Source organism: Peromyscus maniculatus, chromosome X (genome assembly GCF_049852395.1).
Source record: "Peromyscus maniculatus bairdii isolate BWxNUB_F1_BW_parent chromosome X, HU_Pman_BW_mat_3.1, whole genome shotgun sequence".
Lineage (NCBI taxonomy): Eukaryota > Metazoa > Chordata > Mammalia > Rodentia > Cricetidae > Peromyscus > Peromyscus maniculatus.
In genome coordinates this window covers 36,986,457-37,096,115 of record NC_134875.1, presented here as the reverse complement: position 1 = coordinate 37,096,115, position 109,659 = coordinate 36,986,457, and the positions used below count along the sequence as shown (strand labels likewise).

General features: G+C 43.6%; 3 protein-coding genes, 1 long non-coding RNA gene and 1 pseudogene across 6 annotated transcripts in view; all 5 read left to right on the top strand.

Annotated features, from left to right (window-relative positions):
* The window catches only part of LOC143266841 (homeobox protein Rhox13-like), a 4,242-nt gene extending 3,353 nt beyond the window's left edge, over window positions 1–889 (top strand). The window contains exon 3 of the mRNA XM_076561591.1: window positions 656–889. Coding sequence (XP_076417706.1) covers window positions 656–775 — 120 coding nt within the window. The 3' untranslated portion in view covers window positions 776–889. The remainder of the gene's footprint in view (window positions 1–655) is intronic.
* A 25,123-nt stretch (window positions 890–26,012) lies between these two features.
* On the top strand, window positions 26,013–89,675 carry LOC143270692 (uncharacterized). 2 transcript variants are annotated; one of them, XM_076561589.1, is made up of 5 exons: window positions 26,013–26,196; window positions 26,369–26,412; window positions 87,289–87,575; window positions 88,195–88,240; window positions 89,431–89,675. In XM_076561589.1, exons 1-5 carry the CDS (start codon window positions 26,154–26,156, stop codon window positions 89,524–89,526), a joined length of 516 nt encoding a protein of 171 aa, XP_076417704.1. In that variant the 5' UTR covers window positions 26,013–26,153; the 3' UTR covers window positions 89,527–89,675. The 2 variants fall into 2 exon arrangements, with proteins under 2 accessions (XP_076417704.1, XP_076417703.1); XM_076561588.1 differs by lacking the exons at window positions 87,289–87,575; window positions 88,195–88,240; window positions 89,431–89,675 and adding exons at window positions 27,452–27,497; window positions 28,690–28,934 and having other exon boundaries at window positions 26,018–26,196; window positions 26,369–26,816.
* Window positions 63,958–64,576, top strand: LOC143270786 (elongin-B pseudogene; annotated as a pseudogene).
* LOC102924016 (homeobox protein Rhox13-like) lies at window positions 69,674–73,696 on the top strand. 2 transcript variants are annotated; one of them, XM_076561733.1, is made up of 3 exons: window positions 69,675–70,367; window positions 72,211–72,256; window positions 73,471–73,696. In XM_076561733.1, exons 1-3 carry the CDS (start codon window positions 69,991–69,993, stop codon window positions 73,585–73,587), a joined length of 540 nt encoding a protein of 179 aa, XP_076417848.1. In that variant the 5' UTR covers window positions 69,675–69,990; the 3' UTR covers window positions 73,588–73,696. The 2 variants fall into 2 exon arrangements, with proteins under 2 accessions (XP_076417849.1, XP_076417848.1); XM_076561734.1 differs by lacking the exon at window positions 72,211–72,256 and having other exon boundaries at window positions 69,674–70,367.
* Window positions 89,676–96,901: 7,226 nt separating the features above from the next.
* LOC121826514 (uncharacterized) lies at window positions 96,902–100,420 on the top strand. Its single transcript, XR_013048133.1, has 3 exons — window positions 96,902–97,125; window positions 97,809–97,854; window positions 100,187–100,420. It is a non-coding gene; the product is annotated as an uncharacterized LOC121826514 (long non-coding RNA).
* The last annotated feature ends 9,239 nt before the right edge of the window (window positions 100,421–109,659 follow it).

The following is a 109,659-nucleotide window of genomic DNA, read 5'->3' as shown; positions in this document are numbered from 1 at the left end:
CCCACGTATAAAATAATCACTCAGACGCTTATATCACTTATAAACTGTATGGCCGTGGCAGGCTTCCTGCTAACTGTTCTTTTATCTTATATTAACCCATTTTTATAAATCTGTACCTTGCCACGTGGCTGGTGGCTTCCCAGCGTCTTCACATGCTGCTTGTCCTGGCGGTGGCTGCAGTGTCTCTCCCCTCAGCCTTCCGCTTCCCAGAATTCTCCTCTCTCCTTGTCCCACCTACTTCCTGCCTCGTCACTGGCCACCAGTGTTTTATTTATATAGAACAATATCCACAGCAGTGATCTACAATCTCCGCCCAAACAAGCGGAATGTATCACTAGTGGGGAGGGTACTCTACAGCTGATGGTCAAATGTCAGAATGAAGACTTTCCTTTACCCAGTTACCATACATTGAATTAACATCAAGGAACAAGTCGTAAGCTAAGCTTTCCATACAATAAAAAAGAAACCACTGAAGTGTTTATACTGCTGGAAAAAGACAGAATCATGGCGTATTGCAGAAGTTGACACACAGCTGATATTTGCTTTTATGATATGAATAGAAAGTCAGTGTTATATGTCTTAAAGTGGGTTTTTATCTCCTGGCTCTGGGGTGAAAGCCAATGCTAAATCCAATCCTGTCTTCCTCTGATTTCAGACATGGTTTGTCCATCGGAGAGCAGAAGAGAGGAAGAGTGAGAGGTCTGTAGTATTACAGAGCATACCTCCTCGTACTGAAAAGGTCCTTATCCTTAGGGATAGGGACTCCTATCCCTAGAGTGCAATTTTTGTTCATGAGCTAAAGGGAAATCTGGTGATACATGTACTCAATATACAGCTTAACTAAAATTCAGCACTCATGTTAACAATAAAATCATGAATTTCCAAGTTATTTAATTTCATATGCTTTCTGGGGTTTTGTAGTATATAGATGTACACTCTTCAGGAAATGCCTTTTAAACAAAATTTCAACTTCTGTTTTTTGGGGGTGACATTTCTAAGTCATGAGTATTACTTGCACAGATGACTATTCCCTACACATGTTAGTTGTGAAACAGTGGATCACTTAAGCCTTCTTGACTCAGGCTCACTTGATCCTTTGAACAAGGGATTCAATAGTAACCCTACAAATAAGGAATCTAAGGAGAAGGTGGGCATAGATAGTATTGATGGTGGTGATTACTTTTTATTTGGGGAGGGGTCACAGCAATTCTTTCTTTTTTCTTTTAATGAAAATAGATGTTGAATAGGCAGGAGAGACAGAGGAGTGAAGTGGGATTTTGTGTTTGCTTGGTTGGTTGGTTAGTTGGGTGGTTGGTTTAGTTTGGTTTTTTTATTTTATTATGGGGGAGGAATGATGCAAGGGTGAAGGGAGGATATGGAGGACTGGGAAATGAACAGATTTGGGGTGCATGATGTGAAATTCACAAGTGTAGCTAGAGTTTTCCTGCCTTGCCCACAGTCAGGACAAATCTCTGTCACTCGCCAGTCCCACAGCCGCTCAGACCCAACCAAGTAAACACAGAGACTTATATTGCTTACAAACTGTATGGCCGTGGCAGGCTTCTTGCTAACTGTGCTTATAGCTTAAATTAATCCATTTCCATAAATCTATACCTTGCCACGTGGCTGGTGGCTTACCGGCATCTTCACATGCTGCTGGTCATGGTGGCGGCTGCAGTGTCTCTCCGCCTCAGCCTTCCGCTTCCCAGAATTCCCCTCTCTCCTTGTCCCACCTACTTCCTGCCTGGCCACTGGCCAACCAGTGTTTTATTTATTGACCAATCAGAGCAATTTGACATACAGACCGTCCCACAGCACACAAGGAATAAAGATTTTGTGTGTGTGTGTGTGTGTGTGTGTGTGTGTGTGTGTGTGTGTGTGTGTTGAAAACATACAGGCTTTTAAGGAATAATAATAAAATAAACAATAGCCAAGCTGTTGTGGTACATGCCTTTAATCCCAGCCCTCAAGAGGCAGAAGCAGGCAGATCTGTATGAGTTCAAGGCCAGCCTGGTCTACAGTGTGAGTTCCAAGAGCACCAGGACTACACAAAGAAACCCTGTCTTGAAAAACTCAAAATAAATAAATACATACATGCATATATACATACACACATACATAAAACAAAAAAACCAACATGTTAGAATAGAACAAAATGTTGTAGGTCTGGAGTCACTCAGAGATTCACTGTGACCATGAATAAATTTAAATTAGCACAGGCTGTATTAAATAAGAACTTGTGCCAGATGCTCATGACACCAAGACTACAACTGAGATCACTCCCAAGTTGCAGCCCCTGGTCATATTAATCCAAGGCATATAAAGTCAAAACCACAAGATTACATGTATTCTGTCTACATGTAAGCATGTTCTTATTTTAACATATATGTCTTGCAGTTGTCCCGGTCATTGAGCAGAGTAAGCAAGTTGGATTAAAAAACAGAAATAGTAGTTAGTCCTATGAGCTATTGTCTTGCTAGAACAGCAGATTTTACAGGATCAGTCAGTTTAAGAACAGTCTTCAATGTCTTGGACAAACGGGGGAAGAAGGAGCTGCTAGGACACAGCTTGTACAAGCTAGGAGCTTGCATGTTGGAGGCATTTTTGGTATGGGTCTCTCAAGCATAGTAAGTCTAAACTTTCAATGTAATGATAACCATTACATTGCCCCCTTGAGTAGTTTCATGAGTCAAATATCTGACTCTGTGATGGATACCTGTTATTTTTTTTTATTTTAAAATACTATTCAGCTCTACATAACAGCCACAGATTCCTTTAATCTCTCCCTTCCTGCCCCCCTTTCCCTTCCCCCCAGCCCACCCCCCATTCCCACCGCCTCCAGATCAAGGTCTCCCCCGAGGACTGGGATCGACCTGATAGACTCAGTCCAGGCAGATCCAGTCCCCTCCTCCTAGATTGAGCTAATCGTCCCTGCATGACTGGACTGCTACTCACATCACCAGTGAGGCTACCTGGAAAATGGGACCCCAAGAAAGACACAGAGAAATGGATGAGATCTACATGAACAGCCTGGACATGAGTGGGAGCAATGAAGCATGAGGGTCGAGGGAAAGAGAGCGGGAGATCCTAGCTGGATCAAGAAAAGAGAGGGAGAACAAGGAATAGGAGACCATGGTAAATGAAGACCACATGAGAAAAGGAAGAAACAAAGAGCTAAAGAGGCCCACAGAAATCCACAAAGATACCCCCACAAAAGACTGCTGGCAATGGTCGAGAGACAGCCGGCACTGACCTACTCTGGTGAAGGGATGGCCAAACACCCTAATAGTTGTGCCATAAACCCCATCCAAGGACTGAGGAATCTGGATGCAGACATCCACGGCTAGGCCCCAGGTGGAGCGCTGGGAGTCTAATTAGTGAGAAAGAGGAGGGTTTATATGAGTGAGAATTGTTGAAACCAAGGTTGGATAAAGCATAGGGACAAATAACCGAATGAATGGAAACACATTAACTATGAACCAAAGGCTGAGGGGCCCCCAACTGGATCAGGTCCTCTGAATAGGTGAGACAGTCGATTGGCTTGATCTGTTTGAGGGCATCTAGGCAGTGGTACCAGGTCCTGGGCTAGTTGCATACCTGTTATTTTTAAAGCTTTTTGATAGAGGGAAAACAGTTTCCTTTAGACCAGAATTCCAGCCTTTGGTTGAGGATAAAGGGTGAGGAACTAAACTCTCTTCTGTAACTGCTTCTCAGCTGATATTAGGATGTTCTTGTCAGGAACACTGAAGGCTGTAAAGCAAATCAAAGGCCAATGTTAGGCGTTCAGGAAGTGGACAGCATTCATCAGAAGCATCTGGTTTGCTGTGGAGACAAGGAGAAATTACATTGGCTGGACTGGTTCACATAAGCTTTCAGCAAGTCCAAGGCTCATGGCCTTTGAAGCAGTTTGTTGTCTGCAGCCCACTCCTGATGTCTGTTGGCTGGGTGGAAATCTGGTGGTACAGATGTAGACTGGGGACAGAAGTTAAAGTTTGGAAATTTAAAGGAGGATCTTAGATGTGAACTTTCTCCTCAGTAATAAGCAGCAGGTAGGGAAGCATAGGCTATTGATTGAGAGGAGTACCTATCTGGAGTCCATTTGATGTGTGACATGTGGATCCAAGTTGTGTCTTTTTATAGCTTATATGGATTTTTAAAATTTACAACAGATAAAATTTTAGATACATTACTATTAATGTTGTTTCTAATATGTACAGAAATCTGAAATGTAAAAAATGTAGTAGACTCATGCCTTTGACTCATAGTAAAAGCTTGAGGACTCAAAAAATACAAAATCAAACACTTGAACACCTTTTCCCAGAGGGCTGAAATTTTGTATATGTAAAAGAAAGAGATGTTTTTAGCACAATAAAATGCATCTTTAAGTCTCTTGTTAGAAAACATCTTGACCAAGATGATGGTGAAATTACATGGCTGTTATCTTTTTTTTTAATCCTGTCTTTTTAACAAGTGCTGAATATATTGTAGTAAATTAAGGATACTCACACACATATATTTAATTATTAAGCCTTTTTGTAATAAATTTTTAAGTTAACCATTTTCTTGTAGATTTTATAGATCTTTAACCACACACAATAAACTTTAAAATCTTAAATTACAGAAAATGTACTGAATAGTTTTGCAAACTGTTTTTTAAAAAAATTGACATGTTTATTTATTTTTTAATTTTATAATTTGATTTAATTTTACATATCAGCCACAGATTCCTCTGTCCTCCCTTCTGCCCCACCCCCATTGTACGCCTAGCCCACCCCCATTCCCATCTCCTCCAGGGCAAGGACACCTCTCTGGATTCAGCTCCACCTGGTAGATTCAGTCCAGGCAGGTCTAGTTCCCTCCTACCAGACTGAACATAGTGTCCCTGCATAGGCCCCAGGTTCCAAACAGCCAGCTCATGCACTGAGGACAGGTCCCAGTCCCACTGCCTGGGGGCCTCCCAATCAGTTCAAGCTAAACAACTGTCTCAATTTTCTAGAGGGCCTGAACCAGTTGGGGGATCCTCAGCTATTGGTTCATAGTTCATGTGTTTCCACTAGTTTGGCTCTTTGTCCCTGTGCTTTTTCTAATCTTGGTCTCAACAATTCTCACTCATACAATCCCTCCTCTTTCTCTCTGATTGGATTCCTGGACCTCCACCTGGGGCATGGCCATGGATCTCTGAATCTGCTTCCATCAGTCATTGGATGAGATTTTTAGCACGACACTTAGGGTGTTTGGCCATCCTATCACCAGAGTAGGTCCATTCGGGCTTTCTCTCAACCATTGCCGGTAGTCTATTGTGAAGGTATCTTTGTGGATTTCTGGAGACCGCTCTAGCACTTTGCTTCTTCCTATTCCCATGGGGTTTTCATTTATCATGGTCTCTTTTTCTTGTTCTCCCCACTCTGTACTTGATACAGATGGGATCTCCTGATCCCCTAAGCTCTCTTTCCCTTGAACTTTGCCCTTCATTACACCCCCATGTTCAGTTTGCTCATGTAGATCTCATCCATTTCTCTGTCATTGGGCGACCCATGTATCTTTCTTGGGGTTCTGTTTTCGAAGGAGCCTCCCATGAGTTGTGAGTAGCAGTCTAGTCGTCCTTTGTTTTACATCTAGTATCCTCCTAGGAGTTAGTACATACAATGTTTGTCTTTCTGAGTCTGGGTTACTTCACTCAGGATGATTTTTTTCTAGATCCATCCATTTGCCTGCAAACCTCATGATGTCATTGTTTTTCTCTGCTGAGTAGTACTCCATTGTGTATATGTACCACATTTTATTTATCCATTCTTCAGTTGAACGGCATCTAGGTTGTTTCCACATTCTGGCTATTACAAACATTGCTGCTATAAACATAGCTGAGCATGTGCCGTTGTGGTATGATTGAGTATTCCTTGGGTATATGCCCAAGAGTGGTATAGCTGGGTCTTGGGGGAAATTGATTCCCAATTTTCTAAGAAAGTGCCATATTGTTTTCCAAAGTGGCTCTGCAAGCTTGCATTCCCACCAACGGTGGAGGACAGTTCCCCTTACTCCATATATTCTCCAGCATAAGCTGTCTATCGTGTTTTTGATCTTAGCCATTCTGACAGCTGATAGGTGGTATCTCAGAGTCATTTTGATTTGCATTTGCCTGATGATTAGGGATTTGAGCAATTCCTTATATGTCTTTCAGCTATTTGAGCTTCCTATGTTGAGAGTTCTATTTTTAGCTCTAGCGCATTTCTTAATTGGAATGTTGGGCATTTTGATGTCTAATTTCTTGAGTTCTTTATATATTCTGGATATCAGCCCTCTGTCAGATGTGGGATTGGAGAAGATGTTTTCCCACTCTCTAGGCTGTCGCTTTGTCTTGTTGACCATGTCCTTTGCTCTACAAAAACTTCTCAGTTTCAAGAGGTCCCATTGATTGATTCTTTTTCTCAGTGTCTATGTTACTGGTGTTATTTAAGAAGTGATCTCCCATGCCAATGTGTTCAGGACTACTTCCTAATTTCTCTTCTATCAGGTTGAGAGTAACTGTATTTATTTTGAGGTCTTTGATCCACTTGGACTTAAGTTTTGTGCACGGTGACAGATATGGATCATATGGATCTATTTGTAGCCTTCTACATGTTGACATCCAGTTATGCCAGCATCATTTGTTGAAGATGCTTTTGTTTTTCCATAGTACAGTTTTGGCTTCTTTGTCAAAAAGTGTATGTTCATAGGTGTGCAGATTAATGTCAGGGTATTCAATTCGATTCCATTGTTCCACATGTCGGTTTTTATGCCAGAACCAAGGTGTTTTTATTACTATAGCTCTATATTAGAGCTTGAGGTCAGTGATCGTGATGCCTCCAGAGTTATTTTATTGTACAGGATTCTTTTAGCTATCCTGGGGTTTTTGCTTTTCCATATGAAGTTGAGTATTATTCTTTCCAGGTCTGTGAAGAATTGTGTTGGTATTTTTAAGGGATTGTATTGAATCTGTAGATTGCTTTTGGTAAGATTGCCATATTTACTATGTTAATTCTGCCTTTCCATGAACATAGGATATCTTTCCATTTTCTGACATCTTCAATTTTTTTTTTCATGGACTTAAAGTTCTTGTAATATAGGTCCTTTACTTGCTTAGTTAGAATTACCGAAGGTATTTTATAATATTTGTGGCTATTGTAAAGGGTAATGTATCTCTGATTTCCTTCTCAGCCTTTTTGTCAATTGTATAAATGAGGGCTACTGATTTTTTTAGTTGATCTTGTGTCCTGCTATGTTACTGAAGGTGTTTATAAGCTCTATCAGTTCTTGGTTGAATTTTTGGGGTCACTCATGTATACTCTCATGTCGTATGCAAACAGCAAAAGCTTGACTACTTCCTTTCCAATTTGTATCCCCTTAATCTCCTTATGTTGTCTTATTGCTCTGGCTAGAACTTCAAGTACTATATTGAATAAGTATGGGGAGCACGGACAGCCTTGCCTCATTCCTGATTTTAGTGGAATCACTTTGAGTTTCTCTCCATTTAATTTGATGTTGGCTGTTGGCTTGCTGTAATTGCCTTTATTATGTTTAGGTGTGTTCCCTGTATTCCTGATCTCTCCAATACAGTTATCATGAAGGGGTGTTGGATTTTGTCAAATGCCTTTTCCGCATCTAGTGAGAGGACAATGTGGTTTTTTTTCTTTCAGTTTGTTTATATGGTGTATTACATTGACAGACTGTTGTATATCGAACCAACCTTGCATCCCTGGGATGAAGCCTACTTGATCATAGTGGATAATTGTTTTAATGTATTTTTGGAGTCTGTTTGCCAGTATTTTATTGAGTATTTTTGCATCAATGTTCATGAGGGAGATCGGTCTGTAGTTGTCTTTTTTTGTTGTATCTTTGTTTAGTTTAGGAATCAGGGTAATTGTAACCTCATAGAAGGAATTTGGTAATGTTCCTTCTGTTTCTATCGTGTGGAACAATTTAAAGAGTATTAGTATTAACTCTTCTTTGAAGATCTGGTAGAATTCTGCATTGAAACCATGTGGTCCTGGACTTTTTTGGTTGGCAGACTTTTAATTACTGATACTATTTCCTTAAGTATTATTGGACTATTTAAATAGTTTATCTGGACTTCCTTTAACATACGTATATTTTACCTATCCAGAAAATTATCCATTTCTTTTAGATTTTCCAGTTTTATGGAGTAGAGGTTTTTGAACTATGACCTGATGATTCTCTGGATTTCCTCATTGTGTGTTGTTATGTCCCCCTTTTCATTTCTGATTTTGTTTTTTTGTTTTGTTTTTCATTTTTTTATTTTACAATACTATTCAGTTCTACATAACAACCACAGATTCCCTTGTTCTCCCCCTTCATGCCCCCCTCCCCTTCACCCCAGCCCACCCCTCATTCCCACCACCTCCAGATCAAGGCCTCTCTCTGTCTTTTGGTTAATTTGGATTAGGTCTTGTCTAGCTTGTTGACTTTCTCAAAAAACCAACTCTTTGTTTCATTAATTTTTTGTATAATTCTCTTTGTTTCTATTTTATAGATTTCAGCTCTCAATTTGATTATTTCCTGGCATCTATTCTTCCTGGGTGATTTTGCTTCTTCTTGTTCTAGAGTTTCCAAGTGTGCTGTTAAGTCACTAGTGTGAGATTTCTCCAACTTCTTTATGTGGGCATTTAGTGTTATGAATTTCCCTCTTAGCACTGCTTTCATAGTGTCCCATAAGTTTGGTTATGTGGTATATTCATTTTCATTGAACTCTAGGAAGTTTTTAATTTCTTTCTTTATTTCTTCTTTAACCAATTGGTGATTCAGTTGAATATTATTGAGTTTCCATGAGATTATAGGTTTTCTGTAGTTTTTGTTGTTGTTGAAATCTAACTTTAAACAATGGTGGTCTGATAAAACACAGGAGGTTATTCCAATTGTTTTGTATCTGTTGAGATTTGCTTTGTGGCCAAGTATGTGGTCGATTTTAGAGAAGGTTCCATGGGGTGCTGAGAAGAAGTTATATTCTTTTTTGTTAGGATAGAATGTTCTGTAGACATGGATTAAGTCCATTTGAGTCATAACATCAGTTAAGTCCTTTGTTTCTCTGGTAAGTTTTGATTTGGCAGATCTGTCCAGTGGTAAAAGTGGGGTGTTGACGTCTCCCACTATTAATGTGTGGGGTTTTGTATGTGATTTAAGCTTTAGTAAGGTTTCTTTTACATATGTGGGTGCCCTTGTGTTTGGGGCATAAATGTTCAGAATTGAAACTTCATCTTGCTGGATCTTTCCTGTGATGAGTATGTAATGCCCTTCTTGATCTCTTTTGATTGATTTTAGTTTGAAGTCTATCTTGCTGGATATTAGGATGGCTACACCCTCTTGCTTCTTAAGACCATTTGATTGGAAAGTCTTTTCCCAGCCTTTGATTCTTAGGTGTGTCTGTCTCTGAATTTGAGATGTGTTTCTTGTATGCAGCAGAGAGATGGGATATATTAGTCTGCTTTCATATCCATTCTGTTAGTCTGTGTCTTTTTATAGTTGAATTAATTCCATTGATATTAAGGGATATTAATGACCAGTGATTGTTCTTTCCTGTTATTGGTTTTTGTTTGTTGTTGTTATTGTTGTTGTTGTTGCTGTTGTTGTTGTTGTTTTGGTGGTAGTGTGTGTGTACTTCTCTGCTTTGGTGTTTACTGCTGTGGTGTTTACCGTTGCCTGTGTTTTTGAGGGTGTATCTGACTTCCTTAGGTTGGAATTTTCCTTCTAGTGCTTTCTGTAGGGCTGGGTTTGTGAATAAGTATTATTTAAACCTGGCCTTGTCTTGGAATGTCTTGTTCACTCCGTCTATGATGATGGAAAGTTTTGCTGAGTATATTACTCTAGGCTGGCATCCATGGTCTCTTAGTGTCTGCATTACATCTGTCCAGGTCCTTCTGGCTTTCAAAGTCTCCACTGGGAAATCGGATGTTATTCTGATGGGTTTGCCTTTTTAAGTCACTTGGCCTTTTTCTTTGCTGCTCTTTATATTCTATCTTTATTCTGTGTGTTTAGTTGTTTAATGTGGCGAGGGGACTTTTTTGGCGGAGTCTAGTCTGGTGTTCTATAGGCTTCTTGTATCTTCATATGCATTTCCTTCTTTAAGTTGGGAAAGTTTTCTTCTATGATCTTGTTGAATATATTTTCTGTTCCTTTGAGTTGGTATTCGTCTCCTTCCTGTATACCTGTTATTCATAGGTTTGGTCTTTTCACGGTGTCCCAAATATCCTGGACAATTTGGGTCATGACTTTGTTGGCTTTAGTGTTTTATTTGAAAAATGAATCTATTTCTTCTACTGTGTCTTCAATGCCAGAGATTCTCTCTTCCATCTCTTACATTCTGTTGATTATACTTGCATCTGTAGTTCCTGTTCATTTACTCAGATTTTCTATTTCCAGCATTCCCTCTGTTTACGTCTTCTTCATTTTTTCTATTTCCCTTTTCAGGTCTTGGACTGTTTCCTTTATTAGTTTCATAGCTTTTTCATGGTTTTCTTTCAGGAATTTATTGTTTTCCTCTGATTTATTTGTCTTTTCCCCTAGTTTTTTATAGCGTTCTTCCCATTATTTGTTTGTCTTTTCCTCAGTTTCATTTTTGATTTCTTCTTTAAAGGCCTCTAGCATCTTCATGATGTTATTCTTAAGGTTGCGTTCTTCTGTTTCTTCCATTTTGTGATGCTCAGGTCTTGCTGTTGGAGGAGGGCTAGGTTCTGGTGATGCTGTATTGCTCTTTATTTTGTTGTATGTACTTGTGCCTGGATTTCTGCCCATCTCCTTGTAGATTCGTTCTTGGTCTTATCATCACTCTTGGTCCAGACAGAGCTCTCTGGTCTAGATGGGAGCTCCAGGACAGATGGCAGCTGGGGCACTGCTCACCTAGTTTTACAAACTATTAAGGTGAAGGTATTATTAAGGTATTATTGAGATAAAGTTTATATTTTTGCAAAAGTCTTAGAGAGTTCAATGAAACCAGTAGTCTGTTTTTTTGTCTGTTTTGCTTTGCCCTCTTTCCCCTGTCATAAAATCTGGTAGCTTCTCTGACTCAGGACAGAGAGGAAATGTTGTTTGGTTTTAGACACATGCTTGGATTTGGGAAAGGAGAGCCATAATCCAACTCCAGAGCCAGCTTTTTAATAAAGCAGAACAGCATAAAACAATATTTCAGTATTATCCATATCTAAAAGATACCCAAATTCCTGTAAAACAGAATCCAGTAACGGGGATTCCTGGTTATCAAAGCAGCCAGGGCAGGCAAATGAGGCAGCAGCCACTGAGACAGTAGCCTCAATGATGGTTCTCCCTTGCTGGATCTGACAAAATGAATAAAACAGAAAACTCTTTAGAAAAAATATCCATGAATGAGTTAAATGCTACAAAATATACTATTCAAACAGCTGTTTTCTTTATTAAATGCACTTTGCATAGAAGTTATTGTAGTTGAACAACTTTAACAAAGTGAAAACTTGAAATTTCTTTTAAATATTACCATTTTAGAACAGTCATTCATGTATGTATAAACTGCTCTATTTATCTTTGACTGGTTATCTGAATTAAAAATGGTAATTGCAAGTTAAATTGAGAAAGCTACTTTGTGCTGACATTAGAATTGCCAAACTAATTCTCAAAAGTGTATGTTATCTGAATTGATATTCATATTTTCTGTCCATTTTACCCTACACCATGTTTTTAATGCCTAGCGGCATTATGTTGATATGTATATTCAATGTTTTCAAGGACATCAAAAGAACAACAGGAAATTCAGGTAAGTGAGGCAAAGGTATACAAGAGGTAAGATATATGCTAGTATTCAGATAAACATAGTGAGGTATAAAATTAGACAAGAAGTCAATTTATCCCAGATTGTAGGAAAGGAATGGCTTTCCTGGAGACAGATACATTTAAAATTGAAAGTAGTGGGGCTAAACAATGGAAAGCATTGTGAAGTAGTCAGAAATTCCAAGGAGAAAGCATGTGCCAACTCACTAAGGCAATAGCACAGGCAGATAATCTGAGGACAGGAAAGTGCCCCAGTGCTTCTGAATGATGCAAGCCTGAGTGTCTGTGGAGCTAAAGGGAAACAGAAATCCTTCACAACAACAAATACAGCACTGAAATAAATAAACAAAAGCCTTTCATCCAGCAACAACAAAAACTGCTCAAAGGAAAACTGGTAAAATGTGCAACAAGCAAACCAAGTTTCTCTATCAGTATGATAACATCTTCATCTATATCCTTAAATTTACACTCTCTGAGGATGTCTGCGGCCATATAAACATGACCTTTCCAAGAATCAACTTGAGGAAGGGTTTCAAAAAATCATTCTGTTCAACTCTGCCACAGCTGTGTCATTGGAATGAAAGTGAATGACCCATGCAGAGCCAGTAATATGAACCATTGGCCATATTGTGCCTTCAGGGGAATTGTATGACCTTCCAAAAGCAATCCAAATATGTAAATGTTATAGGACCCAACATGTAAACCATGACAGACAGAGCAATTGTTTAAGGCCACAGGGGCTGTATTCAGAAGTCCAAATGTGTGTGTGTGTTCTGAATCTGTGAACTTAAGCAAAAGCAGATAAGACTATTGGAAAAATGACTTGCATTTTACTCAAAGGAGATTATTTTTCTTGTCCTTCTTGTCTAACTATACACATACCCACATATGTGTATAATATATATATATATATATATATATACATATATATATATAATAGGTACTTCCATACTAATAACATTACAGTATTTTTAAGCAATCTAGAGGTACATTTCAGCATACAGGAAGACATTCACAGAAGTTGTCATATATTTACCTAAAAAATCCCAGGACAGGCCATGTGTAAAATGAAGAATGCCATTTGTAATATCAATTTCAGTCATCCTATGTTCTATTCAAACGCTATTATTTGATATTTTTCTAGCACAATAAGCAGAGATTAGCTGACCAGCACATTCTCTGAGTAGGGAGGGTCAGGTCTGGACCACCCTATCTCTGGGGATATCTTTCTGTATGCTGTGAATGTATTGCTCTGAATGATTGTTAATAAAATGCTGATTGGCCAGTAGCCAGGCAGGAAGTGTAGGTGGGATAAAGAAAGAGGAGAATTATGGGAAGTGGAAGGCTAAGTCAGGAGATGCCTGCAGCTGCTGCTGCCACTGGCATGAGAAGTAAAATGTAAAGATACCGGTAAGCCATGAGCCATGTGGCAAAGTATCGATTTATAGAAATCAGTTATTTTAAAATATAAGAACTAGATAGCAAAAAGCCTGCCACAGCCATACTATAGTGGTATTTTATTTGTTCTGAAATGTTATTTTCATTGTATGCTAATAAATAAAGTTGCCCAGGGTCAGAGCTATTAGAGTCATAGCAAGAGCATGGTGGTGGTGGTGCACACCTTTGATCCCAGCACTTGGTAGAATAGCTAGGTAGATCTCTGTGTGTTCAGGGATACAGCTAGCATTGGAGACATACGCCTTTAAGACCTGGAGGGTAGTACTTCCAGGCAGTGATGAGGCAGTCATGTGTTTGGGTTTACAACCAATGAGAAAGCAGAACAGAAAGACTATTTAAAGATAGACACACAGAAAGTAGCTCGCTTTCGGGGAAGCTAGGAGCACTGCAGGAGGTAAGATTTTAGCTCTGAGCTCTGACCTCTCGGCTTTCTCTTTTACAATGGTTCTGTGTTTCTTATTTTAATAAGATGGTTGGTTACATCTACACCATACAGTTTATAAGTAATATAAATCTCTGTGTTTACAGGGGTCTGAGCAGCTGCAGACCCTAGCAGAACTGGAGAAAACACCAACTACACACTTTCTCCTTCAGTTAGGAGGTTTGAGCAGACCTCACTGCAACACTGATGGCCTCCTGACAGTGTGTACCATCCTAGTGCAAGAAGAACCGGAGAGCACAGATTCCCAAGCAACCCTTGCCTTTCCCAATCATGGTGCCCCTTCAACAGTCCTTGTTACTAAGGGAGAGGAGAGGATACTCAGTGTCCCTCCTCATTCAGAAAACTTGGATGTTTGCCCTGCTAATGCATGCAGTGAGGCAGCTTGGGACTGGCCAGTAGAGGCCCAAGGACAGCCATTCCAAGGGAATCTCTGGAGCATTGCTGGATTACTGAGACTAACAGTCACTCAGATTCTGTGTGCTTCTCCTTCTGGACATGCCCGCAGTTCTTGGGAAAGGAGAGCCTTTCTCAGAGGATACTACTTAGATGCCACTTGCCATGAGTTACCATTGGCAAGTACATTCACTGCCCCTTGAGAGGGGTAATTTCCCATTTCATTTTCCTTGTTCAACTACCTTATTGGCTAAATGGCCAGATATGTGGAGGGAGGCCAGCGAGCCTCAGCATGGACATTAACCTCTGACAATAAACCACAGTTTTCCCAGCCTCCCCAACCTGACACCCCCTTAATTGTCCTCCAAATGGATGAGGACACCTCACTCAAATGGGGGAAGCACTTGACCAGCATCAAAGACCCATCATTAGACATCCAGGGGTGATTCGACTGACTGGGCCCAAGTTCAGGTGCGAGAATCCCTCTGAGGACAAAACAATCAAACTCCCTCATTCATGTACTACAGATAGACAACAGTCTTAGGGCTTCTATAAACAGAAAATCCAATAAGAAGACCCTGGACCCTACAAAGAGGAACAAGGGAGGAAAAGTTACACTTTTGCAGGAGGTTGCTGAGTGCAGGAGTTAGCCATTGAGCAGGGAACCCAGACCATCTACCTTACAGTCTCTCACCTGGCCCATACCTGAGAAGGTGAAAAGAAGCCTGGCTAAGTCTACTGTGTTTGAAGAACCTATGGACTTTGACCAATTGGACACCAGAGTAAGTGTAACATCTTCAGGACACTCTGCTGGAGATGCTAGTGAAAAATTCAAAGATAACACAGTTCCTGTGCCATCTTCTGCTGACTCTCCCAGTGACCAACATGGACCAGTAATATCCCCACATATTCGCTAAAGAGGCCCACAGAAATCCACAAAGATACTCCCACAAAAGACTGCTGGCAATGGCCGAGAGACAGCTGGGACTGACCTACTCTGGTGATGGGATGGCCAAACACCCTAATAGTTGTGCAAGAAACCCCATCCAAGGACTGAGGAATCTGGATGCAGACATCTATGGCTAGGCCCCAGGTGGAGCGCTTGGAGTCTAATTAGCGAGAAAGAGGAGGGTTTATATGAGTGAGAATTGTTGAAACCAAGGTTGGATAAAGCACAGGGACAAATAGCCAAATGAATGGAAACACATGAACTATGAACCAAAGGCTGAGGGGCCCCCAACTGGATCAGGCCCTCTGAATAGGTGAGACAGTTGATTAGCTTGATCTGTTTGGGAGGCATCTAGGCAGTGGTTCCAGGTCCTGGGCTCGTTGCATGAACACCGGGAACTCAAGGACCTGTTCCCACTTCAGAAGGGGCCCTAGAGAATTCCACATATACATAAGAGGTGGTAGGAACTCCCAAGTCTGCCAAGTGGACACTTGGGCCTTCTCAACACACACCAAGGGCTCTAGCACCTTCACCATTTTCCCCAGGGGATCTGAATTCTCCCATATCTGTCATGGGGATTCCAGGATTGTCCACATCTAGAGCAGAGGTCAAAGACCTATTCTCTCTCACAAAATGAGCTTCAATCATTCTCCTGCTATGAAAAGGGACCCTGCATATTCCCACTGTGGCAAAAGGAGATGGAGAGATCCTCCCTCTGAACAAGGGGATTTCAAGGTGTCCCTATCAGACCTAGTGAGCTTCTTACATCCACTGCTGGCCAAAAAGTCCCTCCTGTCTCGTCACTGGTCTTTGGGCTTCAAATAGGCCCTGCTGGCCAAAATGGCCCTCCTGTCTTGTCATGGGGCCCAAAATAACCAAATATATTCCAAGACACTCCAAGTGTGACACACAAGTTCCACATCTGCCCAAGGTGCTGACACAACACATCCTTCCCTACTTTCCCAGGGGTCTCTAAGACTTTCAACATCTGTAGGAGAGGCTCTTGGCTTTTTGCCATATACACCAGGGATATCAGGACATTCCCCACCTGCCCAGCTTTCTCAGGGTTCTACCTTATCTGATCAAGGTACTTTGGGAAGGGATACATCTACAAAAGGGGCTCCAGCCACATCCCCACCTTAAGAAATGGTTCTCCGATTCAACACATCTACAAAAGATGTTCCAGGACATAGTCCACCTGTACACAGAGTTCTGGATCCAACCCCTATGTGATCAAGGTGCCATGGCATATGTCAGGTGTACACAAGTGTCTGTAGCAACTTTCACATCCTGATAAGGGGATTCCTTTGATTCCACCTGTACATGAGCACCCATAGGACCTCTCCACAGTTTACAGGAGGTTGTGAGAATGTTCCAATCCCTTCAAGAGTATCAGAAATCTGCCACAACTATGTAAGAGGGTATTGACCCTTCCTTCCTCATCTCACAAAGGGCCCTGGGATCTACTATATCCAACCAAGGTGCTTTACGATCTTCTGCATCCACACAAGAGGGTTTCAAGTATATCCCTTCTAAGGATGGTAATATTGGATATTCTCCCTCTAACAAAGTGGACCAAGCACATCTCATGTCTACCAAAAAGAAGTTGAGAGTTGATCCTCCCAATCAAGGGGGCGTCAGTATTACTCCTCTGAGGAAGACAGTTTCAACCTTCTCCCTAATGCAAAAGGGGGACCTTGTATCATCTCCTGCTCCCAAAGAAACATCAATAGCTACAAGTACCCCTCAGGTGAGTCTCACTTCTTTATCTGACCAAAAGGCCCTGGAGTGTTCCACATGTGACCACAAGCCTGTGGCATTTGACTTCCACATTTGACCACCAGACTGTGGGCCTTGGCTTCCACATGTGACCACAAGACTGTGGGACTTGGCTAATCTGCTCAAGGGTTTCTTGCACATTCCACATCTTCTCAAGCGAATCAAAGGCCTTCTCTGTCTGTCCCAAAATGTCTATGGAAATTACATCTGTGACTGTTATGTAGAACTGAATAGTAATGTAATATAAAATAAAATAAAATAAAAAATACCAAAAAGAAGTAATTGTAGGATTTGATACTGGGGATTCCTGTCAATTTTTTGTCTTACATTTTGTACAAGGGATAAAGAAATGGTGTGATGAATGCAATGCTCTATACAAGCATGAGGATCAAAGTTCAGATCCCTACCTATGTAAAATCTAGGGATGGTGACATACACGCCTGTGTTCTCAGGGCTGGGACAAGAGATGTGCAGACAGTCAGATCCTGGAGCTCCCTGGCCAGGCAGCCAGCCAGCCTAAGTGAAACAGTGAGCTCCAGTGACAGATTCTGTCTCACAAATGAGGTGGAGTGCAATCGAGGTACACATCCTATGTCAACCTCTGGCCCCTACTTCTGCCTCTACATTTACACATGTGCATGTACACATGCACACACATACACACGTGCACACACTACACATAAAACAATGTTTAATTCTCTGACAAGTAGCTGGGGTTTGACATTCTGTGTGACCAATCATTTGGAGTTTGGTAAACCCAGAAGCAGGGAGAATGAAAATATTTTGCAGAAATAGAGACAATGAGTAAATTCAGAGTGAATTATGAACACCATAATAACATGGAAAAAGTAGATGCATTCACCCAGTATTTAGAAGGTAGGCTACATACATATTTGTGCTTGGGGTTGTAAGAGACCAGAGAGTCATCAATAACACCTAACTTTCCTGAACATAAAATAACCATTTAAAATTGGAGGTCCCCTAAGCAGTAACCAAAAGCAAATGAATTAGATTTTCTTTTTTCTTCATTAACAAATTTTCTACTCACTCTACATACCACCCACAAATGCCATCTCCTTCCTCCTCCTGACTGTGGATCCCTGCATCTGCTGCCACCGGTTACTGGACAAAGGCTCTATGATGACAGCTAGGCTATTCACTAGACTGGTCACCAGAGTAGACCAGTCCAGGAACCCTCTTGACCAGTGCCAACAGTCCAAGGTGGGGTCATCCCTGTGGATTCCTGAGAGCTTCCTGGCACCCTGCCTCTTCCTATTCCAATGATGTCTTTATCTATCACGGTATATCCTTCCCTGCTCTCCCACTCTAGCCCCTCTCCAGCCCGACCCTACCATTTCCCTATGTTCTCACCCTCCATTCCTTGCCCTCTGCTACCTCCCCCACCCCCAGCCTGCTAATGCAGATCCCTTCCACTACTACTTCACTGGATGATTGCTGTGTCCAGGGTCCCTACCTTTCAGCTAGCCTCTCTGGAGCCATGAGCTGCAGTCTGGCTATCCCTTGCCCTATATCCAGTATCCACTTATGAGGGAGTATTTACCATCTTTGTCCTCCTGAGTCTGGGTTACCTCACTCAGGATGATATTTTCTACTTCCATCCATTTGCCTGCAAATTTCATGATATCTCTGGTTTTTTTACTGCTGAGTAGTACTCCATTGTATAAATGTGCCACATTTTTTTATCCATTCTTCAGTTGAGGGGCATCCAGGGAGTTTCCAGGTTCTGGCTATTATGAGTAATGCTGATATGAACATAGCTGAGCCTGTGTCCTTGTGTTTAGATTGAGCATAACTTAGGTATATGCCCAAGAGTGGTATAGCTGGGTCTTGAGGCAGATTAATTCCAAATTTTCTGAAAAACCACCATACTGATTTCCAGAGTGGCTGTGCAAGTTTGCATTCCCACTAACTGTGAAGGAGTGTTCTGCTTGCTCCACATCCTCTCCAACATAAGCTGTCTTGAGTGTTTTTACTCTTAGCCATTCGGACAGGTATAAGATGGTATTTCAGAGTCATTTTGATTTTCATCTGCTTGATGACTAAGGATGTTGATCAATTCCTTAATGTCTTTCAGCCATTTGAGATTGTTCTGTTGAGAATTTCCTGTTAAACTCTGTAGTCCATTTTTTAATTGGATTGTTGAGTATTTTGAAGTCTAGATTTCTGAGTTTTTTACATATTTTGGAGTTCAGCCCTCGGTCAGATGTGGGGCTGGTGAAGACATTTTCCCATTCTGTAAGCTGTTGTTTTGTATTATTGACCATATCCTTTGCTCTAGAAAAGCTTTTAAGTTTCAGGAGGTCCTATTTATTAATTGTTGCTATCAATGTCTGTGCTACTGGTGTTATATTTAGAAAGTGGTCTCCTGTGCCAATGCATTCAAGACTACTTCCTACTTTCTCTTCTATCAAGTTCAGTGTAAGTGAATTTATGTTGAGGTCTTTGATCCACTTGGACTTGGGTTTGTGCATGGTGACAGATATGGATCTATTTGCAATCTTCTGCGTGTTGACATCCAGTTTTGGCAACTCTATTTGTTGAAGATGCTTGCTTTTTTCCATGGTACAGTTTTGGCTTCTTTGTGAAAAATCATATGTTCATAGGTGAGCGGATTGATGTCAGGTCTACAATCAATACCATTGGTCCACATGTCAGGGTTGGTTTTTTTTTTTTTTTTTTTTTTTTTTGGTTTTTGGTTTTTGGTTTTCCGAGACAGGGTTTCTCTGCATAGCTTTGTGACTTTCTGCCTTCCTGGAGCTCACTTGGTAGCCCAGGATGGCCTCGAACTCACAGAGATCCGCCTGGCTCTGCCTCCTGAGTGCTGGGATTAAAGGTGTGTGCCACCAACGCCCGGCTCACATGTCAGTTTTGTGCCAGTTCCAAGCTGTTTATATTACTGAAGATTTATAGTAGACCTTGAAGTGAGTGACCGTGATGCTTCCAGAGGTTGGTTTATTGTACAGGATTCTTTTGACTATCCTGGGTTTTTTGTTTTTCCATTTGAAGTTGAGCATTTTTCTTTCCAGGTCTGTGAAGAACTGTGATCGGATTTGTTGGGGATTGCATTAAATCTGTAGATTGCTTTTGGTAAGATTGCCATTTTTACTATGTTAATTCTACCATTTATGATCATGGGAGATCTTTCAGTTTTCTGATATCTTCTTCAATTCCTTTCTTCCAAGATTTAAAGTTCTTACCATACAGGTCTTTCACTTGCTTAGTTAGAGTTATCCCAAGGTATTTTATATCATTTGTGGCTATTGTAAAGGGTGATGTTTCTCTGATTTCTTTCTCAGCCCATTTATCATTTGTATACAGGAGGGCTACTGATTTTTTGAGTTAATCTTCTATCCTACCACATTACTGAAGGACTTTATCAGCTGTAGGAGTCCCTAGTTGAATATTTGAGGTCATGTATACTGACTCTACATGAGCTAACTTTTAAGAGAGGGAGTTCCTCACACCTCATATTTTTATTATCTTTCCACTCCATACTTTGCTCATCCACATGTCTCTGTGTAGGGAAGACTTTCATGCCACGTTATTGTCTGAGTGTACAGTGGGAAGAGGCTTGTAATCTGAACTGCAGACAATTCATCTAGCCTATCAAATCTTGCTGACCTTTTTAATTTTATTATGTTTTGAATATCTTGTTCCTGTGTAAGTACAGGGACATATGTTTCAAGAATGTCTCATTGCCTAATGAAGAGACCTCTGGCAGACTGTTATTATCTGGTAGCCAGCAAAATGCCCACCTCCTCAGGCTGTGGAGAGGCCCAGGTACACTGGAGTTGGCCCAGGTATATTGGTGGGCTGCATTCCCTCCTAAATGGGAGCAGGCTACCTGCCTAATTGCTTGCTTGTTCCCAGGATAAGTTTCTGACCACAGGAACACATGCAGCACTTGACAAGCCAATCCCCAGAGGCCCGCAGGGATGCCAACTCAGTAATAGGAGGTACTAGTGGCAGTATAGACGTGCTCACACAGACAGGAAGGCCAGGAAGTATTCACAGGACAGGGCTTCAGAGTTAAACTACAAAGTAGGACATACCAGAAATAAAAACAGAAGGAACAAAGGTGGACCAAGGAACACTGATGGTGATAACTTCAAATGGAACATGAGGTCAGAGAAGGGCAGTGTTGGGCTCTGGCAAAGTCAGAAGGGCAGAGGTCAGCTGGGGGCGGTGTCTGAGCAGAGAAGCAACAGAGTCAGGTTGGCGTTTTGGAAAGATTACCCTGACTGCACTTGTGATTGCATGATGTTCATTGTCTGTAAAATAATCTATCCTCGGGTCAGACTTTTGCCTATGGATTAAATTCTCCAATGAAGGCTATCAAGGCCCTTCCCAGCATTTTGTTTAGACATAATTCTGCAGTGAGTATCACAGCCAAATCAACACACACTAAGTCATTATAACCAATGTCTACTAGTAAGTGTTCTTCATTCTACATGGGGGTGACTGAAGAAGTTGAACGTTCTTACCACCCCACCAGGAGATATCTGAGAGCTTGTTATGCCAGCCTAAACTTGCATCTAGGAAGAACAGGCCCCTCTCAGAGAGCACCAGGGGACATTATGTGGTCACCTATCTACACAGCAGAACCATTTTTACTGGACTTTGAGCCCCACAATGGCACATTTAGGGTCCTGGAGACTTTACAAGGGCCCATGTTTCCTTCTGTACACTGGACCCTGGTTGGCCAGGCTGACTTACATGAGAAATCCCCACCACTGTCCTGAAGCCTGCCTCACTTCTGTACTGATGCACAGTCAGTCATGCTGACAGCATCTCTCTTCCTGCTGCACAGTCTTCTGACTTCTCAGTGGCCTCTCTCCTGGGCACTGCTGGATAATCCCAGCTCCAACCTCCTTCTTGGGGTTCATAATTTTTTTGGGGGTGGAGGAGTTGAGACAGGGTTGCTCTCTGTAGTTTTGGTGCCTGTCATGGATCTCGCTTTGTAGACCAGAATGACCTCATACTCACAGTTATGTGCCTTGCTCTGCTTCTCAAGTGCTGGGATTAAAAGCATGTGCTACCACGGCCAGGCGAGGCTCATAATTGGTACATCTTTTTGCCCAACCTTGACTCCTTTCCACTGGAAAATTGGCCCAGCCAAGCTTGTCTCCAGACCATCTCCTGGCCATACCTCTATCATCTCTATCAGAGCTACACTTCTCTGGAGATCACTTCAGCCACTGCACCCTCTCCTTCCTCCAGATACGATTCTTCTAGATGTCTTCCCAGGCATCTCTCAGTCCTTGCCTCCCTCTATATCAACCCTTGTCTCTCTCGACAATGTTCCTCTTACAAACAGCAGGAAGAGTCCTTACTGAGTCCATGTAGGATGAGACCTATGACCAGGGACAGGACCTAAGGCCTGGATACAGCCAGAATGATCCAGGACCTGTTGCTGGGATACAGCATACCAGAGGAGTAAAGCAAGAACACTCCAAAGTGAAGTGGCTGGTTGAAAGACTGAAGGGAGTATCCCTGACCTGTCCACTCCTTTCCTGGTTCAGTGTGGGGCTCACTCTTCATTATTTCTACACAAGACACCAGTATACACACAAAAAGAGAGAGGGAGAGGGGAAAGATAGAGAGAGGGAGAGACAGACAGAGAGAGCAGTTGTTGTTCAGATGAGCTAGGTGGCAGCTTCTGACTTTCCTGCCAAAGTCATGATTATCACTTGATGACTTGAAAACTCAGGCCATGGAGTCCTGAACAGAGAAAAGACATAGTGAGCTGTGACTAAGTCGGCAGTGCAGGGGTCAGGGTATCCTGTCCTGTGAGAAACAAAGGCCTCATGGGAGAGCCAACCTGGGCACAGCTGGCTCACTGATTGTCAGGTGTCCCTAACAATGCTGACCACGGGTGTGTGTAAGATGACTCAAATCTAGGAAATCTTCCCCATTTATTATTCTTTCTGTATGTTACATGATGTCATATGCAGATCAAAGCTCATCAAAGAATTCATTCTGTCAATCATGTTTCTTCTTTTTTCTTTAAGAAATTTTTTATTCATTTTACATACTAACCACAGATCCCCATCTCATCTCTCCTCACGCTTCCCCCAGCATTCCCCCAACCTACCTCCCTATCCCCACCTCCAAAAAGGTAAGGCTCCCATGGGGAGTCAGCAGAGCCTGGTACATTCAGTTGAGGAAGATCCAAGACCGTCCCCTCTGTACCAAGGCTGTACAAGGTGTCCTATCATAGGTAATGAGCTCCAAAAAGCTGCACAGGCACCAGGTATAGATCCTGATCCCACAATTGTGTTACTTCTTACAGCTGATAAATTGCTTCTAAAATTGCTCATTTGAATTATCTCAACACTCTTCAAGGTAAACTTAATATTGTCTTGGATTTCAGTTAAGAAGTGATCCAGAGGTTTTTTTTAAACTTGTGCCATCAATAAAACAAACTTAGAATTCATTTGTGTTTCCTTTCCAGGCAGTAACTAGCTTTATGAAACATTTTGGACTACTTTCTTTTTATGCTTTCTATATTTCTAAAACTACTCTTACATTCTGCAGATTAGATTCTCTCTAGGGGATGGGACAATGGGATGAGAGGGCTTTCGCTACAGATGTTTCTGCATGTGAATGTTGTGACTGTGAATGCACCTGTGTGTGGACGAGTGCATGATGATCAAGTCATTCCTCAGGAAAATCTGTGTGCAGGTAGGTTTCCCATCTAATAACTATGATGAGCAGAGTCCCATGGGAAAATTGTGTAGAAACTCCACAATCACATGCCTTAACCTAAAGCAGTGGGTCTCAAATTGTGGGTTGTAGCCCCTTTTACTTTTGGGGTCTACAAAACTTTACTAAGACCATTGGAAAACAAAGATATTGTATTATGACTCATAACAGTAGCAAAATTACAATTAGGAAGTAACAATGAAAATGGTTGGGGTCACCACAGCATGAGTAACTATATTAAAGGGCCACAGCACTAGGAAGGTTGAGAATCACTGACCTAAAGCATTGAGCATGTAACTAAACATGAAGGAGCCACAAGATTTCATTAATGCATTTCAATCCTAGAGAGTCCCTCACAAAAGATAACTTATAGGAAAATCACACAGAGCAGTAATTGGGCTCATGAAGCACTGCTGTTCTATAACAAAACCTCCTTAGGGTACATATTTCCTGTCATATCAAGAATATGTAGGATTGGGCTACTAGATAGCAGCTGGCTAGCAGCAGACATCCTAAGGAGTCAGCAGAGAGGAGTCCCTTCCCCAGGTCCAAGACGGGGACAGCAGAGTCAAGAGGACCAAGGATAAAGGCAGAGGTGGGTGCTGGTTTCCAGACTCACACAGATAACAGATTGGAGCATTGCAGGCCTTGGTGTTTACCTATGTTATCTACTTCCATAGTGCACCCCACAGCTCCTCTGGGTTACACAGCAAGCATCCATCTTTAAGGATGCTGAGTCACCCATCAGTGAGAGATATCCCTCTGCAACACTGTCTGCTAAGTCCTGGGAGCAAACTGCCAGAAATAAAAGAATACACCAAGTGTCCTGTGAGCTCTGTAGAAAAGGGAGGAAATGAAGAGTCTCTGGGGCACCCTGAATGCATGATTGCTTACCTGCTTCAAACCATCCCTGTGAACAGCATCTTGGGAAATTTATCTCAGAATCTGGGGTTGGTATGGATGCAGGAGCTAGGTCTCTGTCCTTTGTGAGGGAAAAGCACTCACGTTCAAATTTTGAAGTTGCTCACATATGTTGCAGGGATGCTAGGGCTAAAAGGAGGGTTGGTTTGAAACAGTCAAGCCAGGAACACTGAAGATGAGACACAAAGAGTTTCTGTGTTCAGTAGGACAGTCAAGCTGTCTCACACTGATAAAGACAGGGCTCCCAGCTAGTGTGGGCAGTCCAAACAGGCCACCAAGTCCTTCAGGAAAGCACACCTGGCACTATTGTCTCCTTATATAGCCTGGCTTCTACAGCAGCTAATTCTGAGAGGGAGTAAAGTCTGTGTGTAAGAAAGCCTCCCATTTCAGTGTTTCAGGGAAGCCTTTTATAACCACCCAGGAGATAAGGAGAAGAGGAAGGACAGTTGCAGCTGCTTCTTGGTGACTGAGAAGAAAGAGAGCTGAGTATATTTAAAATCACCTGGGACAGCTCAAATGTCAGAGGATGCAAGAGCACCCAGTGTATAATTGCGACCAGACAGTCAAAGTTCACAACTCACAAAGCCCTAGTCAGGGATGGATAAATGGGCCTGTGGTGGGAGGGGGTTGAGCCACCCCTGACTAGGTGGGCAATAGGTGAACAGAGCATGATCATCTCCTTGGTGTGGGCTAGACCATGTGGACCTTGGGTCCTCCAGTGTCTCAGCCTATGTAAACACAGAGAAATAACCCATCTCCTAACAATTACCTCAGCCATTGTCCAGATTCTGCCATGATCCTATTAAAAACAAAAACCATGAAATGACAGAGCTCAGTGGCTATTTTTAATTTTGGGAATGTCACCTACTCTGGGGAGTCTCTCTAAATTTTCCTCAGTTCTGTCCTTTCCTGCAATGATGCCTTGTAGAGCTTGCATCCAGAATTAGTTACTCCTCCTGTCTTTCACCTTCACAGCTGTGAGACAGGTTTGGAGCCAGTACCTAGGGTCGATCTTTGATGTCCTCAGGTATCTGCTTCACCCTAGGACCTCGGTCAAGCACAGCTAGGTAGAGCAAGGTCTCCACCATCAGAATGAGCTTGTGAATACCAGCGGAATTCAGCCCTGTTGGGAGCACAGTCTCTCAGGAGGATCTTGCCCTGGCCTACCCACATATTTGTCATCATACAGGGCTCTTCAAGACAGCACAGCCAAGATTGGGGCATTTTGTTTGAAGGACTTTTCCATAATTTAACAAAATAATTTATCTGGGCTCAAGGGCCTGCTGAGTTTGAGAAGGTCTTTGTGTTACTCCCTGTGACTGAATTTGAACAGTCCAGCCTTACACAAAACTAGAGTTGTCAGCTAAGGAGAAAACCAGAGCCACAGGTTCCGCACCACCACCACACACACTCACTGCATTTTTTAAAGTACTCCCTGCTCTTTCAGCCCTAAAGTGCTTCAGGCTAGGCACCTCAGAGGACAAGCCTAAAGACACTGAGTCTGTGCAGGCCAGAATGTGATTGGACACATTGTAATTACGTTGAGTGTCCAGAAGACAAGCCTTCCTGGTCAAGAGTCACAGCTGTACCTGTGGCTCCAGACAGAGAGGACGCGGCTATAAAGCTTCGGAACTTGGGTCTGATTGAAAGATTCCCTGCACAGAGACTCGCCAGGGCTGCAGCCAGTGTTTCAACAGGATGCTGAGTCCAGGAGCTGATGAGCAACAAGAACAACAGCATGGTCAGTAAAATGGTTCTGATTGGACTTGGGCAAAGTCCGGGAAGCAAATCTGTTGGAAAGGCCAGTGGCCAGGCGCTTTGATTTCCCCACTCTGCCAGTCGCCCCTTTCCAGGCTTTCCAATGATCCATGGCCAAGATGCTCAGTTCTTTATCTTTGTGTTTTTCTCTCTAGCAAGTGAGAATGCAGTGGTCCTGAAGGCTGGAGAGGAAGGAGGTAAGAGAGGGCTTGTACAGAGCAAGCTTGCTCAGGGTGAGCTTGATCAGGGCAAACTTGCTCTGAGCGAACTTGCCCCAAGCAAGCCTGCTCAAGAAGATCTTGCTCAGTCCGGTCTTACTCAGGAAGCCACAGGAGTGGTAGAGGAGGGAGAAAACAAAGAAGAAGAAATGGAAGGAGCACATGCTGGCAATGGTAGTTCTGGCCCCATGGACAAGGGGATCCAGGCAGAAGGTGGCCATGGCAGCAGTGTTCAACAGCAGCCTCAGCAAGAGGCGGCAATGCCTGAGGGCATCAAGAGTCTCCAGGCTGGGGATTTCCAGAGCCACACCAGATTCACCCAGTCTCAGCTGCAGGACCTGGAGCATCTTTTCGAAGAGAATCACTTCCCCGGCTTTCAAGTAAGGTAAGCAGAACGCCCTGCTAGGCACCTGGTTTTCAGGCAGTGCATCCAGGCTGTCCTTTCGTACTCCCTGAACCCCTGGTTTTCTCTAGAAACAAAATAAGCATGTCTGCACCCTCCAGCAGTAATTGGATTCTCTAGTAAGGGGATGTGCCCTAGTCCAACTGGAAAGACTGTGTTCTGTTGCCTCTTTAAGTGGCACTTGGGTGGGAAATTTAGACAGTGCTTGTTCTAAATGAGTCTCTGTAAGTATGAGTGAGAAGCCTGAGGTGTGGTTGGGAAAATTCAGGAGGGATTCCAGCTCAGATGAAAATTTGACTAACAGTTTACATCGTGGAGGATCTCTTAATGAAGCTTTACATGTTAAGTACATGGGCAACATACCTGTGTTTGGGGGGTACCCTTAATTTTGATCCCTGAAAGAAACGTGTTCTAAAGTAAGTCGCAAAATAGGTGTGAGGAATACTGTATGTGTGGCAGTTGGAGTGTGGTTGTGTGTGTGTGTGTGTGTGTGTGTGTGTCTGTGTGTCTGTGTGTCTGTGTGTGTGAGCATGTACACATTTAAAAGGAATCAGAATATGTCCTTATATAGATTGTTTTCACCACATGGCCTAAATTTTGGAATCTTTTCACTTCAGGAAGGCTCTTGCAAGATCTATGGGTGTAACAGAAGAAGATGTGCAGGTCAGTATTTAAAAAAAAAATAATGTTTTGGAAGGGCTCCACATCTTGTGATGTTGTTGTCTAGAGGATAATTATAGCAGAATGGTGGGACCCTGAAGTTGTATCCCAAGGATGCCAGACAAGTCCACAGCCAGGCTAGGCTCAAGATGATGAAAGACCTCCATTTTCTCAGGTAGGAAATGCCAACCTGGACACCTGAAACCTCAGATGCCAAGGTGCTTTGTCTGTCCCTTGGAGGACATAGTGTGTTCTCCATGACCTTCTGAAGGCTGTGCAGCCCGCATGCCTCACTTAAGTGAAGAGACCATGTTCTTGCCCACCTTCAACTCGTTCACTCTGTGTGTCTCAGAAAACCTTTTCTCAGACTTCTTGCTCTAGTCTGTAAATGTCGCATGCCTGGCTTAGTTCTCAATCAATACTGGGACCAGGAAGCTCAAACGTCCCATAGACCTTTTACCTGTTTTTTGTTGGTTACTTATGTGAACTGTGCTCACCATTACAATCAGCCCTGGCTTTTCCAGACCACATGCCCACAAGGGAAAAGGCCTATAGACTGTATGCTTGGAGGCTAGGAAGGAAGCATAGATCAGGAAGAAGTGCCCTTTGTCTCATAAAATATGCATTCTGAATACTCACAAAAGGCTATCACCATGGAGCCTTTCACAGACAGCTTTGGGCCTTGAGATAGTTCTCCGGGGTTTTTGATACTTTTCAACACACAGCAGGACCAGGAACAACCCAGGCACTAGATCTGCATTCTCTTCTGAACAAGTGCATTAAAAATATCAATTGATGCAGAGAAGGGGCAATATTCTATGTCTGTCCCATAGCTGAAGGACTGGGTATGGTGGTCCATGTCCTCAGGGGGTTCATGGGGGTGTTTTGACTGGTTCCATGAGAACAAAAACCTGTTGCTTCCAGCATTCTGAACAATCAGTAAACACTTGCGGTACGTCTTTAACCATTCTTGGGGTTAGATAGATAAACAGTTCCTGGGCAATCAGAAATGTGGTGCTTTTCTAGGGGAGTAGCTCTGTCCTGGAGCAAATACCTAGCACACTCTGGCCCAGGGATGGAATCCATATATGTTCTAAAATGTTAGTAAAATTGAGCCAGTATACCAGGTTACAGGATGTGTTCTTCAGTGGTGGTACAGTTCCGTGTACTAAACAACCCTTTCTTCTGCTTGAAGGATTGGTTTAGGACCAGGAGAGCCATTTTCAGAAGCAATAGAATGGTGGTGCTGATCTATGCACCACCTGGTCCCCAGAACAACGATCCCTCAAGATTTTGGAGCAGCGCATGAGTGCCACCTCTGTTGTGAGCCAGATGACCTGGAACCTGGCCTTGCACCCAGTGTCTCGGCCACACATGCTGGCCATGACATCCTTTTCTTCCCTGCAATTATCTCAGCAATAAAGAGGTGGATTCTCAGTATGTTGGTTCTGTTTTTTTCAGGATACTAAAATATGGGTATAAGTATTTGAACCATAGTTGCGTATTACAGAAATGGCATTTATGGCAGAAGGAGTCACTGGCAAACTGTGGTCACTATGCCTTGCTGAGTGAGAAAGATTTCCAGGGGCTATGCTGCTTCATGCTGACTCCACATGGTTCTCTGTGCCCTTATCATGGCCTCGTCAACTCACTCCACCTCTGTGGAACAATTATTTCTAATGTCAGGTGGGGCAAGTCCCCGGTACAGGACACTGTGTTTCTTCTATTCATGGCTGTTCCCACCGACAGTCAGGGTGCCAGTTCCAATAGCCAGAAGAACGAGCATCCACCTCAGAAGCCATTTCCTGAGAGCATAGGGAGCACCAAGGCTGTGCAGCTTTGTGATCTGTGTACATCATATGTCATATCTGGTGCCCCGAGTACAGTGTGTGTCAGTAACAGTGCCTGGTGTACAGCCTGTGCCAGGTCCAGTGCCCCAGGTACAGCCTGTGCCGGTTCCTGTGCCCCAGGTACAGCCTGTGCCTGTTACTGTGAGCATGTACAGCCTGTGCCATTACAGGACCGCATGTCCAGCCTGTGTCAGTTCTGACACCCAGTGCACAGTCCATTCCAGTTACCGTGCCCAAAATGCAGCCTGGGGGTCCTGCCGCTGCCTCTGTGACAGGGCTACAGCTGCAGGAGTTGGAACACCTTTTCCAGAGAAATCACGATCCAGTGCTGAAGAAGGGTAAGCACGTTGTGTGGCTTCAAGTCCTTTCATAGGGAACAAGCTGGTACAGAGAGGCCTCTGGCTCCCTGGCAGCTCTCCTTCTTGTCTTCATTTACTGAAAAGTTCAGATCACATTTTGAAGTTTTATTTTGTCTTGGAATGAGTGTGGGGGGACAAGAGGAGCTGTGTCTCACATTGGTAGTTCAGAGGACAGCTGGAAGGACTTGGTTCTCTCCTTCCAGGAAGTGGGTCCTGGGCTCAAAATCATCTCCTCAGGTTGGCAGGCAGGCATGTTCATCTGCTGGCCATTTTGTCTGCCTCCATTTTGCCCTCCAGAACTAAAGCCACCCACACATTCCAGCCTGCAAGGCCCCTGCCTTGCTGTCCTATGGTTCCACACAGGAGTGGGAGCCATGTAAACTGGGAGTGGAGCTGTTCTCATGTAGTTTTTAGGTGGAACAAGTAGAAACGTTTTGCTGGACAAGCCTGAGTTGTGGTTGGGATAATTCAGGGTACCACACTGCCTTTGTTTATAATGTTGATACATTTGTATCATTCCCCTCCCTCCTCCTCTCCTCACATGGATCAGTCTCCTCTCATCCACTCTGGACTCTGCCAGATGTCCCTGCCTCTGGTTAGGCTCTCCCACAAATCTATTATAGACTTTTCTTTCACTACACTAGGTGCAAGTCATGTTCCTACTTCTTTATGTCCTTTTTTTTTTTTTTTTTTTTTTTTTTTTTTTTTTTTTTTTTGGTTTTTCGAGACAGGGTTTCTCTGTGTAGCTTTGCGCCTTTCCTGGAGCTCACTTGGTAGCCCAGGCTGGCCTCGAACTCACAGAGATCCGCCTGGCTCTGCCTCCCGAGTGCTGGGATTAAAGGCGTGCGCCACCACCGCCCGGCTTCTTTATGTCCTTTTTACATTCAGTATTTAAATCAATATATATGTACGAGTACATTCAAGTCCTTTAATGCTGGTATCCTTTGGATTTTCTATGGACCAGTCTTGGGGTTATGGCCAATAAAGGATTCAAATTAGTGTAACTATGGGTTCCATGATCCTAAAATGTTTGAAATACTGAAAAGTAAGCATGGATTCTATCCTTACAGGAATAATTTGGGTGTGTGGATAGTGGACAGGCAGAACCCGGCACTGATAATGTTGATGTAAGCTTGGTTAAACAGAGACTGAAGGGAATGGGAAAGCATAGAGTCCAAATGCCTGTTCGCTCTGCTGTTTTGAAGCATCTGGAGAGGCCACACAGATAAGGACACCCAGCTTTGTAATTATCTGAAGCACGCTGGTGTATCTGCCTGAAAATCCTGCTCACTTCCCTCAGGATAAATAACTGTAGGAAGAGGGGAAGGGCATGCAATGTTTGGACATTTGTCCAGGGACTGTTCTGCAGTACTGGGGTGGAAACCAGAGCCTCCCACATTCTAGGCAAGCAGTGGACTCTGTTCCAGCCCCTCAGCCTCACACAGCGTTAGAGTAGGGAGAGAGCAGGTACCTCTGTGCAATCTAAATTATAGAGAGCAGCTAATGTCACAGGATGTCTTTTCTGATTATATCCTGATTACCCTACTGAACAAATCCCTCTCCCTGTCATTGCAGAGATGGTTCAGGAAGAGGAGAGAACAGATCTGGTGAGGGAAGAATCTGCCAGGACTTAGCAGTGCTTTTCCTGGGACACGCTCCACCTCAATCTAAAGATTGTGCAGGTGCCCCACTGTGTCAGCCTTGACCAGGATCCACTTGTAGATACATTTTTGTCTTCCACCCACATGTTGTTACATCTTCCCTAAGAACCTGTATTTGAAATAAATAGTCTTTCTTCATGTGTCTTCTGCATTAGTATGGTATGTATGACAGTTATCAAGGAAATGCCCTTTAAAGAAAATGACAAGGTCTCCTTCTGTGGTGGGGGGACATCACAGAGTAAGCATCAGTAGACATTTATGTCATGGGAGTTTGTCAAGGGGTGTGTACATTGACCCATGACTTCTCCTGTCCTCCATCATAGTTTTTTCATCCTCACCCTGACCATGTTGTACCACACATGGGCAAGAGGGACATTGAAAATCTCTAGGGAGGTGGTGTTTATCCAGACAGAGATGGTTCTGGCCATACCTGGGATTTCATACCAACCATAGAATCTGAGAGAACCATTTTTGTCTGTTTCTCTTTATATTATTTTGGTTTTTCTTTTCTTTTTCCAGTGGACAAAGTGTCTGTTGTGGTGACAAGTTTTTTGTCAAGTAGCCAGAAGCTAGACGCATCTAGAAAGAGGGATTCTCCATTGGAAATAGGCTCCATGCAGTAAGCAATTCTGAGGAGCTTTTTCTGGATTAATGATTGACATGGAAGGGTCCCTCCCACTGTGGGTGGAGCCACCCCAGTGCAGGACATCCTGGAGTGTATTGGAAAGCAGGCTGAAGAAGCCAAGAGGAGCAAGCCATTAAGCAACATCTCTACACAGCTTCTGCCTCAGTTCCTGCCTCCAGTTCCTACCCTGACTTCTCTCAGTGATAGACTGTAAGCTCTGAGAGGAAATAAACCCTTTCCTCTCTGGTTTGCTTTAGTTCCTATGTTTTATTACAGAAGCAGAAAGCCATAAAGCCAACTAAATAAAAGAAATGGACTGATAGAATCTCTCCTCCCTCAATTTCTCCCAAGTCCCCTCCTTCCAACTCCTTCCATGACTTCCCCCACTACTCTCACATTAATTGCCTCTTTTCACTTACTCTTCTACGTATAGACATATATGTATGAACAACTGTGTGAATACGGCCTGCTAAGTCGGCTTTAGTTGTTTGTGTGTATATGATTTCAGGGCTGCTCCTTTGCCTTGACTAACCACTTAGAGGGCTCATCCCTGGGAGAGGTCATTTCCCCCTCTTTCTGTAGTCACTACTTGCCCACAGTTCTCTGTCTAGGAACAAAATAAAGCTCAGACTGAAAATCCCAGTACATAGTGTCTCTCCTTCCATGGACACTTTACCATCTCTCCATTATCTTGTCTGGTGATATGGGCAAATGTTCAGATCTCATTTATGCAGCCAGTTCTGTGAGTGACTGTTTCACAGCAGACATCCTGGTATTGAGGCTATTAAAATCTTTCAGCCCCTCTCTTCCCCTGCGTTTCCTGAGTCAGAGATGCAGGAACTGTGATGTAGATGTAGGCACTGGGGCTGTGCTCCCCATGAGCCAATGTTCTCTGCATCCTGCCCAGTTGTGGCTTCTCTGATGGTCTCCCTTTGCTGTAGACAGAGGGTTCTCTGACTAGGGGTTGTAGTTACACGTATATAAGGATAAGATTAATAATGCGGTTTGAATTATTCCAGTCTATCATCGTGGCAATTGTAAATTCTCTTCTAAGATACATAACCTCACTAGCCAGCCCTGGGACGTTGTTTAGGTTTCTTGGATGAGGGATGGTTTCCCTCCTGTGTAGTGGGTCTTAAAAGTCCAAATAGACACCTGTTGGTTACCACCAACCTGGGAGTGTCTCTTCTGACACCTCTCTGGATATTTGGTCGTTGTTGTACTAACTGGGAGCTGTTGTTGGGTATTACTGGCACTGGAGGGGAGGGCAGGAAATCCACATGAAAGAACCAGCTCACTATTAATAAAAAGTGTGTTATATCATGCTGCTTCCATTCTAAAATGGCAGAGAAAATACAAACTTAAATCAGAAATAAATATTTAAGGATCAAAAGCAAAGAACAAGAAGGAATAGACATGCAGAATAAAGTTAATCACAAATAGCTTTCTGGGAAAATGTAAACGTGGTTGAGAAATTAAATACAGTTAAGTTGCTGGAACAATCAAAACAAGACAAAGAAGGTATCAGTGGGAATCCAAGACACTCAACACCCTGAGAGATCCATGATAAGAGCATAGAAGGAGAAGAATCAAGTTCTAAAGGTGCAAAATATGTTTTCAAAAAAACTCATAACAGAAAACTTCTCAGAGCTGGAAAAAGAGAAGTCAATCCAGATGTGAAGTGCTTAGAACACCAGGAGACAGACCAGGAAAGAATTGGTCCTCCTCACAATTAGAACACTAAAGACACAGAACAAAGACAGCATCTCAGCAGCAGCCAGACACGCCATGTCCCATAGGGCAGCCTGGCAGAATGGCAGCCGATTATTCAGCTGCAACTTTACAGGCTGGAGGCGTGGGCAGATGCATTTCAATTCTGACTCAGTTGCCAACCCAGACGACTATAGCTAGCAATACGGTCTGTTGGAACTGAAAGGAAAATAAAAACACTCTATGATTTTAAAAAAAATAGGCTAAAGGAATGCATGAGCACTAAGCTAGCTCCATAGAAAAAACTTACAGGAATCTTTTGGACTGAAGAGGAAAACAAATTACTCTACAAATCCACAGCAAAGAATAAACCACACTAGGATCATAGTTCAACAAGAGGGGAAAAGAAAAAAAACCTACAAAATTAACAAATCACAGGAATTAACACCTATTTTCAACAATAACTGAGTACTAATGGTCTCAATTCCACAACCAAACTACAGGGTCTCCCACACCACTGGGCTCTTTGAACACGTGCAATCACACGCACAGACCTACATATAGGCATGGGTACACACAATTGAAAATAAAAATAAATCATCAGGAAAATGAACACAGACTAGTAGATTGCATCAAATGACAGGAAACATCTACTTGCTGCCTCCAAGAAGCAGAGGTCACAATAAAAGACAGATGTCACCCTAGGGTGAAAGAATGGAAAAAGATCCGAGTAAATGGGACTAGGAAACAGGCAGGTGACACTGTTCCAATAGCTAAAGAAAGAGACTTCCAACCAAATCTAGTGAGAAAATATAAAGAGAATCACTACATACGGACTAAGGGAATGTAAGAGGACTTTATGATTCTAAAAGTATGCCTCAAGCAGGTGCACCTGATTTCCTAACAAATAATATTAGATTCAAGCCAGATTAACTCTAGGCCAATACTGGTGGGTGACTTTAATACCTAATTCTCACCAATTGATATGTCTCCTTAACAAAAAATAAACAGAAATATGCAAATTAAAAGATATTATAAATCAAATGGCCTTAACAGACATCTATAGACTATTCCATCCAAACTCTGCAGAATACACATTTTTCCCATGAAACTTTCTCCAAAATAGATCACATATTCTGAGACAAAGCAAGTCTCAACAAATACAGAAAAACAATTCTTTACCTGATCACAATGGAATGAAACTACGGAGGTGGTGGCGCACCCTTTTAATCCCAACACCCAGGAGGCAGAGGCAGAGCGATCTCTGTGAGTTTGTGGTCAGCCAGGTCTACAAAGTGACTTCCCAGACAGCCAGGACTGTTACACAGAGAAACCCTGTTCCAAAACATAACAACAAAAAAGCCAGAGAGTGTAAATGAATGATACATAGAAGAGCCCTGGAAAATGAAGGATAAGCCAAACCCCAAATCAAGAGATGAACAGAAATCAAGATCAACGCAGGAATTATTTAAATGGAAACAAAAATAACAATAAAGAATCAATGTAACTAGAAGCTGGTTCTTTGAAAAGTATGAGTAGGCAGACTAATCAAAAGACAAAGATAAGGATATTAGAGACTCAGATTAAGGGACTGCATCGACATCCTCAGTGATAAGAACTGAGGCAAATATTACAAGGGGAATTTAACAGATATTATGAAGCTATTATAATCGGAGGTAATTATTTCTTAAGCAGATCATTTGTCTTTTGAGAGGACGAAGTGTCTTTTGTTTGGTTTTCGACAGTGCCATTAACTAGAATTATATTCAAACCCAGTTCCAAGATCTTGATGTTGAGCATGAAGAAGAATGGCTAGTCAGCATTCAGTGTACTAACAGACACTCTTGAACTATTATCCACTAATTTGATCATGTCCACTTAGTTCTAAGCCCATTCTCTGAACAGCAGTGGTAGGTGGAGGCTGAGGTCCACAGAAATTTTCTACATGTTCACGCAAGGGTCCTGTGGTCTGTGTGTGTTCCCACCTTTCTCCCATACTCTATTCCCCAATTATCTTGCAATGCTACACAATTCATCCTTCAGTGTCATCGTTACAACCTAGGAGGCACAGGCAGTGTGCATGCAGGCTAAAACTCATTCTACATGCATGCCCTGGAAGCAAGGTTTAACTTCCCAGGACCTTTCACAAGCCTGTTCACAGTGGCTCCCTCAGTTCCTCATCTTTGGGCCAAACCCACCATTTGTGCACCAAAGCAAATACCACCTACCTCCCCAAGAGGTCATAAAGCCCAGAGCAGTCAGTCAGGGAGGGAAAAGCCTATGGCTCCCATCTGCAGAGGAGCGTGTTGAGGTCAACCTGGAGGAATTTGGAGATGTGTGGAGCATGCGCAGAAGGACACATTGACGTCACCCTTTCCTCAGGCATTCCCTTGATGACCCATCAGTAGTAGAGACTGACCGAACAATAGGCCTTGAGTGTGGGCATTCCTGGGGCCCAACTTCTCTCTGTGGCTTCGGCCCACTACTAGTCATGGCCAGCAAGAATGATACTGGTGAGGAGATAGCTGAAGTCCCCACCTTAGAGGCTGCCTTGGCGATGGTGGGTGGCAACCCTAGTGGAGGTGACGCGGGCTGCGTAACGGCACTAAATAACGGGGACCGCCAGGTCCGTGAGGGCCAAAACAACTCTGAGGAGAACAGTAGGGACCCGAACTCCTCTTCCTCAGAGCATCACCAGGAGGAGCCAAGGACCTCAACCGAGCCTGTGATTAGGATACCAAGGCGCCGTTCCTCACGAAGGCGTCGGCGAACCACATTGCAGTTCACACTGGGGCAGGTGGAGGAAATGGAAAAAATGTTCCAAGAAACTCAGTACCCACATGCGCTTGCCAGGTATGTGTCTGGCACCAGGAGCTATCCCCAACCTCCCTGTTGTCTCAGGTTGAGATGTCCTTTTGTTCTTCCAGGCCATGGTTTCCTATCATGCCACCCAAAGCCACTGCTGTCTTCCCCCTCGGTGGTGGGTACAGGAGGGTGCCTTGTCTAGGTGTAAAAGTCAGTATTAGCTCGTGGTGTTGAACCGAAACAAGTGTACATAGTCAAAACCACGAGTTTCCTGTCATATTTTAATTGCTGTAAATTATAGAAACATGAGTACAGTGTGCCAAAATACTCACTATTGTAAAGTTCACCAGTGTTAAGAATTTACACTTTGTTGGGTGACCTCCTCACCAGTAGCCTGGTCATCTTTTCAGGGACTGTGTCCCTATCCATCAACTCCTTTTGGTTTCCCTTTCCCTTCCCCTGGTGCTGTTTTTTAATTTAGTACAATTTGCTCACTGTACACTTTGGCATTTATATTTAAATATTAATAGTGTGTTAAAATTAAAATCTTTATTGTTTAAAAAATTTTATAAGAGGTGAAATCATTGCAAAAGCAAGACTAGTTCTGAGAATGAAAGTTAAATGGTGGTATGAGGGAGCACAGCAATATTAAAAAAGCATAGATATCATTTATGACTTTGCAGTTCATGCAAACCATGGCATGCTAAACATTTGTGGTTTTCTTTCCACAGGAAGGAACTTGCACAAGTTTTGAATATTCCTGAAGTCAAAGTGAAGGTCAGTAAATCCAAGCAAAGACAATGAACAGTCAATCTACAGCTTTCCTCATGTCTTCAGAAGCCTTGTCCTAGGCATTTCTTTTATTTAAGAATTTTTTCATTTTACATACCAACCACAGTTTCCCCCTCCTTCCCCATCTCCTGCTCTCATCCCCATTTCCTTCCCAAACTCCCACATCCACTCCTCATAGGGGGTAAATCCTCCATTGTGAGTCAACAAACCTGGCACATTCAGTTGGGGCAGGACCAAGTCCCTCCTCAATGCATCAAGGCTGAACAAGGCATTGGGTTTTTGGGGATTTCCCTAGCACCAGGTTTCTCCCTAAACCCATAATGGCTCTCTCAAGATATCTCTTTCATTGTGCTCCCTTTCCATTCCTACTCCAGCTTGGACATCCAGATCCCTCATGCTCTTATCTCCCATCCCCTCCATTCTAACCCCTACCCAGTTTACAGAGATCATATTTGTTTTCTCTTCCTGGGGTCATCCATGCATGTCCCTCTTTGGGACCTCCTCTTTACCTGACTTCTCTTGGGTTGTCGATTGTAGCCTCATTATTTTTTGCAAGAGAGGTTGATGCACTGCATCTCTAGAGAGGTTGATACATTGCAGCTCTAGAGAAGATGGTGCACTGCAGCTCTAGAGAAGTTGTTGCACTGCAGCTCTAGAGAAGATGATGCACTGCAGCTCTAGAGACTGGTGCACTGCAGCTGTAGAGAGGAGGATGCACTGCAGCTCTAGAGATGGTGCACTGCAGCTCTAGAGACTGGTGCACTGCAGCTCTAGAGAGGATGATGCACTGCAGCTCTTGAGAGGATGAGGCACTGAAGCTTGAGACTGGTGCACTGCAGCTCTAGAGGGGATGATGCAGTGCAGCTCTAGAGAGGATGATGCACTTCAGCTCTAGAGAGGAGGATGCACTGCAGCTCTAGAGAGGATGTTACACTGCAGCTCTAGAGATGGTGAACTGCAGTTCTAGAGACTGGTGCACTGCAGCTACTGAGAGAAGGTGGACACAAGGCACAAGAGAAAACACCCACGGTCTCCTGTTTGCAGAATCTTGAGTGTGACTCTCCAAAACCCTCATTTCTGATTTCTCCTTTCCTCTTACAGACGTAATAGGTAGGCTTTAGGAATCAAACGGGGAACTCTGACTTAATGTGAGCCCACATGAGTCAGTCATTGGGGCTTTATTTGAGTTCATGGAGGCATCAGGATGGTAGTAGGGCTTCTGGTCCTTTGGTTGATCTACTTTAGATTATAAATCCACATAATAGGCAGGGAGAGAAAGTACATGGAGTCACAAATGTGCAGTTTGAGAACTTCCCAATACAATGGCCCCTCATTCACTAGGAGCCTGAGAGGATGGTGACATGTCACAGGTAACTGTGACTGTATTTCCATAGCTAGACCATATTTAGGAAGAGCTGATTTATGACTACTTTCCCAACACTGTTGTGGACCATCTTACTCTTTACCTTTTGAAGAAAGGTGGGGTTTAGATGTCCTGGTGATGCAGCAGGACCTAGTGTGCCCTCTGTGCTGGACAGGATTCTGGAAATATAGGTGAAGCAACGATATTATGCTTCGTCCTGCTCCTGGAGAACATTTTATAGCAAGAAAGAACATACTGTTCAGATTAACCATGGGTGGAATTTACCCTTTTCTGCTGAACTCCTAGAGATGGCAAAGGTTTCAGTGTCCTGTATGTCATTTAGGTTAAATTAGTCAACTTTCTCAAACACTGGAGACTGCAATGTCAAACCATTCTCCAGGCCTTCTCTGCCTACAACCTTTTCGCTATCCCGAAATTTCAAGAACCACAATCCCATTGGCACTCTTGAATGCTATTTTCTTTCTAAAAATCTCCCATATTTATTCTGTTGATTAACTACTTCATACTGAAGACTGCTTTTACAAACAGAAAGCTGTTGCCCTCCATAGACCTTTAAAATGTGCTAACATTTGGTGATCTACAATCTCTGCCCAAACAAGAGGAACATATAACTAGTAAGAAGGGTATTCTAAAGCTGATGGTCAAATGTCAGAATGAAGACTCTCCTTTACCCAGTTATCATATATTGAATTAACATCAAGGACCTGGAACAAGTTGTAATCAAACTTTCCATACAATAAAAAAAGAAACCACTGAAGTGTTTATACTGCTGGAAAAAGACAAAATCATGGCCTATTGCAGAAGTTGACACACAGCTGATATTTGCTTTTATGATATGAATAGAAAGTCTGTGTTATATGTCTTAAAGTGGGTTTTTATCTCCTGTCTCTGGGGTGAAAGCCAATGCTAAATCCAATCCTGTCTTCCTCTGATTTCAGACATGGTTTGTCCATCGGAGAGCAGAAGAGAGGAAGAGTGAGAGGTCTGTAGTATTACAGAGCATACCTCCTCGTACTGAAAATCTCTTTATCCTTAGGGATAGGGACTCCTATCCCTAGAGTGCAATTTTTGTTCATGAGCTAAAGGGAAATCTGGTGACACATGTACTCAATATACAGCTTAACTAAAATTCAGCACTCATGTTAACAATAAAATCATGAATTTCCAAGTTATTAAATTTCATATGCTTTCTGGGGTTTTGTAGTATATAGATGTACACTCTTCAGGAAATGCCTTTTAAACAAAATGTCAACTTCTGTTTTTTGGGGGTGACATTTCTAAGTCATGAGTATTACTTGCACAGATGACTATTCCCTACACATGTTAGTTGTGAAACAGTGGATCACTTAAGCCTTCTTGACTCAGGCTCACTTGATCCTTTGAACAAGGGATTCAATAGTAACCCTGCAAATGAGGAATCTAAGGAGAAGGTGGGCACAGAAAGTATTGATGGTGGTGATTACTTTTTATTTGGGGAGGGGTCACAACAATTTTTTCTTTTTCTTTTAATGAAAATAGATGTTGAAGAGGCGGGAGAGACAGAGGAGTGAAGTGGGGTTTGTGTTTGCTTGGTTGGTTGATTAGTTGGGTGGGTGGTTTAGTTTTTTTATTTTATTATGGGGGAGGGATGATGCAAGGGTCAAGGGAGGATATGGAGGACTGGCAAATGAATAGATTTGGGGTGCATGATGTGAAATTCACAAAGAATAAAGATTGTGTGTGTGTGTGTGTGTGTTTGTGTGTGTGTGTATGTGTGTGTGTTGAAAACATACAGGCTTTTAAGGTATAATAATAGAATAAACAATAGCTAAGCTGTTGTGGTACATGCCTTTAATCCCAGCCCTCAAGAGGCAGAAGCAGGCAGATCTCTATGAGTTCAAGGCCAGCCTGGTCTACAGTGTGAGTTCCAAGAGCACCAGGACTACACAAAGAAACCCTGTCTTGAAAAACTCAAAATAAATAAATACATACATGCATATATACATACACACATACAAAAAAAAACTAACATGTTAGAATAGAACAAAATATTGTAGGTCTGGAGTCACTCAGAGATTCACTGTGACCATGAATAAATTTAAATTAGCACAGGCTGTATTAAATAAGAACTTGTGCCAGATGCTCATGACACCAAGACTACAACTGAGATTACTCTCAAGTTGCAGCCCCTGGTCATATTAATCCAAGGCTTATAAAGTCAAAACCAAAAGATTACATGTATTCTGTCTACACATAAGCATGGTCTAATTTTAACATATATGTCTTACAGTTTTCCCAGTCATTGAGCAGAGTAAGCAAGTTGGATTACAAAAACAGAAACAGTAGTTAGTCCTATGGGCTATTGTCTTGCTAGAACAGCAGATTTTACAGGATCAGTCAGTTTAAGAACAGTCTTCAATGTCTTGGACAAACGGGGGAAGGAGGAGCTGCTAGGGCACAGCTTGTACAAGCTAGGGGCTTGCATGTTTGACGGTTTTTTTTTGCTTTTTGGTCTCTCAAGCATAGTAAGTCTAGACTTTCAATGTAATGATAACCATTACATTCCCCCCTTGAGTAGTTTCATGAGTCAAATATCTGACTCTGTGATGGATACCTGTTAATTTTTTTATTTTACAATACTATTCAGTTCTACATAACAGCCACAGATTCCTTTGTTCTCTCCCTTCCTGCCCCCCTTTCCCTTCCCCCCAGGCCACCCCCCATTCCCACCGCCTCCAGATCAAGGTCTCCCCCGAGGACTGGGATCGACCTGATAGACTGAGTCCAGGCAGGTCCAGTCCCCTCCTCCCAGATTGAGCCAAGCGTCCCTGCATGACTCGACTGCTACTCACATCACCAGTGAGGCTACCTGGAAAACAGGACCCCAAGAAAGACACAGAGAAATGGATGAGATCTACATGAACAGCCTGGACATGAGTGGGAGCAATGAAGAGTGAGGGTCGAGGGAAAGAGAGCGGGAGATCCTAGCTGGATCAAGAAAAGAGAGGGAGAACAAGGAATAGGAGACCATGGTAAATGAAGACCACATGAGAAAAGGAAGAAACAAAGAGCTAAAGAGGCCCACAGAAATCCACAAAGATACCCCCACAAAAGACTGCTGGCAATGGTCGAGAGACAGCCGGCACTGACCTACTCTGGTGATGGGATGGCCAAACACCCTAATAGTTGTGCCAGAAACTCCAGCCAATGACTGAGGAATCTGGATGCAGACATCCATGGCTAGGCCCCGGGTGGAGCGCTGGGAGTCTAATTAGTGAGAAAGAGGAGGGTTTATATGAGCGAGAATTGTTGAAACCAAGGTTGGATAAAGCATAGGGACAATTAACCAAATAAATGGAAACACATGAACTATGAACCAAAGGCTGAGGGGCCCCCAACTGGATCAGGCCCTCTGAATAGGTGAGACAGTCAATTGGCTTGATCTGTTTGGGAGGCATCTAGGCAGTGGTACCAGGTCCTGGGCTAGTTGGATACCTGTTATTTTTAAAGCTTTTTGATAGAGGGAAACCAGTTTCCTTTAGACCAGTATTCCAGCCTTTGGTTGAGGATAAAAGGTGAGGAACTAAACTCTCTTCTGTAACTGCTTCTCAGCTGAGATTAGGATGCTCTTGTCAGGACCAGTAAAGGCTGGAATGCAAATCAAAGGCCAATGTTAGGCGTTCAGGAAGTGGACAGCATTCATCAGAAGCATCTGGTTTGCTGTGGAGACAGGGAGAAATCAAATTGGCTGGACTGGTCCACATAAGCTTTCAGCAAGTCCAGGGCTCATGGCCTTTGAAGCAGTTTGTTGTCTGCAGCTGACAACTGATGTCTGTTGGCTGAGTGGAAATCTGGTGGTACAGATGTAGACTGGGGACAGAAGTTAAAGTTTAGGAACTTAAAGGAGAATCTTAGATTTAGAACTTTCCCCTAAGGAAGAATCAGCAGGTAGGGAAGCTTAGGCTATTGATTGACAGGAGCACTTATCTGGAGTCCATTTGATGTGTGACATGTGGATCCAAGTTGTGTCTTTTTATAGCTTATATGGATTTTTAAAATTTACAACAGATAAAATTTTAGATACATTACTATTAATGTTGTTTCTAATATGTACAGAAATCGGAAATGTAAAAAATGTAGTAGACTCATGCCTTTGACTCATGCTAAAAACTTGAGGACTCAAAAGATACAAAATCAAACATATGAACACCTTTTCCCAGAGGGCTGAAATTTTGTATATATAAAAGAAAAAGATGTTTTTAGCACAATAAAATGCATCTTTAAGTCTCTTGTTAGAAGACATCTTGACCAAGATGATGGTGAAATTACATGGCTGTTATCTTTTTTCAATCCTATTTTTCTAACATGTGTTGAATATATTGTAGTAAATTAAGGATATTCACACACATATATTTAATTATTAAGCCTTTTTGTAATAAATTTTTAAGTTAACCATTTTCTTGTAGATTTTATAGATCTTTAACCACACACAATAAACTTTAAAATCTTAAAATACAGAAAATGTACTCAATAGTTTTACAAACTGTTTCTTTAAAAAATTGACATGATTATTTATTTTTTAATTTTATAATTTGATTTAATTTTACATATCAGCCACAGATTCCCCTGTCCTCCCTCCCCCTCACCCCCCTGGTGCCCCTGTTGTACACCTAGCCAACACACCATTCCCATCTCCTCCAGGGCAAGGACACCTCTCTGGATTCAGCTCCACCTGGTAGATTCAGTCCAGGCAGGTCTAGTTCCCTCCTACGACACTGAGCATAGTGTTCCTGCATAGGCCCCAGGTTCCAAACAGCCAGCTCATGCACTGAGGACAGGTCCCAGTCCCAATGCCTGGGGGCCTCCCAATCAGTTCAAGCTAAACAACTGTCTCAATTTTCCAGAGGGCCTGATCCAGTTGGGGGATCCTCAGCTATTGGTTTATAGTTCATGTGTTTCCACTAGTTTGGCTCTTTGTTCCTGTGCTTTTTCCAATCTTGGTCTCAACAATTCTCACTCATACAATCCCTCCTCTTTCTCTCTGATTGGATTCCTGGACCTCCACCTGGGGTATGGGTGTGGATCTCTGAATCTGCTTCCATCAGTCATTGGATGAGATTTCTAGCACGACACTTAGGGTGTTTGGCCATCCTATCACCAGGGTAGGTCCATTCGGGCTTTCTCTCAACCATTACCGGTAGTCTATTGTGAAGATATCTTTGTGGATTTCTGTGGACCACTCTAGCACTTTGCTTCTTCCTATTCCCATGGGGTTTTCATTTATCATGGTCTCTTTTTCTTGTTCTCCCCACTCTGTACTTGATACAGCTGGGATCTCCCGCTCCTCTAAGCTCTCTTTCTCTTGAACTTTGCCCTTCATTACACCCCCATGTTTAGTTTGCTCATGTAGATCTCATCCATTTCTCTGTCATTAGGCGACCCATGTATCTTTCTTGGGGTCCTGTTTTCAAGGGAGGCTCCCTTGAGTTGTGAGTAGCAGTCTAGTCATCCTTTGTTTTACATCTAGTATCCTCCTATGAGTTAGTACATACAATGTTTGTCTTTCTGAGTCTGGGTTACCTCACTCAGGATGATTTTTTTCTAGATGCATCCATTTGCCTGCAAACCTCATGATGTCATTGTTTTTCTCTGCTGAGTAGTACTCCATTGTGTATATGTACCACATTTTATTTATCCATTCTTTAGTTGAAGGGCATCTAGGTTGTTTCCACATTCTGGCTATTACAAACAATGCTGCTATAAACATAGCTGAGCCAATGTAAAAGTGAAAGCCAAGAGGTCAGAGCTCAGTGATAAAATCTTACCTCCTGCAGTGCTCCTAGCTTCCCCGAGAGAGAGCTACTTCCTGTTTGTCTGTGTTTAAATAGTCTTTCTGTTCTGACTTCTCATTGGTTGTAAACCCAACCACATGACTGCCTCATCACTGCCTGTAAGTACCGCCCTCCAGGTCTTAAAGGCGTATGTCTCCAATACTGGCTGTATCCCTGAACACACAGAAATCTGTCTAGCTCTTTTAACCATCACACTCTTGCTATGGCTCTAATAGCTCTGACCCCAGGGCAACTTTATTTATTAACATAAAATTAAAATCACATTTCAGTACAAATAAAATATCACCATATTTCCCCTTTTCTATTTTACTAAAAAGAAAAAAGGCAAAAGGTTATAACTAACAAAAGAAAAACTATATACAAAAGTACAATAACTATAGACAATATATACAAGTAACAAATACCTAAACGATGTCTAGTCCATTTGTATTTGACAAATCAGAGAAAATAATTCCCTTATCTATCCTATTTTAGTAAGTCCAAAATGTATCTAATTCACTTTCTATGCTAATTAATCTTCAACTATAACTAACTAATCTTCAACTCCCTCAGAGACCCAAGAATGAAATAATATTAACTAACAAAAATAAAAACAGGAAGTGCACAAAAGCAACTTCCAAAAATTTTGTGAGTTGACAGAAACAGCCAGCTGCCTGGACAGTCACCTGAGGTTTCTTCGCAGTGTTAGGGCATCATCTTAAGCCTATAGGCTTATCGTATCTGACAGACTCATTTATGAAGTAGGTTGTACACAAGGTCAACAGTTCAACCTCACATTGGGTGAGAGCAGTCCATGTACCAGAAACACCTGAATTCCACTAGTGTCATGTCATGATTCAGGATTTTAAATTCTGGAAATTGTTGATGGTTCTTGAATTCAGCTGTTCATTCTTCTTGGCTGTGTATATATGGCTTCATCTCAGCATCCCCTTCTTCTCCACATCCCTCTATTAAATGCTAGTCTACTATTGAGAGGCGTGGTGAGCTTTCAGTTGCTGTTCCATTGCACAACAGAAGCCATCGGCCCACTGCCTGTTCAGCTGCCTTCGAAGAAAAGGGCACTGTACCTTTTCCGGATTGTGATGGTCACTTCAGGGATGGTGCCATATTGTCCTGGCCTCAGAAGATGCCTTCTGATAAAGCCATAACCACACTTGTTTTGGCAGGAATCGGTAGTCCTTTGTTTCGTGTTCTATCTGTCCATTTTGTCCTGTTGATTTGAGGATACTTTGTTGTCCAGTGGCTAACTTTTGCCACAATGAAAATTAACTCCATATGCAGTTTCTTCAATGCCCATATTTTCTCTGAAGTAGATTGGTACTGCCAGGAGCCAACATGTCTCAAAAAAGAAAAATTTCTAAGTTATTAAAACATTTTAAATGTTTGGTAGATCTCTGAAGGGTTTGAAGATGACCTGTCTAAAATATATCTGCTCAATTTTTTTTCTATTTATTTTTATTTTTTATTTTATTTTATTTTTTTTATTTATTTTTTTTGTGATATATATTTTTTATTTTGCAATACCATTCAGTTCTACATATCAGCCATGGGTTCCCCTATTCTCCCCCCTCCCACGCCCTCCCCTTACCCCCAGCCCACCCTCCATTCCCACCTCCTCCAGGACAAGTCCTCCCCCGAGGACTGTGATCGACTTGGTAGACTCAGTCCAGGGAGGTCCAGTCCCTTCCTCCCAGACTGAGCCAAGTGTCCCTGCATAAGTTCCTGGTTTCAAACAGCCAACTCATGGAATGAGCACAGGACTTGGTCCCACTGCCTAGATGCCTCCCAAACTGATCAAGCCAATCAACTGTCTCACCTATTCAGAGGGCCTGATCCAGCTGGGAGCCCCTCATCCTTTGGTTCATAGTTCATGTGTTTCCATTCATTTGGCTATTTTTTTTCAATAATTGAGTAAAACTGAAATTTATTATATGCCACAGTCGTCCTAGGGACCTCCATGCTATATATATAGCCTCTATGGTTCTATGGGTTGTGGTCTGATTGTTCATTTTATATCTAGAATCCACCAATGAGTGAGTACATACCATAACTGTCTTTCTGGGTTTGGGTTACCTCACTCAGGATAATTTTTTCTAGTTACATCCATTTGCCTGCAAATTTCATGCTTTCATTGTTTTTCTCTGCTGAGTAGTACTCCATTGTCTATATGTACCACATTTTTTTCATCCATTCTTCCGTTGATGGGCATCTAGGTTGTTTCCAGGTTCTGGCTATTACAAATAGTGCTGCTATGAACATAGCTGAGCATGTATCTTTATGGTATGTATCAGCATTCTTTGGGTATATGCCCAAGAGTGGGATGGCTGGGTCTTGAGGTAGTTTGATTCCTAATTTTCTGAGAAACCGCCATACTGATTTCCATAGTGGTTGTACAAGTTTACATTCCCACCAACAGTGGAGAAGTGTTCCCTTTGCTCCACATCCTCTCCAACATTGGTTGTCATTGGTGTTTTTGATCTTAGCCATTCTAACAGGTGTAAGGTGTTATCTCAGAGTCGTTTTGATTTGCATTTCTCTGATGATTAAGGATGTTGAGCATTTCTTTAAATGTCTTTCAGCCATTTGTAGTTCCTGTTTTGTGAATTCTCTGTTTAGCTCTTTAGCCCATTTTTTAATTGGGCTGTTCAGTGCTTTGATGTCTAGTTTCTTGAGTTCTTTTTTTTTTTTTTTTTTTTTGGTTTTTCGAGACAGGGTTTCTCTGTGTAGCTTTGCGCCTTTCCTGGAGCTCACTTGGTAGCCCAGGCTGGCCTCGAACTCACAGAGATCCACCTGACTCTGCCTCCCGAGTGCTGGGATTAAAGGCGTGCGCCACCAACGCCCGGCTCTTGAGTTCTTTATATATTGTGGAGATCAATCCTCTGTCAGATGTGGGGTTGGTGAAGATCTTTTCCCAATCTGTTGGCTGTCTTTTTGTCTTATTGACTGTGTCTTTTGCCCTGCAAAAGCTTCTCAGTTTTGAGAGGTCCCATTTATTAATGGTTGTGCTCAGGGTCTGTGCTGTCGGTGTTTTATTTAGGAAATGGTCTCCAGTGCCAATGCGTTCAAGAGTGCTTCCTATCTTCTTTTCTATTAAGTTTAGTGTAACTGGATTTATGTTTAGGTCTTTGATCCACTTGGACTTGAGTTTTGTGCATGGTGACAGATATGGATCTATTTGTAATCTTTTACATATTGACATCCAGTTATGCCAGCACCATTTGTTGAAGATACTTTCTTTGTTCCATTGTATAGTTTTGGCTCCTTTGTCAAAAACCAGGTGTTCATATGTGCATGGATTAATGTCAGGGTCTTCAATTCGATTCCATTGGTCCGTATGTCGGTTTTTATACCAGTACCAAGCTGTTTTTATTACTATAGCTCTATAGTAGAGTTTGAGGTCCGGGATGGTGATGCCTCCAAGGGTTGCTTTATCGTATAGGATTCTTTTAGCTATCCTGGGTCTTTTGTTTTTCCATATAAAGTTGAGTATTTTTCTTTCCAAGTCTGTGAAGAATTGTGTTGGGATTTTGATGGGGATTGCATTGAATCTGTAGATTGCTTTTGGTAAGATTGCCATTTTTACTATGTTAATCCTACCTATCCATGAGCATGGGAGATCCTTCCATTTTCTGATATCTTCTTCAATTTCTTTCTTTAGAGATTTAAAGTTCTTATCAAAAAGGTCTTTCACTTGTTTAGTTAGTGTTATCCCAAGGTATTTTATATTATTTGTGGCTATTGTAAAGGGTGATGTTTCTCTGACTTCTTTCTCAGCCCTTTTATCATTTGTGTATAGGAGGGCTACTGATTTTTTTGAGTTGATCTTGTATCCTGCCACTTTACTGAAGGAGTTTATCAGCTGTAGAAGTTCCCTGGTAGAGTTTTTGGGGTCACTTATGTATACTATCATATCATCTGCAAATAGTGAAAGTTTGACTTCTTCCTTGCCAATTTGTATCCCTTTGATCTCCTTTGTTGTCTTATTGCTCTAGCTAGAACTTCTAGTACTATATTGAATAAATATGGGGAGAGTGGACAGCCTTGTCTTGTTCCTGAATTTAGTGGTATCGCTTTGAGTTTCTCTCCATTTAATTTGATGTTTGCTGTTGGCTTGCTATAAATTGCTTTTATTATGTTTAGAAATGTTCCTTGTATTCCTATTCTTTCTAAGACCTTTATCATGAAGGGGTGTTGGATTTTGTCAAAGGCTTTTTCAGCATCTAGGGAGATGATCATGTGGTTTTTTTCTTTCAGTTTGTTTATATGGTGTATTACATTGACTGATTTCCGTATGTTGAACCATCCTTGCATCCCTGGGATGAATCCTACTTGGTCGTGATGGATGATTGTTTTGATGTATTCTCGGATTCGGTTTGCCAATATTTTGTTGAGTATTTTTGCATCAATGTTCATGAGGGAGATTGGTCTGTAGTTCTCTTTCTTTGTTGCATCTTTGTGTGGTTTGGGTATCAGGGTAATTGTAGCCTCATAAAAAGAGTTTGGTAGTGTTCCTTCTGTTTCTATTGTGTGGAACACTTTGAAGAGGATTGGTATTAGTTCTTCTTTGAAAGTCTGGTAGAATTCTGCACTAAAACCATCTGGTCCTGGGCTTTTTTTAGTTGGGAGACTTTTGATGACTGTTTCTATTTCTTTAGGGGTTATTGGTCTATTTAAATGGTTTATCTGGTCTTGATTTAATTTTGGTATTTAGTATTTATCCAGAAAATTGTCCATTTCTTCCTGGTTTTCCATTTTTGTGGAGTACAGGTTTTTGAAGTATGATCTGATGATTCTCTGGATTTCCTCATTGTCTGTTGTTATATCTCCCTTTTCATTTCTGATTTTGTGAATTTGGGTGTTCTCTCTTTGCTTTTTGATTAATTTGGCTAGTGGTTTGTCTATCTTGTTGATTTTTTCAAAGAACCAACTCTTTGTTTCGTTGATTTTTTGTATTGTTCTATTGTTTTCTATTTCGTTGATTTCAGCCCTCAATTTGATTATTTCCTGGCGTCTATTTCTCCTGGGTGAGTTTGTTTCTTTTTGTTCTAGAGCTTTCAGTTGTGCTGTTAATTCATTGGTATGGGATTGCTCCATCTTCTTTATGTGTGCATTTAGAGCTATGAATTTTCCTCTTAGCACTGCTTTCATAGTGTCCCATAAGTTTGGGTATGTTGTACTTTCCTTTTCATTGAATTCTAGGAACTCTTTAATTTCTGTCTTTATTTCTTCCTTTACCCATTGATGTTTCAGGTGGGTATTATTCAGTTTCCATGAGTTTGTGGGTTTTCTATAATTTTTGTTGTTATTGAGTTCTAACTTTAAGGCATGGTGGTCTGATAAGATACAGGAGGTTATTCCAATTTTTTTGTATATGTTGAGATTTGTTTTGTGTCCAAGCATGTGGTCAATTTTTGAGAAGGTTCCATGGGGTGCTGAGAAGAAGGTATATTCTTTTGTGTTAGGATGGAATATTCTGTAGATATCTGTTAGGTCCATTTGAGTCATAACATCTGTTAGGTCCTTTATTTCTTTGTTAAGTTTCAGTCTGGTAGATCTATCTTTTGGTGAGAGTGGTGTGTTAAAGTCTCCAACTACTAATGTGTGGGGTTTGATGTGCGTTTTAAACTTTAGTAGTGTTTCTTTTATGAATGTGGGTGCTTTTGTATTTGGAGCATAAATGTTTAGAATCGAGACTTCATCTTGGTGGATTTTTCCTGGGATGAATATGTAATGTCCATCCTGGTCTCTTTTGATTGATTTTAGTTTGAAGTCTATTTTATTAGATATTAGGATAGCTACACCAGCTTGTTTCTTAGGTCCATTTGCTTGGAAAACCTTTTCCCAGCCCTTTACTCGGAGGTAGTGTCTGTCTTTGGAGTTAAGGTGTGTTTCTTGTATGCAGCATATGGATGGGTCCTGTTTTCTAATCCATTCTGTTAGCCTGTGTCTTTTTATAGGTGAGTTGAGACCATTGATATTGATGGATATTAATGACCAGTGATTGTTAATTCCTGTTATTTTTTTGGTTGTGTTGTGTTGTCCTTCTGTGGTGTATGTTGGTGTAGGATTATCTATTGCTTGATTTTTCATGGATATGTTTAGCTTCTTTGGGTTGAATTTTCCCTTCTAGTGCTTTCTGTAGGGCTGGGTTTGTGGACAGGTATTGATTAAATCTGGTTTTATCCTGGAATATTTTGTTTACTCCGCCTATGGTGATTAAGAGTTTTGCTGGGTATAATAGTCTGGGTTGGCATCCATGGTCTCTTAGTGTCTGCATGAGGTTTGTCCATGATCTTCTATCTTTCATAGTCTCTATTGAGTAGTCTGGTGTTATTCTGATGGGTTTGCCTTTATATGTTACTTGGTCCTTTTCCTTTGCAGCTCTTAATATTTTTTCTTTATTCTGTGTGTTTAGTGTTTTGATTATTATGTGGCGAGGGGACTTTTTTTTTGGATCCAGCCTATTCGGTGTTCTGTAAGCTTCTTGTATCTTCATAGGTATTTCTTTCTTTAGGTTAGGAAAGTTTTCTTCTATGATTTTGTTGAATATATTTTCTGTGCCTTTGAGTTGGTATTCTTCTCCTTCTTCTATCCCTATTATTCTTAGGTTTGGTCTTTTCATGGTGTCCCAAATTTCCTGGACGTTTTGTGTTAGGACTTTTTTGTCTTTATTGTTTTCTTTGACTGACGAATCTATTTTCTCTATCGTGTCTTCAGTGTCAGAGATTCTCTGTTCCATCTCTTGCAATCGATTGGTTATGCTTGTTTCTGTAGTTCCTGTTCGTTTTGTCAGGATTTCTATTTCCAGCATTCCCTCAGCATGTGTTTTCTTTATTGTCTCAAATTCATTTTTCAGATCTTGGAATGTTTCTTTCATCTGTTTAATTGCTTTTTCTTGGCTTTCTTTGATTTCTTCCCATTTTTTGTTCGTTTTTTCTTCCATTTCTTTAAGGGAGTTTTTTATTTCCTCTTTAATGGAGTTTTTCATTTCCTCTTTAAGGGAAGTTTTTATTTCCTCTTTAAGGGAGTTTTTTATTTCCTCTTTAAGGAAAGTTTTTATTTCCTCTTTAAGGTAGTTTTTCAATTCCTCTTTAAGGAAAGTTTTTATTTCCTCATTGAGGGAATGTTTTATTTCTTCTTTAAGGGCCTCTATCATCTTCTTAATGTCATTTTTAGGGTTGATTTCTTCTGCTTCTTCTGTCATGGTATGTTTAGGTCTTGCAGGTGTAGAATCACTAGGTTCAGATGTTGCCATATAGGTCTTTATGTTGTTGCCTGTATTTTTGCACTGGCGTCTGCTCATCTCTTCCTCTGTGAGGTGCAGGTGGTGTCTGTGTCTGAGAGTGCCTCTCTTGTTCTAATTTTTAGTCTTGGTTTAGTAGTGGTTCTTGGTTAAATTGGTGCTATTGGGCTATTTCTTCAGGGGCAGCTGATTTCGATCGGTGAATTATATACTTATGATTCTGGTGATCTGGTTTGGTGTCTGGGTAGCGCCTTCTTCTGTGTTCTCAGGTCACTTTTTGTTCATTTGTCAACTCCTCAGCTGATCTTGTTTCTTCAGACTTTAAACTGTAGGCATCTGAATCCTCTCCCAGATGGGTTTCAGCTGAGCAGGGTAGTCTCACCAACACCTCCAAGTTGTTGGGTTTCACAGGATCAGCAGCTGGGCCCTGGGTTGTCCTCAGATGGAGTGTTCAGATTCGTTCTGGTTCTGACCCACGGAGATAGCTTCTTCCCCAGTTGTTGGGGTTAGGGGCGTCCCTGTTCCAAGCTGCATCTGCTTGTCTCCTTCCCTGGGCCTGTTTACCTCTGCGGTCCTCCGCCGGGCCTGTGGTCCCTGTCAGCTGCCGCTGGTTCTGTCTGCCTCTGGGGGCCGCCACCGGGCCTGAATGTCTCTGTCGGCCGCTGCCGCCGGGCACGTCTACCTCAGCGGGCTGCCCCTGGGTCCGTCTACCTCCACAGGCTGCCGCCACAGGCCTACCTGCGTCTGCTTGTCTCCGCCGCTGGGCCTGAATGTCTCTGCCGGCTGCCGCCAGGTCTGAATATCCCTGTCGGCTGCCGCCGCTGGGCACGTCTACCTCAGCGGGCTGTTGCTGGGCCCGTCTATCTCCATGGGCCGCCGCCGCAGGCCTACCTGCGTCTGCTTGTCTCTGCCGCCGGGCCTGTCTACCTCTGTGGGCCGCTGCTGGGCCTGAATGTCTCTGCCGGCTGCCGCTGGGCCTGAATGTCCCTGTTGGCCGCTGCCGCCGCCGGGCCCGTTTACCTCAGCGGGCCGCTGCTGGGCCTGTCTACCTCTGTGGGCCACCGCTGGGCCTGAGTGTCTCTGCCAGCTGCCGCCGGGTCTGAATATCCCTGTCGGCTGCCGCTGCTGGGCCCCTCTACCTCCACGGGCCCCCGCCACAGGCCTACCTGCGTCTGCTTGTCTCTGCCGCCGGGCCTGTCTACCTTTGTGGGCCGCCGCTGGGCCTGAATGTCTCTGCCGGCTGCCTCCGGGCCTGAATCGTGCCACATTTTTTTATCCATTCTTCAGTTGAGGGTCATCCAGGGAGTTTCCAGGTTCTTGCTATTATGAGTAATGCTGATATGAACATAGTTGAGCCTGTGTCCTTGTGTTTAGATTGAGCATAACTTAGGTTTATGCCCAAGAGTGGTATAGCTGGGTCTTGAGGAAGATTAATTCCAAATTTTCTGAAAAACCACCATACTGATTTCCAGAGTGACTTGTCAAGTTTGCATTCCCACTAATAGTGAAGGAGTGTTCTGCTTGCTCCACATCCTCTCCAACATAAGCTGTCTTGAGTGTTTCTAATCTTAGCCATTCGGACAGGTATAAGATGGTATTTCAGAGTCATTTTGATTTTCATCTGCTTGATGACTAAGGATGTTGATCAATTCCTTAATGTCTTTCAGCCATTTGAGATTGTTCTGTTGAGAATTCCCTGTTAAACTCTGTAGCCTGTAGCTAGAGTTTTCCTGCCTTGCTCACAGTCAGGACGAATCTTTGTCACCCGCCAGTCCCACAGCCGCTCAGACCCAACCAAGTAAACACAGAGACTTATATTGCATACAAACTGTATGGCCGTGGCAGGCTTCTTGCTAACTGTTCTTACAGCTTAAATTAATCCATTTCCATAAATCTATACCTTGCCACGTGGCTGGTGGCTTACTGGCGTCTTCACATGCTGCTGGTCATGGCTGCGGCTGGCAGTGTCTCTCTGCCTCAGCCTTCCACTTCCCAAAATTCTCCTCTCTCCTTGTCCCACCTACTTCCTGCCTGGCCACTAGCCAATCGGTGTTTTATTTATTGACCAATCAGAGCATTTGACATATAGACCATCCCACAGCAGTAGCCCATTTTTTAATTGGATTGTTGAGTATTTTGAAGTCTAGATTTCTGAGTTTTTTACATATTTTGGAGTTCATCCCTCGGTCAGATGTGGGGCTGGTGAAGACATTTTCCCAGTCTGTAAGCTGTTGTTTTGTATTACCGACCATATCCTTTACTCTAGAAAAGCTTTTAAGTTTCAGGAGGTCCTATTTATTAATTGTTGCTATCAATGTCTGTGCTACTGGTGTTATATTTAGAAAGTGATCTCCTGTACCATTGCATTCAAGACTACTTCCTACTTTCTCTTCTATCAAGTTCAGTGTAAGTGAATTTATGTTGAGGTCTTTGATCCACTTGGACTTGGGTTTGTGCATGGTGACAGATGTGGATCTATTTGCAATCTTCTGTGAGTTGACATCCAGTTATGGCAGCGCTATTTGTTGAAGATGCTTTCCTTTTTCCATGGTACAGTTTTGGCTTCTTTGTGAAAAATCATATGTTCATAGGTGAGTAATTGATGTCAGCTCTACAATCAATTCCATTGGTCCACATGTCAGGGTTTTTGTTTGTTTGTTTGCTTGTTTGTTTTGTTTTTTTGTTGTTTTGTTTTTGGTCTTTGGTTTTTCGACACAGGGTTTCTCTGCGTGGCTTTGCGCCTTCCTGCCTTTCTTGGAGCTCACGTGGTAGCCCAGGCTGGCCTTGAACTCACAGAGATCTGCCTGGCTCTGCCTCCTGAGTGCTGGAATTAAAGGTGTGTGCCACCACCGCCCGGCTCACATGTCAGTTTTGTGCCAGTACCAAGCTATTTGTATTACTGAAGCTTTATAGTAGACCTTGAAGGGAGTGATCGTGATGCTTCCAGAGGTTGGTTTATTGTACAGGGTTCTTTTGGCTATCCTGGGTTTTTTGTTTTTCCATTTGAAGTTGAGCATTTTTCTTTCCAGGTCTGCAAAGAATTGTGATCAGATTTGTTGGGGATTGCATTGAATCTGTAGATTGCTTTTGGTAAGATTGCAATTTTTACTATGTTAATTCTACCATTCATGAGCATGGGAGATCTTTCAGTTTTCTGATATCTTCTTCAATTCCTTTCTTCCAAGATTTAAAGTTCTTACCATACAGGTCTTTCACTTGCTTAGTTAGAGTTATCCCAAGGTATTTTATATCATTTGTGGCTATTGTAAAGGGTGATGTTTCTCTGATTTCTTTCTCAGCCCATTTATCATTTGTATACAGGAGGGCTACTGATTTTTTGAGTTAATCTTCTATCCTACCACATTACTGAAGGACTTTATCAGCTGTAGGAGTCCCTGGTTGAATTTTTGAGGTCATGTATACTGACTCTACATGAGCTAACTTTTAAGAGAGGGAGGTCCTCACACCTCATACTTTTATTATCTTTCCACTTGATACTTTGCTCATCCACATGTCTCTGTGTAGGGAAGACTTTCATGCCACGTTATTGTCTGAGTGTACAGTGGGAAGAGGCTTGTAATCTGAACTACAGACAATTCCTCTAGCCCATCAAATCTTGCTGACCTTTTTAATTTTATTATGATTTGAATATCTTGTTCCTGTGTAAGTACAGGGACAGATGTTTCAAGAATGTCTCATAGCCTCATGAAGAGAGATCTGGCAGACTGCTATTATCTGGTAGCCAGCAAAATGCCCACCCCTTCAGGCTTTTGGAGAGGCCCAGGTACACTGGAGTTGGCCCAGTACATTGTTGGGCTGCATTCCCTCATACATGGGAGCAGGCTAACTGCTTAATTGCTTGTTTGTTCCCAGCATAATTTTCTGATCACAGGAACACAGCCAACACTAGACAGGCCAATGCCCATAGGCCCGCAGTAATGCCAACTCAGAAATAGGAGGTACTAGTAGCAGTACAGACCTGCTCACACAGGTGTGAAGGCCAGGAAGTGTGCATAGGACAGGGCCAAGGAGTTGAATTAGAAAGTAGGACATGTCAGAAATAAAACCAGAAGGCACAAAGGTGGACCAAGGAACACTGATGGTGACAACTTCAAATGGAACATGAGGTCAGAGAAGGACAATGTTGGGCCTGGCAAAGTCAGAAGGGCAGAGGTCAGCTGTGGGCAGTGTCTGAGCAGGGAAGCAGCAGAGTCAGGTTGGTGTTTTGGAAAGATCACCCTGACTGCACTTGTGACAGCATGATGTTCATGGTCTGTAAAATCATCTATCCTCAGGTCAAAATTTTGCTTATGGAATAAATTCTCCCATGAAGGATATCAAGGGCCTGCCCAGCTTTTTATTTAGACATATGAGTATCACAGCCAAATCAACACACACTAAGTCATTTTAACCAATTTCTACTAGTAAGTGTTCTTCATTCTCAATGGGTGTCACTGAAGAAGTTGAACGTTCTTACCACCCCACCAGGATACTATCTGAGAGCTTGTTATGCCAGCCTAAACTTGCATCCAGGAAGAAAAGGCCCCTCTCAGAGAGCACCAGGGGAGGTTATGTGGTCAACTATCTATACAGCAGCACCAGTTTTACTGGGCTTTGAGCCCCACAAAGGCACATTTAGGGTCCTGGAGATTTTACAAGTGTCCAGGTTTCCTTGTGTACACTGGACCCTGGTTGTCCAGGCTGATTTACATGACAAATCCCCACCACTGTCCTGCAGCCTGCCTCACTTCTGTAATGATGCACAATCAGTCATGCTGACAGCATCTCTCATCCTGCTGCACAGTCTTCTGACTTCTCAGTGGCCTCTCTCCTGGGCAAGGCTGGGTAGCCCAGCTCCAACCTCCTTCTTGGGGATCATAATTTGGGGGGGGGTTGAGACAGGGTTGCTCTGTGTAATTTTGGTGCCTGTAGTGGATCTCACTCTGTAGACCAGAATGGCCTCAAAATCACAGAGATGTGCCTTGTTCTGCTTCTCGAGTGCTGGGTATAAAAGCATGTGCCACCACTGCCTGGAGAGGCTCATAATTGGTACATCTTTCTCCCCAACCTTGACTCCTTTCCACTGGAAAATTGGCCCATCCCAGCTTGTCTCCAGACCATCTCCTGGCCATACCTCTGCCATCTCTATCAGAGCTACCCTTCCCTGGAGATCACTTCAGCCACTAAACCCTCTCCTTCCTCAGGATAAAATCCTTCTAGATGTCTTCCCAGGCATCTCCCAGTCCTTGCCTCCTGCTATATCACCCCTTGTCTCTCTCGACCATGTTCCTCTTACAAACAGCAGGAAGAGTCCTTATTGAGTCCATGTAGGATGAGATCTATGACCAGGGATAGGACCTATGACCTGGATACAGCAAGAATGCTCCAGGACCTGTTGCTGGGATAAAGGACACCAGAGGGTTTCAGCAAGAACACTCCAAAGTCATGTGGCTGGTTGAAAGACTGAAGGGAGGATCCCTGACCTGTCCACTCCTTTCCTGGTTCAGTGAAGGGCTCACTCTTCATTATTTCTACACAAGACACCAGTATACACACAAAAAGAGAGAGGGAGAGGAGAAAGATAGAGAGAGGGAGAGACAGACAGAGAGAGCAGTTGTTGTTCAGATGAGCTAGGTGGCAGCCTCTGACTTTCCTGACAAAGACATGATTATCACTTGATGACTTGAAAACTCAGCCATGGAGTCCTGAACAGAGAAAATACATAGTGAACTGTGACTAAGTGGGCAGTGCAGGGGTCAGTGTATCCTGTCCTGTGAGAAACAAAGGTCTCGTGGGAGAGCCAATCTGGGCACAGCTGGCTCACCGATTGTCAGGTGTCCCTAACAATGCTGACCATGGGTGTGTGGAAGATGTCTCAAATCTAGGAAAGCTTCCCCATTTATTATTCTTTCTGTATGTGATGTCATACACAGATAAAAGCTCACCAAAGAATTCATTCTGTCAATTATGTTTCTTATTTTTTCTTTAAGAAATTTTTATTCATTTTATACACCAACCACAGATCCCTGTCTCATCTCTCCTCACGCTTCCCCCAGCATTGCCCCCAACTTACCTCCCTATCCCCACTCCCAAAAAGGTAAGGCTCACATGGGGAATCAGCAGAGCCTGGTACATTCAGTTGAGGAAGGTCCAAGACCCTCCCCTCTGTACCAAGGCTGTGCAAGGTGTCCCATCATAGGTAATGAGCTCCAAAAAGCCGCACAGGCACCAGGTATAGATACTGATCCCACAATTGTGTTTCTTCTTACAGCTGATAAATTGCTTCTAAAATTGCTCATTTGAATTATCTCAACACTCTTCAAGGTAAACTTAATATTGTCTTGGATTTCAGTTAAGAAGTGATCCAGGGTTTTTTTTTAAACTTGTGCCATCAATAAAACAGACTTAGAATTCATTTGTGTTTTCTTTCCAGGCAGTAACTAGCTTTATGAAACGTTTTGTACTACTTTACTTTTATGCTTTCCATATTTCTAAAATTACTCTTACATTCTGCATATTAGCCTCTCTCTAGGGGATGGGACAATGGGATGAGAGGGCTTTGGCTACAGATGTTTCTGCATATGAATGTTGTGACTGTGAATGCACCTGTGTGTGGACGTGTGCATGCTGACCAAGAAATCCCTCAGGAAAATCTGTGTGCAGGTAGGTTTCCCATCTAATAACTATGATGAGCAGAGTCCCATGGGAAAATGGTGTAGAAACTCCACAATCACATACCTTTACTTAAAGCAGTGGTTCTATACTTGGGGGTTGCAGCCCCTTTAAGTTTGGGGTCTGCAGACCTATACTAAGACCATTGGGAAAAAAGATATTATATTATGACTCATAACAGTAGCAAAATTACAATTAGGAAGCAACAACAAAATGGTTGGGGTCACCACAGCATGGGCAACTACATTAAAGAGCCACAGCATTAGGAAGGTTGAGAAACATTGGCCTAAAGCATTGAGCATGTATCTAAACAAGAAGGAGGCACAAGATTTTATTAATGCATTTCAATCCTGGAGAGTCCCTCACAGAAGATAACTTATAAGAAATTCACCCAGAGCAGTAATTGGGCTCATGAATCACTGCTGTTCTATAACAAAACCTCCTTAGGGTACATATTTCCTGTCATATCAAGGATATGTATGATTGGGCTACTAGATAGCAGCTGGCTAGCAGCAGACATCCTAAGGAGTCAGCAGAGAGGAGTCCCTTCCCCAGGTCCAAGACAGCGACAGGAGAGTCAAGAGGATCAAGGAAAAAGTCAGAGATGGGTGCTGGTTTCCAGACTCACATAGATAACAGATTGGAACATAGCAGGCCTTGGTGTTTACCTGTGTTATCTACTCCCATAGTGAGCCCCACAGCTCCTCTGGGTTACACAGCAAGCATCCATCGTTTGGGGTGCTGAGTCACCCATCAGAGAGGAATATCCCTCTGCAACACTGTCTGCTAAGTCCTGGGAGCAAACTGCCAGAAATAAAAGAATACACCAAGTGTCCTGTGAGCTCTGTAGAAAAGGGAGGAAATGAAGAGTCTCTGGGGCACCCTGAATGCATGATTGCTTACCTGCTTCAAACCATCCCTGTGAACAGCACATAGGGAAATTTATCTCAGAATCTGGGGTTGGTATGGATGCAGGAGCTAGGTCTCTGTCCTTTGTGAGGGAAAAGCACTCACGTTCAATTTTCGAAGTTGCTCGCATATGTTGCAGGGATGCTAGGGCTAAAAGGAGGGTTGGTTTGAAACAGCCAAGCCAGGAACACTGAAGATGAGACACAAAGGTTTTCTGGGATCAGTAGGACAGTCAAGCTGTCTCACAATGATAAAGACAGGGCACCCAGCTACTGTGGGCAGTCGAACCAGGCCACCAAGTCCTTCAGGAAAGCACACATGGCACTATTGGCTCCTTAAATAGCCTGGCTTCTCCAGCAGCTAATTGTGAGAGTGAGTAAAGTCTGTGTCTGAGTAAAGCCCCTCCAGTGTCTCAGCCTATGCTATCACAGAGAACTAACCCATCTCCTAACAATTACCTCAGCCATTGTCCAGACTCTGCCATGATCCTATTAAAACCAAAAACCATGAAGTGACAGAGCTCAGTGGCTCTTTTAAATTTGGGGGAATGTCACCTACTGTGGGGAGTCTCTCTAACTTTTTCTCAGTTCTGCCCCTTCCTGCAATGATGCTTTGTAGAGCTTGCATCCAGAATTGGTTACTTCTCCTGTCTTTCACCATCACAGCTGTGGGACAGGTTTGGAGCCAGTACCCAGGGTTGATCTTTGATGTCCTCAGGTATCTGGGTCACCCTAGGACCTTGGTCAAGCACAGCTAGGTAGAGCAAGGTCTCCACCATCAGAATGAGCTTGTGAATACCAGTGGAATTCAGCCCTGTTGGGAGCACTGTCTCTCAGGAGGATCTTGCCCTGGCCTACCCACATATTTGCCATCATACTGGGCTCTTCAAGACAGCACATCCAAGATTGGGGCATTTTGTTTGAAGGACTTTTCCATAATTTAAAAAAGTGATTTATCTTGTCTCAAGGGCCTGCTGAGTTTGAGAAGGTCTTTGTGTTACTCCCTGTGACTGAATTTGAACAGTCCATCCTTACCCAAAACTAGGGGTGTCAACTAAGGTGAAAACCAGAGCCACAGGTTCCGCACCCCCACCACACACACTGACTGCATTTTTTAAAGCACTTCCTGCTCTTTCAGCCCTAAAGTGCTAAAGGCTAGGCACCTCAGAGGACAAGCCCACAGCTACTGAGCCTGTGCAGGCCAGAATGTGTGATTGGACACATTGTAATTACGTTGAGTGTCCAGAAGACAAGCCTTCCGGGTCAGGCCTCAGAGCTGTAAGTCTGGCGCCAGACAGTGAGGATGCGGCTATATAGCTTCGGAACTCAGGTCTGGTCAAAAGATTCCCAATGAAAGTTTCAACAGGATGCTGAGTCCAGGAGCTGATGAACACCAGAAATAACAGCATGGTCTATAAAAAGGTTCTGATTGGACTAGGGCAAAGTCCGGGAATCAAATTTGGTGGAAAGGCTAGTGGCCAGGCGCTTTGATTATCCCACCCTGCCCGTGGCTCCTTTCCAGGCTTTGCAATGATCCATGGCCACAATGCTCAGATCTTTATCTTTGTGTTTTTCTCTCTAGCAGGTGAGAATGCAATGGTCCTGAAGGCTGGAGAGGAAGGAGGTAAGAGAGGGCTTGTACAGAGCGAGCTTGCTCAGGGTGAGCTTGATCAGGGCAAACTTTCTCTGAGCGAACTTCCCCAAGCAAGCCTGCTCATGAAGAGCTTGCTCAATCAGGTCTTGCTCTGGAATCCACAGGAATGGTAGAGGAGGGAGAAAACAAAGAAGAAGAAATGGAAGGAGCACATGCTGGTGATGGTAGTTCTGGCCCCATGGACAAGGGGATCCAGGCAGAAGGTGGCCATGGCAGCAGTGTTCAACAGCAGCCTCAGCACGAGGCGGCAATGCCTGAGGGCACCAAGAGTCTCCAGGCTGGGGACAGGCTGCCTTTCCAGAGCCACACCAGATTTACCAGGTCTCAGCTACAGGAACCAGACCGTCTTTTCAAAGAGACTCGCTACCCCAGCTTTCAAGTAAGGGAAGCAGAACGCCCTGCTAGGCGCCTGGTTTTCAGGCAGTGCATCCAGGCTGTCCTTTGGTGCTCCCTGAACCCCTGATTTTCTCTAGAAACAAAGCAAGCATGTCTGGACCCTCCAGCAGAAATTGGATTCTGGAGTAAGGCATGTGCCATAGTCCAACTGAAAAGATTGTGTTTTGTTGCCTGTTAAACTGGCTTATGAGTTGTAAATTTAGACAGTGCTTGTTCTAAATGAGTCTCTGTAAGAATGAGTGAGGACTGCCAGCTGTCACCATGATAAGAAGCATGTGAAGAGACAGGCCCAGTGGCAGAGACAAGCAGATGCAGGTAGGCCCGCGGAGGCGGCCTGCAGAGGTAGACGGGCCTGGCAGCGGCGGCGGCCGACAAGGACATTCAAGCCCAGTGGCAGTCAGCAGAGACATTCAGGCCCAGCGGCAGCCCACAGAGGTAGACAGGCCCGGCGGTGGAGACAAGCAGATGCAGGTAGGCCTGTGGCAGCGGCTCGTGGAGGTAGAAGGGCCCAGCGGCGGCCCACAGAGGTAGACGGGCCCCGGCAGCAGTATCAAGCAGAGGTAGGTAGGCCCGCGGTGGCAGCCAGCAGAGACATACAGGCCCAGTGGCAGCTGGCAGAGACATACAGGCCCGGTGGCGGCCCGCAGAGGCAGACAAACCCAGCGGCAGCTGACAGGGACATACAGGCCCGGCGGCAGACCGAAGAGGTAGACAGGCCCAGGGACAGAGACAAGCAGACACAGCTTGGAACAGGGACACCTCTAACCCCAACACCTGGGGAAGAAGCTATCTCCGTGGGTCGGAACCAGAACGAATCTGAACACTCCGTCTGAGGACAACCCAGGGCCCAGCTGCTGATCCTGTGAAACCCAACAACTTGGAGGTGTTGGTGAGACTACCCGCTCAGCTGAAACCCATCTGGGAGAGGATTCAGATGCCTACAGTTTGAAGTCTGAAGAAACAAGATCAGCTGAGGAGTTGACAAATGAACAAAACGTGACCTGGGAACACAGAAGAAGGCGCTACCCAGCCACCAAACCAGATCACCAGAATCACAAGTGTATACTTCACCGACTGAAATCAGCTGCCCCTAAAGAAACAGCCCAATAGCACCAATTTAACCAAGAACCCCTACTAAACCAAGACTAAAAATTAGAACAAGAGAGGCACTCTCAGACACAGACACCACCTGCACCGCACAGAGGAAGAGATGAGTAGACGCCAGTGCAAAACTACAGGCAACAACATAAAGACGTATATGGCAACATCAGAACCTAGTGATTCTATACCTGCAAGACCTAAACATACCATGACAGAAGAAACAGAAGAAATCAACCCAAAAAATGAATTTAAGAAGGTGATAGAGGCCCTTAAAGAAGAAATAAAACATTCCCTCAAAGAGGAAATAAAAAGTTTCCTTAAAGAGGAAATGAAAACCTCTCTTAAAGAGGAAATAAAAACTTCCCTTAAAGAGGAAATGAAAAACTCCATTAAAGAGGAAATAAAAAAACTCCCTTAAAGAAATGGAAGAAAAAAACGAACAAAAAATGGGAAGAAATCAAATCAAGCCAAGAAAAAGCAATTAAACAGATGAAAGAAACATTCCAAGATCTGAAAAATGAATTTGAGACAATAAAGAAAACACATGCTGAGGGAATGCTGGAAATAGAAATCCTGACTAAACGAACAGGAACTACAGAAACAAGCATAACCAACCGATTGCAAGAGATGGAACAGAGAATCTCTGACACTGAACACACAACAGAGAAAATAGATTTGTCAGTCAAAGTCAACGGAAGAATGGATGAAAAAAATGTGGTACATATACACAATGGAGTACTACTCAGCAGAGAAAAACAATGAAAGCATGAAATTTGCAGGCAAATGGATGGAACTAGAAAAAAATCATCCTGAGTGCAGTAACCCAAACCCAGAAAGACAGTCATGGTATGTACTCACTCATAGGTGGATTCTAGATGTAAAATAAAGAACAATCAGACCACAACCCATAGAACCATAGAGGCTATATATATAGCATGGAGGTCCCTAGGATGACTCTGGCTTAAAATTTCAGTTTTACTCAATTATTGAAAAAAAAATAGCCAAATGAACTATGAACCAAAGGCTGAGGGGCACCCAGCTGGATCAGGCCCTCTGAATAGGTGATACAGTTGATTGGCTTGATCAGTTTGGGAGGCAACTAGGCAGTGGGACCAAGTCCTGTGCTCATTGCATGAGTTGGCTGTTTGAAAACTGGAGCTTATGCAGGGACACTTGGCTCAGTCTGGGAGAAAGGGACTGGACCTGCCTGGACTGAGTCTACCAGGTTGATCGCAGTCCTCGGGGGAGGACTTGTCCTGGAGGAGGTGGGAATGGGGGGTAGGCTGGGGGTAAGGAGAGGGGGTGGGAGGGGGGAGAATAGGGGAACCCATGGCTGATATGTAGAACTGAATGGTATTGTAATATATATATATATATATATATATATATATATATATATATATATATATATATATATATATATATATATATATATATATATATATATAAAGCATATGAAGACACCAGTAAGCCACGAGCCACATGGCAAGGTTTTTAGATTACAGGAGTTGTCTTTGAAGAAAGAATGGCTCCTTTTTTCCCCTGGCTCTTGTAAAGCCTTCAGGGAAAGCACCAGAGCTGGCTCTGCACCACGGGACTCACAACCATCAGAGAAGGTGTTTCTCATGATACGCCGCCACAAGACCACCATCTTCACAGAAGCCAAGGAGTCGAGTACCGTGTTCCAGCTAAAGCGTGTGGTCCAAGGCATCCTCCAGCGGCCTCCAGAAGAGCAGCGGCTGTACAAGGATGACCAGCTCCTTGATGACAGAAAAACTCTGGGCGACTGTGGGTTCACTAGCCAGACAGCTTGGATACAGGCCCCAGCCACAGTGGGCCTGGCCTTCCGAGCAGATGATGCCTTTGAAGCCCTGCACATTGAGCCCTTCTCCAGCTCTCTGGAGCTTCCAGATGTGATGAAGCCATAGGATTCTGGAGGCAGAGCCAATGAACAAGCTGTGCAGTGAGGGCCCCAGGCCTAGAGACCGATTCCCTCAATGAAGACTATTTGGCTGTCAAAAAAAAAAAGGTTACTTAAATTACAAAATATTTAATAGATGGCTACATCGTTAAATTAGCATACATTCAATAACACACTATAACATTAACAAAATAACAAATTATATCCTGTCTTTATTACTAAAACTTCAATTTTCAATTTTTATTTTTGTACACAACATAACAAACTTGAAATAACAATGTAAACAAAATTAGGATGGGTCATAAATATAAAAATAAATTAAAATGAAAAGACTTTTAAACTATTTCTACTAAATAATACTAAGGCACAAAAATACAAATATAATTATATACTTCTCAAATTACCTTGAAGGCCATAGGAAATTAAAATATTTTTAAAAAAATGAGTGAGAAGCCTTAGGTGTGGCTGAAAAAATGCAGGAGGGATTCCACCTCAGATTAAATTTTGGCTAACACTTTTCATCATGGAGGCTCTCTTAATGAAGGTTTACATGTTAAGTACATAGACGACATGCTTGTGTTTGGGGGATTATCCTTAATTTTGGTCCCTAAAAGAAACCTGTTACTAAAGTAAGTCACAAAGCAGGTGTGAAGAATAGTGTGTGTGTGTGTGTGTACACCTGTGCTCACACACAAGTGTGGACACAAACATTTGAAAGCAAACAGGACATGTCCTTATACAGTTTATTTCCACCAAAAAGCCTAAATGTTGGAATTTTTTTACTTCAGGAAGGATCTTGCAAGATGGATGGGTGTGTCAGAGGCAGATGTGCTGGTCAGTATTCTAAAAATAATAATATTTGGTGAGGGCTCCACATCTTGTGACGTTGTCTAGAGGATAATTATAGCAGAAGAGTGGGACCCTGAAGTTGTATCCCAAGGAGGCCAGACAAGTCCATAGCCGGGCTAGGCTCAAGATGATGAAAGACCTCCATTTTCTCAGGTAGGAAATGCGAACCTGGACACCTGAAAACATAAGTTGCCACGGTGCTTTGTCTGTCCCTTGGAGGACATAGTGTGTTCTCCATGACCTTCTGAAGGCTGTGCAGCCTGCATGCTTCACTTAAGTGAAGAGACCATGTTCTTGTCCACTTTCAACTCTTTCACTCTGCGTGTCTCAGAAAACCTTTTCTCAGACTTCTTGCTCTAGTCTGTAAATGTCACATGCCTGGCTTAGTTCTGAACCAATACTGGGACCAGGAAGCTCAAATGGCGCATAGACCTTTTACCTGTCTTTTGTTGATTATGAATGTGAACTCTGCTCATCATTACAATCATCCCTGGCTTTTCCAGACCACATGTCTTCAAGGGAAAAGACCTATAGACTGTATGCTTGGAGGCTAGGGAGGAAGCATCGAGCAGGAAGAAGAGCCCTTTGTCTCATAAAATGTGCATTCTGGATACTCACAAAAGGCTATCACCATGGATCCTTTCACAGACAGCTTTGGGCCTTGAGATAGTTCTCCGGGGTTTTTGATACTTTTCAACACACAGCAGGGACCAGGAACAACCCACCAGGTAGATCTGCATTCTCTCCTGAACAAATGCTTTAAAAATATCAATTGATGCAGAGAAGGGGCAATATTCGACGTCTGTCCCATAGCTGAAGGACTGTGTGTGGTGGTACATGTCATAAGGTGCTTCATGAGGGTGTTTTGAATGTTTCAATGAGAATGAAACCTGTTGATTCCAACATTCTGAACAATCAGTACACACTTGAGGTAAGTCTTCAGTCTTTCTTGGGGTTAGATAGATAAACAGTTCCTGGGCAATCAGAAATGTGGTGCTTTTCTAGGGGAGTAGCTCTGTCCTGGAGCACATACCTAGCACACACTGGCCCAGGGATGGAATCCATATATGTTCTAAAATGTTAGTAAAATTGAGCAAGTATATATGGTTACAGGATGTGTTCTTCAGTGGTGGTACAGTTCAGTGTACTAAAGCAACCCTTTCTTCTGCTTGTAGGATTGGTTTGGGACCAGGAGAGCTAGATTCAGAAGAAGCAATAGAATAGTGATGCTGATCAATGCACCACCTGGTCCCCAGAACAATGATCCCTGAAGATTTTAGAGCAGCACTTGACTGCCAACTCTGTCCAAGAACCAGATGTCATGGAACCTGGCCCTGCCCCCATTATCTGGACCACCCGTGCTGGCCATGACATCCTTTTCTTCCCTGCAATTATCTCAGCAATCAAGAGGTGGATTCTCAGTATGTTGGTTGCATTGTTTTCAGGTTACAAAAATGTGGCTATAAGTATTTGAACCATAGTAACCTATTCAAGAAATGACATTTATTGTAGGAGATGACCCTGGCAAGCTGTGGTCACTGTGCCATGACAAGTGAGGAAGATTGCCAGGTGCTGTCCAACTTCTTGCTGAACCCACATGATTCTCTGCCCCCTCATCATGGCCTTGTCAACTCACTCCACCTCTGTGGAACAATTATTTGTAATGTCAGGTGGGGCAAGTCCCCAGCACAGGACACTGTGTTTCTAGTCATGGCTGTTCACATCCACACTCTAGTAAGTCCCACCTTAGACCGAGGTGGAAATTTCCCAGAGACTTGTCCCAGGTTTGACAGTGGGAGGAAGGGGTACATGATGTGTGGACATCCAGGGCACTAAGAGCCACACTGGCCAGAGTCCTGATGCTTGAGAGGGAGAGGAGAATCCATCCATCCAGATCACATGGAGGTTTCTGACTCATTTCTTCCATTCCAGGTCAGGGAGCATATGGTCTCACCCTCACCTGCTCAGAGATCTTGACTAATATGTCTTCTCCCTGCATTTTGTCACCTGACTTGGAGAACCCTCAGTAATCAAGATTCCAGAGACCTTTGCTTCATAGCAGCTCTAATTTGTATACAAGGTTGAGACTCTAGCAATGTTCTGGAACAATCAGTCAGTGCATAGAAAAGTTGTACTTCTTCTTTGCATATGTGAAGCTGCAGGTCCAAATAAAAAAGTCCATCTTAGTGAGATGGAGAGCTATGGCCTAGGTGTACAGACCCAAACTTACTGCATGGTGTTGTCCAAATACCATGCTCTCCTGCCCTTGCAATCCTTAGTCTATATTCAGTCTCTGGGAATGTGAGTGATCCAGGGACCTTGCCTGCTGCAGGTACATGCTAGTTTGCATTTGAGTCTTTATGATGTCTACCAGCATGCTGATTTGAGAGCTCTTGCTGTTGTAACAGGTATCAGAATTTGACTAGTGCTGCGTCTATGGCCCTGAACCTGAGGTCTCCCCTTTTCAGGTCTAGCAAATATTATTTCAGTACAGATAACCAGTTCCCCTGGCTTTAAGAATCTTTCCCAGTCATCCTCATAGCCCCTATGCCTGTGAGCAAGGGGTCTGACAGAGATGTCCCATTACACATGAGAGCTCCACCTTCTATTGTGTGCTGCTGCACATGGACCTTCTGTGGGTCTCTGTACTAACCATCACCTACTGCAAAGAAAATCCACCCTGAGTTCTCCAGGAGATATGATGTACATGGTGATGTGCAAGCTGATGGGCCCAGCAGCCTTGGATCTCCTGTTTTTCTTTGGTCAGGAAGAGCAGGAAGGGACTCTAGAAGGAGGAATAAAGTCTGAGCACAGCCCCTGGCCCCAGGCTGTGTAGGCTGCATTGAGCTCAGTGCTTATTCTACAGTCCCATGGAATAGTATTCCCATGGAATAGTCTGAAAACTGTTCTGGGTCTTGTAAAGGTGGAGTGAAAACAGTGGTTTCCAGGGGTCTCAGATTGCCTCCAGGGAGCCTGAGTCCCTGGCTGCTTCTGGCTTACACTGTTTCTCTGTAGGAAGAAGAGTTCCTACACCAGTGAGGCCCCCTCCTCCTCCCTAATATGCCCACAGTCCTTCACATGTACACACGGCTGCAGCTGCCAATACCACCATGGCCTCTGCTCTTAATTGACTTCTGGATGGTATTTTGCAGTCAGCTTTATCTAAGGATAATCGCCAAGGGCTCATGGTGGGGACAAAACTTGGAGAAGCAGAGAGAGGGGGGAGGAGGAGAGAGAGAGAGAGAGAGAGAGAGAGAGAGAGAGAGAGAGAGAGAGAGAGATGATGGGTTCACTGGGGCCCTGGAGGCATCAGGAGGAAGGGTCCTGAGGCTCCACATTGGATGTTTCAGCAAGAGATGACTTTCTTGAGTTCCATTCGGGCCCTTGCCACCAATCTTCAAGGTACAGAGTGTTATCTGCTGACCTGCTCCAGTACCTGGCTGCCACATCCAGTGGCTACTATCTTCTCACTGGTGCTGATGCTCCAAAAACTGAGTTGTACTGTTGACCCTCTTCCTGGGGAGACAGGAGAAACTGGGAACAAACATCTACTAAGGCTGGTTGGAGCTATTGAGCCTTTTACTTTCTGTGTCTTAACCATCTCTCCCTTATTATGAAATGTTTCACCTCCATTTGGAATGTCGTGTGTCTTCAGGAGCTTTCCTCCAAATGGACTGTCTTATCTTGGAGGAAACTGCTACACAAAATGTGTATCCAGCTGTAGGGCCAGACCCTTTTGAGGCATCCTCTAGGTGACCACATGTCTGGCTCAGGTTTTGACATCCCTTCCTATCAATTAGATGAGGCTCCACTTTTCTGAGGCTTACATCGCTGTGCAAGGGGCCAGTTGTGTGTCTGTGAGAGGGCACCTTCATAAAACATGGCAGAGATGGTGGGGAGACCTGGTAAATATGTGTGAAAAGGGATCTGTGTTTCTGACAGCCGACTACACATGACTGGCTGGGATCTGTCTAAGAGAAAGAGCTTTCATTGACACTTTAGAAGTGAAGAGTTTCTACTGTTAATTGAGGGCATTTTGTAAACATCCTTTCCCTCAGAAATCGCAAATCCATACACAGCTTCTTCCTGAAATCATGAGGCTCAGTTTCTATGACTTCCCTTGTAACTTTTCCAAGGGTTGCACTGGCTTTTTTGCAGTGCTTCACAACACACTGTAAACATAGGACCAAAATGTCACTGCTGAAGGTGGAGGTCAGAGTCTGGTCTGTGCTTTAAGAGTTCTTGAAGACTCTTGAACAGACACACAGAGCTGACCCTGTCCACTCAATGTTCATCTCATGTGTCATAGAGACTAGGAAATGTGGGGTCTGGGATGTTGAGAAATTCACAAAAGCCTCATGTGCTCATTGTGAGATTTCCCCCACTTCCCCACTCTCCATGCTAAAATCAGCCTGCAATCTCCCATAGCCCCATTCCCAAGATGTTCTGTGAGGTCCAAGAGCATGGGCCAGGGCAGGCAGCCAGGTCTGAGCAGGTCTTCTAAAAGTAAGATTCACTGTCCTTCCCCCATCCCATGCTTGGGCCACGCCCCAGCCAATTCTCACTTCAGAGACACACCCACTAATGTAGGAAGCACTCAGAAAGCCAATAGCAATCTTGAAAGAGGAGGGCCTGAACCTTTGTGACAGCAACCTACTGAAAGCCCCCAGGGTAAGGCTCCTTCCAAACACCTCAGGGAGGGTGCTGGTGACTAGGCGTCTGAGGAGCAGCAGCCATGGAGAACCTCCACAATTACAACGGCAACTTCTGCCATCATCTGGAGGAGTATGAGGACGACATTGGGCCCCACCCTGAACATGAGGGAGCATCTGAATCAGGTGGCAGGGTCTATGAAGGAGCTGTAATGCTGGACAACAGTGAGAACCAACAGGGTAACCTCAACCAGGGAGGCCACATGAGCCTGGGTCCTGAAGGTGACCACAGCAACCAGGTTGCCATGGAGGCGGACCCAGAGGAGCCAGCCATCTTCCTGGCTGAGGTTCCAAGGCGCCAGCCCAGCAGGCACCAAACCCAGTTCCACTTCACACAGTGGCAGGTGCAGGAAATGGAGACCATTTTCCAAGAAACCCAGTACCCAGATGTACTCACAAGGTATGTGGCTGGCATTAGGAGGCACCCTGGCCTCCAGAGACTAGTGTTCATATTGACCTGGCCTTTATAACCCCTTCTGGGGAGGCCCATCCTCCCCATTCATTTCCAAACCACAGGTAGCTTCTACCCCATGATGGGTGTGGGGAATTTGCTTTGTGGCATCGAGCTCATGTTGGAATCAAGGTTAGTGTTTTCATGCAGTGGTGGCATGAGACAGGTGTGCTTACTGCTCATGTCCTTCTTTATCTTGGTTCTCAACCATGGTGCAAAATGGATGAATGAAAATCTTGTAGGAACTCAAACAATTCTGATGCTTTAGAATTCTGCAATGTTATGATTTGTCTGACAGAGCTCTAGAAGTCCATTCCTCTTGACCCACTGATTCAAAATTCCATTCTTCTTCTACCCCAGAACCTGATGTCTTCTTCCTTTCTGGTGTAAACAGTAGTGCTCTACAGGCCGCCTCTGATACAGGTCAAAGTCATTTTTTTGAGTGGTTTGTCATAATTCTGGGGCTCCTCAGCTGTAGTTTCTGCTGCTGTTCAGGTCTTTTTGGGTCTGAATCTCACACTACTGTATCAACATACCCTGTCTTTGTTCAGAATCCCTCCTCTGAGGAGTTCAGGGTTGTTTTTGCCTTGTGGCTATGGGCGTGGGGTTGATGTTATCTGGGATGATAAAACTCTCTTCAGCTCCAGGCTTCTGGTCTTGTCTATGTAAACTCTGAAATGGAGTTACTGGATTGAATCTTTTCCTAAGCAATGCTTTTCCTCATGTAGTGCATGAGTAGATATTTCCACCAACAGTCTAGAAGCTCCTGTTTTCTCTGCATCCTCACCTCTTGATTGTGTTAGCTACCCTACTGGGTAAGAGATTGTGACAGTGTTCTTCCCAAACATTTTCCTACACTGTGGTTGTCTTTGTCACTTTTGTGTGTCTGTGGTGAGGGTTGAAGGCAGGGAATGTGTACACTCCACAGGCAGTTCACTAAATCTATGGCCATAGCCACCATTTCTTGGTGGATACTAAAGGGGTGTTTGGTTTCTTTAAAAATGGACTTCCTTTGGAGTCCTTGCTGAAATGGATCTCCCAGTGTAAACCAAGCTAATCTTGTTCTTGAGGCTATCCTCTCTCTGGTGTTCAAGTACTGGGAATACAAATCTGAGACTCCCTGCCTGGGCTACGAGCCTCCTCTTACTGATTGAGATAGGGTCTTTACCTTCCTTAGGGTGACCTTGAACTTAAACTAGAGCCCACTCAGGCCTTATATTGTGACCCTTCTGCCTTAGATTCCCAAGTAGCTGGACTTACAGGTCTCCACTATCAGTTCTGGCTACACACTCTTAGTTGTGTCCTATGATACACGGAAGATTATATTTTTGATGTGCTCTATTTTATCTCATTTTCTCCCCACCCACCCCTCTACCCCCCACCTGACTCCTTCCTGGTCTTCACATTAGATACTAAACAAAATTTACAGGAAATTGAATCAGGAGAATAAGATCCTGTCATCATGCAGCCTTTCACATGTTTCCTACCTATTCCTATGCTTAAATTTTACAAAATATCTCTATCATAGATTTCTGCCTTTGTATTCATTTATAAAATACTGCATTGAAATTATTTGTGTAAGCTAATTAGAGTAATCTTGACCATCAATCTACAACATAACACTTTAAATGTTGTGATGATATGAAACCTTTGAAAAACATGTCGCTTTATCAATGACAAGTCCTTGAGGAATTTAGCAGGAAGACAAAGATTTTCACAAGTACACACTGTTTCCAGCCTGTGATGCTTCTCATAACCTTGACTACTGATCTCTGTGCCTTTCTCTACATAGACGGGTGCTTGCCAGAAATATGAATGTGCCCGAAGCCAAAGTGCAGGTCAGTAAATCTGAGAAAGCATGGGGCGGGGCAGGCCATCTGGAGCACTTCAGGTCTTGGACCAGTTGTCCTGGGTCTTTTTCAGTAGGTGTATGATTCCTGATTTCCTATGATGGCAGTCACTGGCTTCTTCATTGGAAAGTGGAAGAACTATACTTCAGCTAGTGCTTCTTGCCTATTCCTGGAAGTAAAGTGACTTCCTGGTGGAAATAGAAACCCAAAGCAACCACTTGCTGCCCATGTTCTGTGTGCAAAGCTAAGGTCTTTAAACAGCAAGGGCTCTATAATTATATACATGTAGAACACATACCTGTGAGTGCATGGTTATTTACTCAGTACTCATCTTTAATTCCTTCACCACCATTGTCCTTTACAGGAAACTTATGTGTAGTCATTCGGGGCTGAGGATGCTGCTGTAGAGACTCAAGTTGATGCAGGATCAAACAGGGCTATCTAAGGATTCAGTTGCATGAAATTACTCAAAATTAGTTGTGCACACTTAGCTAAAGGATAATCTAGTAGCTATCGGGGCAAGTTACCAATCTGCCCATGGAATCCACATGGACCAACTCATGAATAGTATGATGAGACTGATGTAGGAAGAGAGCTTCATAGTCCAAGTGGTTGCTCCTCATCCTCTATGAATGTGCATAAGATAGCAGCACTCAATTTTAATCTGGGGGATTGTTTTCAATTCAGATGTTGCCTCCACTCTAACACAATTTCGAAACTGTCCCAAGGGCGGAGGAAGTGGGGGTGAGGATTAATGCTCTTGAAACCTTGTCTAAGGGATGAAACAGTCAAAACCAGTTAATTCATTAGAGATGACCCAGCTTCAGTGAATAAGACACCCATAAAAGTGCACCTTGGAAATCACATTAAATGTGCACTTGTCTTGCACCGAGTCTTTTCCAGAACTTAGCACAGGGCTGCTGCTCTTATTGTGTGATCAGAAGGAGCAGGCATACTATGACTTTTCAGAAATAGTGATTGCTGGAGCTGTTTTCAGTTTCCTGTGAAGAAGAGAGGATTAACTAGAGTCTAGCCATGGCCTCCAACACTGAACACACCCTGCCCACTTCTGCCCTGGGTGGCTGAGAATTTGGAAACCAGCTGCTGATGGGCAATTCAGAATGACAGTGTCCCGATGATGTGCCTCTTTGCATCAAAGTGCCCAGCATGCTGAGACATTTCCTGTTCTCCTCTGCTTTCAGACTTGGTTTAACAACAGGAGAGCCAAACAGAGGGCCAGTGAGAAGAAAGCAATGCTCAGGAGCACACCACCTGGGATCCAAGACCACATTTCCATGAAGGACGTGGAGGAGCCCTAGGATGCCATCCTTGTCCAGGAGCCACATGGAGATGGGCTGTTGAAAATTATGTGTCTCTATATCGTTGGCATTGGAATAACAGTACCAATAAAGACAGATTTTCACAATATTTTCTTCTGCTTTGTAGAATGTAGATGCAAAATGTTGTCTGTACACAAGATTCAAACAGATTGACAAAGAGGTCTTCTTTCATGAGGTGACATGCCTGTGTCACCTTCAGTAGCCCCTGAGCTTCACAGTTGTTTCTCTGGTCTCTCTGGATTTGCACAGAAAGTGCCTTGTTCTCTGTCTCTCACTCCTGACCCCCATTCTGAATGCGTAGGAGTAGAAACATGTCCAAGGATCCTCACTGTCCCCAGAGGATGGTCAGTGCGTTTTCAGACAGCACAGCCTCCTGCCCACACTCATGAGTTCAGTACACACCTGAATCTTCCAAAGGCCAGTCACAGGACTCACTGGATCAGGCAGCACTTGTCTTCACTGTGGGAATACAGGTCTCTGCTCACCTGACCCATCTTCTGTGCAGCAAGCATGGCCCTAGGAGCCACAGTAGACAGAGGTCCTGCTGCTTCAAAAGAAACAGAAGACTCCGAACATTCCAGGTTGGAGGGAGGCGTAGGCTTCTCTCCTGCCACCCAGCCCAGAGCATGCAAGATATTGCCCACCTTCCCCGGCTCAGAAGCTCACTTTAGATTTTTCTTTAAGTATATGTTTCTAGTATTTTCAGAAACAGATGTAGGTATTTTATTTAATTAACTTTTTTTTTTATTTTACAACACCATTCAGTTCAACATAATAGCCACAGATTCCCCTGTTCTACCCCTCTCGCCCCCCCCTCCCCCCAGCCCACCCTCCATTCCCACCTCCTCCAGATCAAGGTCTCCCCCGAGGACCGGGATCGACCTGGTAGACGCAGCCCAGGCAGGTCCAGTACCCCCCTCCCAGACCGAGCTGAGCATCCCTGCATAAAGTCCCAGGATTCAAACAGCCAACTCATGCAACGAGCCCAGGACCCGGCACCAACTCACAGCTGCCTCCCAAACAGATCAAGCCAAATGACTGTCTCACGCATTCAGGGGGCCTGATCTAGTTGGGGGCCCCTCAGCTTTTGGTTCAGCTATGTTCATATCAGCATTGTTTGTAATAGCCAAAACCTGGAAGCAATCTAGATGCCCTTCAACTGAAGAATGGATAAATAAATTGTGGCACATATACACAATGGAATACTACTCAGCAGATAAAAACAATGACATCACACGGTTTGCAGGCAAATGGATGGATCTAGAAAAAATCATCCTGAGTGAGGTAACCCAGACTCAGAAAGACAAATATGGTATTACTTACTCATAGGAAGATGCTAGATGTGGAACAAGGATGACTGGACTGCTACTCACATCACCAGTGAGGCTACCTGGAAAACGGGACCCCCAAAAAAAGACACGGAGAAATGGATGAGATCTACATGAACAGCCTGGTCATGAGTGGGAACAATTAATTAACTTTTGTAGCCTCATAAATAATGTCTTCCATAATTGATCAGGACCCTAAAAGTGTTGAAAATGAGGACGGTCTGGCCTCTGATGAAGGAGAAATGAGAGAGCCACACATCTGAAGTGTGAGTCTTAACAGGAGCTTCATTCAAAGAGCTCTGTTGTTTACTGGCAGTCTAGCAGAAGGAATAGTGAGGTGGTTCTCTGGCAGGGTATGTATAGTGTATTGGTTCTGGACATGCTGTGTTTCCAGGATGGGCCCTCAGCAACAGCATCTGGAAAGAGTGAATAGTAGAAAGAGGTAGAAGGTGGAAGGGCAATGACACAACACCAATTTAACAGTGGAAAGGTAGAGTACCAGGTACTAAAGACTCAAAATGCATTTAACAGCGCAGGCATGGGGTGAAGTTATGAAGTTACATTGCTAAGGATGAAAAGATCTCCAACTGAATTTGAGCAGCAGAAATGGTTTGTGTGTTTGAACAGAAGAATGGTGACATAAAACATCTTCCCAGCAAAATGTTAGTGATCTGGGAAATTTTAAGATTTTTGATGAAAAACATGGAAGATTTTAAAAGATTTATTTATTATCTTTATTTTATGTGCATGTGTGTTTTGCCTACATGTATGTCTGTGTACCATGTGCATGCATTGCCCATGGAAGGCAGAAGAGGAGATCAGATCCTCTGGAATGGGAGTTATAGACCACTGTCAGTCACCATGTGGATTTTGGGAATCAAGCCCCAGTCCTCTGGAAGAGCAGCCAGTTCTCTTAAGCACTGAGCCATCTCTCAGGCCCTGATAGTGTGAAGTTTAAGCCTCCACTCCAACTCTCTCTTGTATTCCGAAGATAACAGCTATTATACAGATTTATTTGTGCTGATGTTTCATGAATTCAATTCAAACAAAGAAAATGAAAGCACCCCAGGGCAGGCAACATGCCTCAGTCAGTGGGAGAAGGTACTTGTGCCAAAGCTGAGGATCTGAGTTTCATCCCCAGGAACCATATGGTGAAAGGACAGAACCTTCTGCAAGTTGCCCTCCACATGAGTGAGCTCACATGCACACACACACACACACACACACACACACTCACAAATTAAAATGTGGAACAAAAATATGTAATGCTGAAGTATGAAAGTGAGAATAAAATTGAAGTACTTGTACTCAATAAGAGGTGGGAGGTGCTGCTGATGCATTTAATCATACCTAAACCTCCTCAGAAATGTGTGCTGACTGCTGGTGCCAAAGAAATGTTAGACTCCCACCTCAGAAAGGGGGAGAGACAAACTTTTCTTAATTATTGCAGTGGGAACAATCAATTGCTTCAGATACACTCCTGGCCAGTATCTCCCTTCATAAGAATCCATCCCTGGTAGCTGGGCAATGGTAGTGCATGTCTTTAATCCCAGGCAGGTGGATCTCTGTGAGTTCGAGGCCAGCAAAGTCTACAAAGTGAGTTCCAGGATAGCCAAGGCTGTTACTGAGACAAACCCTGTCTTGAAAAAAAAATCTGTTCATGGATACAATGCCAAAGAAAGTAAAGCAATGTGTAGAGTTTGTAGATATTTTCCTGCCCACACTGAAGCCTTATGTGAAAGAAGCGGGCACACCTCCTGATCGCCCAGGCAAACTGCTGAATCAAGGCTTCAAATAGAAGTTAAAGAAGACAATGAAACTGCTAATAAATTGGGAAGGGAATCTTGTAAGAAACCCAACCCTATTGGGCTTGTGTCTTCCAACTGCAGAAAACCAAGGCCCACAGCAAGCCAGAGTATGGCTCTGCCTTATGGTGGAGCTTAGCTACCTTTCTCTTAATACAAAGGGTGCCACCTTGTGGAGCATGCACATATACTCACTGTATACTGCCTGGCCTTTCCATGTCTTTAACCAAATATTCAAATTTTGTAGTGATTCTAACCTGTAGAATGTCTTAAGTGATCAACCCGGTCTGCCTTCTGATGCTGTGATAAAACACAAATCAAAAGCAACTTGGAGAAGGAAAGGGTTGACATACTTGGCTTAAGGGTTACAGTCCATCCATCCTCTGGGGAAGCTAAGGCAGGAAGCTGGAGGCAGGAGTTGATGCAGAGGCCGTGGGTGAGTGCTGCTTACTCCCTTGTTCCCCAGGGTTTTCTCAGTCTACTTTTTCTTTCAAGACACAGTTTCTCTGGGAACATTTGGCTGGGCACCCCCAGTGACACACAGTTGGGCTGGGCCCTCCCACAGCAATCATTGATGAGAAAATGCCCCATTGACATGTCCACGGGCCAATCTGAAGGAGGCAATTCCTCTTTCCAGGTGACTTTTGGGGGGGGATTGGGGATGTTGAGACAGAGTTACTCTGTGTACCCCCTGCTTTCCTGGATATCGTTCTGGAGAGCAGCCTGGCCTTGAACTCACAGGGATCCATCTGCCTATGACTCCAGAGTGCCGGGATTAAAGGTGTGTACTACCACCAGCTGCCTTTTTTGTTGTTGTTGTTGTTTGTTTTGTTGTTTTCTTTTGTTTCCAAGACATGGTTTCTCTGTATAACAGCCTTGGCTGTCCTGAAACTAGCTCTGTAGACCAAGCTGCCCTCACACTCACAGAGTTCTGCCTATCATTGCCTCCCGAGTACTATCAGCCAGTACCATGAAGATCCTGCACAGAACTTCTGTGAATGGTGGGATTTATAAATGAAATATGTTTGCTGCATTGGATCTGGATTTTTAATGTTAAGTGAACACAAAGAGAAAATTGAAGTCCTTAAATACTATATATTTTCCTTTGTATGTTGACATGGAGTTACATTTTTCCCTGTGTTGTGAAAAATAAATTTGCCTTGAAAATATATACTATTACAGGATCTTTCATTGTATACAGACATGGCCTCTGCTTCAGCTTGGCCTATATGATGCCCTGACCCTGGGTGGCAGCACATGTCACTCAGGTCTGTATGGGCCTGGCAGCAGCACAGACCTCAGGCACCAAGAAGGCCACCGGTGGAAGCCCAGACCCTGGGCATCAGTGTGCTGTTTGGTGACAACATGGGCCATGGATATCAGCCCACACTCAGGGTGCAGTAGGGCCACAGACGCAGACATGGAGAGCTTTGCCTGGATTGTGAAATTCAGGGAAAGCTGACAGACTGAACCAACCCAGCTACCACCCAGTCCCAGAATAACAAGATAGTCCACCGCCACATCTACCTCATCTATGAACTGCTGGAGCATGTGAGGGGGCCTGTCCTGCAGACCCAAAGCTGCAGGATCTCCATGACACAAGACAACAACAGGATATCCAAGAGGAGCTCCAGTGAGGGCCCAGCATCGAGAGTGCAGCAGAAGCCAAGGGACTCAACCAGACCAAGACTACTTGCAATAAACACTTGCAAGTAAAGATGGATGGACTAAAGGGTATACTGTGATACACTGTAGCTTCCACATGGAGATTTGGGGAGCTGGGGTTGTTGTTTGATTTTTTTTTGTGTGTGTTTTTGGTTTGGGTGTTTTAGTTTTACTTTTAAATTTTGTTTTGGGGGGCATGTTGCAAGGGCACAGGGCAGAATTGAGGACACAGGGAGATGAGTGAGATTAGGATGCATGATGTGAAATTCACAAAGAATCAAGAAAAATGTTAAAAAACAAAACACAATAGTAATAAAAAAACTAGAGCTGACATTAAAAATTCAAGAAACCCTCGGTGTTTTCCAGTATTGTATCTACCCTTTTAGCTCTTTGTGGCATTCATGAGACTGCCTGGGACCTTCCAGGATCACACATGGTACAGAGGGACACTGAATAGTAGCTGCATTTCCATACTTCCAAAGGTCTTAGACCCCCGTGCTTTCTATAGATATAGAAGTGGCCATGTTCTCCTCCATAGGGCTGGAATTCCTCAGGAGGTTACTGATTGGAAGGGCTCCCCAAGCCCTCTGAACTACTGCTATGTTCTGACCCCTCACATGGAACAGGAGACATGCAAGAGGGGCACCAGCAGCTCAGGGGAGCAGAGGGGGAGCTGGAGTGGAGTTCTCCCCTAAGGACCAAAAAAACACAGGGCCACTACAGATGGGATGCAAACACCTGGATCCCAAGGAGGCTTTTAGGACAAAATTGTACATTCACACAGTTTTTTTAAACAAACATGAGTGAATTTTAAAAACCAAATTCGGGCCCATTGCTCACTGCTCCATAGGAAAATGAGGAGTGTGAGATGAAACGGATAACATGAAATATGAAATGGATATATATAGATATATATAGATATAGATATAGATATAGATATATGTATATATATATATATATATATATATATATATATATATATATATATATATCTTTCCTTCCTTTCTTCCTTTCTTTCTTTCTTTTATATATTTATTTTTTTGGGACAAAATGCCCTAGACAGAGCTAAAACTCACTCCTAAACCAAGAATGACTTTGAAGTTATGAGCTTTCTGTGTCACAAGTATTTCAGACTGGGACACACTGCCACTTTATGGAATTTGGGGGACTCTAATCCAGGTTTTTATGCATGTTGCACAAAGACTTGGCACAATGAGTACAACCTCATCCCAGAAATTAGTGTCTCTATACTCACACCCAGAAACAGAAAAAATAATTCTAAGGGCCCTGGACACTTCACCAACAGCAGATTCAGATTATATACAGCAAAGATAAAGAACAGGAAACATGCATGTACAGACAGTGGTGAGGTGGTTATTAGAACTGTGAAGTAAGTCTTTTCTGAGAGAAGAAATCCAGCACCAGGACTCCAGAATATTTCCACCCCAAACAGGAACTTCTTGGGCACATGCTAGTACTCCAGGGTCCCTTCTATTCTAAGAGTGACCAGAACATGTTGGGAATAGTTGGCTGCCTTGGAACCAGTCTGACCACATGCCAGCGAAGGGGCTGCTTGACTGACAGTTCTGGGATGGAGACCAGGGTGTAAAGGCCTGCTCTTGACACTTTGACCATTCAGAGAAGACACCAGAAGTGGGGGGGGGGGTAACAAGAGAAAGGTTAGGAACCTGAGCACAGGTATGAACATTCTCACAGCTTTTGCCAGCACTCATGAAGGCTGAACAGTAGTCCTAATCTCCTCCCCAGTAGCCCTGGTGAAGATGAGCCCTCTGATCTGCTTGCAGAAGGACCAGCAGGCCCTGCAACCCTGACCAAGCTCCTGGAAAGGCAGAGCATGGAAGCATTTTTCTTACTCGAAGCAAATTGTTTCCCATAGGTGACTCCACCCATTTCCTAGGAAGATCATTCACCAAGGCCAGGGTCTCAGCTGAGACGCAACATGGAAGGCTCCTTCTACACTCTACTTTCCCAAGGGCCACACCTTCCCTGTAAACACATCCTCCTCACTGAAGCTCCAAACTGCTGTTGGTTTTGGACCTCAGGGGCTCAGTCCATAGCAACTGACAATCATACTAGGAAGCCTGGACGGAAGGCCCTGACAGGGGTCTTGGCTCCTAGAAGTTCATTAGAGAAGATTGCTCTCCAGGTCTTCTCAGCCTGCTGAAGACAAACTCACTGGAGATCATCCTCAGATAAGGGGAGTTTTTCTAGTTCCCACTACTGCTCCCAGAGTCATTGCTTTTGCTTTGAGATCCAGTTTGGGCCATAGGTTTGGAGACTTGGTGTTTCAGACACAGGCAGGGAAACTCCTCCAGTCTTTGAGACATGCCCGACATGGGAGATCTTCCACTTGTGCTCCTTAGTGGCCTGCTCTCTGCAGACTTGCTCTGCAAGGGACTCTTCCTAGTTGGCATACCGAGACCCCTGCTACTGAGACACTGGTTGATGGTGTTTGGCTAGGCACATTGAAGCCTGCTGAAAACTTAGTGCTGAAACACTACCAACATCTTTCCATCACTTACCTTCCTCTTTCTACTTCCCTAGTCAAGTGTCCACTCTTGGGTCTTGCTTTGTTTTTACCCTTCACTGACTGTCCACTTTATTCCTGGAGGGAGGGAAAAACAAGGAATAAAGGTAAGAAGAGACCACCTCAGGGAAATGGAGTGGTGAAACATCATCATCCAGCTGACCGATGTTGGGGGTGGTCACAGCAAGGACTGGTGGAACCCACTGCTGGTTCAGGACAGTCAAATGGGAACAGAAAGGGAGTCAAGCAGGCTGTAGAGCTGTGGACACCAGAGGGTTCCTCCAGTAGTGCAAGCTGTGGGAGGAGAGCGTAGATCGTTAGTGCACGGAGCTACTTGAAGCTTGGTGAGAAGGTTGTGCTAAGGTTCCTGTGTGTACCTGTGCTTTTTTCCTGCCAGAAACCCTAAGTCCAACCCCTCAGTCATTCACTCACTTAGCAAAATATTGGCACACTGCTGTTATCCAATAGCCAGCAGAGTACCCACCCTCTCATCCTTGTGGAGAGCCCCAGGTACACTGGAGTTGGCACAGGTACATTGGTGGCCTGCAATCCCTCCTATATGGGAATAGGCTATCTGCCGAATTGCTTCCTTGTTCCCAGCATGAGACTACAGGCCACTGGAACACATCCAGAACTAGACAGGCCAATCCCCAGAGCCCTCAGGGATCCCAACTCAGTAATAGGAGGTACTAGTGGCAGTACAGACCTGCTCACACAGGTGGAAAGGCCAGGAAGTGTGCACAGGGCAGGGCCTCGGAGTTAAATTAGAAATAAAAACAGAAGGAGAAAGGTGGACCAAGGAACACTGATGGTGACAACTTCAAATGGAACATGAGGTCAGAGAAGGGCAGTGTTGGGCTCTGGCAAAGTCAGAAGGGCAGAGGTCAGCTGTGGGCAGTGTCTGAGCAGAGAAGCAGCAGAGTCAGGTTGGTGTTTTGGAAAGATCACCCAGACTGCACTTGTGAGAGCATGATGTTCATGGTCTATAAAATCATCTATCCTCAGGTAAGACTTTTGTCTATGGAGTAAATTCTCCAATGAAGGATATCAAGGCCCTTACTAGCTTTTATTTAGACATATAAGTTTCACAGCCAAATCAACACACACTAAGTCATTATAAACAATTTCTACTAGTAAGTGTTCTGCATTCTCCATGAGCGTCACTGAAGAAGTAGAACGTTCTTACCACCCCACCAGGGGATATCTGAGAGCTGGTTATGCCAGCCTAAGCTTGAGTCCAGGAAGAACAGGACCCTCTCAGAGTCACCAGGGTAATTTATGTGGTCAACTGTCCATACAGCAGAACCATTTTTACTGGACTTTGACCCCCACAAAGGCATATTTAGTGTCCTGGAGATTTTACAAAGGCCCAGAGTTCTTTCTGTACACTGGACCCTGGTTGGCCAGGTTGACTTACATGAGAAATACCCACCACTGTCCTGCAGCCTGCCTCACTTCTGTACTGATGCACAGTCAGTCATGCTCACAGCATGTCATCTTCCTGCTGCACAGTCTTCTCACTTCTCAGTGGCCTCTCTCCTGGGCCCTGCTGGGGACCTCCAGCTCCAACCTCCTTCTTGTGTATCATATTTTTCTTTTGGGTTTTTACAAAGTTTCTCTGTGTAGTTTTGGAGCCTGTCATGGATCTCATTCTGTAGACCAGGATGGCCTCAAACTCACAGAGATCTGCCTCTCTCTGCTTCTCGAGTGCTGGGATTGAAGGCTGTGCCACCACTGCCTGGGGATTCTCATAATTGGTACTGGAAAAGTGGCCCAGCTTGTCCCTAGACCATCTCGTGGCCATGCCTCTACCATCTCTTTCACAGCTACACTTCCCTGGAACTCACTTCAGCCTCCCACCCTCTCCTTCCTCAGGATACTATCCTTCTAGATGTCTTCCCTCCCAGCTTTCAGTCCTGGCCTCCGTCTATATCATCCCTTGTCTCTCTCGACCATATGTCTCATACAAACAGCAGAAAGAGTCCTTGCTGAGTCCCTGTAGGAAGAAACCTGCAACCAGAAACAGGACCTAAGGCCTGGATACAGCAAGAATGCTCCAGGTCCTGTTGCTGGGATACAGCATACCAGAGGGGTTAAGGTAGAACACTCCAAAGTCATGTGGCTCATTGAAGGCCTGAAGGGAGGATCCCTGACCTGTCCACTCCTTTCCTGGTTCAGAGAGGGGCTCACTCTTCATTATTTCTACACAAGACACCAGTATACACACAAAAAGAGAGAGGGAGAGGGGAAAGATAGAGAGAGGGAGAGACAGAGAGAGAGAGCAGTTGTGGCTCAGATGAACTATGTGGCAGCCTCTGACTTTCCTGACAAAGACATGATTATCACTTGATGGCTTGAAAGCTCAGGTCATGGAGTGCTGAGCAGAGAAAGGACATAGTGAGCTCTGACTAAGTGGGCAGTGCAGGGGTCAGTGTATCCTGTCCTGTGAGCCACAAAGGCCCCATGGGGGAGCCAGCCTGGGCACGGCTGGCTCACCGATTTTCAGGTTTCCCTAACAATGCTGACCACGGGTGTGTGGAAGATGACTCAAATCTAGGAAAGCTTCCACATTTATTATTCTTTCTGTATGTGATGTCATACACAGATAAAAGCTCATCAAAGAATTCATTCTGTCAATTATGTTTCTTCTTTTTTTCTTTAAGAAATTTTGTTCATTTTACACACCAACCACAGATCCCTGTCTCTTCTCGCCTCATGCTTCCCCCAGCATTCCCCCAACCTACCTCCCTATCCCCACCCCCAAAAAGTTAAGGCTCCCATGGGGAGTCAGCAGAGCCTGGTCCATTCAGTTGAGGAAGGTCCAAGACCCTCCCCTCTGTACCAAGGCTGTGCAAGGTGTCCCATCATAGGTAATGAGCTCCCAAAAGACGCACAGGCACCAGGTATAGATCCTGATCCCACAATTGTGTTTCTTCTTAGAGCTGATAAATTGCTTCTAAAATTGCTCATTTGAATTATCTCAACACTCTTCAAGGTAAACTTAATATTGTCCTGGGTTTCAGTTAAGCAGTGATACAGGCTTTTTTTTTTTTAATTGTGCTCATCTATAAAACAGACTTAGAATTCATTTGTGTTTTTTTTCCAGGCAGTAACTAGCTTAATGAAACGTTTTGGACCATTTTCCTTTTATGTTTTCCATATTTCTACAACTACTCTTACATTCTGCAGATTAGACTCTCTCTAGGGGATGGGACAATGGGATGGGAGGGCTTTGTCTACATACGTTTCTGCCTGTGAATGTTGTGACTGTGAATGCACCTGTGTGTGGATATGTACATGCTGACAAAGAAATCCCTCAGGAAAATCTGTGTGCAGGTAGGTTTCCCATCTAATAACTATGATGAGCAAAGTCCCATGGAAAAATTGTGTAGAAACTCCACAATCACATTCTTTAACCTGAAGCAGTGGTTCTCAACTTGTGGGTTGCTGCCCCTTTTAACTTTGGGGTTCACAGACCTTTAAAAGACCATTGTTAAACAAAGATATTATATTATGATTCATACCAGTAGCAAAATTACAATTAGGAAGTAACAATGAAAATGGTTGGGGTCACCACAGCATGGGCAACTATACTAAAGGGCCACAGCATTAGGAAGGTTGAGAATCACTGACCTAAAGCATTGAGCATGTAACTAAACAAGAAAGAGCCACAAGATTTCATTAATGCATTTCAATCATGGAGAGTCCCTCACAGATTATAACTTATAAGAAAATCACACAGAGTTGCAATTGGGCTCATGAAGCACTGCTGTTCCACAGCAAAAGCTACATATGGGTACAGGTTCACTGTCATTGCCCAGATATGTAGGAATGGGCAACTAGATATCAGCAGGCAAGCAGTAGACATCCTAAGGAGTCAACAGAGTGGAGTCCCTTCCCCAGGTTCAAGATGGGGACAGCAGAGTCAAGAGGACCAAGGGTAAAAGCAGAGACAGGTGCTGGTTTCAAGACTCACACAGATAACAGATTGGAGCATTGCAGGCCTTGGTGTTTACCTGTGTTAGCTACTCCCATAGTGCACCCCACAGCTCCTCTGGGTTACACAGCAAGCATTCATCTTTTAGGGTGCTGAATCACCCATCAGAGAGGAATATCCCCCTGCATCACTCTTTGCTAAGTCCTGGGAGCAAACTGCCAGAAATAAAAGAACACACCCAGTGTCCTGTGAGCTCTGTAGAAAGGGGAGGAAATGAACAGTCTCTGGGGCACCCTGAATGCATGATTACTTACCTGCTTCAAAACAACCCTGTGAACAGCACATAGGGAAATTTATCTCAGAATCTGGGGTTGGTATGGATGCAGGAGCTAGGTCTCTGTCCTTAGTGAGGAAAAAGCACTCACGTTCAAATTTCTAAGTTGCTCGCATATGTTGCAGGGATGCTAGGGCTAAAAGGAGGGTTGGTTTGAAACAGCCAAGCCAGGAACACTGAAGATGAGACACAAAGAGTTTCTGCGATCAGTAGGACAGTCAAGCTGTCTCACAATGATAAAGACAGGGCTCCCAGCTAGTGTGGGCAGTCCAACCAGGCCACCAAGTTCCTCAGGAAAGCACACATGGCACTATTGGCTCCTTAAATAGCCTGGCTTCTACAGCAGCTAATTGTGAGAGTGAGTAAAGTCTGTGTCTAAGAAAGCCTCCCATTTCAGTGTTTCAGGGAAGCCTTTCACAAAGACCCAGGAGATAAGAAGAAGAGGAAGGACAGTTGCAGCTGCTTCTTGGTGACTGAGAAGAAAGAGAGCTGAGGATAATTAAAAGCACCTGGACAGCTGAAATGTCAGAGGATGCAAGAGCACCCAGTGTCTAATGGAGACAAGAAAGTCAAGGCTCAAAACTCACGAAGCCCTAGTCAGGGATGGACAAAGGGGCCTGTGGTGGTGGGGGGGTGGTTGAGCCACCCCTGACAAGGTGGGCAATAGGTAAACAGAGCATGATCATCTCCTTGATGTGGGCTAGACCATGTGGACCGTGGGACCTCCAGTATCTCAGCCTATGCTATCCCAGAGAACCAACCATCTCCTAACAATTACCTCAGCCATTGTCCAGACTCTGCCATGATCCTATTAAAAACAAAAACCATGAAATGACAGAGCTCAGTAGCTCTTTTAAATTTTGGGAATGTCACCTACTCTGAGGAGTCTCTCTAACTTTTCCTCAGTTCTGCCCCTTCCTGCAATGATGCTTTGTAGAGCTGAATCCAGAATTGCTTACTCCTCCTGTCATTCACCTTCACAGCTGTGAGACAGGTTTGGAGCCAGTACCTAGGGTCGATCTTTGATGTCCTCAGGTATCTGGGTCACCCTAGGACTTTGGTCAAGCACAGCTATGTAGAGCAAGGTCTCCATCAGAATGAGCTTGTGAATACCAGTGGAATTCAGCCCTGTTGGGAGCACAGTCTCTCAGGAGGATCTTGCCCTGGCCTACCCACATATTTGCCATCATACAAGGCTCTTCAAGACAGCACATCCAAGATTGGGGCATTTTGTTTGAAGGACTTTTCCATAATTTAATAAAATGATTTACCTGGGCTCAAGGGCCTGCTGAGTTTGAGAAGGTCTTTGTGTTACTCCCTGTAACTGAAATTGAACAGTCCAGCCTTACCCAAAACTAGAGGTGTCAGCTAAGGAGCAACCCAGAGCCACAGGTTCCGCACCCCCACCCCATACACACTCACTGCATTTTTTAAAGTACTCCCTGCTCTTTCAGCCCTAATGTGCTTCAGGCTAGACACCTCAGAGGACAAGCCCACAGCCACTGAGCCTGTGCAGGCCAGAATGTGATTGGTCACATTGTAATTACGTTGAGTGTCCAGAAGACAAGCTTTCCCGGTCAAGAGTCACAGCTGTACCTGTGGCTCCAGACAGCGAGGACGTGGCTATAAAGCTTCGGAACTCGGGTCTGATTGAAACATTCCCCGCACAGAGACTCGCCAGGGCTGCAGCCAGTGTTTCAACAGGATGCTGAGTCAAGGAGGTGATGAGCAACAGGAACAACAGTATGATCAGTAAAATGGTTCTGATTGGACTTGGGCAAAATCCGGGGAGCAAATCTGTTGGAAAGGCCAGTGGCCATGCACTTCGATTACCCAGCTCTGCCCGTGGCCCCTCTCTAGGCTTTCCAATGATCCATGGCCAAGATGCTCAGATCTTTATCTTTGTGTTTTTATCTCTAGCAGGTGAGAATGCAGTAGTCCTGAAGGCTGGAGAGAAAGGAGGCAAGAGAGGGCTTGTATAGAGCAAGCTTGCTCAGGGTGAGCTTGATCAGGGCAAACTTGCTCCAAGCAAGCATGCTCATGAAGAGCTTGCTCAGTCCGATCTTGCTCAGGAAGCCACAGGAGTGGTAGAGGAGGGAGAAAAGGAAGAAGAAATGGAAGGAGCACATGCTGGCAATGGTAGTTCTGGCCCCATGGACAAGGGGATCCAGGCAGAAGGTGGCCATGGCAGCAGTGTTCAACAGCAACCTCAGCAAGAGGCGGCAATGCCTGAGGGCACCATGGGTCTCCAGGCTGGGGATTTCCAGAGCCACACCAGATTCACCCAGTCTCAGCTGCAGGACCTGGAGCAATTTTTCGAAGAGAATCACTTCCCCAGCTTTCAAGTAAGGTAAGCAGAACGCCCTGCTAGGTGCCTTGTTTTCAGGCAGTGCATCCAGGCTGTGCTTTGGTGCTCCCTGAATCCCTCATTTCCTCTAGAAACAAAGCCACCATGTCTGGACCCTCCAGCAGAAATTGGATTCTGGAGTAGGAAGATGTGCCCTTGTCCAACTGGAAAGACTGTCTTCTGTTGCCTCTTTAAGTGGCACTTGAGTGGGAAATTTAGACAGTGCTTTTTCTAAACGAGTCTCTGTAAGAATGAGTGAGAAGCCTGAGGTGTGGCTGGGAAAATGCAGGAGGGATTCCAGCTCAGATGAAAATTTGACTAACAGTTTATATCGTGGAGGATCTCTTAATGAAGCTTTACATGTTAAGTACATGGGCAACATACCTGTGTTTGGGGGGTACACTTAATTTTGATATCTGAAAGAAACATGTTACAAAATAAGTCGCAAAATAGTTGTGAGGAATACTGTATGTGGGGCAGTTGGAGTGTGTGTTTGTGTGTGTGTGTATGTATGTGTGTGTCTGTGTGTGTGAGCACGCACACATTTAAAAGGAATCAGAATATGTCCTTATATAGTTTGTTTCCACCACAATGCCTAAATATTGGAATCTTTTCACTTCAGGAAGGCTCTTGCAAGATCTCTGGGTGTGACAGAAGAAGATGTGCAGGTCAGTATTTAAAAAAAATGTTTTGTAAGGGCTCCACATTTTGTGATGTTGTTGTCTAGAGGATAATTATAGCAGAAGAGTGGGACCCTGAAGTTGTATCCCAAGGACGCCAGACAAGTCCACAGCCGGGCTAGGCTCAAGATGATGAAAGACCTCCATTTTCTCAGGCAGGAAATGCCAACCTGGACACCTGAAACCTCAGATGCCACGGTGCTTTGTCTGTCCCTTGGTGGACATAGTGTGTTCTCCATGACCTTCTGAAGGCTGTGCAGCCTGCATGCCTCACTTAAGTGAAGAGACCATGTTCTTGCCCACTTTCAATTCTTTCACTCTGCGTGTCTCAGAAAACCTTTTCTCAGACTTCTTCTGTTCTAGTCTGTAAATGTCACATGCCTGGCTTAGTTCTCAATCAATACTGGGACCAGGAAGCTCTAATGTCCCATAGACCTTTTACCTGTCTTTTGTTGGTTACTTATGTGAACTGTGCTCACCATTACAATCAGCCCTGGCTTTTCCAGACCACATGCCTACAAGGGAAAAGGCCTACAGATAGTATGCTTGGAGGCTAGGGAGGAAGCATAGAGCAGGAAGAAGTGCCCTTTGTCTCATAAAATGTGCATTCTGGGTACTCACAAAAGGCTATCACCATGGAGCCTTTCACAGACAGCTTTGGGCCTTAAGATAGTTCTCCGGGGTTTTTGATACTTTTCAACACACAGCAGGGACCAGGAACAACCCACCAGCTAGATCTGCATTCTCTTCTGAACAAATGCATTAAAAATATCAATTAATGGAGTGAAGAGTCAATATTCTAGGTCTGTCCCATAGCTGAAGGACTGGGTGTGGTGGTACATGTCCTCACCGGCTTCATGGGGGTGTTTTGACTGTTTCCATGAGAATGAAACCTGTTGCTTCCAGCATTCTGAACAATCAGTACACACTTGAGGTAAGTCTTCAGTCTTTCTTAGGGTTAGATAGATAAACAGTTCCTGGGCAATCAGAAATGTGGTGCTTTTCTAGGGGAGTAGCTCTGTCCTGGAGCACATACCTAGCACACTCTGGCCCAGGGATGGAATCCATATATATTCTAAAATGTTAGTAAAATTGAGCCAGTATACCAGGTTACAGCATGTGTTCTTCAGTGGTGGTACAGTTTAGTGTACGAAAGGAACCCTTTCTTCTGCTTGTAGGAATGGTTTAGGACCAGGAGAGCCATTTTGAGGAGAAGCAATAGAATGGTGGTGCTGATTGATGCACCACCTGTTCCCCAGAACAACGATCCCTGAAGATTTTGGAGCAGCGCATGAGTGCCACCTCTGTTGTGAGTCAGATGACCTGGAACCTGGCCCCGCCCCCAGTGTCTTGGCCACCCATGCTGGCCATGACATCCTTTTCTTCCCTGCAATTATCTCAGCAATAAAGAGGTGGATTCTCAGTATGTTGGTTCTATTTTTTTCAGGATACTAAAATATGGGTATAAGTATTTGAACCATAGTAGCATATTACAGAAATGGCATTTATGGCAGAAGGAGACACTGGCAAACTGTGGTCACTATGCCTTGCTGAGTGAGAAAGATTTCCAGGTGCTATGCTGCTTCATGCTGACTCCACATGGTTCTCTGTCCCCTCATCATGGCCTTGCCAACTCACTCCACCTCTGTGGAACAATTATTTCTAATGTCAGGTGGGGCAAGTCCCCGGTACAGGACACTGTGTTTCTTCTATTCATGGCTGTTCCCACCCACAGTCAGGGTGCCAGTCCCAATAGCCAGAAGAACGAGCATCCACCACAGAAGCCATTTCCTGAGAGCATAGGGAGCACCAAGGCTGTGCAGCTTTGTGATCTGTGTACAGCATATGTCACATTTGGTGCCCCGAGTACAGTGTGTGTGTCAGTAACAGTGCCTGGTGTACAGCCTGTGCCAGGTCCAGTGCCCCAGGTACAGCCTATGCCGGTTCCTGTGCCCCAGGTACAGCCTGTGCCTGTTACTGTGCCCCAGGTACAGCCTGTGCCTGTTACTGTCAGCATGTACAGCCTGTGCCATTACAGGACCGCATGTCCAGCCTGTGTCAGTTCTGACGCCCAATGCACAGTCCATTCCAGTTACAGTGCCCAAAATGCAGCCTGTGCCAGCATGGGGGTCCTGCCGTTGCCTCTGTGACAGGGCTACAGCTGCAGGAGTTGGAACACCTTTTCCAGAGAAATCACAATCCAGGGTAAGCACCTTGTGTGGCTTCAAGTCCTTTCATAGGGAACAGGCTGGTACAGAGAGGCCTCTGGCTCCTGGCAGCTGTCCTTCTTGTCTTCATTTACTGAAAAGTTCAAATCACATTTTGAAGTTTTGTTTTGTCTTGGAATGAGTGTGGGGGGACAAGAGGAGCTGTGTCTCACATTGGGAGGTCAGAGGACAGCTGGAAGGACGTGGTTCTCTCCTTGCAGGATGTGGGTCCTGGGCTCAAAATCATCTCCTCAGGTTGGCAGGCAGGCATGTTCATCTGCTGGCCATTTTGTCTGCCTCCATTTTGCCCGCCAGAACTAAAGCCACCCACACATTCCAGCCTGCAAGACCCCTGCCTTGCTGTCCTATGGTTCCACACAGGAGTGGGAGCCATGTAAACTGGGAGTGGAGCTGTTCTCATGTAGTTTTTAGGTGGAACAATTAGAAACGTTTTGCTGGAGAAGCCTGAGTTGTGGTTGGGATAATTCAGAGTACCACACTGCCTTTGTTTATAATGTTGATACATTTGTATCCTTCCCCTCCCTCCTCCTCTCCTCACATGGATCAGTCTCGTCTCATCCACTCTGGTCTCTCCCAGATGTCCCTGCCTCTGGTTAGGCTCTCCCACAAATCTATTATAGACTTTTCTTTCACTACACTAGGTGCAAGTCATGTTCCTACTTCTTTATGTCCTTTTTACATTCAGTATTTAAATCAATATAGATGTATGAGTACATTCAAGTCCTTTAATGCTGGTATCCTTTGGATTTTCTATGGAGCAGTCCTGGGGTTATGGCCAATAAAGGATTCAAATTAGTGTAACTGCGTGTTCCATGATCCTAAAATGTTTGAAATACTGAAAAGTAAGCATGGATTCTATCCATATAGGAGTAATTTGGGTGTGTGGATAGTGGACAGGCAGAACCCGGCACTGATAATGTTGATGTAAGCTTGGTTAAACAGAGACTGAAGGGAATGGGAAAGCATGGATTCCAAATGCCTGGTCCCTCTGCTGTTTTGAAGCATCTGGAGAGGCCACACATATAAGGACACCCAGCTTTGTAATTATCAGAAGCACGCTGGTGCATCTGCCTGAAAATCCTGCTCACTTCCCTCAGGATAAATAACTGTAGGAAGGGGGGAAGGGCATGCAACGTTTGGACATTTGTCCAGGGTCTATTCTGCATTGCTGTGGTGGAAACCAGAGCCTCCCACATTCTAGGCAAGCAGTGGACTCTGTCCCAGCCCCTCAGCTTCACACAGCACTAGAGTAGGGAGACAACAGGTTCTTCTGTGCAATCTAAATTATAGAGAGCAGCTAATGTCACAGGATGTCTTTTCTGATTATATTCTGATTACCCTACTGAACAAATCCCTCTTCCCTCTCATTGCAGAGATGGTTCAGGAAGAGGAGAGAACAGATCTGGTGAGGGAAGAATCTGCCAGGACTTAGCAGTGCTCCTCCTGGGACACGCTCCACCTCAATCTACAGATTGTGCAGGTGCTCAACTGTGCCAGCCTTGACCAGGATCCACTTGTAGATACATTTTTGTCTTCCACCCACATGTTGATACATCTTTCTTCCCTAAGAACCTGTATTTGAAATAAATGGTCTTTCTTCATGTGTCTTCTGCATTAGTATGGTATGTATGACAGTTATCAAGGAAATGCCATTTAAAGAAAATGACAAGGTCTCCTTCTGTGGGGGGGACATCACAGAGTAAGCATCAGTAGACATTTATGTCAAGGGAGATTGTCAAGGGGTGTTTACATTGACCCATGAATTCTCCTGTCCTCTATCATAGTTTTTTCATCCTCACCCTGACCATGTTGTACCACACATGGGCAAGAGGGACATTGAAAATCTCTAGGGAGGTGGTGTTTATCCAGACAGAGATGGTTCTGGCCGTAACTGGGATTTCATACCATCCATAGAATCTGAGAGAACCAATTTTGTCTGTTTCTTTTTATATTATTTTGGTTTTTCTTTTCTTTTTCCAGTGGACAAAGTGTCTGTTGTGGTGCCAAGTTTTTTGTCAAGTAGCCAGAAGCTAGACGCATCTAGAAAGAGGGATTCTCCATTGGAAATAGGCTCCATGCAGTAAGCAATTCTGAGGAGCTTTTCCTGGATTAATGATTGACATGGAAGGGTCCCTCCCACTGTGGGTGGAGCCACCCCAGTTCAGGACATCCTGGAGTGTATTGGAAAGCAGGCTGAAGAAGCAAAGAGGAGCAAGCCATTAAGCAACATGTCTACACAGCTTCTGCCTCAGTTCCTGCTTCCAGTTCCTACCCTGACTTCTCTCAGTGATAGTCTGTAAACTCTGAGAGGAAATAAACCCTTTCCTCTCTGGTTTGCTTTAGTTCCTATGTTTTATTACAGAAGCAGAAAGCCATAAAGCCAACTAAATAAAAGAAATGGACTGATAGAATCTCTCCTCCCTCAATTTCTCCCAAGTCCCCTCCTTCCAACTCCTTCCATGACTTCCCCCACTACTCTCACATTAATTGCCTCTTTTCACTTGCTCTTCTACGTATAGACATATATGTATGAACAACTGTGTGAATACGGCCTGCTAAGTCGGCTTTAGTTGTTTGTGTGTATATGATTTCAGGGCTGCTCCTTTGCCTTGACTAACCACTTAGAGGGCTCATCCCTGGGAGAGGTCATTTCCCCCTCTTTCTGTAGTCACTACTTGCCCACAGTTCTCAGTCTAGGAACAAAATAAAGCTCAGACTGAAAATCCCAGTACATAGTGTCTCTCCTTCCATGGACACTTTACCATCTCTCCATTATCTTGTCTGGTGATATGGGCAAATGGTCAGATCTCATTTATGCAGCCAGTTCTGTGAGTGACTGTTTCACAGCAGACATCCTGGTATTGAGGCTATTAAAATCTTTCAGCCCCTCTCTTCCCCTGCATTTCCTGAGTCATAGATGCAGGAACTGTGATGTAGATGTAGGCACTGGGGCTGTCCTTCCCATGAGCCATTGTTCTCTGCATCCTGCCTAAGTGTTGCTTCTCTGATGGTCTCCCTTTGCTGTAGACAGAGGGTTCTCTGACTAGGGGTGGTAGTCACACTTATATAAGGATAAGATTAATAATGCGGTTTGAATTATTCCAGTCTATCATCGTGGCAATTATAAATTGTCTTCTAAGATACATAACCTCACTAGCCAGCCCTGGGACATTGTCTAGGTTTCTAGGATGAGGGATGATTTCCCTCCTGTGTAGTGGGTCTTAAAAGTCCAAATAGACACCTGTTGGTTACCACCAACCTGGGAGTGTCTCTTCTGACACCTCTCTGGATATTTGGTCATTGTTGTACTAACTGGGAGCTGTTGTTGGGTATTACTGGCACTGGCGGGAGGGCTGGAAATCCACATGAATGAACCAGCTCACTATTAATAAAAAGTGTGTTATATCATGCTGCTTCCATTCTAAAATGGCAGAGAAAATACAAACTTAAATCAGAAATAAATAGTTAAGGATCAAAAGCAAAGAACAAGAAGAAAAAGACATGCAGAATAAAGTTAATCACAAACTGCTTTCTCTGAAAATGTAAACATGGTTGAGAAATTAAACACAGTTAAGTTGCTGGAACCATCAAAACAAGACAAAGAAGGCATCAGTGGGAATCCAAGACACTCAACACCCTGAGAGATCCATGACAAGAGCATAGAAGGAGAAGAATCAAGTTAAAGGTGCAAAATATGGTTTTAAAAAACTCATAACAGAAAACTTCTCAGAGCTGGAAAAAGAGAGGTCAATCCAGATGTGAAGTGCTTAGAACACCAGGAGACAGACCAGGAAAGAATTGGTCCTCCTCACAATTAGAACACTAAAGACACAGAACAAAGACAGCATCTCAGCAGCAGCCAGACACACCATGTCCCATAGGACAGACTGGCAGAATGGCAGCCGATTATTCAGCTGCAACTTTACAGGCTGGAGGCCCGGGCAGATGCATTTCAATTCTGACTCAATTGCCAACCCAGACAACTATAGCTAGCAATACTGACTGTTGTAACTGAAAGGAAAATAAACACACTCCATGGTTTTAACAAAAAATAGGCTAAAGGAATGCATGAGCACTAAGCTAGCTCCATAGAAAATACCTACAAGAATCATTTTGACTGAAGAGAAAAACAAATTCCTCCACAAATCCACAGCAAAGAATAAACCACACTAGGATCATAGTTCTGCAAGAGGGGAAAAGAAAAAAACCTACAAAATCAACAAATCACAGGAATTAACAGCTACTTTTCAACAATAACTGAGTACTAATGGTCTCAATTCCACAACCAAACTACAGGAGCTTCCACACCACTGGGCTCTTTGAACACGTGCAATCACACGCACAGACCTACATATAGGCATGGGTACACACAATTGTAAATAAAAATAAATCATCAGGAAAAGGAGCACAGACTAGTAGATTGCATCAAATGACAGGAAACATCTACTTGCTGCCTCCAAGAAGCAGAGGTCACAATAAAAGGCAGATGTCACCCTAGGGTGAAAGAATGGAAAAAGATCCGAGTAAATGGGACTAGGAAACAGGCAGGTGACACTGTTCCAATAGCTAAAGAAAGAGACTTCCAACCAAAACTAGTGAGAAAATATAAAGAGAGTCACTACATATGGACTAAGGGAATGTAAGAGGACTTTATGATTCTAAAAGTATGCCTCAAGCAGGTGCACCTGATTTCCTAACAAATAATATTAGATTCAAGCCAGATTAACTATAGGCCAATACTGGTGGGTGACTTTAATACCTAATTCTCACCAATTGATATGTCTCCCTAACAAAAAATAAATAGAAATATGCAAATTAAATGATATTATAAATCAAATGGCCTTAACAGACATCTATAGACTATTCCATCCAAACTCTGCAGAATACACATTTTTCCCATGAAACTTCTCCAAAATAGATCACATATTCTGAGACAAAGCAAGTCTCAACAAATACAGAAAAACAATTCTTTACCTGATCACAATGGAATGAAACTACGGAGGTGGTGGCGCACCCTTTTAATCCCAACACCCAGGAGACAGAGGCAGAGCGATCTCTGTGAGTTTGTGGTCAGCCAGGTCTACAAAGTGACTTCCCAGACAGCCAGGACTGTTACACAGAGAAACCCTGTTCCAAAACACAACAACAAAAAAGCCAGAGAGTGCAAATAAATGATACATAGGAGAGCCCTGGAAAATGAAGGATAAGCCAAACCCCAAATCAGGAGATGAACAGAAATCAAGATCAACGCAGGAATTATTTAAATGGAAACAAAAATAACAATAAAGAATCAATGTAACTAGAAGCTGGTTCTTTGAAAAGTATGAGTAGGCAGACTAATCAAAAGACAAAGATAAGGATATTAGAGACTCAGATTAAGGGACTGCATCAACATCCTCAGTGATAAGAACTGAGGCAAATATTACAAGGGGAATTTAACAGATATTATGAAGCTATTATAATTGGGGGTAATTATTTCTTAAGCAGATCATTTGTCTTTTGAGAGGACAAAGTGTCCTTTGTTTGGTTATCGACAGTGCCATTAACTAGAATTATATTCAAACCCAGTTCCAAGATCTTGATGTTGAGCATGAAGAAGAATGTCTAGCCAGCATTCAGTGTACTAACAGGCACTCTAGAACTATTAGCCACTAATCTGATCATGTCCACTTAGTTCTAAGCCCATTCTCTGAACAGCAGTGGTAGGTGGAGGCTGAGGTCCACAGAAATTTTCTACATGTTCACGCAAGGGTCCTGTGGTCTCTGTGTGTTCCCACCTTTCTCCCATACTCTATTCCCCAATTATCTTGCAATGCTACACAATTCATCCTTCAGTGTCATCTTTACAACCTAGGAGGCACAGGCAGTGTGCATGCAGGCTAAAACTCATTCTACATGCATGCCCTGGAAGCAAGGTTTAACTTCCCAGGACCTTTCACAAGCCTGTTCACAGTGGCTCCCTCAGTTCCTCATCTTTGTGCCAAACTCACCATTTGTGCACCAAAGCAAATACCACCTACCTCCCCAAGAGGTCATAAAGCCCAGAGCAGTCAGTCAGGGAGGGAAAAGCCTATGGCACCCATCTGCAGAGGAGCGTGTTGACGTCAACCTGGAGGAATGTGGAGAAGTGTGGAGCATGCGCAGAAGGATGCATTGACGTCACCCTTTCCTCAGGCCTTCCCTTGATGACCGATCAGTAGTTGAGACTGACCGAACAATAGGACTTGAGTGTGGGCATTCCTGGGGCCCCACTTCTCTCTGTGGCTTTGGCCCACTACTAGTCATGGCCAGCAAGAATGATACTGGTGAGGAGATAGCTGAGGTCCACACCTTAGAGGCTGCCTTGGCGATGGTGCGTGGCAACCCTAGAGGAGGTGACGCCTGCTGCGTATTTGAACTAAATAACCGGGGCCGCCAGTTTCGAGAGGGCCAAAACAACTCTGAGGAGAACAGTAGGGACCCGAACTCCTCTTCCTCAGAGCATCACCAGGAGGAGCCAAGGCCCTCAACCGAGCCTGTGATTAGGATTCCAAGGCGCCGTTCCTCACGAAGGCATCGGTGAACCACATTGCAGTTCACATTGTGGCAGGTGGAGGAAATGGAAAAAATGTTCAAAGAAACCCAGTACCCACATGCGCTTGCCAGGTATGTGTCTGGCACCAGGAGCTATCCCCAACCTCCCTGTTGTCTCAGGTTGAGATGTCCTTTTGTTCTTCCAGGCCATGGTTTCCTATCATGCCACCCAAAGCCACCGCTGTCTTCTCCCTCGGTGGTGGGTACAGGAGGGTGCCTTGTGAAGGTGTAAAAGTCAGTATTAGCTCGTAGTGTTGAGCCGAAACAAGTGTACATAGTCAACACCACGAGTTTCCTGTCATATTTTAATTTCTGTAAATTATAGAAACATGAGTACAGTGTGCCAAAATACTCACTAGTGTAAAGTTCACCAGTGTTAAGGATTTACACTTTGTTGGGTGACCTCCTCACCAGTAGCCTGGTCATCTTTTCAGGGACTGTGTCCCTATCCATCAACTCCTTTCGGTTTCCCTTTCCCTTCCCCTGGTGCTGTTTTTTAATTTAGTACAATTTACTCACTGCATACTTTGGCATTTATAATTAAATTTTAATAGTGTGTTAAAATTAAAATCTTTATTGATTAGAAACTTTTATAAGAGGTGAAATCATTGGAAAAGCAAGACTAGTTCTGAGAATGAAAGTTAAATGGGGGTGTGAGGGAGCACAGCAATATTAAAAAAGCATAGATATCATTTATGACTTTGCAGTTCATGCAAACCATGGCATGCTAAACATTTGTGGTTTTCTTTCCACAGAAAAGAACTTGCACAAGCTTTGAATATTCCTGAAGTCAAAGTGAAGGTCAGTAAATCCAAGCAAAGACATTGAACAGTCAATCTACAGCCTTCCTCATGTCTTCAGAAGCCTTGTCCTAGGCATTTTTTTTATTTAAGAATTTTTTCATTTTACATACCAACCACAGTTTCCCCCTCCTTCCCCATCTCCTGCTCTCATCCCCATTTCCTTCCCAAACTCCCACATCCACTCCTCATAGGGGGTAAATCCTCCATTGTGAGTCAACAAACCTGGCACATTCAGTTGGGGCAGGACCAAGTCCCTCCTCAATGCATCAAGGCTGAACAAGGCATTGGGTTTTTGGGGATTTCCCTAGCACCAGGTTTCTCCCTAAACCCATAATGTCTCTCTCAAGATATTTCTTTCATTGTGCTCCCTTTCCATTCCTATTCCAGCTTGGACATCCAGATCCCTCATGCTCTTATCTCCCATCCTCTCCATTCTAACCCCTACCCAGTTTACAGAGATCATATTTGTTTTATCTTCCTGGGGTCATCCATGCATGTCCCTCTTTGGGACCTCCTCTTTACCTGACTTCTCTTGGGTTGTCGATTGTAGCCTCATTATTTTTTGCAAGAGAGGTTGATGCACTGCATCTCTAGAGAGGTTGATACATTGAAGCTCTAGAGAAGATGGTGTACTGCTGCTCTAGAGAGCATGATGCACTGCAGCTCTAGAGATTGATGCACTGCAGCTCTAGAGACTGATGCACTGCAGCTCTAGAGAGGAGGATGCACTGCAGCTCTAGAGATGGTGCACTGCAGCTCTAGAGAGGAGGATGCACTGCAGCTCTTGAGAGGATGATGCAGTTCAGCTCTAGAGAGGATTATGCACTGCAGCTCTAGAGATGGTGCACTGCAGCTCTAGAGAGGATGATGCAGTGCAGCTCTAGAGGGGATGATACACTTCAGCTCTAGAGACTGGTGCACTGTAGCTCTAGAGACGATGTTACACTGCAGCTCTAGAGATGGTGAACAGCAGCTCTAGAGACTGGTGCACTGCAGCTTCTGAGAGAAGGTGGACACAAGGCACAAGAGAAAACACCCACGGTCTCCTGTTTGCAGAATCTTGAGTGTGACTCTCCAGAACCCTCACTTCTGATTTCCCCGTTCCTCTTACAGACGTAATAGGTAGGCTTTAGGAATCAAACAGGGGGAACTCTGACTTAATGTGAGCCCACATGAGTCAGCCACTGGGGCTTTATTTGAGTTCATGGATGCATCAGGATTTTAGTAGGGCTTCTGATCCTTTGGTTGGTCTTCTTTAGATTATAAATCCACATAATAGGCAGGGAGGGAAAGTACACGGAGTCACAAATGTGCAGTTTGACAACTGCCCAATACAATGGACTCTCATTCACTAGGAGCCTGAGAGGATGGTGAAATCTAACAGGTAACTCTGACTGTATTTCCATAGCTAGACCATATTTAGTAAGAGCTGATTTATGACTACTTTCCCAACACTGTTGTGGACCATCCTACTCTTTACCTTTTGAAGAAAGGTGGGGTTTAGATGTCCTGTTGACACAGCAGGACCTAGTGTGCCCTCTGTGCTGGACAGGATTCTGGAAATGTAGCTGAAGCAGAGATAGTATTCTTCATCCTGATATTGAAGAACTTTGTATATCATGAAAGAATATACTGTTCAGATTAACCATGGGTGGAAGTTACACTTTCTGCTGAACTCCTGGAGATGGCAAAGGTTTCATTGTCCTGTTTGTCATTTAGGTTAAGTTAGTCAACTTTCACAAACACTGGAGACTGCAATGTCAAACCATTGTCCAGGCCCTCTCTGCCTACAACCTTTTCGCTATCCTGAAATTTCAAGCACCAAAATCCCATTGGCACCCTTGAATGCTATTTTGTTTCTGAAAATCTCCCATGCTTGTTTCTGTTGATTATCTACTTCATATTGAAGACTGCTTTTACAAACAGAAAGCTGTTCCCCTCCATACGCCTTTAAAATGTGCTAATATTTGGTGATCTACAATCTCTGCCCAAACAAGAGGAATGTATCACTAGTGAGGAGGGTATTCTACAGCTGATGGTCAAATGTCAGAATGAAGACTTTCCTTTACCCAGTTACCATATATTGAATTAACATCAAGGAACAAGTTGTAAGCTAAGCTTTCCATACAATAAAAAAGAAACCACTGAAGTGTTTATACTGCTGGAAAAAGACAGAATCATGGCCTATTGCAGAAGTTGACACACAGCTGATATTTGCTTTTATGATATGAATAGAAAGTCAGTGTTATATGTCTTAAAGTGGGTTTTTATCTCCTGGCTCTGGGGTGAAAGCCAATGCTAAATCCAATCCTGTCTTCCTCTGATTTCAGACATGGTTTGTCCATCGGAGAGCAGAAGAGAGGAAGTGTGAGAGGTCTGTAGAATTACAGAGCATACCTCCTCGTACTGAAAAGCTCTTTATCCTTAGGGATAGGGACTCCTATCCCTAGAGTGCAATTTTTGTTCATGAGCTAAAGGGAAATCTGGTGACACATGTACTCAATATACAGCTTAACTAAAATTCAGCACTCATGTTAACAATAAAATCATGAATTTCCAAGTTATTTAATTTCATATGCTTTCTGGGGTTTTGTAGTATATAGATGTACACTCTTCAGGAAATGCCTTTTAATCAAAATGTCAACTTTTTTTTGGGGGGGTGACATTTCTAAGTCATGAGTATTACTTGCACAGATGACTATTCCCTACACATGTTAGTTGTGAAACAGTGGATCACTTAAGCCTTCTTGACTCAGGCTCACTTGATCCTTTGAACAAGGGATTCAATAGTAACCCTGCAAATAAGGAATCTAAGGAGAAGGTGGGCACAGATAGTATTGATGGTGGTGATTACTTTTTATTTGGGGAGGGGTCACAGCAATTCTTTCTTTTTTCTTTTAATGAAAATAGATGTTGAAAAGCGGGAGAGACAGAGGAGTGAAGTGGGATTTTGTGTTTGCTTGGTTGGTTGGTTAGTTGGGTGGTTGGTTTAGTTTGGTTTTTTTATTTTATTATGGGGGAGGAATGATGCAAAGGTGAAGGGAGGATATGGAGGACTGGGAAATGAACAGATTTGGGGTGCATGATGTGAAATTCACAAGGTATAAAGATTGTGTGTGTGTGTGTGTGTGTGTGTGTGTGTGTGTGTGTGTGTGTTGAAAACATACAGGCTTTTAAAGAATAATAATAAAATAAACAATAGCCAAGCTGTTGTGGTACATGCCTTTAATCCCAGCCCTGGAGAGGCAGAAGCAGGCAGATCTGTATGAGTTCAAGGCCAGCCTGGTCTACAGTGTGCATTCGAAGACCACCAGGACTACACAAAGAAACCCTGTCTTGAAAAACTCAAAATAAATAAATACATACAAGCATATATACATACACACATACATGAAACAAAAAACTAACATGTTAGAATAGAACAAAATGTTGTAGGTCTGGAGTCACTCAGAGATTCACTGTGACCATGAATAAATTTAAATTAGAACAGGCTGTATTAAATAAGAACTTGTGCCAGATGCTCATGACACCAAGACTACAACTGAGATCACTCCCAAGTTGCAGCCCCTGGTCATATTAATCCAAGGCATATAAAGTCAAAACCACAAGATTACATGTATTCTGTCTACACATAAGCATGATCTAATTTTAACATATATGTCTTGCAGTTGTCCCAGTCATTGAGCAGAGTAAGCACGTTGGATTACAAAAACAGAAATAGTAGTTAGTCCTATGAGCTATTGTCTTGCTAGAACAGCAGATTTTACAGGATCAGTCAGTTTAAGAACAGTCTTCAATGTCTTGGACAAACAGGGGAAGGAGGAGCTGCTAGGGCACAGCTTGTACAAGCTAGGAGCTTGCATGTTGGAGGCATTTTTGGTTTGGGTCTCTCAAGCATAGTAAGTCTAAACTTTCAATGTAATGATAACCATTACATTCCCCCCTTGAGTAGTTTCATGAGTCAAATATCTGACTCTGTGATGGATACCTGTTATTTTTTTATTTTACAATACTATTCAGTTCTACATAACAGCCACAGATTCCTTTGTTCTCTCCTTTCCTGCCCCCTTTCCCTTCCCCCCAGCCCACCCCCCATTCCCACCGCCTCCAGATCAAGGTCTCCCCCGAGGACTGTGGCGACCTGATAGACTCAGTCGAGGCAGGTCCAGTCCCCTCCTCCCAGATTGAGCCAAGCGTCCCTGCATGACTCGACTGCTACTCACATCACCAGTGAGGCTACCTGGAAAACGGGACCCCAAGAAAGACACAGAGAAATGGATGAGATCTACATGAACAGCCTGGACATGAGTGGGAGCAATGAAGGGTGAGGGTCGAGGGAAAGAGAGTGGGAGATTCTAGCTGGATCAAGAAAAGAGAGGGAGAACAAGGAATAGGAGACCATGCTAAATGAAGACCACATGAGAAAAGGAAGAAACAAAGAGCTAAAGAGGCCCACAGAAATCCACAAAGATACCCCCACAAAAGACTGCTGGCAATGGTCGAGAGACAGATGGCACTGACCTACTCTGGTGAAGGGATGGCCAAACACCCTAATAGTTGTGCCATAAACCCCATCCAAGGACTGAGGAATCTGGATGCAGACATTCACGGCTAGGCCCCGGGTGGAGCGCTGGGAATCTAATTAGTGAGAAAGAGGAGGGTTTATATGAGCAAGAATTGTTGAAACCAAGGTTGGATAAAGCATAGGGACAAATAACCAAGTGAATGGAAACACATGAACTATGAACCAAAGGCTGAGGGGCCCCCAACTGGATCAGGCCCTCTGAATAGGTGAGACAGTTGATTGGCTTGATCTGTTTGGGAGGCATCTAGGCAGTGGTACCAGGTCCTGGGCTAGTTGGATACCTTTTATTTTTAAAGCTTTTTGATAGAGGTAAACCAGTTTCCTTTAGACCAGTATTCCAGCCTTTGGATAAAGGATAAAGGGTGAGGAACTAAACTCTCTTCTGTAACTGCTTCTCAGCTGATATTAGGATGTTCTTGTCAGGAACACTGAAGGCTGTAAAGCAAATCAAAGGCCAATGTTAGGCATTCAGGAAGTGGACAGCATTCATCAGAAGCATCTGGTTTGCTGTGGAGACAGGGAGAAATCACATTGGCTGGACTGGTTCACATAAGCTTTCAGCAAGTCCAGGGCTCATGGCCTTTGAAGGAGTTTGTTGTCTGCAGCCCACTCCTGATGTCTGTTGGCTGAGTGGAAATCTGGTGGTACAGCTGTAGACTGGGGGCAGAAGTTAAAGTTTAGGAACTTAAAGGAGAATCTTAGATGTGAACTTCCCCCTCAGATATAAACAGCAGGTAGGGAAGCTTAGGCCATTGATTGACAGGGGTACCTATCTGGAGTCCATTTGATGTGTGACATGTGGATCCAAGTTGTGTCTTTTTATAGCTTATATGGATTTTTAAAATTTACAACAGATAAAATTTTAGATACATTACTATTAATGTTGTTTCTAATATGTACAGAAATCCGAAATGTAAAAAATGTAGTAGACTCATGCCTTTGACTCATAATAAAAACTTGAGGACTCAAAAGATACAAAATCAAACATATGAACACCTTTTCCCAGAGGGCTGAAATTTTGTATATATAAAAGAAAGAGATGTTTTTAGCACAATAAAATGCATCTTTAAGTCTATTGTTAGAAGACATCTTGACCAAGATGATGGTGAAATTACATGGCTGTTATCTTTTTTTAATCCTTTTTTTCTAACAAGTGTTGAATATATTGTACTAAATTAAGGATACTCACACACATATATTTAATTATTAAGCCTTTTTGTAATAAATTTTTAAGTTAACCATTTTCTTGTAGATTTTATAGATCTTTAACCACACACAATAAACTTTAAAATCTTAAAATACAGAAAATGTACTGAATAGTTTTACAAACTGTTTTTTTAAAAATTGACATGTTTATTTATTTTTTAATTTTATAATTTGATTAAATTTTACATATCAGCCACGGATTCCCCTGTCCTCCCTTCTGCCCCACCCCCATTGTACGCCTAGCCCATACCCCATTCCCGTCTCCTCCAGGGCAAGGACACCTCTCTGGATTCAGCTCCACCTGGTAGATTCAGTCCAGGCAGGTCTAGTTCCCTCCTACCAGACTGAACATAGTGTTCCTGCATAGGCCCCAGGTTCCAAACAGCCAGCTCATGCACTGAGGACAGGCCCCAGTCCCACTGCCTGGGGGCCTCCCAATCAGTTCAAGCTAAACAACTGTCTCAATTTTCCAGAGAACCTGATCCAGTTGGGGGATCCTCAGCTATTAGTTCATAGTTCATGTGTTTCCACTAATTTGGCTCTTTGTCCCTGTGCTTTTTCCAATCTTGGTCTCAACAATTCTCACTCATACAATCCCTCCTCTTTCTCTCTGATTGGATTCCTGGACCTCCACCTGGGGTATGGGCGTGGATCTCTGAATCTGCTTCCATCAGTCATTGGATGAGATTTTTAGCACAACACTTAGGGTGTTTGGCCATCCTATCACCAGAGTGGGTCCGTTCGGGCTTTCTCTCAATCATTGCCAGTAGTCTATTGTGAAGATATCTTTGTGGATTTCTGGGGACCACTCTAACACTTTGCCTCTTCCTATTCCCATGGGGTTTTCATTTATCATGGTCTCTATTTCTTGTTCTCCCCACTCTGTACTTGATACAGCTGGGATCTCCCACTCCCCTAAGCTCTCTTTCCTTTGAACTTTGCCCTTCATTACACCTCCATGTTCAATTTGCTCATGTAGATCTCATCCATTTCTCTGTCATTGGGCGACCCATGTATCTTTTTTGGGGTCCTGTTTTCGAGGGAGCCTCCCATGAGTTGTGAGTAGAAGTCTGCTCATCCTTTGTTTTACATCTAGTATTCTCCTATGAGTTAGTACATACAATGTTTGTCTTTCTGGCCGTCCAGCAGGCCAGGTTATTCGAGGGTCTCGAGGAGGGACCACCTGTGAATTAATGGGGGATGAGAGGGAAAAGAGACCAAGCTCGTGATGAAAGACAAAGTCAGTCTGAGTTGCGTCAAGGTCTCGTTTATTGACTGGGTGTTAGAGCTTATAAACAGGGCTTTAGGTAGGGAGGGGGAGCAGGAGGAGTCAGGAGAGGACAAAGAAAATTCCTAAAGGAGGGTCAGCTGGAGGTCACTTTGGTCCCAGGCCCCTGCAGCTAGCTGATTTAGTACAGGCTCCAAGAAGTTTATTTAGTCCTACATTCCTAGGTTAGACTAAGAGCCTCCTATTTACATGAGGCTTGATAAATCGGGAAAGGTTACACAGGTTCAAGACACCGCTGTCCAGAGTCGGTCTCCAACAGTTCCCCCTCTTTTCTCAAAAATGGACCAAGTCCATGTGATCAGGCTTGCGGAGGTCCGAGAGAGCCTCTGTCTTAGGCTATACAGGGGGAATCCCACCCACGGCAGGTGCCATGTTGAGCCGGTCTCAATGACCTCTGTATGCTGTTGTCTCCTGCGTGGGCCCTGTACTATTCCTGTCATTGAGTACTCTCTAGCAAGACCGTGGGGATGTTAGGGCTTTAGGACACTGAATCTGAGTCCTTGATGGGGCTCCTGGCCAGCCTCCTCAGAATCTACTCTGTGATAATGAATCGAGACGTGTCGTGGTAAGGCCAAATCAATCTGATTTTTGATAAACCGAGTCAACTGCTGAAAGGCCCAGGGACCAAAGGTAATGAAAAGGAGAAGGAAAATAATCAGGGGTCCAGGAGGGTGGGGATCAGGGTAGAAAGCCAAGGGGATTCTTTAAAGCTTCTATATAGAAGGGCAAACCCTGCTCCTAAGAGCAAGAGACGCATCTTACTGCAGCCCCATAAAGGCTAATAAAGGAAAAACCCACAAGATTACAATTCCCATACAATTTCGTTTCACAAGATCATGGTCTGGTTACAGAATGATCACAGAGGGGGTACAGTTACATCAACAGGTAACTGTATTTTTCCTGAAACGCAAAGGGAGGTTATCAGGGCGGGAGTGGAGTTTACACAATGGTCACAGTGGTCCTTCCTGGAACACCTGCAACTATCCCAGTCACAGTTGAGCACATCTCTTAACAGAAATCTCTTTACATTGTTATATGGTTGCAGGGGAGATTGAACAATGGCTAAGTCAGGTTGCTCTTGGAACTAGATTTTTAGTTTCTCATTTCCTGGTGCTTTAAGTTTTCTCTTTTCCTGAGGCTTGGGGGTATAAGCCTGAAGGGCTAGGGTCTTTCACTCCCCCATTTCTTTTTGGCAAATTTTAATCTTAAAATTATGGCATTACATTTGGTACCTCATGGCCTATTTTAGTAACTCATGGCCTGTAATGGCCATGCATAGTTCATGTATAATTAGCCATCTGGTCTCTATGCCAGGGAGTTTTCTTTTGACCCAGCATTTCAGCCTTTTTTGAACAAGGAAAATGGGACAATGTATTTTCTTTCTGGAACTGCTTCAAGCTGGCATTGGGGAGTCGTTATCAGGGCCCCTCCCCCAAAAGGCTCAAAAGCTGGTCAAAGACTGGGCAGGGGGCATTTGTCAGTAGCATGTAGCTGCCTGACACCATAGTGACAGAGAAGAATCATGTTAGCTGGGCTGGTCCACGTTAGCCTATAGCACGTCCGGAGGAGTCCACAGTCGTCTGGAGTGGTGGAGTCAGCAACTGAAACTTGGAGATGTCTGCCAGCCAAGTAGAAATCTGTTGAGACAGATTTAAACTAGGAACAGAGGTTAAAATTTATGAATTTATTTGGAACCCTTAGGTTTATACCCTTAGTAATGGGAAAAGCAGTAATCCCAAGACCAGGAGAAAGGAAAAATACCATCTTTAGGGATACTTATCTGGGGTCCTTTCGACCTCTGTGAAGTGGGTCTATGTTTTTATGGCTCTTTTAATCCTTTGAGGCCTTTTTGCAGAATGACATAAAAGTTTTAGATACATTAGTATTACCAATCTGTACTGAAATCCATATTGTAGACAAAGCAGATAATGGGTATCTGTAAAACATCAGAAGTAGACTTATACCTTTGAGTCCCAACAAGAACTACAAATTTGGGCATTTTTCTTCTGTCCAGAATGCCAGGTATAAATTAGACAGAGATTTTTGGTCTGGTGAGAAGCACTTCTAGGTTTACATTTAGACATATCTAGTTCACATCTAAAACAAATCCAAAATGTTGAGCTTGAGACTGAACAGTAAGTGGTCATTGCTCTATCAGCTCATCAGGACTCCTAAATGTTAAGCTCTGAACCATAGAACAGGAGAGTAATCTGAAACATATCTTATTTTAGACTCATATCTGAACCTTTATGATTTATTTAAATTTTTATATCTTAGAACATTTTTTTAAAGTGAGCTTACAAGCTAGCTATGGCCTTGCAGAAAGATCTGGTTGTCTGATGCTGCCATGCTGACAAAGTTAGAGCTAGCCTAGTCATCAGCACTGGCAGAGATCTGAGAAGGATAAACTATATCTGAGTGCAGACCAAGAAGCTTCCAATCCTATAAATTACAGTGATCAACCCCTTACCCAATTTTCTATAGCATTGGAGGTACCAGTCAGAACAACATCAATCTTTTACCACCATCAAGCCCATAAGGCAGAGTACCTTTTCTGTGGAATAGGGACACGGAAGACTGACAGTGTCCTACTACTTGTCCACAGTCTGGGCTGGGTCCTGGAGGCAGGCGTTGTATTAGGGCATCTTGCCCTGTGGTCAGTGTCATTCGCAATTTAGGTGGCATCTTCTTGTCATCCCATATCTTCTTTGGAGACCTTGGGAGTCATTGCTAGGAGCTGGGGAGCTGGGAGTCTCTGTTTCCAATAGTAAGTTTTTAATCAAATAATTTAAATGTCATATTCATCAGATCATTGACAGGTTTGAGGACTATTATCTATTAAATGTATCTGAGCCAAACAAATCTAGGCCTAATCTTGAAAATATCTCTAAGTTTGGTAATAATGACCAGGCTAATTTGTTTTCCTATAGATATATTAGTCAAATATACCTTTCAGTTTGTTTTATTTTAAATAGAACCGTTTATGCTTTAAACTAGTATCTGGATAGCCAGATGACTAGTATTAACTTGTATTCCTTAACACAAAGAACATGCAAACTCAGACATTCAAAACCAAACATACATGTGGCCACATTTTCATTCATACCTGCAGAATAGACAGACATTTTTTAAAACTATGACCCTTTGGAGTCTCCATGTAACAGCAGAATAACAAGAGAAAGAAATCTGAAACATGTTTACTTAAACTTTAAAGTTAGACCTTAAAGTTTCATTATATATATATTTTTCAAACCCTCATGACATGCTTAAGCCTTTAAATTTTTACATCTTAAACTGTTTCCTCAAGTCAAAAAATCATTTATTTAAACTTTTATTTTAACCAACAATAATTTGAAACTAATTTTCTTAAATGATGACAAGTATTTTAACACATTGAACTCAAATGACCAAAACCCATGTAAATTTTTACTTTTCCTGTGGAAACAAAAGCATAATTTTCCTAGTATCTTGAACTGGTAATTTAACATTTCTTTATCAAGCAATATCAGTGTTATGCCCAGATCGCATCCCCAAAGAAGCCACTGGAGACCTCAGGTACAGAATGCAAAAGCAAGGTTTATACAAATGAAGTTTACAAGCCTTGGCAGGGGGGCTAGTTCCAAACTTCTCACACACAGCAGGGAGGTTGGAAGGAGCACATGCCTTTCTTTGTGAGGCTAATACAGACCACATAATTCATCTCCCACCGCCCGCATCCCTCTTTAGGTTCATATCAGTAGTTTTTCATGTTATCTTTATTTCTCATTTGTTTAGCAACCGTGTTTAGGGGTTTTATGAGCTGTCCCCGGGGTTTGGGGAGTTTGGGATGTTTGGGATGTTTTATGACCACTTAGTCTCTGTCAGATGGTCATATATCCTAACTCTGTGTTTTCTTAAGTTTCTGTAGTTGATAAAGCCACCTGGAAAAAGGCGTCTAAGTTCTTATCTACATTTAAGAATCCTGATTTTAGCTTCTCTTTGTCTGTAGGGGATGAAGTGTGTGTGTGTGGGGGGGGGATTTACTGAGGTTTCACAATCAGGACAGAGAAGGGTTAACAAGAGAAATTCCTGGCTGGCAGAAGAGACTTTGAAGTTATCACAGTAAAGGAAGGGAGGGGGAGCAGTGGTCATAAAGTATGTCCTTGGCTGCCAGTGTTCCTGAAAAAAAGTTTTTGTTAACTCCTCTGACTAAAGTCAGATTCTCTGTTCAGTGTTCACACAGTTTTGTCAGTTGTAGGCAGCCATTGTCCTGTCCAGAGCAGGACATGAGAATCTTAGCCCTCCTGTACTGAGAGCACGCACCCCCACCCTCGTGAGAACAGCCAGCTGCCTGCAGTCCAGATAGCAAGAGAGCTAGGGAGGGAGGGAGGTGGCCCTCGCTGTGCCTCTCTCTCCTTTTCCCCAGGAAAATAAGGGAGACGAGTAGCAGAAACAGATGACATTTACACAGACAATCCAAGTACCAGCACATCAGCACTGAGATGATGATGGCCTCACTCACAGCAAGCAAGCCCCTTGATTGTGGCTCACACATCCTTCTGGTGGGCTAGGCAAAGGTCTAGTGGAGAAGAAGGGGACTGTCCCATAGCGTCCGTCACAGTCAAGTCAACAATGAGAACAGTTAACACACTACACACAAGACCAAGGGCACACGAAAGAAAAACTTTGCCCCAACGAGACAACCAACAAAGCTCCAAGAACAATGACAGCCTGATGTGCTCCGT

Bases quoted from the DNA above. Each gene is read 5' to 3' on its own strand.
- LOC143270692 (XM_076561588.1), top strand. From the start codon at position 26,154: ATGCTGAGTCCAGGAGCTGATGAGCAACAAGAACAACAGCATG. The intron at 26,197-26,368 runs GTCAGTAAAATG...TTTTCTCTCTAG, and splicing joins GCAACAAGAACAACAGCATG to CAAGTGAGAATGCAGTGGTC. The intron at 26,817-27,451 runs GTAAGCAGAACG...TTTTCACTTCAG, and splicing joins TTCCCCGGCTTTCAAGTAAG to GAAGGCTCTTGCAAGATCTA.
- LOC102924016 (XM_076561733.1), top strand. From the start codon at position 69,991: ATGGAGAACCTCCACAATTACAACGGCAACTTCTGCCATCATCTGGAG. The intron at 70,368-72,210 runs GTATGTGGCTGG...TTCTCTACATAG, and splicing joins TACCCAGATGTACTCACAAG to ACGGGTGCTTGCCAGAAATA. The intron at 72,257-73,470 runs GTCAGTAAATCT...CTCTGCTTTCAG, and splicing joins TGCCCGAAGCCAAAGTGCAG to ACTTGGTTTAACAACAGGAG.